We start from the raw sequence: 144,179 nt of genomic DNA, 5'->3' as shown, positions 1-144,179 counted from the left end.
ACTGATCTATTTTTCTTGTTTATTAAATTCTAAAAATCACCTATATGATATATTATATAAAGGTAATTAATGAGTGTCTCACTGTCCACTACACAATACATGAGTTTATATTATGTATATTAAAAACAAAAGCAATATATAAGCGAATAACAATATTACAACAATAAATGAAACTTAATAAATGTATCATGCTTCATTCATTGTTATATTCTTAAGAAGTTGAGGTTAAAGATGTATAAAACGACGATTACACTAAAGCAGTGGTCCCCAACCTTTTTTCATACGCGCCACAAACATGTTTTGGTCTTGGTGTCGCGGACCGCAACAAATTTTTTAGGGTGAAAAAATAACGTTTTTCAAAATTAACGATGTAAAAGTGAAAAAAAATTACTATTTTCACGACGACTTTACATTATTTTGCCGGTAGGCGCAAATTTCAAAATTGTTTAAAACACTAAAGAGTAATCGTTTGTTCGATCTCTTCTTGCCTAAAGTGTCTATTTCGCAATTAAGCTAAAATAGTACACAATTAGAAGTTTAGAGTTTAGAGTTTAGATGAGGTATTTTTAAAAGTAAAATTTGAAATGTAAAAACTTTTAATGGGATTTGATGAACGAAACGCGGCTAATATAAATTTCTTCAAAGCAATTTTTCAAGTCACGGCCCTTAATTTTTCTGTATTTGTTAGGAAAATGTAATTTGTTTACGTTTCCCAGCTCGAGACGCTCACCTGTCTCATCGAATTTCCCAGTAAGTGGAGAATCATTAGGATATCAAGAACTTAAATTGTATTTCATTTTTAAAATGAACATCACAATATCCTAAATATAGACTTTACAAGATTGTTATTAAAATATATATTATTATACCTACTTTCTAAGTAAACATAATAATCATAATATCAGAGTTTTTATTAAAAACACAAAATGAATTATATTCTATCTCATAAATTCTTAAGACCAATTATCGTGTTCTTTAAACAAGTAATTTTGAAATTATCTTAGTTTGTTTTTATGCTAAGCAGGATTTCGCAGGCCAACTTGTGAGGTAACGCGCGGTCATAAATTACCAGGAAACGGCCCAAGTTTGGCCTTAATGCCCGATCGCACAGATTAAACGCCGGCCAAACTTGGCCTGACAGTCAATGGCAAAAAATAAGTCACGTCCGAAGGTTCGGGCCAGGGAAAACATTAAAGGAATCGTAACACGTGCAAGCGGTGGTGGGACAAGAATATACGACGTAAGTAATCCATTGAATAATCTCAGATCTCTTTCTTCTTTAGGCGTTTTAACATAATATAGGACGATAGGATTAACACAAGGCGAAACGCCTCGTAGCATAATTATTTCAAAACAATAAACAAAAAAAAATTTTTCTAAATGACAAGGAAGACGAAAAGAAAGTTCTATGAAATTCAAAATTACACTATTTTTATAGTGCAATTTTGAATTTCGCCGGAAAACTTCATGATTTCACATTGGTTGAACAAATATTAAAATATCTATCAGGCGAAAGGGAAGTGTAATACGCGTTAAAGTGCTATCAAGGCTGATCGATGATGGGAGTGATGGATGACTTTTGAACATATATTTTTCGCTACTCATAGTCGTCTTTTATTAACAGATCACTGTCATCAATTACGAAAAATATGAGCGGCTACTTCGTTAATTACAACCTGGGGGTGTGCCAAAATCTTTTCGTTTTTTCCTCGTTATAGAATCGCCGATGAAAATGTATAGAATTGACATAAGCGTTCGTTGTCGTTCGACTCGTCTTATGTCAATTCCATACATTTTGACCGGCGATTCTATAACGAAGCGAAAACGAAAAGATTTTGGCACACCCCCAGGTTGTTATTAACGAAGTAGCCGCTCATATATTTCGTAATTGATGACAGTGATCTGTTAATAAAAGACGGCTTTGAGTAGCGAAAAATATATGCATGACGTTCGACTCGTCTTATGTCAATTCCATACATTTTGACCGGCGATTCTATAACGAAGCGAAAACGAAAAAGTTTCGGCTAAATGACCCTGTTACCTCCCCAACCGAATAATTATTTGAATGTGAGTTTGATGCGGTTTGTTTACGAAAAAAGAAATGACTACTAAAAATTTGTCACACTTTAATTGCATGGCGATTGGTGAATGACAACGAAACTAAATTCTATGAGCTGTAAAGTTAAAACATAAAGGAAAACTCCCGATAGAGTGCGAATATTTTACAATAATAAAAATTACCGGCGTAAACATAAGACAATACATAATACGTTCAAAAGTAATACCGGTACATAAAGGTTTTTAAAATTATGTAATCACAAAATATGTAACACTTACTATTGATTCTTGAATACAGAAACCTCGATGCAGTGATTAGAATTCTGAAACAGAAATAAAAATGTTATTAGAAATATTAATTTTGTAATGTAATGAAATAGGAGTTGTAGCTGGATGAGTTGCGTAATTATTATAACCATACTATATTGTTTATATTACAAATTAACTCTATATTTAAATAAACCTAATTCGAAATAGTTTAAACTCCATTTCCAGAGCAAATCGGAATTCACTGCGAAAGGAAGTCACGTCATCAAAATGTGTTGCGCTGACTCGAAGCGAAAATAAATTGGCCCCAGTGAAATAAGTTAATAATTTGTTATTAAATATTTCAGCGCCTGATTACATTTCAAGGCCGTTAAGCAATTCGGGTGTCGATTATGAATCCTATCATCAAATCTCAATCAAATTAAAATGGACGGGAAATTACGTTTTCCATTTCAAAACTGTTTAGGAATATCGGTTTCGCGTCCGATTTTCGCGTGTTCGGTTTTTCCAAAATATACCAGGATTTTTCCGGTTGTATTTTTACTTTTTATTTGCTTTCGTATGATCGTAAAGGAAGTACGCACCCAAAATATTTCTGATTAAGGGGGCGACTAACCCTAAAGTGTCGATTTTATAATTCATTTTTATACTTGAAAATAAGCCCCGAATTGTTTCATTTTCTAAAATTAGATACTACATATATTATACATACATATATTATACAACAGATATTTCCAAGAATTCGATCTGAGCAAAAACACATTAAAATTTTCTCGATAAAAAAAAATCACAAAGATGCATCTAATTTTCACGAATTTTTCATTTATTGCCATAACCGTGCATTGAACTAAGTTAATATTTTAACACATTGTATAATATTCTATCATTGAGAGATCGACCTAGCGGATTTTTAAAATGTTGTATATTTATCGAGTTATCGAGAAAAAACTAATTTGGCGATGAATCCGCGTCGTCCTTTTTCACCTGGCATATTGAAGACGGGCGTGAGTGTGAAGAGAGAAGGACGATGTTTGATTTTTTGGGTTAGTCGCCCTCTTAATGATAACTAGCTGTTTGACCGGCATAATATAAACATAAAAATGGAAAATGCCCTACAAACTAAACGAGATTATGAGATATTATAATTTGATTCAAATTAACCTCATTTCCGACCTTAATAATACTGACGAAGCATTCAGAAACCTTATCCTTCCAGTCCATTAAAGGTATGAACTGTTTAATTAATGAATTGAACCATCTGAGAACTCTACAGTCTACAGTATATATACACAGTTATATTAGAACTAGCTGTCCCGGCAAATGTTGTTTTGCCTTAAAAAGTATTTCGCCTATATTATTTTATTGAAGTGATTAAATAAGTATGGCACCATGGCAACGTCCATCGCTATCCCGTCGCACAAAACATGGTCGCCGTCAGTCTCGAGTTGTAATAATTTACTGTTATTTATTTAACAAATGCACTTATCAATTATAAAATTAAGTACCCAGTAGCCGATTCTCATACCTGCTGAATATGCATATAAAATTTGGTAAAAATCAGTAAAGCCGTTTCGGAGGAGTACGGGAACTAACATTGTGACACGAGAATTTTATATATAAGATATAAAATATATTAACGCGTACACTTAACAATAAACTATCCTAAGTAATATGTCCATCTACATCGGTTCTGCCATTTAAGCGTAAAGAAGTAACAGACAGACCGACATACTTATGCTTTTTTTAATGTTAGTAAGGATATAAAGCCTAGCTGCTCTTTATACTAGACCGTCAGAATCACACAATATGTTCACGGCGTGATTTAATATATTTTGCATTAAACGCGTCGCATATTATCTGTTTGTTGGGCAAGTTTACTCGTAATTTTAAAGGGCTGCAAAAATACTCTATACATTTATATTGTGGTTACACTGTATTATACAAGTACCCTGTAATACTCCTAAATCCTAATACAGTCCACAGCTGTGAGCTTACGGGATAAGACGTGCTCAAGCAATTATTCATCTCAGTTGTAACTCGGAGGCTGCAGCTTACAGTTATTAGACGCCTCTAATATTGAATTTATGCACTAATCTAGGCACTATGTGTATACAGAGCAACACAATTGTTAGAAATGTACACATAACTAGCTTTTCCTCGCGGCCTTCCCTAAAACTATCTCGATGGCTTTTCAGTTTTGACCAACAGCAAAAGATTAAGAAAGATTTCTTGTCGCTTTAATTAGTTTTGCATTGGAATAGGACCAAGTGACAATGGAGTTTGACTTAGATGTGTAAATTATTGACAACCTCTGTGGCTCAGTGGTGAGCGAGTTGGTAGCTCAAGCCGGGGGTCGCGGGTTCGAATCCCGAAGACGGAACAAAAAGTTTTCAGTGTTCCCGGGTCTGGATGTGTATTAAATATGTGTATGATATAATAAAAATCTTAAATATATGTATAGTACAAAAATATTAAATATATTTCCGTTGTCTGGTACCTGTAACACAAGTCCTTTAGGTACTTAGCACGGGGCCAGACTGACGTGGAGTGAAGCGTCCATAGATATTATTATTATTATTATATTCAACAGCATAGTGCGGTCCTTCTACTACAGCATCTTAGGTACGACTTGGAACTTAATGTAACATGTATAATTTAGAGATAATAAACTGTTGGCACATTTAAACACTAATGGTCTTACTACAAATGATTTTTAAACATCTATTGAACAGTTGTTTTGTGACCATCATGTACTGATTTTTTTTTTATCAACTGTTCAACAGGTGTTTAAATCTTTTGTAGTAAAACCGTAAGATTCTTATTCAAAATTAAATTCACTTTCCTTTTTTCTAACGTATCACACAAGGACAAAACATTTGGTAGAATACATACATACATTACACACAATTAACTGTTTATTACATAATAGTAACTAGGTACCCGCAACTCCGTTGCGCCAAAATTAATTTATCGCGCGGAAACCGTACATTTTTGTGGGATAAAAGTATCCTATGTCCATTCCCGGGACTCAAAGAATCTGTATACCAAACAGCTAATTCGGTTTGGGCGTGAAGAGTTAAGAGACAGACAGACACACTTCGCATTTATATAATAAAAAAATTATATAATAAAAAATATTAAGGGCCTGTTTCACCACTTTCTGATAAAGTGCCGATTAGGCTATCCACAACTTTTTTGACGAATTCTCCATACTTTATCTATCAAGTATGAATATATAAATATGGATAGCCTATCCAGCACTTATCAGGAAGTGGTGTAACAGGCCCTTAGTACGGATGGCGTACAAATGGTACGTTATGTCGAATGCTTATCGGCGAACCATGGGACACGACATTTCATACAAATTACAATACATAATACATGTTTCAATCATGTAACGAGTAGGTACAGCGAGACCGTGTTGTGGATATTGTTTTTATTCCCCTTACACACGAATCAGTGAAACGAAAGCTTACACGATTCGATAATTCCGATGAAGGCCTAATGCAAAGATGCTCCGGCTTTATCCGATTTATTTTTATCAATAACATTAATATTTATGGGTACATTTACGAGGTAGAAATAACAAAACCACAGATAATTTAATTTTCTATAATATATGACTCCATTACAAACAGTATATTATCAGGAGGAAATCAGTGTAGCGGTAGTGGTAGCGGGCTAGTTGAATATAAGCATATTAAAGAAATAGGCAAACTCGAAGGAGTTTCTCAGAAGCAATGGGGAACTGAGTACAACGCGCAGTTAAATACGCACTTCAGAACCAAGTTTGGCAAAGTATGGAATGCAACGATTAATGAAAACTATAATCATTGTCATACGGTCAATTACTTTAATTAATATACTCACAGGAACGTATAAAATATCATATTAAATACATTTAAGAGGTACCCTAAGCCATATAAATCATATTATGAAAATATGTTTTTATGTCAATGATGATAATCAACGATTTAACTTAATAATAGCATATTACAAAGAAAAATTAAGTAATGTCCATTAGTAATAGTAGGAGTTTAAACGGCTGGCTTTTACGGTTATTGTGCCACACGCCCGACTAAATGCTCACAAATCGATAGCCCAATAGCCGGGCTGTGTCAACATGCATCCATACAATAAATGTCAGGCCTCGCCACAGAATTTATATTGTGAACCATATAGTGCCACAATATAAAACATATATTATACAACTCGACTATCTTCTTTCAAACAAACGAGTCTTACTGCCGCACTCAAAGACGAATATTAATTACTTACTTAATTATAATTAAATGAAGATTTTGACATTACACATTTTCTGTCAAAGTCTTCATTACATTAAAGTTTAATGATTATTTAAATGTCCTTGGTGCGGCCGTTACACGAGCGTGATACACTGCATCGCGTACTCTCTAATGTTATCTGAAATCACGTCCATGTGTGTGTAATGTGCATCCTCTTTGGGCGGTCTAGTCTGAATATGTTCTACTGTATGTACAATACTGTAATAGTGTGGAATGGAACGCATTCACTGAGGTATAAACTCGGATAGAAGATTAAAAGCGGATAGCTCTTTCAATGCATTTTATATTCTATAAGGACAAAAGAGTAATGAAAATATAGATACAAATAAATAAAAAAGTTTCCACTTGTTACTGTGTACTTTTGCTAAATGTATATCAAAGAAACGCTTTGCTTTACTAAAAAGCAATATATTTTTATTGTTACTCTATGATCGATCCGGGTAACCTCTGAAGTGGCTGAATAGGGAATATCGGGTCGGAACAGAGGGCACTACTAGCGCATACAGTAAATAATCTGACTAAAATCTGACATGTTGCATACGTCATAACAGAAAATTGACAAATACGTTTTTAAACGCGGTACAAAAGTTCTGTGCTGGTACTGCTCTAGCGTGAAAATATTGTAATAATATTATGTCCTATTAACTAATTATTTTTGACAAAGCTTCACTGACAAATAGTTTATTTATAGATAACTAAGTAAAAGCCTTTTTTCCAATCATGTAAATACAGCTTTTCTCCTTATTCGAACACTCCGTTTCCTTATGGTTTCCAAGTATAACAACAAAATTATATTCCCATGAAATGTCAAACAAACGTATAAAAAGATTATTTATAATATTATGAGAATACTTTTTTGCTGTTTTAAATTTTTGTACTTTATTGTGGTCATTATTAAATTATTTACAGCCTCAAAAACAGGTGGACCAAAATATACGAAATTATTAAAACAATAGGTCCACCTGGTAATTATCAACAAGATAACGCATAATTCATAACACAGGTAAATACGATTTAAACTTAATCTCTATACCGTATACAAAATTGTATGAAAAGGTTCAGCTGGCCGTTAATTTTGTTTAAACAAAGAACTCATTGTACATGTGGAAACTCGCGGAAACAAACATTTCGGCGAATAATAATTAAATTACGCAAATAATTTCACGTTCGAATGGTCACTGAACACGTCATAACCGACCGACGCGGCGACGTGACACTCTACTAGCGTGCAGCGTGACAATACGATTTATATTGAGGTCATAAAAGTACATCTGGCCGTATACACACGTTTTCCGTATTCGAGTTCGTAATGTGGAATTACGATTTGGAATTCCGTGAGACTAGCGGAAAAATTAACAAAAAAGTTAATTTTTTAACGTCGATCGCGCCGGCTAGCGCTTGAAACGTCATACGTGATGATTTCATTCCGTTCGGAAAATTTCCGAACAAGTTTTCCATATTCGGAAATCCGAATGCATGAAATTAGTAGAAAATATAATATTAACTGGCTCTTTTTCCGAACGGAACGAATTCCGCACGTACTATTCAAATGAAAGCCGGCGCGGGCGCGTTGACGCGAGAAAAAACGATCGGTTTGCGCTAGTCTCACGGAATTCCAAATTGAAGTTCCACGTTAGGAAAATACGGAAAACGTGTGTATGCGGCCAGCCTTATAGTGAGGTTATAAAGTTTATAAACGTACACGCTAATATCATAAACATGACAGTTTGTATGGATGTTTGTTAGTCTCTTATGCCGTAACAACGGAATGGGCGAATAGATGAATCATGCATTATAGTATTTTGAGTTCTAGGCTACTTTTTCCTAATGAAAAATCACTGTGAGGCTAAATGGGTTCAGAAGTATCTATATACGCATCTAAATTGTTTTAAAGGCTTAAGTTTGTAAGCTTTTTCCACAGATTGTGTATTTCTATTGCCGCTGTAACAAAAAATACTAAAATTAAATAAAAGTTAATATTTAAGGGGGCTCCCATACAACAAACGTGTTTTTTTTTTTTATTATTTCGCTCGTAATCCATAATATCAACAGGTGGGCACTTGAAATATTGACAAAATCCTTAATTATATTCGTAATTTAGTATTTAATAAAAATAAAAAAAATTAAGGGGGCTCTCATACAAAAAAATACTGTTTTTTCGCTCTATAACGGTATGAAACCCTTCGTGCGCGAGTCCAACTCGCACTTTGCGGATTTTTAAATCAGAAATGGGTTGCATAATATGTTGCTTTGCATACCCCGCGTTCCACTTGACGTTAAAAACGATGAAAACGCTCAAAATGACCTCTATTTTGCCTTTATTATTGCTGCGATCGGTATCTAAGTTAAAAAAAAAACACGGCCGTAGGTACATTTAAATTTGAATAGATTTACAAAAATGTCTCTCGCTCTTCTGTACGTTTTGCGATATTAGACTGATAAATCGAAATGTTTGCTCGTTATTTGAACTATTCGGTGCGTTTGTTTAACAATGAAACAAAATCATCATATTATGTTTTTATGGTAAAATTAATTTAAAATATCCTACTAGTGTGAGTAAGCATTAGTAGCGAAGGCCTAATGAGGACTTAAGAAAATATTTTAGAAATAATTTAAGTTAAGTTCAGTCACCTTTTTAACTAACGACCTGGATATATACACTTTACACATTTCGTAGACGGTCAGGTGAAAGCACATTGGCATAATATTATAGCTAGTACTGACTAGTACTGATTTGAATTATTATTTTTTAAATTACTGTTTTAAAAGTATATATAGTATGTGAATGTTTTCATAAGTAATTATTTTTGTGAGGGGAAAAAATAACTTTATAAGCAAAATACAATAAAAGAGCTTTTGAAGTAAAACTGAAGTAGGAGTAGCAGGACGCAAGAAAGGAATATATTTTGTACCCTTTTGCGTACAATTTATGGGTACACAGAAAGTAAATCTTCGGGAAATAGTGGCCTTAGATTTAAAAGAGGTTATTGTATTTCTCTATCGAAGCGCTTTTATCACCGTGGAGTATCCCGCTCCTCTATTTACATACACTTTGCTGACCCGACACCAATAAAGCCCTTTTTATGGAAAGAATTTCGACTTGAATAGGAATTGATACTGATTGGCTGAATCCGAATCGGTTAACCGACTAGTCTACAATTGTGCACAATTACTTGCGTCTTGGACCTTGGTAAATATGCTTAGAATGCTTTATTTGACTTAGCGACTTTGAGGGACTATTATACGAATTTCTTATGTAGGTAACAAGAATAATGTTGATAATTCTATTTTATAGATCAGCTTAAAATATTTTACACTAAGTGACAATTCGTTCATCGAGCGGAAACCGTTCATTTTTCTTCATTCATAAACAATAATTATCATACCTACTTATGTTCATTTCCGAGACTTAAAGTAGTCCCACAACAAATTTCAGCAAAATCGGTTCAGCAGTTTGGGATGGAGATGTAACAGATAGACAAACACATTTTCAAATTAATATCTTTGGTATGGATAGTTAAATTTAGATTTTTAATATAATATGATGACAATATTTTTAGGTAATCTCCATAACATGCTAAAACCTAATATATTATATTATTCCGTAGCTGAGACACGTCGTATTTTGTACGAGAATATTCGTTAGAAAGAATAACGTCACCTACAAAGTTGAAGCAACGTTTATACTGAACGACGTGCTTTGAGCTGTTTTATTATCCACTGTCCTCACCGTTTTGAGTAACTACGTGTAGACAGAATACTAGAGACAGACATTTCCGACGACAAATGTTGACTACACTACACACTTGAACTTAGAATAACACTAGAGAGAAAGAAGTTTAACCTTTTTTACCTGCATATAAATATTAAATTATAAAAAATAATATTATATGTTTACAGTTAGTATATTATAGTAGCATTTTAGCTATACATAGATATAATCATTGAAGTACCCAAGAATGTTTAAATTAAACTGGATAACTACCTTAAACTGTCGGCTTTTTAATGGACAGAATATTTAGATATAGTTTTGTAATTATTTATGTTAAACGTCGTTCCACTAAAGACTTAAATGTCGTTCCACTAGACCGTCATAAAAGACCGTCTTCAAAAATAAACAAGACACAATTACCGCGAAAACATAAAACTCCAGCGGCATCAAAAATATTGAAACATTTAGCCGGGAACCATTAAGATTTGACGTGACTTTGTGAAGATGAAATATTCAGGTGTTACAGACAATAAAAGTAATATTTTCCATCTGGCCGGGTGATGGGACGGGCGATAAAAATCGGCTTATCATCGGCTTCGGCTCTAACCGTCAGGCCGGCGAGTAGCGCCGATCCCCGCAATCATTTCTGATTGCTATTCACTCGGAACTTCTACCGGGATGGAAGTCATTTCGCCCTGTAATGGACGTGCTTATTTAGCAACATTGCAACATCAACTACTGTAGTTGCTAATTATTACCAAAAATGTTAAACAAATTTCAAAATTTGATTTTGTGACTTTCGTAGTGTTGACATTATTTAATAAGCATCCAGTAACATAAACATTAAACATCCAAGAATCATTATATTATACATTTTTTCCAATCACCTAAATACCATAAAATAACCGAGTTTCTAGGACATTTTTACCCTTTTTTTGTCCCACTCACTTTTAACTATATTCACAATAGAAAATAATATTATTTTATTCCTAAATAAAAACAAAGATTGCGGGCTATAGATTGTTTGAATTGCGATTCGAGTGAATATTTTGTGAACGTACTAATATTAACTTGCAAAAGGATTTTTGCTTCACCCCAAAAATTCTCAACAGTAAGGGCTTTAAGCCTTTCAGCGAGAAATTTTAAAACCCTCCGTCACGTCTTTATTAAGATTTCTTACAAAGAAAAATATTTACAGACCCCGAGCGCAGCCCGTGGCAGTACGAGGAAACAAAGCATCTCTTTAAATATGACACACTGTATTTGCTCAAGCTATTAAAAACACTCTTTCGAAGTAGGCAGTTTTTTTTATATAAATTTTAAACAGCGTTTTTCTACTTAGACTTCGTTTTTAGAGACGAAAATTATTTATCGAGAATATTCATCGCACCTATTCGCATCACATTTTTCAGTAATTTTGAGTACTATAACCAGCTGGGGAATATGCAGTGCCGAATTTTATGAGTTTAGGCCACTTTATTTCCGCCGCCCCTCTAGGACGATGCCGTCTCTAGGCCGCGGCCCATACGGCCTATTTAAACTGAAACATTTAAACATTTAAACTAAAGACTCACTGCAAAGTTACTACGAATATTAAATGTACAGTGTACTTTCCTATGAACAAGAACTTAGGTACCAACGAATATACCGGGTAAGGCCGCTTGAGACATATTCCAGTGCCTCGTTAAAGGGGTATATACTATGAAATTGCCGCAACATAACGCAATAACGACAATAATGTTGTCAATTGATGTTGATGAGACGTTGCTCACGAGTCGTATCACGTGAGTCGTGACTACTGATCCCAGGGGAGGCATGAGGAAAACTCTCCCCCGTACTCGATTACATATTGACCTATTTAAATATGCCACTAACTTGAGCCAATATTTTCATATACCAAATAATCTAAGGATAATTCGGATAGCGATAAAATTTCACAATGATTTTGTAATAAAAACATTTAGTGCGTTTTGGAAAAAAGAAAGGCCGTAAGGCCACAATTTGGCTCCTTTACTTTCGCAATATTTATGTTATTGAGTTTTAATACATATTTTTACATAAATTGTATTTAATAAACAAAATGATAAAGTTAATACCATAAAATTACAATCCGATTTTCCCTCTACGAAATTTTCCCTGAACACTTGCATTATTCATTCTTGAGCGTTACACTGTTACTAACAGGAGTGGGAGCAAAACCCGATGTAAATTGCAATTAGCTACAACGTATGTAAGCTCCACTAAACACTGCCTTCTACAGGTAATTATTTCCCTACTTTACGCTACGTAAACCAAATTAAACTATCACTAGGTTGCGCCCGCAACTCGTTGCTCCATAATTATTTTATCGCGGGAAACGTACATATTTCCGGAATAAAAAGTATCATATGTCCTTTCCCGGGACACAAAGTATCTTGATACCAAATTTCACTAAAATCTGTTCAGCGGTTTTCTTTTCACACTGACACTTTCACTAACAATATTAGTATTGAAGAAGAAAAGATGACACGTTGACCTTAGCAACCTAAAAGACGGAGTAAATAGGACAGAAAAAAAGCCATTAGAAAAAATAATTACGCTCGCTAAAGCTAATTACGTATACAGAAATGTTGTTCCAAGATATTGAAAAGCGCAATTCGAGAGCAGAGGGTTCCGTTACTTTTACGAGAAGAATATTTATGTTTTATTTTCAACGTTTAAAGCTTTTACATTACCTACGTGAGGATTTTCACATTTTTGTTAGGGTTCCGTACCCAATGGGGAAAAACGGGACCCTATTATTGAGACTTCGGTGTATGTCCGTCTGGGTCTAGGCTCTTACTAAAGAACTGCTATGGCTAGAATTCTGAAATTTTCACTGATTATGTATATATCTGTCGCCGCTACAATAACAAATACTAAAAATAGAATAAAATTAATATTTAAGGGGGGCTCCCATACAACAAACGTGATTTTTTTTTACCTTTTTTGCTCTCTATCAATAAGGCAGGTACTTGATTTTTTCTCAAAGTACTTAATTATAATTATGTGTACTTTATTATTTAATAATAAAAATAATATTAAAATAAAATAAAAAATTAAGGGGGGCTTAATTTTTAGGAACAGGGGACTGATTAGGGTTGGACTTGTTTGTCCTTTGAGTGCGCCTTAAAAAACATTTACCCCTTAACAAAACAATATCTACCTTGTGGATACAGGGGTTTTAGGGATGCGTGCACGGATAATTATCCCAAAACGGTACATTTTCATGCGATAAAAAGTTGGCTAAGTCCTTAAAATTGAAAGGGTCCCATAATTAAAATCGAATTTGAAGCATTAGTGATGGAAACTGTTAATAGTAAAAATAATACAAAATGCAAAATAAAAATGTTTTATATTATAAAAATAAATCGCTTTTTATTGCACTACATGAACTAAACTAGATTTTTACGTTTCTGTATAAAAATACCCGGATTTTTTTTTTCATAGCGCCAAAAAGACTTACATATTCCATATTATAAAATAGGTATATCAATATTGCGTTTCTTAAGAGGGATTGAACAAATAATAATATAATAATATCTATGGACGGCTGGACGCCTCACACCACGTCAGTCTGGCCTCGTGTTAAGTACCTGAAGGACTTGTGTTACGGGTACCAGACAACGGAAATATATTTAATACTTTTTTATACTAAGTATACATATATTTAAGATTTTTATCATGTCACACATATTTAATACACATCCATGACCCAGGAACTTTGAAAACATTATGTTCCGTCGGCGGGATTCAAACCCGCGACCCCCGGCTTGAGCTACCAACAGCCCACCAACTGAGGCACAGTGGTCTTCAATAAACAACTAACTAGCAACCCTAAAAGCAAAAGTCTCCATCATTTCATAAAATATTCAAAAACTGGACAACGAAGTTGGCTTACAACACATGGAGGCTAATAGCAAAACTATTGGTATGCTACCAGCAGAATTAGAGTTTCATACAACCTAAAATATATTCTGGCTTGGACTAACGAGAACATGATTATTTTATGTAACGTCGGGGCATTGTAGTACTTTTATTTTTATAGCTGGATATTTTTGAAAAAATACTATAGTATATAACAATTAAAACTAGTATATGAACGCTGTTAAGCATTTGTGTATTAACTACACAAAAAAATACGTATTAAGTTATGATGCAGTTATGTTCTTTAGATAGAGAAGTCAATAAAAATGTGCTTGAAACGAAACGCACTTACTTTCATTTGAAGTTATGACGGCCATCTTTTTAAACATTTAATTTCATTTGTTTTTGCTAACGGTTTCGTATTATGTGTAAAATTGTATAAGAATCCCGTTTACATCGTGTATTATTTATTTATTTATAACATTGATCTCCCTAGCATAAAAATAACTCAAAACTATAAAAATACAATTTTTATAGTTTTGAATCTAAGCGAGTCTTAAGAAGTTATTTTTATCAAGTTTATTGTAAAATAAAATAAACTAAGCATTTCTGAAGTAAGCATCTCATGAAACTGTTTCTTAAATTATTTACAGAAGTGCCCAATTATGTTTATTTTTATGTTTTGTGTATTATTTTATGTTTTGTCTAAATAATTAAAATAAAAAGTTGTTTTTGTGTTTTAGTATCTTTTCGTTGATATTTTCTATTAAGTACTAATATAATCCCGGGATCCCGAGATTCACTATAGACAATCCGAAATCCCGGGATTAGAAAAATAGTCCGGGATCGAATCCTCTACGCTTGAGGCTGCCTTCACATTGAGTCGCGAGTAGTGCGGCAGCCGCTCGACTCGTGACTTTATGTGAAGGCAGCATTATAGACAATGACAAAACATTGTAGAGCATATCAATTGTGTAGCAATTTTATTACTTAATCCTTACTATAAAATTGTTACACAATTGACAAAATTGCGCTTAAGTTTTTTGTATTCATCATCATCAAAATAACAACACTTTTTGAGGTAATAAAATACTCGTACGAGTGCAAATTAATTAATTAGTACAAAATATTTTTCAAATGTAGCAGTGATATTCAGCCGCTTTTGATTAAGTAGCGACAATAAATAAGGTTCTACCGGCTGTCGTTTGTTACGGCGAACAAATTGCGCAGCTTATCAGGTATTAGCACGATAAGGACTGATCATTATACAAACCTTGGTGACTGTTCCGTTTGGAAAATAAAAAATTATCTGACAGTTACAAAATAATAAAAGTAACTCTTTCAACGCTGCTACTTTTGTAGTGATATATACACACCCTAAAGTACTATTTCAAAGTTTAGTCAAACGCAGTAACTATACTATGTATCAGCAGAGAAATCGACAGAAAGAGAATCACGGTAACTAAAGACTGAAAAAAAATTTGCTAGGAAAAAATATGAAAAATAAAAATAAGAGGAAAGATAGTTCCAACATGGAAGAAGAATCGAAAGAAACTGGAGACAACGTGGATAATATTTCTGATGCATGTAGTTATGAAGTAAATGAAATCTTTTAAAAAACGGCAAAGAAAGACATAAATAATAGAAAAAACGTAAAATGTAATGTAATGTTCTATGTCAACTATTAGTTCATATTGGTGTCTACTTTTAGTGATGTTCGTTTTTTGTGATGTCATCCATCCATTAGGTCTTATGACTAAGTTTACAAATAGACCAATAATATATTTTTTATTGATTTATCAGAGAATAATTATAATAGTTTCATTTTGTAAGAGTTACAGGAGACATAGAAGAAATTATCAATATTTTATTTTCATAAATAAGTATACATTTTATTACATTCAAAATATGTTTTATTTTTCCTTATAGTGTCTACCAGTGCTTTTACCTTAATACAATAAGACACAACATTAATAGATATCAACATAAAATGACACGTTTTTATTAATCAATACTCTGTAACTCTAGCGACGTATTTCAATAATTTAAATAAGGATCAAGGTCTGCGTATCTCGTGAAAGCTACGCCGCGTTGCGTCGCGTTGTCGTCGATGTGAGCAGACCCTTAAGACGTATTGGTAAGCCCTACATAAGTAATGAGGTATCTGAACAACGCCAACCTTAAACACTGGGTCTTAAGCCCTAATTACACTTGACTTAAAAAGCCCTTGAAGGTAAAGTACAATGTATTCAAAATTTGTAAAACATAATTTATCTTCGTAAGTCCTCGTTTTTGGGAAACAAGGCTTAAGATAAAAATATATTTTATTCGTGTACAGATTAGATCGTTATTCATTTATTTTATAAATGAACCTGACCCAGTCAAGGACCTATGGTATAATATTTTTATTAAAAGCTCTATATTTATCCATCTATACTTTGAATTTAAAAGTTTTTATATCTTTTATCCTCTTTATTTCCCTATCTGCCCTTTTTACCGTAGATACTTTCAGTCCCCTGGAAAGAAAAAGATCTTTTTTTCCAAAAAAAAAATATTTCTTTGCGATAAATATGTTATATGTTAGCTTAAGAAGATACTGTAAATAGGTACTTAAGCCTCTTTCAATTCTCAATTATACAAATTAGTTCTTAATTTAAAGGCACTTAATACTAATTGGGTATTTGTAAATATTTGGACACAAAATCTAATTGAGGTCAGAGAATCGATCTCTGCCAAGCCCGTTTGTTCAGTGATTTTGAGTGTTGATTTACACTTGAGTTAAACTTAGATTTGATAGAGTATAAGCGGCAGCCACTGGATACTAGACTGCTTTAAATACAAGGTTTAACAAAACTAAGTGATAATACTTTGGGATGTGTACGTGTTCCTTATCTAAGACAGTTCACTGTGAAAGTAGCAGCGCTGAAAGACCAAAATTTTTTTTTTCACTTTTGTATGGGGAAACTCGTGACGCCGCGCTGGCGCGCTTGCCCATACAAAAGTGAAAAAAAAACTTGGTCTCCTGACGCTGATGCTTTTGCAGTGAACTCTTTACAAGGAACACATAGGTATACACCCTAAAGTATTATCACTTACTTTTGTTACACCCTTTATAGAGTACTGTATCAGCTCTGCTGGTGGGCCCGCTTCGTTTAGCGATTGTGCTTATTTAGATTGTTACAGTGTAACTGGCCACTGGACTGAATTAAAATACGAAGCGGAAATCCAGTGATATCTTTACCTATCCAGTATTACCTTTGTTTATTGATACAGTAGCAGACGCCAACTAATGGTGCCGGACTGAACAGAATTTACATTTTATCATCACATTTTTTTTTTATGAAATAAGGGGGCAAACGAGCAAACGGGTCACCTGATGGAAAGCAACTTCCGTCGCCCATGGACACTCGCAGCATCAGAAGAGCTGCAGGTGCGTTGCCGGCCTTTTAAGAGGGAATAGGGTAATAGGGGAGAGTAGGGATGGGAAGGGAAGGGAATAGGGGAGGGTAGGGAAGGGAATAGGGTAGGGGATTGGGCCTACTGTAAACTCACTCACTCGGCGAAACACAGCGCAAGCGCTGTTTCACGCCGGTTTTCTGTGAGAACGTGGTATTTCTCCGGTCGAGCCGGCCCATTCGTGCCAAAACATAGCTCTCCCATTTTAATTTTTTTTTCAAATCGCCTATTCTACCTTCTCAGTACCCTAAGATCGGCTGGTAGAGAATGTCACTTGCATAAACTGTTTAAATAAGAAAAGGTGTGAAAATCCTGTGATACTATGTTTTAATGTTACTAGCTGCTAGAGTCCAGTCACACTAGCTCCCACTACTGTACCAATGTAAACTAACAACTAACGTTTCAAATAGAGTTCCAGTGATTTAACTTTATTTCTAATCGCGTTCACGAGCCCTCTTGGAAGTGCGCCAACACTTATTAATCTATTGAATGCCTTTTATGTGCCTCTTATGTAACATCATTGCGGTAGGCCGGGGTTATATTACTAATAAAAATGGAAAGATTGTCAGTATGTTTTTATTTAACACGCTCCAATTCACACAGAGAGATTGAAATCAAAGGTAATTTATCGCAGCGAATGTACGGTTCTTTCGGATTTCTTTCACGCTGGTCTTCCGTAGCTCTATGTTATCTGTCTGTATGAGATATACAGATATAAACTTAATTTTTTGTCAAACATACACTTTAAAATAAATATTTAGCTTTAAAAATAACCTAACATTCATAAAATTGTAGTAAACATTTTGTAATAGCTATTTTGTAGCCGCAAACAAAACACGGAAGTGTATAGAAGCTTCATAAATATGAAATCTGTGTTTTAAAATGCTGGATACACAGTGCAATAGTATCAACAGGTCAGGGTAACTTGTTGCTCGCGATTTATCTGATGCTGTAAACACTTCATTACGCACGTAATGCTCGTGTTTTTTGTTCCCCTGACATCTGATATCCTTAAAAAATGTCCGTGACATATAAAGGGCTCGTTAAGCTCAATATATTATAAAATGGCGAAAAATACTAAAAAGAGTTCAAATTAAATTTGAATGTAAATTTTTTGAAAAATAAATATATATTTACCTAGCCGAGAATCGCAACAACAGATTTGAAAAAAAAATACATACCCTATATTACTAGGTTTATTATGGTATCAATATTGTATGATAATAGAATTCCTTACATTTCGTTATATAAAAAATCACCTCCGTTATGGTGATATCAGACGGGTCATTTTTTGTTCATTTTCGTCTTTCATTTTGCATCTTTCACTCCAAGTGACACATCTAAACACAAAATGAAACATTAGTGACAAATGAATTCATTAGTGAACCGATGGATATTGTCATTCGGCATCATTCACTTCCACTCCGAATGAACGAGAAATGAACGGTCTGAACACTGAGAGAGCAATTATTCGGGTTCGGCCATTTTGTCTCGAATCCTGTTATAGTCGACGGTCGTCACACGTTGACGACTCTAAACTTCCAAAACTATCATCTGTAGCCAGGTATCACCAGGTAGCACTGTAGCCAGGTATCTTAGCACTGTAGCCAGGTATCTTAGCACTGTAGCCAGGTATCTTAGCACTATAGCCAGGTATCTTAGTACAATTTGAAGTTTTATTCGCTTAGTTATGCTGTCTCTCATTAAAGTATTTTATTTCGTTAATAACGGAGCAACAAGAAGCAAATGTTCTTCAAATTTATTTTCATCCATTCGGAGATGATTATAATTTGAATCAGGATCTTCAACGGCTAGTTTTCTCAACAATGTATTAAAAGCTCCTAATTTTTCTTTTTTCAATCCATGGTCACGCCCACCACACCACCGTTGTCGTTTTCTTTGCTTTGTTTTTGTCAACTCCAAGTAAGTAATCCCCAGTAGTAATCCCAAGATGTACGACCTTATTCGATGATATATTAAAAGAAAAGAACAGTGAATATTCTTTTCTATATCATTCCTTCAGCCGGGTGAACATAGAATGAAAGGGAAATGAAGCATTCACTCGAGTGAAAAATCATCTGAGTGAACCGTCTGATATCACCTTAACCTTTGGAGATTAGAGATTAGAGAGACCTTAATTGGAGACCGTACATTTTGCTTTGATATAATAATAATATCTCACATATTATTATTACATCAAAGCAAAATGTACGGTCTCCAATATGCATTTTATAAAATTTTGCATAATATGAAGTCTCCAGAATTATCTAGTTTTACAGTTAAATAAAGCACAACCTTCACTGAAACAGCAAGGCTTTAGTCTGAAAATAAACTTGTTAAGTAAAGTAGCGAATACGATTCGAATAATTAACTAATATTAGAAAGATTAAAAATTTTCTTTGAGATTGAGCAACTATTTGTTTATTTAAAATGTTTATTTATATAACAGTCTGTCATATAGATAATAAAATAATACTTCGACTAAGCTAGACATTCTTTTTTCGAATTCACAAGAGTAATGAACCGTAAAAATACGTTTGAAGCTCTTTTAATTTAAACTTAACTCGCGCAAAAATGTTCCAAATTAAATCTTCCAGACCGATTTATATTAACTTTGTAAGATTTATTGGATTACTCGTTATTAGTTTGTAATATAATTTATAATTGTATATAGACGCACGATTTATACAATTAACGTGACGGGCACTGCCAATCGCCATCTTGAAAAGGGTTTCTTTCTGAGGAAGAATAGACAAGTGAAGATTAACGAAAAAAAATTCTCTTTTCGTCCGTAAAATATTTCATAAACTATAAATTAAACTTATATTAAAAATGTGAAAGTGTGTCAGTCTGTTTATCTGACATTTGGTACGGTAACACGGACATGCTGCTAAATAAAAATGTTCGGTTCCCGCGCGACAAACGACTTGGACAAGGGTTTTGCGGGCGTTATCTAGTCTGTCATAATTTCTTCTTATTTTTCACGTTTCTACTATACTCAGACAACAACCGACAACTACTTACATTCACGACAAAACAATATATTTTGAGGGGTCAGATAGATCTTCTTCTTTTTATAATATATAAAATTCTTGTGTCACAATGTTAGTCCTCCGAAACTACTTTTATTTACTGATTTGTACCAAATTGTATATGCATATTCAGTAGGTCTGAGAATCGGCTACTGGGTACTTTTTATATTGATAAGTGCATTTGTTAAATAAATAATAGTACATTATTACAACTCGAGACTGACGGCGACCATTGTTTGTGCGACGGGATAGCGATGGACGGTGCCATGGCGACATACTTATTTAGTCACTTTAATAAAATAATATTGGCAAAATACTTTATAATATGGCAAAACAACGTTTGCCGGGACAGCTAGTATTATTATAAAAGTATAAAACGTCACTACTGCATTTCATTTCTTTATTACTTTTTCTGAATTTATTCTCAGAATGTTTATTTCCATCACCATTAAATCGGTTCACGAAAGCATAGACCGCATCTAAATTCGAGCGATCGAAAATATCGTCATTTCTCGGTCCCACCGCCATTCCCTGAAGGTAAATTGGCACAGGAATGGCGGGCACGCGGCGCGTAATATCTTATCATCAATATTGATTACGCACCTGTACCAGCTCCTCTCATTTGTCAGACAAAAACAAATATTGAATGCATTTCTACTTCCAAGCTTTCTGAGGAGCCATCAATTGTGAAACTCGATATAATTCATCAAACAAAAACTTTTGCACAATTTTTATGGTTATTATTATGGTAAATTTCAAATGTTTATTGAGTTTTTTTTTAAGTAAATGTATTAAACGACTAGATGACCTGGTGAACTTCGTGTATACTTTCCCTGGACTTTCAGAAACATTTCAATTAGTTAAATCAATTCAGACGTTCTCGAGTTTTAGCGATACTAACAAAATTTAAATTTAATTTTTATTTATATATATAACTAGACTAGCTGACTCGACAAACGTTATTGTGTGATGTACGTTATATTTCGCTTATGAAATACAATATGTTGACGATAAGCACACAAAATTTCATCAAAATTGATCCAGCCATTTCGTAGAAGTTTAGAAACTCACATCGCGACACTAGAACTTTATGAATACGATACGAGGTGACCGTAGAATTAGCAGCAAAATCATTACAACATGGGTAATAGTAAAATATGGTTCGAAAACCTTACTATCCATGAAAATGATGTGTATACTAGCATAATTGATGATAACCATCCAAAACTACTAGGCCACGTTAATTGATCGCAAATGTACTTAAGTTTATTGTTTACAAAGTCTTATTACAAAGTCTTTAGTTAAATATGAGTACTAACACAACTAGATTATAAGACTATACTAACATTTTATTTTTAATATTTAATGGATCTTTAAGTTGTCCGAAAATAAACATTTTTATTTTATTTATATTTATTGTATTAATTAATTAATACGTCATCAGCCGTGGCTACTCCAAGACGTTACTTCTTTTAATTTTAATACACCCGAGACGAATCTGCTGTTAAAAAGATATATTTTTAACCCGTTCTTCCTGTCAGTCCAAAGACGAAGTAGTAGCCAATCCTCGTCCTAATAAAACTCTTTGTAGAAACAGCTTCAATTGATCATCAGCTCAGTTAATTTCCCGATTCCAGCTGAAGGATTAAAGTACCAGTTCTAGCAATCGCAGCAAATTCCTAAACACTGGTTTAGCCATTGAGGTCGAGCCATCGATTTGAGACAGATCACAATGTTCCGGATAAGATCTAACTTGTCTTATATTATTACTTTTAATCAGTATTTGGTAAGCCTCATGTAACCGTTCCAAATGTGTTTATTTTTAACCGATTTAGAAATAAGATATGTTTCATTTTCATTATTTTATTCTTCATTAGATAAAGTAATTTCTTATTATGTATTGGATGTCTACTATTTAAACCATCTAATGTTCTTAAAACATTAATTGGTTACTTTCATTGAATTAGTAATTAAAGAAATTTATTATAAGATAGTTGGAAAACCTTATATTTCAATAATGAAATCTTAGACTTGTATTCAAATTACAAAACAATTTCTGTATTCCAATTGAAAAACAAAATTGTTTCATCCGAACTACTAAGTAACAACTGTAGACGAGAAAATCTGTAATTCGTACAATAAAGAACACCAGCTTCCGACTTCTTTACATAATTAGAAACAAAAATTAGAATAATTGTTGGGTGGATTCTTCCAAAGTTTTAGGATTAACCCCAAAAAGTACTACAATAACTATAACCCAGATTAACTTTTGTCATTTTGTATGTTATCGTGAATCAAATACTTTAATACTTTTTGTTCGTTATTTTAGTCGAGGTCGGTAAAAATGTTATAATATATTAATGTTTTACATGGAATTCAAATAATGCTATTTGCATTGCTCTTTATAATATTTAATGTACCAAATTACTTTCGATATTATCAAATTAATTAAGGGTAATGGTTCGACATGCTAATCTGAAACGTCCGATCTGAGGCCTATATCAAGTGTTAATTATAGTTGGACCCGACCGTACTCTACACGCGTTCAACAGGTACAGCGCTACGTAGGGCGCTACGCCGTAGCTGCGGTGCTACGACGCGCTACGGTGCGATACGGCGCGGCGCGTACGCGTCACGCTCGCGGATCCCGTCGGGACACGGGGGGGGAAAATGAAACGTTACTTACTCGGGGCGCGCGGCGGGGAGACGAGAGACGGTACACTTGTTGTGAGACCGCGTGGCCGGGCTGCGGCAGACTGTTGCTCCCGGGCCCGCTTCACTTGTTACGTGCTCCCCCCTGACCCCGCGCCGCGACCCCCGCCCACCCCGCCGCTGCCCCCCGCCGCCCGCTCTACGCTCGCACCCGCGCGCCCTTATCTATCCGGGTGAGGTACGCGAATCACAAACCTTCTACTTAAAAATCTTATTAATGTAAATTACGTTAATCCGAGACGAGCCCGATGACGGTTTAAATATAAACATTAGAATATTTACGTCTTTCGTACAATTAATGAAATAAAAATGTGGGGAAAAATTATTAAAATTTTTACATCCGTTTGCAAATTTTGCGATACGGTAAATCTGAATTTAACGGATGAATAAAAGGGAGACATCTAGGGAGATTAAGGAAGTATTTATTCTAATTGATTCATACGAAAGCGTATTATGGTTCATTCTAATCCAAAAAATAAGGAGAGTATGAATTGCTTTTGTGTATTGCTTTCATCCTTACCTTCTTTGTACAAACCTAATATTTCAAATTGAAGCTCAAAATGTTACCACATTTATTACAGTTAAGGAAATATTAAAATATTTTCACCTTTTTAAATATTATGTATTGACTTATTCTCTGGGCACTAATAAAAATAACGGCCAAGTGCGAGTTGGACTCACGAAGGGTTCCGTACCGATATAAAAAACCGAAAGTAGACAAAACATTGTGTTTTTGTATGGGAGCCCCCCTTAAATATTTTATTATTAATTATTAAAATACAAAAATGATTAAGGATTTGGTGAAAATTTCAAGTGCCTAGCTGTTACCATCATTGGTTCACTAGGAACAAGAACAAATTAGAAATACCAGTAATCAGACTTAGCAAAGTCAGCAAATCTTTTAAAGGCCAGTGTGCACGACAGACAGTAAATAGTGCATGGACTATGGACATTTTAGTGAGAAATCAGTGTACAGTGAAAAATAGTGCCATTCAATGGGATGGGTTTAGAGCCAGTGCGGTAGTGCCGATTTCTGTAACCGAAAAGAAAAGAATAGTATACATCTCGAGCGGGATATCCTTGTCCCAGACAAGGAAGTCCCGTGCGAGAGGGACAGCCAGAGACGACCGTTATGTCGGGGGGCGGCGAGGCAGTATAAATATAGGAAAAATAGATTTTTGCAAATTTCGGATACGGAGGTCGGCACGAACATGTTTATTATGTAAAATTATAGCTAAGAGAATTGTACAAATAAAACCATACATTGGTTTTATTTGTACAATTCTCTTAGCTTTTGCAAAATTTTGTAAAATAATGTAATTTTCATGGAAATTCAATAAATTTTCCTTCCAAGGGGGTGAGGCATGGAATGTTCTGGAAGCTGGGTACCGAGGCCGATATAAATATGGGTCGGCCGCCATAGTACGGCACTCGCTCTCCAACGTTGCCCAGCTTCGGAACTACTGTGTGCTTGCTACCTGGAACAAGACTGAAAAAGTGTTTAAATTCATCTCCTCATCGAATAATCATCATCATCATCACCCTCATCTCTACAAGAAACGCTGACCTAGGCGATCTACGGGGAATTAGCGCAAGCTGTCCCCCACATTGTATGGTCCTTCGTAAAGCCGGATTCTACGCCAGGACCATTGTATGGTCCTTCAAGAAGCCGGATTCTCTCCGAGGAAGAAATAAAATTAAGTGAAAATCAAGAAGCCAGCGCGTTCAGTGAAGAAAGATGTCCAAATCGAAGGCTTCAAGCATCGCCGATGGGGCTGAACGAGCGAGTCAAACCGGAGTCCAGACGAGAAGCGGAGCATCGACGCGCCCCGCGGCTCCACCGGTCGAAGAACAGGAGGAAAACTCCAGGGAAACCGCCGAAACATCCGAAACAGAACAAACCTCGACGGAACGAACCTCTACCACCGCCAGCGAGAAAACAGCAGTAGAAGAGGAGTCACGACGGAAGAAGCGTGCGCCTCAGGGAAAGCAGGAGGAAAATTTTGGAAGCTGAGAAAAAGCTAGCGGAACCGAAACTGGCAGAGGCACGTGCATCGCTCGTCCTCGCACAGGCCAAACTGGCCAGGGAAAAGGCCATGCTGGCCTGCGGAGACGAAGAGGAAAACGAGGTAGCAGAAAAGGAAACGGACAAGGTGGAAGAATGGCTGCAAGGGCAAACCATTAACCCGGCGGCCGAGGAAAAAGAAAAGCAGAACGAAAATGAAGAAAGGAAAAATGAAAATTCGGAAAATGAACCGGAGCACAGAAAAGCTGAAGAAAGACAGAAGAGCAGCGACATCACTTCGCTGGCGGCGGCGCTCACGCAGGCCGTTCGCATGTCAAGAGACGCCCCCAGGTTTCAGAGCTTCCCGGGCATTCGACGGGGTGGCTCGGCTACAGGGCAGCGTACTACGAGACTGAAGAAATGTTCTCGCACACCGAGAATACTATGAGGCTAAGAAGAAGCCTCAAGGGAGCAGCCCTCGAAGCGGTCGCGAGTCTACTCATCAGCCAACCGGAGCCGCGAGCAGCCATCCAGGCGCTGGAAAGAAGATTCGGCCGTCCGGACACACTGGGCGAAATACAGAAAATCAAGGCGCTGGGCAGGCTGAGTGACAGCCCGCGCGAACTCTGCATATTTGCTAACAAGATAGCGAATTTGGTGGCCACGCTGGAGACACTATATGTTTAATCCTGAATTAGTGAAAAGTATTGTAGAAAAGCTGCCGCCCATTCTGCGCAACAAGTGGTACGATTTTGCCGCAAGAAGAAAAGAAGATACGTCGGACTTGAAGAAGATGACCCTGTTCCTCAATGAAGAAATGCAGTGCGTATGCGCTGCCCGAGGAGACCAAACCTCACCCAGAGAGGCCCCAGAGAATAAGACTGGAACGGTGCCCGATGTGCCAGAACGAACACCACTTGACGGAGTGCAAGCAGTTCCTCGGGGCCCCTGTGAACGAGCGCTAGAACATAGCGAAAAAGAACCGCATCTGTTTTCAATGTTTGCGAGACGAAGACGGGGAGGAGAAACCAGCCGGTCGCATCCCACACACGACTCGGTTGGGTGCTGCACGGATACAGGTCGTCGCACACGCAAACTATAGCCTTCTGTGGCCACACAGTAGCCACAAAGGAGGAGAAGACAGAAGACAATATGGAAAACATGATGAAGAGGTTTTTCGACCTGGAATCACTTAGGATCGAATCCAGAAAACAGAAAAATGACCCAGAAGATCGTGCGCTGGAGATACTTAAGAAAACCAGTCGAAGACTTCCTGATGGGCGCTTCGAAACCGCGCTGCTCTGGAAGGACGAGAAGGAAGTTATTCCCAACAACTACAACGATGCCTGGAGGCGTCTCAGGTCCCTGGAAAAGAAGCTGAATCGAGACCCAGGCCTGAAAGAAAAGTACGAAGAAAGAAAAAGCAACCTGCTGGAATCCGGATACGCAGTGCCAGCACAGGAGCCACCGGCAGCAGGGAGAACATGGTACTTACCTCACTTCGCCGTGTGCAACACAGCGAAACCAAAAATCAGGTTATTACACGACGCCGTGGCCAGATCCCATGGCCGCAGCCTCAATGACATGTTGCCCTCCGGCCCCGACCTTCTTCAGTCCTGCCAGGAGTAATAATGAGGTTCCGCCGACACCCTGTGGCGGTAACCGCGGACATCAAGGAGATGTTCATGCGCATCCGCGTCCGGAAACAAGACCGGGACGCACTCCGCCTCCTGTGGAGAGGTAACGAACGAGAAGAAAAGCCGCAAGAGTACCAGATGGCGTCCCTTATCTTTGGGGCCACGTCATCGCCATGCACGGCTCTGTACGTAAAAAAACAAGAATGCAGAAGAGTTCCAGGAAAAATATCCACGTGCTGTAGCGGAAATCAAGAAGAACCACTACATGGACGACTTCATATCCAGCTTCCCGAGTGAAGAAGAAGCACTGAAGATATCGCAGGAAGTCGACATGGTCCACCGGCACGCCGGGTTCGAGCTGCGAGGCTGGACATTGAATAGCGAAGCCCTACGCCGACGTCTCGGGAACGACCGAGACTCCAAGGAGGTCCCTGTGGGAGAAGACTGCACGGACAAGACGCTGCGAATATGGTGGGAGGCGCATGAAGACCTGCTGCGCTTCAACCTGAACGAGGCGAAGATACCTCGCGCCATCATAAACGAGGAGAGGGCCCACACGAAGCGTGAAGCCCTCAGTGACATGATGTCACTGTTCGATCCGCTCGGACTACTGTCACCGCTCACCATGCCCGCCAAGAAGTTCATGCAGGAGACCTGGAGGTACGGCACCGGATGGGACGAGCCCCTACCGGAGCAGCTCATCCCCAAATGGACGGCGTGGACGAGAGATCTACAACAAGTAAGTAAACTAAAGATTCCCCGCTGCTACAACCTGCAGCCTGAAATGGTAAGTGAAATGCATACCTTTGTCGACGCGAGTGAAGAGGCATACGCCGCAGCTGTCTACATCCGCATGGTGCGCGAGGACGGAGCAGTACACACGGCGCTCGTGGCAGCCAAAAGCCGCGTAGCCCCGCTGAAGCCGACGTCCATCCCGCGCCTGGAGCTGCAAGCTTTTCTCCTGGGTACCCGCCTCGCGAAGACTATGGAGAAAGAACTAGAAGTCGAGCTGGTAAGGAAAACATACTGGAGTGATTCCCGCACAGTGCTGGCGTGGATACGCGCCGAGCCGCGGGCCTACAAAACGTTCGTCGCGCACCGCCTCGCCGAAATAGAGGAAACAACGAAAGTCAGCGAGTGGCGATGGGTGCCGACGAAAGAAAACGTGGCCGACGACGCGACGCGCGCCACACCCACGGACTTCGGAGCCGCCCACCGATGGTTCAGCGGGCCCGAATTCCTGAAAAAAGAAGAAAAATTATGGCCGGAAGAAGGAAAACCGGCGGAGAAAACGGACACGGGTGAAGAAAAATGTTTTGTCGTGCGATACTTCGCGCTACAAGACAGCTTACCCGACATTGAACGCATAGGAAAGTGGAAGACGTTGCTACGAGCTACAGGTCGTGTACTGCAGTTCATTGACCTCTGTCGTTCCACGCGAGAAACCGTGGAAGCTGGGCGACAACGCACAAAGAAAAACCAAGAAAAGGATGCGGCCTGGGACTCGCGGCGATCGAAGAAAGAAAAATCCGCGACACGAATGGATCCAGCTACGCGAAGAAAATACATCGCACTCGACGCACAGTACCTCATTCGTGCCGAGGCACTCTGGCTGCGCCGAATGCAAGAAGAAGCATATAGCGAAGAAAGAAAACGAATAGAAGAAAACCGTTCTCCAGCGGCGGGAGACCGCCTCGCCTCGCTGAGTGTCCACCTGGAGGAGGGCCTCATCAAGCTACGGGGTCGAGTAGCAGCCGCAGAAGACATCAGCCGAGAAACCAACAACCCGGTTATCCTGGATGGCAGCCACAGGTACACGAAATTATATATCCAACAGATGCACGAAGAAATGCATCACGGCGGAGTAGAAGCAACCTCGAACGAGATCCGGCAGAGGTTCTGGGTAACCCGTATACGCCCCACAGTCAAAGGTGTGATCCAGGCCTGCCTGGCCAGCCGCATACGCCGAGCCAAGCCGACGCGTCCGGCCACGGGTGACCTGCCCGTCGCCTGGCTGACGCACCACGCGCGGCCATTCACCTTCGCAGGGCTTGACTATTTCGGCCCAGTGGAGGTCACCGTGGGCAGACATCGAGAGAAGAGATGGGTGGACCTCTTCACCTGTCTCACCATGAGGGCCGTCCACCTGGAGGTGCTGACGTCTCTCAGCGCCGACTCCGCCATCGCAGCACTGCGGAGGTTCGTCGCCCGACGAGGACAACCGACTGAACTATGGTCGAACAACGCGACCTGCTTCAAGGCAAAAATATAGGTAGTAGTCCTAATGTCGTTGAAACTAAGGTCGAATTTCGACCATTGAGCGATCTCTAGTTTCAGTTAATTGACATACATGGGCAGGTCATCACATGCTTAATCACACTGACCTCCATTATACACTTGTATAATGAAAATCAGTGGGTCATAGTATTATAACTTTCGTTGCCTAGCTACGTGTTTATGGCAGTAAGTGAAGCTCTATAAAATGCGACAGTATATAAATAAGTCTATGATAAAATGGTATTGCAATGTTTAAAACATAGCTCGATTCTGTCTCTCGCATTAAGCTGTCAAACATGATGTAGATTAACACGGAAATCTTGTAAAGTATTACTTATAACTTATAAGTTATAAGTACTACTTATAACAGTGTGTAAACTTTTGTTTTCAAAAAATGTAAGTATAGGTCGCTTTAATACTTTTGTAGAGTCTTTCTATGCTGATTGTGTTATTATTTGAAGGGTCCACTGCAATAATGTTGAACGTCCACAAAAATTAAAATCTTAACTCATTTGATCACTTGACACACGGATGATATACACGGCTAAAACACTCAACATCACAGGTGTTTTTTCAAAAAACCTTTAATTCTAAGTTTTGTTATACCGTTCTAAAACCTAATTAACTTAAAACTAGCAGCTGAGGACATTCATCATTATAACGGTGGACCCTTCATTTGTTTTATCAGTACTATCTATGGACTATCTATGGACGCTTCACACCACGTCAGTCTGGCCCCGTGCTAAGTACCTGAAGGACTTGTGTTACGGGTACCAGACAACGATAATATATTTAATACTTTTATACAATACATATATTTAAGATTTTTATTATATGATACACATATTTAATACATATCCATGACCCAGGAACTTTGAAAACTTTTTGTTCCGTCGGCGGGATTCGAACCCGGCTTGAGCTACCAACAGTCCACCAAATGAGCCACAGAGGTCACGGGCAAAGCCGCGTCACGGGCTAGCCGTGTTAAAGTTTATGACATTCTCGGAATTGAAGACGGAGAATATAATGATGCATTGTATTGCAGCTGCGAGCGGATTATGCTTGGTATAGAATTACTTACGTGAAATTTATGAATAAACGTAACATTTTAATAGTAGTTAGAAGGGAGACATACACATCCTAAAATATTATCACTTAGTTTTGTTACACCTTGTATAATAGCTATATCTACGTTGTTTATACATCAGAACACCTATCGAGGTAATAACTTGCCGTTTAATTTGCGAACTCCGTTATGGAGTCGGCTAACTTCATTAGTTACAAACTTCGCCTCCATTCCTACTGAAACGTTAGTACCGGGAACTACTCCCGTATTGAGTTCCCGACGGCGCTGTCGCGTCGTAACGCGACTGTCCTCTATGTTTCATGAAAGCTTTGGTCGTTATAGTAATATTTACACAGTGGTTTGGCAACTCTGTTCTATTCTGATACGTCGAAATTATATTAATTATGATAGCCAAAAATATTTATTAGTACAAGAATTTCCATTAAAATAAAATATAACTGAAATTCAGGACCCCCGCTACCATATGTGCAATGTGTGCAATGCACACGGGCGCCATCCTCTAGGGGCGCCAAATCGCCATCTGTAGGGGCGCCAAAACCAAGGACCCAAAAAATTTGCCTAAAGTTGCGCCAAAGTCCATTTTTGGCACACAGGCACCAGGAGCCCCTACGCGGGCCCTAGTCAGGTAAACTTAATTTGAATACGTATTTACTAAAACTATGACCATATATCTCAATCGGCAACCCACAGAGTAAATAAACAAACGTCAGTATATTAATTAAAAATAGAGGGTAGAACACAGATCGGGGATCAGAGGGGTTACCCAACCGCGCCGCCACGCTGTCCTAAACACACTCAACTCCAACTATTAATGTCATTACGCAACTATATAATCCAAGAGCCAGCGACTGAAAGACCACCATCATTATTAAAAAAGCCGAAAGTTTATATTTTGTTTTAAATGACTCCTATAGAGGTATAAACGAACAGCAACTATGGAGTTTCGATCGCAGTTACTTTAGAAAATATCAGTTCTGAAAGTCTACTTGACATTCGTTAAAGTGCTATGGTCAATTTTTAATCCTATTTTTTTCGGGGTAACTATAGGAATCTCGTCTTCCGGCCATTTTTGACAGTTGCTTCCTACTGCCAAACCACCTCAAAGACGTCTACTTTAAGAAAGTTTAAGGGGGTCTGGCTAGCGGTGGCTCGTAGATTAATAGTCCGCTTAGAGTTATTGAACCTTAGGGTCTAAAGGATAGTGATCCTTATCTAACTGACATGATGGTGCTGTGAAAGGTAGAATAAGTCTGAATACACTATTACCAATTTCAAGGCGACGCCTTGATAATTTGGCTGTAGCGATATCGATTTTTCTCAGCAATGACTAAAGCTAAGAAATTAAAGTTCATTGTCAGTATTCATCACGTCATTGTCTTTGAATTACCCATAGCTTGGTCAACTTTTATAACACAGAATAATCAATCAAAAAGACCACTGTGGCGGTACCTACAATTCGCCTAACATTCCTGCATCGCACTATCGAAGTTTTCTGAGCGCGTCAGTATATATACGACATCTGAAATGTATCACGTGGGCTTCGGCCTGACAAAGCATAACACTTCGCTCGGTCGGAAGATATTCCTTTGGCCACCACACACATTATCCCACAACCACTGTAAAAAAGGGATTCTAATTTTGCGAACATAGGAGAGTGATTAAAGCTTCCAAAATTTGTACACAGATTGGTTCAAGCATACACTTTAATTTAACCATAGCTTATATGAAATATATTTATGTTTTTTAAATAACGCGACAAAAACCATTTTGTCGCTTACGCCCTTTCCATTTCTTGCTGTTCCATTTCTTGTTTTTTGTGAGAGGCCGGGCCGTTCTCTCATAGAAAACAAGCAATCTAAAACGTATCCAACATGGGTTTTTAGTTAATGGAATCAGGCGGAAATCCATAGCTAAAAATTTAGTTTGTTGTTATTTTTAGCAATATTCCGCGAAATATAAACTTCCACCTTTAAGTAAATGAGTGAGTGTACGCATAGTCATGCGTACAGTGCATGGTTTTTTACTTTAATACGGCGTCACCTTAAGCCACTCCCATCGCCTTTGTTTCCATACGAGTAGAAATGAGATGTTACTATTAAATTGTGTAGTGCAAATAATATGTTGATTTCATAAAAAGAAGAAAAGTTTGTTGGTTTATTTTTATGGAAAGTAATGTCAATTTTGATGAAACTCTAAAAAGCCAGCAAAGCAATTTCAAATCTTCTGATGTTGCGAAACCCCACGGGTGACGGTATACTTTCATTTCATCAGGCGACCCGTTTGCTCGTTTGCACCCTAATCTCATAAAATAAGCAGCAACGCCCAATTGGAGGCGAATAATGATTGATGCTAATGATGTTTTACATTGATATCACTCTGGATCTTCAGTGTATTAAAATCTCTATTCAGTCCAGCATAATATTATCAAGTAGCTAGCTACTTTATAATATTATGATCACTACTATATCAATTTAGATTAGTACTAGCACAATAGATACCCAAAATATTTTCATAGACCACAAAACCTTAACCTCGGCAGTCTATTCTTATTCAAGAATTTCATAATTGCCTGATTCAGAATTCTGAATCTTAAAACGACAAAATTTTACTCGACTGAAGGTTAATTGGATCATAATTTAATAAACACAACGGCAAAAGTGTTCAACTTGAAGCTTATTCGAGCATTTTAAATTAAAAAGTTACTCTCGCTCTTACTCGCTTGATATAAAGTTTAACTTGGCGGTATACAATATTATAATAGAACTTCCCTTTAAAAGTAGATTGATTGACCAATAGACTTTTAAGCTTAATAATTTTAAGTCTGTAAGATTTATTTAAAAACGATATTTTATTTTTATTTGAACGGAAAACATACAGTAATAAAACTTAAATTAAAAATTAAAGCTGATTAATATCTAAGCACTATTAACATGTTTCCACAAATAGAAGTCTAAATATTAACAAAAATGCTTTACATTTCGGTAGACAAAAGTATTTAGCAATGATACAATAGTACACGTTACAAAAGCAATCCCAGTAATAATATCCATAGTATAAGAGTAATGAATACAACAATCAGTCACCAGCTTCAAACCAATTTTTATTGATAGACTTTCATGGTGTTTACTCAAATCATTCAGGCAAGCAGGTGTTCTAACGAAGAAGGAATTCTTCCTATAATTAGAGTGGGAGAGTGGAATATTAAAGGGGTTGAAGGAGCATATTCTGGATGAGCGGGAAGGGACTTTCAGGGTAATTTTGGAAACAAGAAGGGAGGAATCTATTTTGTGCAATATTTAGGAATGTGCAAATGTCAGCTACTTGACGTCTGAGATGCAGGGGTAGCATGTGATACCTTCTGCATCTCGATTCATAGTCAGTGTTATTTTATGGTATATTGTAGGAATCTCACAAATCGTTTCTAGATTCTCCTTACCTCTCCTGAAGCCTCTTAATATAGGTAAATATTAAGAGGATGGATATGGTATATACAGTAATGTACTGGGGGTTCCAAATTTGGGAGCAATATTCAAGGACACTACGTACATACGAGCAGTACAGAACTTTTAGAATTTTTATGTTTTTGAATTGGGAGCTCATTCTGATTACAAATCTAAGCGACGAAGTTGCAGTCAGTTAGTGTTCTAATATTTTTGTAAATGTTCATATCGTCAGCGTATAAGAGAAATTTGAAGTGAGAAAAACAAGTATGTATATCGTTCACAAATAGGTTGAACAGTAGGGGTCCCAACAGAGAACCTTGGAGGACACCTGATGGTACAGTAGTCCAAGGGGAGGTAAAACCATTGACCACTACAGCTTGCGACCTATTTAGAACATTAGAGGTAAACCACCTATACAAGTTTCCATGAATTCCTGCATTAAAAAGTTTTTTCAGAAGCAGCGAGTGATCTATTCGATCAAAAGTTTTACTGTAATCCGTAAAAATGGCGTCAACCTGTCCACCTGAGTCCATATTCTCAGCAATGTATTCAACGAAGGTTAAGAGATTGGAAGTAGTCGATCTGCGCGGAAGAAAACCATGTTGTTCAGGAGCATAATATTGCGTATATATAAGTAATATGTTTGCACTCGCGTCTCGTTGCGGACTGCGGTCTACTTATTAAAATTTACAACACATTCTTCTAATAAAATAAATATGTTGTTCAATGTCCATGTCTGATACGTTTATGAGACAGAGACAAACCACTTTCCGGCCACGACTGTACACACCGTGGGGATCTTCTTATTAAAAAGGGGGCTAGGCAGTTACTACATCGTACATAATATAACACTAAGGGCCTGTGTCACCACTTCCTGATAAGTGCCGGATAGGCTATCCATTTATCTGACATATTGAGTATAGAGTATTTGTGAGATAAGTTGTGGATAGCCAATCCGGCACTTTATCAAATAGTGGTGAAAAATGCCCTAAGACACATCACCCTACATTACCCTACAAGAATGGCCAGACCAGGCAGACTCTTATTCTTTTGAATTGCTCCCGATAAGTATTTCCCGCTGCGCCCCAGAGATCTTTTCCAATGTAGTAAAAAAATCTACAGCCGAACATATAACCTTCTCCTTATTGGAAGCCAGTTAAAAAACAAGAGTGCAGTTATAAGCTCGGACAGGGCGCAAAAAAAATTATTTACGGCACTGGGCGACACCATGCAAGATGGCGGTCGTGCGAAATCATCCTTGTCAGACTGAATATTACCACAGATATTACCTACTATATGACGTCCGGATCCTTTCCCGTCCTTTATCCTTTCCCGGGACTCAAAGTATCGCCATACCAAAATCGGTCCAGCGGCGAGAAGAACAGACAGACGGACAGATAGGATAGGCCATTTATATATTAGGTAGGTAGGTATACGATTTGTGAGATTCCTACAATATAAATGCGGAACATCTGACACTGACTATGAATCGAGATGCAGAAGGTATCACATGCTACCCCTGCATCTCAGACGTCAAGTAGCTGACATTTGCACATTCCTAAATATTGCACAAAATAGATTCCTCCCTTCTTGTTTCCAAAATTACCCTGAAAGTCCCTTCCCGCTCATCCAGAATATGCTCCTTCAACCCCTTTAATATTCCATTCTCCCACTCTAATTATAGGAAGAATTCCTTCTTCGTTAGAACACCTGCTTGCCTGAATGATTTGAGTAAACACCATGACATTGACATTTTTAATTCATCTATTTATGCTATCAGAAAGTCTATCAATAAAAATTGGTTTGAAGCTGGTCACTGATTGTTGTATTCATTACTCTTATACTATGGATATTATTACTGGGATTGCTTTTGTAACGTGTATCTACTATTGTATCATTGCTAAATACTTTTGTCTACCGAAATGTAAAGCATTTTTGTTAATATTTAGACTTCTATTTGTGGAAACATGTTAATAGTGCTTAGATATTAATCAGCTTTAATTTTTAATTTAAGTTTTATTACTGTATGTTTTCCGTTCAAATAAAAATAAAATATCGTTTTTAAATAAATCTTACAGACTTAAAATTATTAATCACAAAAGTCTATTGGTCAATCAATCTACTTTTAAAGGGAAGTTCTATTATAATATTGTATACCGCCAAGTTAAACTTTATATCAAGCGAGTAAGAGCGAGAGTAACTTTTTAATCGTAATGTATATGCATACATGCCGAATTACAGCTTTGTAGGCCCTATAGTCTCTGAGAAAAACCGCGGACAGACAGACAGACAGACACACAGACGGACGGAGAGACCGAAACTATAAGGGTTCCTTGTTGACTACGGAACCCCGATATGCTTTTTGTTTGTAGAAATAATTCATTCATAAACCCGATTGATTTTGAAACTGACACTAGTACTTAAGACTTGTCTGGCTCCCAGTGAACAAATCGAGACGCATCCCATGACTGTTGAAGGGTGGGGACGGGGTCCATACAAAATCCCGCATAGGCCTTTCCTTTTCGTTTTTACCATTAAACTTTTACAATCGCATCAGCAGAGCAACGTAAAAAGTGATGTCAGCCGTTCCTCCTGGCCAATAAGGGAAACAGCGTATGTGGCAGTTACAATTGCCGTATGCGGCAGTTAGAATTTCCTGACTGCCACATTACGCCGTCAATGAAGCGACACGGCGGCTCTTAACTTTAACGATCAGCTTTCATGGGAACTGCAACACAGATATTCATTGGAACGAAGTATCGCGCGTTCGGCGTAAAATCCAGATAGGCTAGACAGAACGATATATTTTAACCTCGACACTTTTTTATTAGTACTTGCATGGTAGGGGCAGAGGGTGTTTATAATATTCCTGTGTGTCAACTAGATGTCGTTTTTTTAATATTTTTTTGAGTGTATATGTATATGTACAGGTTTTTCGAACCTAAGAAATAACTTCGTTCCATTCAAGTGTCCCTTGACACCTCTCATTTTTTTTTTGTTTCATTTTCAATTAAATTTAAGAACAAAGGAATATAATCGCTGTGGAACATTTGAGGGACAGAAAGAACCATAGATTATAATGTAGGTAGGTACTAGATAACGCCCGTTAGTTTGTTTATCCAGCAGGGGCCGTACATTTTTTCAGGATAATAAGTATCCTATGCTTTTATGTCCCGTTCTCGGGACTCACAGACCACAGTATCTTCATACCAAATTTCAGCATAATCGGCTCAGCAGTTTGGGCGTGAGGAGGGAACAGATAGACATATAGATACGAGTAAGATTAGACTTAATTAGCTTAGCCTGTAGGTTAAAAATTTCACGTTTTCATTATGATTTTGTTATTCCAATTATAATAATAATAATAATTATTATTATTATTATAGTGTTTATTATGTATATTATGTTATTATAGTGTATACACTATAGGTACCTATTACTATGTGCAATAAAGAATTTTGTAAAACAAAACTAAATTAAATTATCTATCAGTATTCATTTGACTTTTCTTAGAATGCTATACCTACTGCAAAAAAAATATGTAATACATGGGCGTACCGAAGGGGGGCAGGGGGGGGAAGCTGCCCCCCCTGGATCATGTCGACGTCCCTACTAAGTATATTATCTAGTACTTTTATCTATAAAAATTTGTTTGCAGTACAATATTTTTACAACTAAAAATTATTAATTTTTTATTCTTTGTAACACCTAGCTTATGAAAAATCTGATTTGCCCCCCCTGGCCCAGAACCTGGGTACGCTCATGAACTTAAAATATACGCCATGTGTAAATTCAATGTACTTACCTACATAAGACGAAGTTAAAGTTACGAAAGTTACTTTTTAAATTACTTTTATTGTTAAAATTGCACTTACTTTTGTACTTAAGTAAACTTGCAGCATTAAGACGTGGTAATTAACAATCAGCAGCAGCACTCCTTCCTTGTAAAGGTAAGGTAAAGTACATTTTACAATTTACAAAATTCCGCGAAAACATTCGCAACATCTGTTTTCGCGGAATATTGCTAAAAATAATAACAAACTAAATTTAAACTATGAATTTACAAAATTATTATGTTTTGTTCTGTGTCCCAAAAAAGGTCAACACATTTTTTTTAAATTTTTGATTATCTTAAAACTACTTTGAATCTACTTAATTTTATAATACTTATTATACTTAGGCCCGATTCGACTAAACTTGAAGTTACACGAGTATAACTATCATGAGAATAATTTTACTCCTTTAATTTACTCTAGGATATTATCGTTTGCATTTTACCAAGTTACTCAAAGAGTATGAAATAAAATGTCAATTATAATTCACGACACCGACCGTGACAGTTGAACCATGTTGTGCAACTATTCTCAGTTTAATATTTACTCCACCAAAATAGCCCGTGTAAATATTTACTCCCGTGTAATTACCTCATTCTTGGATTAGAAGTTGGAAAAATGCAAAACCAGCTTACTCTTAGATTAGGAGACAGCTGTTATACTCGACTAAAATTTTACTCCAGTTTGGTCGAATCCGCCCTTACTTATTATACTATGTTTCAATTCATACTTAGATAGAGTTGCACTGCACCAGGGGCGTAGTTATTTTTTTTTTTTTTTTTTATTTATTGATACACAAAAATTAATATACAGTTAACAAATAACAGTGTTAAAAAGCCCATACTGGGCTTGTGCTAACACGGCCTCACGGGATATAATAAGGAACGCTACAATGGAAAAATTAAGTAACCTACGGCTAACATAATATCTTCTAGTACATATTTTATTACATAAGCATTCACCTGTTCATCACACTGTATTGCCATTCAGAATACTTGTACCTTTTCCTATTCATACAACGCGTGCGCACGCTATGCGCCCGCAGTACGACTGTGCAGCTACGCGTTGCAATTATAGGCATAGCTACTGCCTATAATGCAAATTGCAGTTAAAGTTAAAGTTATGGTTATCATGGGCGTACCGTGGAGGGGGGGGGGGGGGGGGGGGGGGGCAGGGGGGGGGGGGGGGGGGGGGGGGGGGGGGGGGGAAGCTGCCCCCCTGGATCATGTTGACGTCCCTACTAAGTATATTATCTAGTACTTTTATCTATAAAAATTAAGAAAACGAATTTTTGCCATTTGTTTGAAATACAATATTTTTACAACTAAAATTATTAATTTTTTTATTCTTTATAAACACCTTGCTTATGAAAAATCTGATATGCGGCCCCCCTGGCCCAGGACCTGGGTAATTCCCCCCCCACCCCCCCCCCCCCCCCTGGCACCAGAACCCGGGTAACTTGCCCCCCCCCCTGGCCCAGAACCTGGGTACACCCATGATGGTTTTAGTTAAATATGGCGTCCTTTAGCTTTAACTTTAACCTTAACTTGAACCGGAGAAATTTACAGATGCCTGTTGCATTTTTTTTATTGAAGCTACAGGTAACGGGATTGAGGGTATAAAAAATTGAATTAAGTATCCGTAAAAATCGACAGGAATAATAATATAATAACACTATATTAAATAATATTATTATTTATAATATTATTATTATTATTAACACTGTAAAACATTGTAAATTTTCAGATATACGTATGAGCGAAGGTTAAATATGGCGTCCATGGACGACATATTTATTATTTAACTTTAACCAAAGATTTGACATTTTGCACTGTAGTTATAGTTAGTTGGTGCAATCTAACCTTAGTGTCCATGATTCATTTATTTATAGAGAAATTCGGACAAAAATTTAGTACTTACCTAATTTTATTACATAATTATAATGAGAATTATTGTTATGTAAATAATTGAACAATGAACATGTCTCACCAGTCATGTTATAGAGTACCCTATACAGGGTGTAACAAAACTAAGTGATAATACTTTAGGATTCCTTGTAGAAGTAGTGGCAGCGCTGAAAGACCAATTTTTTTTTCACTTTTGTATGGAGAAACTCTTTTTTAAATTTTGTATGGGGAAACTCGTGACGCTTGGGCGCTTGCCCACACAAAAGTGAAAAAAATAGGTAAGATTTCGACGTCTGTCCGTCTGTCTGTCTCCAGGCTGTATCTCAAGAACCGCTAAAGCTAGACTTAATAACACACATGACAACAAATACTAAAAATAAAATAAAATTTAAGAGAGACTCCCATCAACAAACGTGATTTTTTGCCCTTTTTTGCTCGATATCAATAGTGACAAGAGGCTAGGCACTTGAAATTTTCACATTTTTTTTTATTTGTGAAGTCAGACAATCTACTGTCTAATGTTGTATCACGCATGAATATCTAGGTATTACGCGTGTCTAGATCAGTGCCGTAAATAGCCTTTTTTGCGCCCTGTGCGAGCTTATAATTACTGCACCCTTGTTTTTTAACTGGCTTCTAAAAAGGAGAAGGTTATATGTTCGGCTGTAGATTTTTTTACTACATTGGAAAAGACCTCTGGGGCGCAGCGGGAAATACTTATCGGGAGCAATTCGAAAGAATAAGAGTCTGCCTGGTCTGGCCATTCTTGCGCCCCCCCCCCCCCCCCCCCCCCCAGAGTCTACGCCCTAGGCCTGGGCACCGGCACCGGTGGCACCGCCCTATTTACGCCACTGGTCTAGATCTATTATGTATGTAAATTGTGATCGATAAATCGTTAATTCCCCCTTACTACCGTCTCAAAGAGCGTGCGTGTTTAGAGATCCGTAGATAAAGATCCGTACATCCTAAAAGATTAATCATTAACCTCCATGTTAATGAAGATATCTTTGCAAAGTTTTTAAGGTGCGCTATCCTTGTGTGTCAATTTGACGTATCTTATGTGCTAGAAAAATACAATAGAACTTACACACCGACGTTTACAAAATGTTCTGTGTTATAAATTAATGCGATTCACTTATAAATAAGCAATTCAATTTATTTACACACTTCTTGTGTAGTTAATAAAATTTTAAATAGCTACAGTATTTTAGTACAACTTCATTAAAACAAACATTGAATTAAAACACTAGCTACCCGCGATGTCTTCCTATACTAATTACTAACTATTAAGGATGGCTCTTGCCTTATTTAAAGTGCGACGCAACATTTCGTTGCGTTGTAATTGTGAACTGAACTAACTCTAAATTTCCACGATTTCCATTTACACGTAATATGATGAACGCATAAATTCATGAAAAAGTTAAACGAAAAACCATGAAACGGAAATCCGTTATGAAACAGGCCACACATGACAGCAAGTCGGCAATCAATAGACAATGCCGGCCACGCCCATTGCCATACATTCTCATAATCCGTACAATTAACCAGAGAGCGCGTCCCCTCCATACACTAGTTTATTTACCTCTTTCACTCTTTCATACAGTCCGTTCAGGGATATTTTATATATATATATTAGTTATATATAATTATTAGTTATATTTAGGTAATAATTAGTTGCTTACAAAATAGTATTATTATTCGCCAATAGATGTCAGGAAGAGTCATATTTTTCTGTTTTTCGATTATCGATACACGATACAAAACACGCATAAAAAGACATTTTTGAAAATGATTCCTAGCTAGATCCATTTATCGCCCCCGAAACCCCCTATATACTAAATTTCATGAAAATCGTTGGAGCCGATTCCGAGATGAGATTCCAATTATATATATATACAAGAATTGCTCGTTTAAAGATATAAGATTTACGTATACAGTGTGTAACAATTAATAAAAAATCACTAAACTAAGTGATTATATTTGAGTGTGTTATGTGTATGGGTAGAGTATACTGCCAAAGTAGTAGCGCCGAAAAAGTAACTTATTTTACTTTCTTTTACATGGGCAAATTCATTAAGGGCCCTTGCCCATACAAAACACAAAAAAATCCTCTTTCATCGCTACTACTTCCACAGTGAACTTTATATAGGGTGTAACAAAACTAAGTGATAATACTTTAGGATGTGCATGGGTCACCTGTATAGAGTTCGCTGTGAAAGTAGCAGCGCTGATAGATTAACTTTTTTAAATCTTTATATGGAAAAATTGATAACGCGCGAGCGCTTGCCCACAGAAATCACAAAAAAATTTGCTCTTGAAAGACTACTTTCACAGTGAACTCTATATGAGGAGCACATGTAACACACCCTAAAGTATTAGTTTTATTACACCTTGTTGATCCTATTTCATTTCTACACTTTCGTTTGTTATTTGATATTTCGTTGTTGTCATATTATAAATGGGAGAGTAAGAAATATTTGTAATTTTAATTTATAAAATAATTACTTCCGCAATAGTTTTTGTTGGATAGTCAGTTGATAGTTGGAAAGTCAGTTGACAGTGGATAGGGATGGTTATTTGATACGATAAAGAGTATCTAAGACGAACACGCCACTTCTCCTCTCGGTTCCCTTCCCCTTCTATCCCCACAACACTCATTATTGGAACTTTATAAAAAGGGGATGACTTATTATCGACAGATCAGAAGTTGTCTGATTTTGGGCACGGCAAGACGTGAACTGTCTTAAGAATTACTTTGAAAGATATCTGATAACTTGTTTTATATTCATATAATTAATAATGATATTTATATGTAAAGAAAAATATATTTTTCTTTATTTGAATTTTGCCGCCATTTAAGTTATAATTGATAGATCCTTCTGTTCTACGCATGTTCTACGAGTTCTATGTAATCTATGAAAAGAAATGATGGCTGAATTTACTAAAACTAAAAAGCATTTAAATTTTTTTTTTATTTCGGCGAATATTAATTTAATAACACTAAATGTCGTTTCTTTGTTTTTTCCAGGTAAGGTTTTTCTCACTTATAATTTAAATGTAATAATTTAAGGTTTATGTTATGTGGATCCACATTACTAAAATAAAACCTTTGTTTTTTCCAGAAACCCAATTGTGTTATTATTTTCTACAAAATCGTCGAAAATTCTAAGACCTTATATATATATTATTATATATAATAATGATAATTAACTTTATCCTTTCCGGGACTCAAAGTAGGTATATCCGTGCCAAAACCAAATTCGGTTCAGTGTTTTGAGTGTGAAGAGGTAACAGATAAACAGACAGACACACTTTCGCATTTATAATATTAGTAGGGATAACTAGTTTAGTGTTACTAAATATAATATTTTCAGTAAGTAACGCTCTACATAAACATTTCGCCTCTGGAAATGGCCGATGAGGGTAGCGCATGAATATTAACGGGACTTTTATCTCGTATGTTTATTTTAGCCCGAAGCTAACTCTCTACTAACTAAATATCATATCAGCCGTTCTAATAAGAAAAGTAATAATAGTTTGTTAAATCTAGGGATGACCTATAGATAGTTCACTTTAATTACGGATTTTGTGGCACATGATTTTTCTGTAGTAGAGAATCCGAACTGTAAGATCGCCCTTTACTATCATTTCATCCAGGTGATTGATAAAATTAACATGAATGTAAGTACATATTATTAAAGAATAAAATAATTTTCTGAACAAGACTCAATATGCTATGACCTACTGATCCCAAAAGTACCAGTTAGCTCCGGGATAGAGCCTAAGCTTCCCGTTAGAGCCTTAGCCCGCATATAAAACCTTAGTCCACATATAAAGCCTTAGCTTTAGCCTACATATACAGCCTTAGCCTACGTATACAGCCCTAGCCTGCATGAATATTATTGCATATTTTGTTTTTAATTGCATTCTATTGTTGTTTTTTCTGAATTGTTAAAAAAACAAAAAAAGCTACAGATTGGACATGTTGAAAATTGACGCTTACGAACGGAATTTTTATTCATGGATAAGGAAATCACAGGGCGTTGATACGAAGCAGTTTTCAACCAAAACGACACCATGAAGCTGAAATTAATAATACTTATAACAGTTTAAAATTTTAGCCGCATGCGATGTAATAAACTTGAGTGTCTTTATTAGGATGTAAAACAGCAGTCTCTCACTCGACGTTTTACAATATGGTGGCAGTTGATTTTGGCCACGCGCCAAACTAACCTTGTGGATCTGCAAGTAGGTAACTGCTCCTTTTCATTTTTTTATATAAAATAAGGGGCAAACGAGCAAACGGATCATGCCTGCCCATGGACTGTCGCAACAGCAGATGGAATACGCTCTCTTCTTAAAGGTTTGCAAGTTGTATTGGTCCAGACCTGGCAACCTGGCAAAAAATACCACTGGCAACCGTTCGTTCCAGTTTTTTAAATAAAAAATGTTTACAGGCTGTGGATAAAGTCTGATGGTCCTAAGGATTTTTTAATCGGACATTCGCGTGACATTCGACTGTTAGGCCGATCAAATAGGCACAACCTGTATTATCTTTATGTTTATTAGCAAACAAGCAAAAGCTATTTGTAAGCACATTTTTGAAGCCATGTAACAGCGAAGGGTCCATATAACATGATTCTTATCGGCCTGCCTTCCTCGAATGGCACATAACAATGCTGTAAACATAATATTATAAAACCAGCTTTAGTAGCTTGTAACAGAATATGGCACGAGATGCATCATGTGAGAGCCAGTCCACACGGCGCGTTGCGTCAGCGTTGCGTTGACGCAGCGCTGCCGTTGCGTTGTTTTACATACAAATAACCAAGGTGTTCACACGGCGCGCTGCGTCGTCGCAACGCACACATGACGGACAGTACAGCCCCCGAGACGAAGCGTGTTGACGTTAAGACTGCTTCGTAATAACGCTGCGATGGCGCAGCGCCTGTGTGGCCGACTATGCGTCGCCGGCCAAACGCCAAAATATTGTGTAATGTGTAATGTGTAGACTGGGGACTTAGGATCAATTCAGACCGCAACGCGACGCGTAGATGCATTTCTGTACTGATTAACAGATTTCAATAGCCATTAGCCGTGTACTGACCAAGCGAGCAGCCTCGGACTTACCGTGGTACGCTTGCCGCACGAGGCGGCCTCGGTCTAATAGACGGGTCCACACCAAGCGAGCAGCCTCGGGCGAGGCCCGTCGCGCGCGGCATGAGCCGTACCGCTCGCTTGGTGTGGACCACAGTCCACCACGTTGCCCCCCGCGGCGCGGGCTGGCTCAGGGCTCGGGCGAACGCGCGCGCGGCAGAGCCGGACAGTGTCGGTTTTTTGATTTGCTCAAAGGTGCCACAGTCGTTTGCCTCACGCAGTATGGACGTCAGGTGTTTTGGTTTGTGCCGCGTTCAAAAATCAACAAGATCAGTGTCGACAACTAATAAGTTTGTACGCCGCAAATGTATATATTTGAGTTGCCAAGGATCCCAATCACACTAACAGGGGGATGAGGGAAGATTCTTGGAGAGAAATCAGCCGCAAAATGAATATTCCTGTAAAAGCATAAGCTGCCACGGCTGTGCGTACGTGGTGCCATCGTGTCTTTGTGCTCAGGCTGTGGCTCGAGCTGTTCAAGCGAGGTTGCCTCTCATTGTACGCCCATCCGGCTCGGCCTGAAGGCCTCGGGGAGCATGACTCGCCCGTTTGCCGACAGACAGACGGACGAACGGACGTCCACCCGTCCGTCGGACTGACTTTTGCATTTATAATATTGCTAATAGTAAGGAATAAAGAATTATAAATTGCCGTAACAGGTATGCGTATTAGGTACTTACTAAGAGATTTATAGGAGCGAATATGAATTTATGGTCTAAACAACTTTTTCACGTTGGGAGGGAATGCAATTACTTATATTTATCCGGCGAAACTACGCTCGCGGGACGTCGTAAAATATTTTACATTCACATTTTTGCATAAAAAGGACTAGAAGAAGAAGAAATATTGAAATTATTTTATTAAGTAAAATCTAGGAAACTGTATTTAATAGGTAGGTACGTACCTGAATCTGGTTTACTTTGTGCCTGTATTGTTTGTAGGAACAGGGGTGCTAATAATTGTTTTTTAGGGTTCCGTACCCAAAGGGTGAAAACGAGACCCTATTACTAAGACTTCGTTGTCTGTCCGTCTGTCTGTTTGTCTGTCTTTCTGTCTCCAGGCTGTAACTGAAGAACGGTAATAGCTAGAGAAATTTTCACAGATTATGTATATCGGTTGCTGCTATAACAGCAAATAATAAAAACAAAATAAAATTTATATTTAAGGGGGGGCTCCTATACAACAAACGTGATTTTTTTGCCTTTTTTGCTACTTAATATATGTATATCAATAATGGCAACAGGTAGGTACTTGAATTTTTCTCAAAGTCCTTAGTTATATGTGTACTTTATATTAAATGTTAATATTAAAACAAAATAAAAAATTGATTGATTGGAAAACACAATTTTTTGTATGGGACCAAACAAACACAACGGACCTACGTTATTTGGCCGGGGTTTGTCAAGCCCATAAAAAAAAACATGAAACTCGGGGCGGCGCCGCCCTTATGTGCGAAGTGTGCGGCGCACACAGGCGCCAAGACAATAGGGGCGCCAATTTCGGTCAAATTTAACAAGTTATAAGAAACAAGCGACCCGCCCCGGCTTCGCACGGGTATAAAATATATACGAGTAGCCTATGTCACTCACTGAAAAACTGATTAAAATCGATTCAATAGTTTTGATTTATATTCATAACTACCCGTGGCCATTAGCCGTGTACTGATTGAATCGGTTAGGTATTTCATTACAAATAATATGTATAGATAGGTATAGATAAAAATAAGTTGAAACCTAGTTGAAACATTAAAATTCGAGAAAAAGAGGCGCTTCATATCTAGATTTCGCACAAAGGCGCTGTGGGGGGTTGGCGCGGCCCTGAAGAAACGTATACCAAAAGATTGGAAAGCCATTTCGAAGGCCATTTCACAAATAATCAAAGGCAAAACCCAAAGAAACTTTTCCGCATACTTTAAACGGAAAACGTGAAGTATTTTTATTAACGTAAAGTCCTTATTACAGAGGTAGCGCCTTGGCCTTGAAACCAGTCGGCATCTATGAGAATTCCTGCGCCACAGAGCGTACAGCGGAGGACATGCACATTTTCCTACTTTTCAACCTTATGGCCATGTAAATATGATCTAATATGGCATGCCAAACCTGCACCTAATACATTCGAAGCGTACGGGGACGAATTCCAGGAGCATTGTTCCAGTTCCCACTTCATAATCGGAGTCGCCGCGTGCATACTTATTGAACTTTATTGCAGGCTGAGGCCTACTTACGCCAGCATGAGTTAAGGTTAACCCATAAGTCATAACCCTGTGTTAAAATATTTTATTTATCACTGGAAACAAGAGCAACAACATAAGATTTATCCCAGGACTAACGTTCACCCAGAGGCGCAAGTGCGGCAAAAAGAGTTAACTAAAAAAGTTAATTAATATTAAATAATAACTACTTATTTATCATTAACGATTTGTCTCGTAAACAGAAGCAAGTGGCAAAAACGAAATTTTGTAACGTCAATGTAAGTATTAAAATCATAAGAAATTTCTTGATTTACATAATCGTGTTGCAGTACTGTTATTTATCGGTACAAAATATAAAAATGTGAATTTATAAACTGGCTCAAGAAAGTTCGGCATAATCAGGCACGCGCTGTTCACGTGAACATGGAACCAGCTATTGCGACAAAATAATAACGACTGGTCACTTTAGACTTTTTGCGTCTGGAAAAGAAATTGTATTTATATTAACTGAGAGTAATAATAATTTTGGTAAAAGCAATGCCTTTTTGCGAGCACGCGCCTTGTTGATGATACCGACAAAGTCGCTAGAAAAAGTACAGACTGCAATTAAAACATTCAGTTTAATTTTCATACAGCTACATTGAACTCTTAGAGTTTATAATCAGTTTTGTTTACCTTGTACTAGTAATATTATGTATTCTGTGGTTCAAGCTTTCTAGACATATTTCAAGATAATATAGGTAAGTAGTTGAACCGTTCAACTACCTATATTATCTTGAAAAATATCTAGGATAATTTTTCTAATAGATGGTAACCCCTATCGTAGCTGGCATGTATATTTTTCAACATACTAAACTAATAGATATTATCAAGAGCTAAAATATTAACTTGTTGCTCGCTATCACTCATATCTTTATTTTGCATGAGAGCCAGGAGGTCGTACAATCTCTCGTCTTAATCTTTGTTTCTGAGCCCAGCGCGTTTGGGAATGCGCTTTGCTGGTTGTCCTTCATGAACGTAAACAAAATAAATACTTGAACCACTTTAGTATGTATTGCAGGCTGATTTATTTATTAATACTTAACTTGTAATTTACCCAGATTTTATACATAATTATTGTTTAATTGATGAGTGTCAGGTAGAAGTAAAACAATATTTCCGCCGTCGCATTCCTTTATTGTATAAAACAGAACAGTGTAAAACAAATACATGTTAAAATATAAAATATTTGATAAACTTAATACAAGTGCTGATCGTAATTTGGGGCGTTCATGATTCTATACAACGAATGCAACCTATACTCTAAGAAGATTAAACGATGAAGATAAAAGCGCCACCCTGGTGTTACGGGGTGTTGCGGGGCATTATTACGGAATGACGGTCCCCTCGACTACTGTGACATGCTGCTCGACAAGAGACCGGGGTTAAGATGCAAACAATACGACTTAGGAGTACAACTTAAACCTTAGCTTAGCTTACGACGAAAATCGTGGAAGTTACTCCCTAAGATTCTCTAGATAGATTCACGGGACCGCGCGTCGACGCAGTGGCGGACGTATCGCTGGAGCGGCGCGCTCGGCGGGGCGCGCGGTCCGTCTATTTTATGAGGCCCTTGGTCTTGAACAGGTCGCGCATGAGGCCCTTCAGGTAGCGGATCTCGCGCTGCAGGTCGGCGCACTTGTCGCCGAGCTCGGCGTGGCGGCGGCACAGCGCCTGCTCCTCCGTCAGCAGCACCTCGATCTCCGCCTTCTTCTTCTGGCGGTAGCGCGTGGCGGCGTTCTTGTTCTGCTCCTTCTTACGGGAGCGGCGGTCGTCGGGGGCGCGCGAGTAGGGCTTCGGGCGGGAGGGGGCGCCCCACTCCTCGTCGGTGGACGAGCGCGGCGAGGAGGAGGGCGACGAGCGGGGAGAGGGGGAAGAGCTGCGGGGCGACGGGTGCGGGGAGGCGAGTTGAGCGGCGCGGTTCCGGACCAGCTCCTCCAGGGCCTGGGATTCGTCGTAGTCGACTGGCGGCGCGGCGGGCAGGCCGACGGGCCACTGGTCGGCGGGGGGCGCCTGCGCCTGCTGCGCGTAGCTGAGCAGCAGCTGCGTGGCTGGCCCGGGCGGGGACTGCGGCGGCGTGAGGTGGGTGAGCTTCACCACGCCGTACACGGTCTCGAACTCGCGCAGCAGCTCCTCGGTGGGCTGGGGCACGATCTGCGCGGCGTAGGGGCCCACCGGCCCGACGGGGATGGGGCCGCCGGGGCCCGCGAGGGGCACCTCGGCCTCCGCGCCCGGGATGTGCGGGATGCTCTCGAAGAACGAAAGCTCGGTTTTCTCCTCGAACCAGTTTGGCAGCACATTTTCTGAAAAGAGAATAAAAATAATAAGTTTTTTTATTTTTTTTATATATGGAACAGGTTTCAATTTCAGTTGTGTTGTTCTTATTGGAACATACATGATGCATTTATGATTGATTTTGTTTGATACGTATTAGCTTCAAAGTGGCTTCAAAGCTTTGATTTGGTTTCACAGAAAGCAAAATTCTTTTCATAAAAGTCATAATAATTTTCTAATTTCTAGACCAAATGTTTCCTCGATGTTCGGTTCATTACACGAGTTTTGATTACACAATTATAAACTTTGTAAATACATAAACAATTGCGGTGATGACATAATATTATATAATTAGCAGCACTTTATCAAAATTGCTAAACCTCCTATCTCGCATTTCTGACAGTAAGTAAATGGTAAAAATAAGTCGGTTGCCAAGTTAAATATTTAATTTTGCACTAATTAAACATCAGGTGTTACGATGATTTCAACTGAAAACTCTACAATTTCATGTGTATTTGGTCCATCTGCTTATTTAGCTAACGTGCGCGATAATTATGTAATGTAGGTGTGTAGGTGGTAGGTAGAAAAACATAATTTGATGTATTTTTTGTTGTAGATATTTAGATATAAAATATAAAAAGATTTCTGAATCGAGAGTGCACGAGACGTTGCAGAGTTATTTTATAGTAGTTTGCTCATTTTCGACCAAACTTGCTTGAAATAAAACACCTCAGTCGAAGTATTTAGGAAACTTCACAAGGAAACTATTACTTTACAGTTTGTAACAATACGTCTGACCTCGACAAAGTTTTTCTACTGCGATATAATAGTTCACTTACAAAAGTTTTATAACTTTTTGTGTACAATAAAGGTGTTAGTTTCTAATTGTACTTTAATTATATAATTATTAAATATATAAATATCGCATTTGTTTACATGAATATTGGTAATATTTAAATTATGAAAATTAAGGGTTTTTCCTCGGGCTTGATGATGAAATAAAACGTTATGTACTTCCCACGCGCATAATTAGGGTATTGAGAAAAGAAGACTATTATTACAACAAAAGGTGTGATAATAACTAAGCGAGACTTAATTACTTATTTTTGTACCTTTTATACAAATACAAATCCGCCCTCTCATGTCGCACGCATCCACTATTATAGTTAATTAATACAATATCAGTTTTTTACATTGTTGTATTGAGGTGATTGCTGATTATGCCGCGGCCCTGTACTGAGATACTATTATCATACAATGGCCGCCGGATCGCAATGATCTGAATCGGGAAAAATAGATACTTTTCACGCCTTCTCGTGAAACGGTGGAAATTTTTCCAAACCTCAAACGATTAACAAGAGTTATAAAGGGGCGCATTTATAGACATTTAATGATGTAGTATTTTAATGTAGACTCATAATATATTTTATGGGCTTTACTTATGTGAAAACGATCACTAAGTAATTCCTGAAGTACCTAGTCATTAAAATATAGACCTATGAGTAATGACACATATACATAGAGAACAACAACATTTGCCCCCTTACTAATAAACATTGTATAAGCTTTGAATAGTTAAACAGTGTTTTGTTCCTGTCACACAAGTGACATTATTAATTGGATTAAAGAAGACAAAACACTGTATAACTATTCAAAGCTTATACAATGTTTATTAGTAAGGGGGCAAATGTTGTTGTTCTCTATGTATATGTGTCATTACTCATAGGTCTATATTTTAATGACTAGGTACTTCAGGAATTACTTAGTGATCGTTTTCACATAAATAAAGCCCATAAAATATATTATGAGTCTATTAGTAAGGGGGTTGGTGTTCAACTATAGATATTGCTTTGTTTACAACACTTATAGGCTCTTGCAAGTGCCTTTATGTATTTTGTTTACATTAAATTGTGGACGTCAGTCAATAAATAAGTCATTTTATGATAAATCCCTGACCTGACAATATCTGACGTGGTCCCACTATCGAAATAATGGCGCTGACAAATGAAATAGAAACTGTGCTTTGTCTCATTCGCTATGGCCTATGACCCTAGACATCTTTGACATCGCAATTGTATGCGATCTAAAAACCGCATTACCAGAAGTTTATTAAATAGAGCAATGTACTTACTACTTAATACTTCCGTCTTCTTTACGTCTACAAATTTACAAAGCTGATAATTGTATCAAAAATATTATTATCATGCTCATAAATGGTTAGGGGTCCGTGCCCAAAGGGTAAAAACGGGACCCTATTACTAAGACTTCGATGTCTGTCCGTCTGTATGTCTGTCTGTCTGTGTGTCTCCAGGCTGTAACTCAAGAACCACTATAGCTAGACTTCTGAAATTTTCAGATTATGTATAATATCTGTTGCCGATATAACAACAAATAATAAAAACAAAATAAATTAAATATTGAAGGGGGCTCCCATACAACAAACATGATTTTTTTTGCTATTTTTTGCTCGATATATATACTCGATGCATAATACATAGGCACTCGAAATATACACGAAATACTTATTTATTTGTACTTTAATAATTTACAATAAAATTTAAATAAGTGAAATAAATGTTGAGATAGGCTCAACATTTATTTCACTTATCTTTTGCTCTATTGTGGTAAAGAGAATTAAAAGCCGAAGAAAATAAACGCTATTTCCAGTAATTATAACATTTTTTTAATATGGCTGTGAAAAAAAATACATTGAATTCAAAGCAGTTCTTGGAACGTGCCTCTGGCGCGAAGAGATAAGGGCGTTCGAAAAAGTTTTGAGAAACCCAAGAGTTGCGTAGTCGTTAGTCAACAATTGGGATACATTGGTGCGACGCGTTATCAATTGGCCGTGATTGAGAAACTATTGAACAGATCGACACAAACAAATGAAATTGTATTACCAACCGGCGCCCCGCGCAGCTCGCCGCGCCCTATACAATGTTTACCACGCCAACTTTATGCCTGTAGTGCTAGCACGGCGACCAGCGGAAATGCGAAAGTATGGACAAACTGTGGAAATAAACCTAAGGTGCCGTTCCGATCTTTTTTCGTTCCGAAAAATTCAATTAAAATGCCACTTTATGACAGACTATAGTATATAAACTGTATTTTCGGGACAAAAATAGCTTATAATACGTAAAAGAACCTTCACAATGTCTGTCAGTCCAATCTGGTTTGGCGTTTTTGTCCTGAAGGGTAAAAAATTTTATACACGCTTCATCCATCCAGACAAACTTTCTCGTAAATTATAATAGTGGGACTATTTGCCTAATATGTACCTACTTCCTACCGTAAACTTGCAGACTTAATTAATTAATGGGTTTTCTCAACCCAGAGGGCTCAAAATATAGAGCCAAGTCTACCATTCCTTGCCATGACTGTAATGAAAATTTGCGATAGCAAAGAGCATACCAAATTAGCTTCTTAACTAGTAATTTAAAAGGATTTCCTTTGCATAGCATCGTTATACAACATGAAATTTTAGTGGTTGTTTTCCCGCAGCATAACGATTTCCCTATAGTAGTACTATCGAATCATGCATGTTATTTTTTGAAAATAAAAAATATTTTGTATGACGTACTATGGCAACTTTATGCCGATTTGCGATAGGCGCAAGCGGCTATGACCCGGCCGAATTTTTTTTATGATTTGCATAAAAAAAAAACTTCATAAATCTATTGTACTACTAAGATAGAATCATTTTACTGCGGGAAAACAACCATTATTTCACGCAGCATTTTGATACTATCGCTATTTATAATTAAACGTGTAGTTAAAAAGATGATTTACTAAAATATAATAACTTATTTGAAAGTTAAAGAAATAAGCGGTGATTGTTGAAATCATAGACTTAATATAAATAATTTATAGGTTTATGCACAGACGTAAAAAATTTATGGTTGAAATGTGCGTTGACGATGCAACGTTCAATTTTCATTCGTTCTAAATTGGAAAATTTAAAATTTTGATTGATTGCTATTATTGAATTCGTGAAGTTATCATCATCATCATAATATTAATACGCGGACGAAAAACTTTGTAACCCTTTTTACGAAAAATGGGGAAACGTAGGTGCATGAAATTTCGCACAGTTATAGTTTATATGGTGAAGGAGTGCATCGAACTAATATTATTTTGAAATTATGCTTTTATCATAAATTTTTTTAACAAATAAATCATTACACACACTATAACACAAACACATGAGAAATGACAGACTTTTGAGTGACAAGCCTATACATACGAATTATACGAATTATAATTTTTTATTTATGGTTGAAGTCTGTTGACAACAAATTGACAAATTGAAAATGGATTTTAGTTTTTTTTTTATTGAATCTAAGATACTATTAGACAATGCTTACACGGCCAGTCTGAGATCAGCTAAGTCCCAGAGACAAGAGTTGAAAAAAAATGATAAAGTCAATATTTTTTACAAAATATCTTAGATAGTAGTCCTAATGTCATTGAAACTAAGGTCGAATTTCGACCATTGGGCGATCTCTAGTCTTTGTAATTGTTCCACTTTTACCGTTATTTTCTCTACATTGTATTTGAGGTGCAAAATGTTATCTTGTGTTTATTTTGTATCAGCTGTAACTAACTGCTCTTTGATTCTGCATGGCAGCATTTTTCACGGCAGGACGTAGAACTCAAAAACGACAAGCGCGAAAAATCCACACGATTATTTGTGGTTCCGTGAATTACATAGAAATTTTAATATGCTAACTATCTTACTGCTGAAAATATCCTGTCAGCATATCCTTAAATCAGTCAGCGTATCCTTAAATATGATATTACTTTAGTAGAATAACTGATAATTCTCTCTCATCCTCATTGTCTTACAGTTATCCAACTTTTGTATAATATAATTTGACCAGATTAAATTACATTTGAATTTTAGTTCAAAATGAATTCTTGACAAATAGATATATTTAGACCAACCGATTCAGAACTATGTATCTCTAGCAACTCCTGAATCTGGAAGTATGTTCTCTTCTCCTGTGTTTATCCAAACTGCTACCTATAAGATCATCAGCTTCGAAGATTGATTGAGTGCACTTTCCTCCATACGGGGATTTTCTAGCACGCGAGTTGACGACAGCACATCGACCTGCCGACCCGCGATAGCGCGGCACAATCTGAGAGGTCGCGACCCCGCGCTGTCAACACGATAATTCTGACCGGAGCTGTCAATAACTGGAGGTGACCTGATATTTTTTTAAGGTACATAATTTTAGACATAAGACAAGACATTTGGTACATAAGACTTTTAGGTACATAATTTATAATATGATACTAAGGGCGTACCTACCCAGGATTTCAGCTAAGCATACCTGTTTCGAGAAGATAATAAGGCGGTCTGGTATATTGAAACAAAACATCATGAAAATTGAATTTAGAAAGTATAGGATATTAGTTTAATACTTTTATTACATGAAATTATAACTGATAATTATAATAATAAATTGAATTTTAATATAATCTGACTGAAAATATATAACAGAAAATATACTTTTTAATTCCCACTTGCAAGGAAAATTTACGTTTATTTTATCTTCCAGGGGGATGGGGGGCAGCCGCCCCGCCCTGGGTACGCCCATGTATGATACGAAACATACCGTTATGATTTTTTTGTCGAGATTTTGAACTATAGCTAACTATATGGTACAGATCTTCTATCGTTATATAATATATTATAATGCTCTACGATATATCCAAAAGACTACTTTTGGATAGAGCATAACATAGCCAAAAAATCATACGAAGGCACCGCTCTATAGGGGATAATAATTGTTATCCGTGGACAGGTCCAGCACATAAAAAATTTATTTGTCAATTGGTTAAGCCAATGGACAAATATTTTTTATTAAAAAAAATGCATGTTTGGGATACAATATGAAGCTGACAAAGTAGTTACAACTTATAACTAACTCAATTAATACGTATCAACTTAAAGATTAACTCGATTGGAAGTTATATTAATTGCTCAGGTAGTTAGCCGTTATTATTTCATAAGGGCACAGCGTTTCCTTCGTTATCTAAATTATATTACAGTAATCACTTTCAAATATTGAACCGATATCGCCGTGAACTGTGACTAGGTACTCTTATCACACGTTCTAGGAATGCAACTCTGAACCGATATTTATTATAATGAAATGGACATTTATAATTTTATTTATTGCCCTATTTACACATACGGTGGACAACAATTATCATAACTGGTATATTTCCTGCACTCGGTGTGGGAGCACGATGAGGAAAATCGACGGTTTAGTGTGAATGCATTATCGCAGGCACATTTAAGAAAATAGATCTGAAAAACACTCGAGACATTTCTTTTGTCTGCGCATTGTTGCACATTTAGGTGAAGGCCAATGTTTTTGTGGCTCGGTAATCGGTATACAATCTATGCACTTTTAAAAAAAATTGGACAATCGAATGCATTGGCTCGTAATTAACTCCTACGCACTACGTCATAAGATTGAAAAACGCTTGTACGTAGTTAACGCGGCAACAACATAATAATTAATAATATTATAATATTATAAATATAGATACTTCAATCAATTACGATTTATAGAATACTAGCTGACCCGGCAAATGTTGTTTTGCCGTATACTTTATATATTTTACATGTTCTATACATAATCACCCCTTCTTGAATCGCTCCATAATCGCATGTTTTAGAGAAAACAAGCATCAAAATCTGTTGCATAGTTTTAATGATCTAAGTATATTATATTATGTATTATTCAGATAGCAGGAAGCGACTTTGTTTTATACTATGTATGAAACAAAGTATAAACAACTTTATCAGTATATAGGAAAAGCGCCACGAGCCCTTTGTGTTATCAGTATCGAGCGTAGAATGGAAACAAACGGAGCAATAAGCGCCTTTATTTATTGGGCGCTCCGAGGTCGCCGTGTGCGCGGACTGGTTTGTCAATCATGGCGCACCGGCATGGAATTTCTCATTAATTACTTGTTGCACGGAAAAAGCTTTTATCACTTTATCGCTGACAAGCGGTAAGCTTCATGGTAAGTTATTACCACAATTACCTCCAGGTAAGCATGGTAAGTCGCCCGTACAATGCCTGCCCTAATAGTTTTCTATTTACACAGCATACTAATGTCGATGTACAAACAGAAACTTCTCTAACATTTATAGACCTAGCGTATCCCATTAGGTAAGTATGGTCCATACAACCCTTGTGAAACATCTAAACTATTTACATACTATGCTAATGGCAATGTACAGACAAACAGTCACTTTTCTATCATTATGTAGACTTAACGTATCTCATTAATTGAAGGTTGCGAGTACAATGACACTAACCGGTAAAAGTAAAAATAGACTTTCAGTTATGAATTAACATAAAAAAATCTCGTAGCACGTTGACGTGCGACTGTTTGGTAACTATAACGTAACCGATAACCGAACAAATTACGTGTAACTGAGGAATTAGGTTCTAAAATGTTAATTTGATAGGTACTTCAATAGCACGATCGTGCAATGTGTAATTGTGTATGCAAAACAATAATTTCATTTAGCCTTATATCGAACGGCGGTTATCATTCATGATCTACAGACCCGTCCAATAACCGATCCAATTATCGCATATTCTGGGGTAATATAATATAATTATTTCCAAACCATTCTTGTTGAAAATGTAAACAAGTTTTGTTGCGCAGCCGACAACGTCCCTTTCGAATTCCCAGCGCTCCACGCCAAGCGAAAGCATTCGATATCGAAAATGCAGCGATAAGCGATAATAATTAAATTCGTATCAAACGTCATCGGAGTCCGATCCCCCGCGAAACTGGAGCGAGACCTCGCGCCGATCGATTGAGGTCTTTAAGGGATAAACATACAACGAATTCATCTAACATTGACACAGTTTCGACGAAACAACGTACCAGCGGCGTACAGCTGAGAGAGCGCCATGACGTTTGAATCTTCCAAGTATTCTTACTGCTAGCGATTACAGTACTTAAATCACGAGTAAACGGGCAGGGGGTCCTCGGTGCGGGCCGGAGTCGTGGGGGAGTTCGGGACGGGGCGCACCGAAAATCTAACGTCTCTTGACGAGCTTCTGTGAGTTGAACACTATTTCCTTGTTCCAGATGCAGCGATAGTGGCACTTCATTCTAACGGCGTCCAGAAGGCGCATAAATGTTGGCAGGCATATGCGAGCCGAGCGCGAGCGCCCGAGGTGTACTTCTCCAAACGAATTTATTGTCACGGATTTGTGTGTGAACTGTAGACGCGGCGCGGCGCACGCAACAACTGAGTGCGCCCGCGCAGTCGGAGCCTCCGTCGGACCTCCGCGCCCTCCCCGCGCCGCCGCCTTCGCTCGGCCAGCGACTTAAGTCGACGCCTGGCTAAACGACTCGAGCAAATACCGACGAGATCACAAGTCAAGTAGTCGATATTGAGACGACAGGCGCTCGATTAACTTTTGATGTCATGTTTATTTTATGAAGATTTGTGGCATAAGAAAAGAGGTAAGTGATTCATGTCACTCCTTCCCTCATATTATCTAAGACGTATCTATTTAAATTACAAAAAACCTACAGAACAGTTCTATACGCGCCACGGGAGGATAGCATGACACTTCAACCGACGCTTTTGTCACCCGAGCCGAAATTAATTTGTTGTTTTATTTCGTATGAGGGGGGGGGGGGGGGGGGGGGTTCTGCATTTCTCTTGAAGTTTTTTCTGAAATTTTTTCTATAGACCTCACGCAGCCCGAGACCTTTCCAACGAATGCAAAACCTTGGAAATCGGTTCGTGCGTTCTGGAATTATAGCCTCAGGAAGGAAACCCCGAATTATTTTTAAATATTAATGTCATTAAACTTTCGGTGCTGGTATGATGAAAAATTATTTTCCTAGACATCTTTTAATTTACTTACTTATACCAGAATATAATGGTAAACAAAGACTATATAATACTTTTATTCTTGCTCTACATTTATATTATTGTAAACGACCTTCATTGCGCTTTCAATCAAAACCTTAAAGCTAAGAGCTTATTAATGTAGAGCTTAAAGTCATGGAGCCCTAGAACAATTTTTTTTTCATTACTATCAAGCAATTTAAAAAAAAGCTTCATTTTGATAAGACAAACACCATTTTTATCTGCGAAAAATCTTGTAAGAAAGAAAATCCGTTTTTAATCCGTTCCTAAAACGGAACCCTAACCAGCAGATTTTTTGTATATTGATAGGTTAATCTATACATAATATTACAAAACAAATTCGCTTTTTTTCCCTCATGTCCCTTTGTTCCCATTAATCTTTAAAACTACTCAACGGATTTTGATGATCCTTTCAGTGTTAGATAGCCCATTTATCGAGGAAGGTTATATTTTGTCACGCTAAGACTAATAGGAGCGAAGAAATAGAGGAAAATGTGGAAAAAACGGGGGAAATTATTTGAAAGGGCTAACCTGAACGCGCTTATCTCAGGAACTACTGGTCCGTCCGATTTGAAAAATTATTTCAGTGTTAGATAGCCCATTTATAGAGAAAGGCTATAGGTAATATTTTATCACGCTAAGCCCCAATTTCACCAACGACTGTTAAAGTTAACGCTCGAATTAGTATCACGTTACCTCTTTCATTTTTCTTGTGAATGAAAGAGAAGACATGACATTTTAACAAGCTGTTAACACTAACATACAAAAAAGAACCAGATTAATGCGCTAGATTTTTCACAAAAAGCCATTAATTAAAAATACATTTTTTCTTAGTTATTGGTTTTTCTATGTTTAATTCCACGAAATTTATAATCTAATGCCTGTGTAAGCGTAGTCCATAAGTTTAGCTATCAAATGAGACCTTTTTTATCTTCATAGGATATTTACATGAGAAGTACTGGTCAGATTAGTGTGAAAGCCCGAGAAAAACTAAAATGGCTGCCATTTTACAACCGTGAGAGAGAAAAAAAAAGTTGAGAGCCAATTTGTCGATAAAATATTCCATAGATCATGACATTAAAGGATCGGACACCGGTGTTGGGACACATTGTATATAAAACTCAAAGGTGACTGACTGACATGGTGATCTATCAACGCACAGCCAAAACCACTGGACCGATCGGGCTGAAATTTGGCATGTAGGTAGATGTTGTGACGTAGGCATCCGCTAAGAAAGGATTTTGATCAATTCTACCCCCAAGGATTCAAAATAGGGGATGAAAGTTTGTATATAATAATACTTGCTAACGCGAGTGGAGCCGCGGGCAAAAGCTCGTTTTAAAATAAAACAAAAATTACAAGTAATACTTCGATACACTATAATATGTTTTTGAAATCTACAAAAACGAGGCAAAAATTTGAATTACATTTTTCTAAACAAATAGTCTAAGTGATAAGTTGAAAATGGCGAAATAAAGAGATAAGGCTCTTCAAAATACGTGCGATAGCTCATTAGATCCGGAATGACGTCTTAAAAAGGTATCGGAAGCGTGTATTAGCACACAAAAAACTATTTACATTTAATTTCTTAAATGTTAATAGTTTCAGAGTTATTAAGGTGACGCCTTGATAATTTGGTTGTAACGAAATCGATTTTTCTCAACAATGACTAAAGCTAAGAAATTAAAGTTCATTGTCAGTATTCATCATCTTTGAATTACCCATAGCATAACACGATTGGTCAACTTTTACAACTCAGAATAATAATCAATCAAAAAGACCCCTATAAAAACAGGGATTCTATTATTTTGCCAACAGAGGAGTGATTTAAGGGGGCGACTAACCCTAAAATGTCGATTTTTTAAATCATTTTTATGTTGAAAATAAGCCCCGAATTGTTTCATTTTCTAAAATTTGATACTACATTATATTTCCGAGAATTCGATCTGAGCAATAACATGATATCTTAAAATTTTCTCGATAGAAAAAAATCACAAAGATGCATCTAATTTTCACGAATTTTTCATTTATTGCCGTAACCGTGCATTGAACTAAGTTAATATTTTAACACATTGTATAAAATTCTATCATTGAGAGATCGACCTAGCGGATTTTTAAAATGTTGCATATTTATCGAGTTATTGAGAAAAAACTAATTTGGCGATGAATCCGCGTCGTTCTTTTTCACCTGGCATATGAAAGACGGGCGTGAGTGTGAAGAGAGAAGGACGATGTTTGATTTTTGGGGTTAGTCGCCCTCTTAAGCTCTTAAGCTTCCAAAATTTGTATATAGATTAGTTCAAGCATACCTACGCTATAATTTGCCCATAGCTTATATGAAATATATTTATGGTTAATTTGCGGCATTGATTGTCGGTAAAAAAGAAACTTCCCATGTACGTTTACGCTTAAAATATATCTCTATCAATTGCTCATATTTTGCGTTCTTGTAATTTTACATTAGCGTAACTTCGATTATCGATATTATTTAATTTATAAGTATCATAATATTAATACGCGGACGACAAACTTTGTAACCCTTTTTACGAAAAATGGGGACACGTAGGTGCATTAAATTTGCACAGTTATAGTTTATATGGTGAAGGAGTGCATCGAACTAATATTATTTTGAAATTATGCTTTTATTATACATTTTTTTAACAAATAAAACATTACACACACTACAACACACACACATGAGAAATGACAGATTTTTAAGTGACAAACCTATATATACGAATTATACTCTTTTATTTATGTTTGAAGTCTGTTGACAACCAGTTGACAAATTGAAAATGGATTATAGTTTTTTTTATTAGACAATGCTTACACGGCCAGTCTGAGATCAGCTGAGTCCCAGCGACGAGAGTTGAAAAAAATATAATATTATGATAAAATCAATATTTTTTTACAAATTAAACGTAGTAGTCCTATTGTCGTTGAAATTAAAGTCGAATTTCGACCATTGGGCGATCTCTCGTGAAAATAATCTCCCAAGTCCCGACATACGTTGTTTTATCGTAAAACATTTTTTAAAGCTATAAAATAAAGCTTTTTCTCAGCACAACAAAATTAAACTTCAATAAAATTGAAAAACTTTGAAACTAAATCTACTTCAGTAAAACGCAAGCTGGAATAATTTTCAATTTATATGATCAAAAACCATCACGAACTCAGCCGCTCAGCAATTTCAACACAGTCATTAAAGTATTCACAGTGATATTGAAATAGTCATCATCACACACATATTTTATAATTATTACATGAAACTTAATAAAGCAACATGATGTTCAAAAATAACATCGATAACATTTAGCTTATTAATTACCTACGTGATGTTTTAGTGTCTGTAAAGTGTAAACACAATATTTATCGAAACAAAACGTATGCGATAAGTGAATCATGTGGCCTGTTCATGACACTATTCCGCGGATCAGGGGTGTGTCCTCAACATCGTTACTAATTACTAATTAGTCTAGACTCTAGATAAACCAACGCGACTTGCACTTTTATGCACATCTCAATATCTAAAGGTGCCTCTTCACAATGGTCCATAATAATAACTCCCCACACCGGTTTCGGTAACGATGGCCGGTTTCATCGAACGGGGCTAAAATGGCCATATTTAGTAATTCCTCTCAATCAATTCAGAAAATGAATTGTCTAAACTGTCAAACTGACAAATGTCAAATTAGTGCGAATTACTAGACATGAATTGCAAGCAGGCTTGCATTTTGCGGTTTAAAAAAATGAATCATATTATTATTCATATTATGATTCTCCAAAGCGACCATTTTAGCCCCGCTGTTATGCAGGAGTATTTTTTATAGGGCCACTTGTTCCTCAGCACTCTCTATTCCTTACTCTCATAACCCAGTGGGACGGAAGACCGATATGACTGGCGAGAGATCAGGCGCTGGACCGACTTTTTACATGCCCATTCGACGCATGGATGATCTGACTTATCAGACAATCAGGTGATCAGTCGCATTGTCATAAACAAACTTGGAAATAACATGTTTCCAACGCGGGAATTGAACCTTCGACCTTCGAGTTAAGAGCCACGCTCTAAACCACTGGATCACGGAGGCGTTACAGGCGACAACGTTCCATGCTGGCCCACTGTAGATCATTGCCATTCTGTAGACACACGATACTGACATGACCATCGTCCGTCATCCATGCACCACGATGGCGATGGCTTGTAAGTTGTAGTGGGCCAGCATGGACTATTGTGAAAGGCAGCTTTACGGCATCCCCACGATGGCCAATGATGAACAAAATATGTGCTCCATTGCGAACGTATACTGAATATTTACTATTATTTCCTTAGCTATGTATTGTAGTGGGCCAGCATGGACTATTGTGAAAGGCAGCTTTACGGCATCCCCACGATGGCCAATGTTGAACAAAATATGTGCTCCATTGCGAACGTATACTGAATATTTACTATTATTTCCTTAGCTATGTACTGCTACCTATTTGTATAAAAAATAAAGTTTAAAATACTAAAACACGCTCTAAATAGTACGAAACAAGAAAACAGTTTATAGGGATATGGAAATGTTTAAAGATAGCCGTGGTCGTATGTATGCCCTTTATTATAATAACATTCTATAATGAATCTGTTTTGCTCTCGTTATAGGTGGCATACGACCACGGCTATCCTTTAAACATTTCCATATCCCTATAAACTGTTTTCTTGTTTCGTACTTTTTAGAGCGTGTTTTAGTAGTCGGGTTTTAGTTTTTTAAACTTTATTTTTGTTTCAATTATTTTGGGGCTAAGATTCACTCGATCTTAACCTATCCAACTCCTGAAATGATCGAGGATCATGAGGATGTTTTACAATTTATTTGGTTCTAGTGAGCAAAATATGAATAGTTATTGACTATTTCACTACCTGTTGCCCGCGACTTAGTCCGCGTTAGCATAGTATAATAATTTTAAAGGAGATGGATATTTTATGTCCTTTTTATGGTCCCTTACTCAAAGCATCTCAAAGGGTAAAAACGGGACCTAATCACAAAGATGCGACTGAGGGCCAAGCCCTCCATATAGGTAATTAAATGATAGTCAAAAAGTGTATGTTTAGTTTAGGGTACAATAATTTCACCTTTAATTTATAACTTTGTTCCTAAAAAAGGAGAATCAAAACTCAACAATAACGACGCGATAACACTTCCAGAAGGGGGACGTTTTTTACAGGCCAGGGGCGAAGCCCTCCACACCATTTTGATATTTAAAGCAACATTTACCTCCGACCCCTCCCCTCTCATACCCCCTCGATCCCCCCTTCCTATCTTCCTATTCCCATCCCCCCCTCCGATCCCGATTTTATTATAATATGTATGTATAGATATTGTATTGAAGTGATTTATGAATTCTTGCAATTATCAGGTGATTGCTCGCAAACCCGTGAGAAATAGCTAATAATTTTTAAATAATATTTGAAATGTACTAATAAAGCTCTTTCTTTTGATACCTCACACGACACTGTCAGGGAAAATATATTTTTTTTGTTCTTTACTTTCAGTCCCCTAGATGGTGCTAGTCGCTACAGTCAATTTAACGTGATGTCATGTAGCCTATAACCAGCGGACAATCAAGAGCCTTCTAACGACACCTCATTTGTCCAAATGAGATAAGTAGTTTTAAAGTTACGAGGGAACAGATGAACATCCATACCCACATACATACATACACACAAACAGGTCAAAATCATAACCCTCCTTTTTGCTTCGCCGTAGTCGGGTAAAAATAGTGATACTAGAAGGGATTTTTCCTTTTTGTATCAATTTCTGATACAGAAATTAGAGTAAACAACATTAATTATTGTGGGCTTGTAAATACACCAATAAATAATACCCATTTGCGTGCAATTTATTGTACTGTTTAAAAATCATGCTCTCTCTTTCATGAATACCAGGAACGAAAGAGGTAACGTGATATTTAATTAATAATTAACGATCAAACTGCCGCACTCAGAGGCGAATATTGATTACTAAAAGGTGCCGGTTGGCAGCGGGTGACATGAAGCAACCGCAGACGACGTGTCGCAACGACACTACTCGTTTGTATGTATTTCTATGAAATACCCTCCGCAGCTAGCGACACTTGTTCATAGAAATACATAGAAACCAGTAGTGTCGAGACGACACGTCGTCTACTGCCGCCTCATGCTGCCGGCTTCCAACTTGTACCTTAAGAGGATTCCACACCGCCCTTTTTTCCATTCAAACGTTGTCCCCTGTTTCCTCCCTGGATAATACTAGTAGAGTTATAATTTTTTTCCTGAATATCTACGGCCACTAATACAATGTCCCTATGTTTTCTTTTTTTTCATAATTTAATTATTAATGAACGTTCAAAAACCCAAAAAAATGGCCAGATTTTCCGCTGTGTTCAAACGTCCAGAAAACAGATTTGGCTAGATTATACAAAAAAAGCAAAACATAGGAACACAGCTCAAGCCTTTTTTTAATCTTTAATGAAAAAAGTACTTAAATCGGTTAAGTTTTGGAGAAGGAATCAGGGGACAACGAATCGTTGATTTTCTGGATTTTCTGCAGTTGTCTCTATCGCGTTCTGCGGTATAGGCTTGAGGTAAGGGAGACAGCTATAGATATTACACGTACTTTTTTTTTCATTTCTCTAGCCCCTGTTGTATCCTCTTAACTGTAATTGAATGAGAATTTTGACATAAGCTTCACACATTATCTATCAAACTCTTCGTTAAATTAAAGTTTAATCATTATCAAATTTCTTTAAGCGCTGACTCCTGCTGGCAGAAAGTGGGCCTAAGAATAATATGACACGTTGTTAATTTTTAAATAATTATACATCAATAATTATTCATGGTACCAAATACACGAAGGTTCGGACCTTCGTACTTTAGCCGGAGGGCTGGCCGAAGCCCTTTCACATAAGCCAAAGATATTTCAAGGAAAAGTGGCGTAAAATTAACCTTCGGACGAGTTTCCTGGTGGTTATTATCTTATTTGATTTCCTACTTTGAATATTAAAAAACATTATGCTCCATAGAAAATTATGCCATTTCTTAATCACTTTTTTTAACGAGGAAACAGATAGAAAGAAACCTCGGAAATATTAAACTTGACTGCTACTTAAGTCTCTCGTTGCCTACGTTCTGTAATAATAACGTAATAATACAAGACTAGATGACGCGGACGCCCGCAATTCCGTTGCGCCAAAATTAGTTTATCGCGCAGGAACCCTACATTTTTCCGGGATAAAAACTATACTATGTTCTTTCCCGAGACTCAAAGTACTCCATGCCAAATTACAGCAAAATCGGTTCAGCGGTTTGAGCGGTAACAGACAGACAGACAAACGGACAGACAGACACACATTCGCATATTATAATATTAGTATGGATTCGCATATAAAAATAACTAGTAAAATAATTATACGATAATTAAATTATTGCCAACTACTACGATAATAGATATCAATCAATTATTACGTACGAATTTCTAAGACGCAAAAAATATTTTTCTCAATAACAGAGTTAGCTTAGATATTTTGCACGGTAGAGATTGTAACATCTGACTTGAGTTAATTTATTTATTTTTATTCATTCTTACAACTATAATACGTAGAAGTTTAATAAGTTACAAATTACGACTTCCAAAAGACGGGGAGGTTATATTATATTCGGCTGTGGATATTTTTTTTTGTATGTTCGACCACTACTCCGCCGTTTGTGAACCGATTTTCGAAATTTTTGTTTTGTTGTATTAGGTTTTACTCCAATTTAGTCCCATTTTCACAAAAGTGGTAACCTGATGATGGGAACCAGGAGTAAGCGAGGGAACTCCTCGAAATTTATATGGAAACATATGGTGATTTTGGTTTTATGAGAATCATGCTAAGCATATATAAATATGCTACCGCAATATATAAACGCAAGATTTTGCACCGAGGTATACTATGGTTCCGAAGATACTAAGAGAACTCTGGATTCCTTATAGATACAAGTTTGGGAGTTTAGGCGTTGTTTTAAGAACTGAATGCATATGCTACTATGCAAATTATATTAATCATCATCATCATCATCATCATCACTACCATGTCAGAGTCACCAATGTCACAACTCATATGGTTGTGTATAGATACAATTATGTCCTTATTTATTTGGTACATTTCATAGCGATTTTAATAAAAAAAATATACTTACTTAATGTTGTTTCAAAATACATATTTCAAGTACTACAAAATTGAACTTAAGAGCTTGTAGCACGTCGTGGGTATCGCAGACGCCAGACACAATAGATTTTCAATTGTTATGCGGCAGCCGGCTGCCGCTTGGGGATTGATGGGTTTTAAGCAGTATTCTGATTTTAATAAACCTTTTTAACATTGGTTATAATATATTTCTGTTAATATTATTAAATAATACATGACTAAATCTTTTATTTATTGTTGCATACTTCATTATATTGGAGATTAAGCATAAAATAATTAGTCATAAAGAAAATGTTTTACTTACTACTTAAAAACAAACCTTTATTCTTTTGTATAATATAAACTTTGTATAATACAAATGGATTTTACTAAGCAAATAAATATTCTCTTCTCTTACCTTGTTTGCATTCATTTTCTAGCTGCTGCAGAATGTCCTTGGCGAGCTCGGCCTGGCTGGGCTTGATCTCCGGCGGGGAGGGGGGGTACAAGGTGGAAAAGTCGTCCTGGACGCCGAAACCGAAAGACTCGCTCTTGGGTGCAGCGCTTGTGATGGTCTTGAATAGATCTGTTGACAACGCATTCGGTTAAACACTGGCAGGTTACAAAAGAAAGTTCCTTTTTAAACGAAAACCTCCTTTAATACATAACTTTTTTAACAAAACCTCGTTTTTCGAATTTTCAAATTTAAAAAAAGAACACTAGAACACGCGGCTTACTTTGCAACACCGACAACTGGAAATCCCTGCAGAGGTCACACATTCCGTTACTTCTATAGCAGCACATTTTGATTTTAATTTGCGATTTATATTAATTTTCGCGCGGAGCGGCGAGTGCGGAGCTTCAAGGTAAGGAGCTTAGATAAGTGATGTACAAAATAGTGTGCGGCATCGAAGACGTCAGTATATATACGAGCGATATCTGTCACACGATATTACGTCAAAGTAACGCCCAGATGTCGCGATGCTTTAAATCTTATTTGATAATGCTACAATAACTTATGTTATAAAAACATATTTATTATTATTAATGATATACTTGTTTTTAAGGAGCGAACAAGATTATGATAGTATTCGGCAGCGCACTGACGTACGTACAGTACATACTTGTTTTCGATTGCCCCCAGCGACTGTTCTATGACAGATAGCTCCAATGATATTTATGGTTCATTTGTTGACGATCATATAAATTAGATTAATTCTGTTTCCATCTACTAGCAACATCATTTTCAGATTTAGGATCGTGCAAAGAAAGCAGTCCACCTTTTTCACCTTGGTTTGGAAAGACAGATCGAAATTTCGGAAAGACAGAGATAATAAGAATTCAACACCACGGTATCTACTTTGCCAACGTTTGACTGCTTGCAGAATATTGTTTAGTACAATACCTGAGGTATTTTAGAGGCATATCTACCACCATTACAAGAAGACTCCAGGGCAGACAATTATTTATCTTTTCAGAATCTCATGGATTTTTCATTCACCAAGAGACCCTAAGAGAACGAGGAAAATCTTGTAAAAATGTAGCCCTGCGGGCTCTGACGTGCGTGTCAAAGGGTGACCTCTTATCATCGAACGGCTGTCACGACGTCGCCCAATATGATACAATTATTTTTACTATGATATGAGATAATTGCTGGTCATGGAATTTTTTCATCTACTACATTGAAGCCGGAAAATTTTAAGTGAACATCTAAATTATTCTCTATTAGCCAGCAACAGCTTGCAGATAACGCAAGAGGAGCTTAGAAGCTTATTTAAGATGCAAACCAAACAAAAAATAGATAGTGATTATAGTGAATTTGGAAGTATCATCACATTTTGCACACGAAAAGGAAACCTCAGACGTGGAAGAGCCATGCTTCGGCACGAATGGGCCGGCCCGACCGGAAAAACACCACGTTCCCACAGAAAACCAGCGTCAAACATCGCTTGCGCTGTGCTTCTGAGTTTACTATTATTATTATGTTAAAACGTATTTGAGTCTCGGCTGTTTGCCGGATAAATGATCCAGGTACGGGCTAATGCCAAGTAACCTGATTCACGTTAAGAATTATGATTGATGTGTGGTGAAAGATGAAGATGGGTTAAGGAAACGACGGACTATAGAACAGGTGTCAATGACGATTGATTTTTGCATTTGTATGTATGTATTTTTATGTAGATTTATTGTTTTCAAGGCAGAATGTAGAGTTTTGGGGATGACGCCGGTTGAGGATATAACAACAGGTACTATTTTAACAGTATTCTGACGCCACATTTGCTTAATCTCATCTGCGAGGGGAATGTGTTTTAGTAATTTTTCATTATGCTTTTGTTTTAGGTTATTGGTGTTGGGGACGGCGATGTCTGTAAGGTAAGTAGTCTTTTCAGATTTTATAGTGAGAGTAATATCTGGTCTATTGCTGAGGATGGTTCGGTCTGTGACAATGTCGCGATCCCAGTAAAGTTTAACCGAGCTGTTTTCAAGGACATTTGGAAAGGAGGTTTGTACTTATAATATGGTGTATGGGTTTCTATAAGGTTATACTTTATTGCTAGAAGTTGGTGTACTTGTTTGGCTAAATTATCGTGACGGTGTGTATATTCTTTGCTGGCCAGAGCACTACATCCTCCAGTGATATGGTCTATGGTTTCGGTTATTTGGTGGCATAGTCTGCATTTGTCGGTTTCTATATTTTCTTTTAATATATATTTAGAATATTTACGTGTCTTGATTATTTGATCCTGTATTGCTATAAGAAAACCTTCCGTTTCACTATATATGTTACCTTTTGTTAGCCAGCTGAAGGATGCATCCTGTTCTATTTGATGTGGGAATTTGCCATGTAGCGCTTTACTTTTCCATTTTATTATTTTATCATTGTCTTTTACGATTAAATGTAGTGGATCAAACTGATTATTATTAAGTTTTAAAGGTGTACCTGAATGAGAAAAATTTATTAATGCTTTATGTAATTGACTTGTATGGGCCTTAGTTAAAAAGTATGTTCTTAAGTTGTATATTTGATTGTAGTGCAGATTTTTCATATCTATGACGCCACGTCCACCTAATTTTCTTTTAAGCGTAAATCTCTCAATTTATTGCTGAATGGATATGATGTATATTATGTTTATAGCTTGCGGTTCGTGTTGCGATGTTAAGAGCTTCGAGTTCCGTGTCTGTCCATTTTATTATCCCGAATGAGTATGTAAGTATTGGTACGGCGTATGTATTAATATCTTTAATTTTATTTCTCCCTGACAGTTGTGTAGATAGTATTTTATTTAGTCTTAGTTTATATTTAGATTTTAGAATATTCTTAATATCTTTATGATTAATAGCTGTACTCTGTATATATCCTAAATATTTATGTGTCTTTCTCTTGCATACTGTCTATTACATCTTATTATAATTCAAGATTATGAGGTTATGTTTGTGCGTGCTTGCCTTTGAGGATACAGTTGATCTTACATTTATCGGTCCCGAGTGTCATTTTTATATCTGTACTGAATTTTTCTGTTAGTCTAATGAGCTGTTCCAGTTGTTGCCTATCTTTGGCATAGATTTTTATGTCGTCCATATATAGTAAGTGTGTTAGTTTAATTTTGTTTATCTTGTCTATTGTATAACCTTGGCATTTATTAAGAAGATTGGTGAGAGGATTGAGAGCTAAACAAAACCATAAAGGACTAAGTGAGTCTCCTTGGAATATACCGCGGTTGATTTTGATGGGGGATGTACAGAGGGTAGTATCAACGGTTCTTAAATGAAGCTTAGTGGACCAAGTAAACATTAAATTTTGTAGCAACTGAATTAATTTAGAATCGACTTTATATATTTTCAAAACTTGTATTAACCAGGAATGAGGTACACTATCAAAAGCCTTTTGAAATTCGATAAATGAGTAGTATAGGTCTTTATGGTTTTGTTTAACGTGATTATGTATCTCAGCATCTATAATTAATTGTTCTTTACAACCTTTAGACCCTTTGGCGCACCCTTTCTGTTCTTCCGGTATAATTTTATTCAGTGTAATATGTGAATTATGTTTTTGTGTTAATATAGATGTCAGCAATTTGTATATGGTCGGAAGGCAGGTTATCGGACGGTATTTTGATGGGGTAATTAAATCAAAACAGCTGTGCAGTGTGCACATAGTATTTCATTTATTAAAATTAAACTTTATATTTTATGCCAAATTTTAAAGCTTATTTGGCCCCCTAATTACACAACTTTACCCATAAACTATTTATCATTGATAGGTTTAAGGTAACGTCACTGTATATAATATAAAGTACTGACTTATTAAATAACGTAAAAAAGAAATAACAATCGTAAAAAATCGAAACTCGAATGTATGATAATACCACCTCTTATAGAAAGATGTTGGGCAAGCGTTAGCGCGATGTAAGAGACGCACGGCGCCATCTAGTATGAATTTTCGGAACTAACTTAATTTGAACAAATTTTTGTATTTTCACTCCCTTACAACCCTTTTTATAATAATAAAATCCGGTAATAAAACGCCATCTGTTTTCATATATTAGAATTAAAATGTTGATTGCATTGATATATTTTCTGGATGGAATATAGGCCAACACGGTACACTCGAACTCCTTAGAAATGCAGTAGGAGTTCTATAAGATAAGATAGATTGATTATTATTATACCAAGTGATAATATTTAAAACATAATATTCTAACGTATTAAAAACTATAAACAAAAACATAATAACTAATAAGTATGAGTAGTTCTATGTTACAATGAAGTAAAAAATAAAACGCCATCTGTTGAATCGTATTAGAACTAAAATGTTCATTGCATTTTTCATTCAATTTTTATAATATTATACATAAAATATATTTAAAATTTTTGAAATATTATTTTAATACACATCCAATACCCAGGAACATTGAAAACTTTTTGTTCCGCCTGCGGGACTCGAACCCAGGACCCCCGGGATAAGCGCTAGCCACGCGCAATGCGAATTAATTTTCATCGATATTTTCATGGAAATAAGATAGTTTCCCACATCAAAATGTAGCCTACGTCCTTTCTCAGACTCTAGAATAACTATGTACAAAATTTCATTGCAATCGGTTCAGTAGTTTTGGCGTGAAAGCGAGACAGACAGACAGACAGAGATACTTTCGCATTTATAATATTATAGTATGGATATATTGATGCGTTGCTGTAAAATATTTTATCCAGTAGTTTTGTATTTTATCCGGTCCCGGGGCTTTCCAATTTAGAGTTTTCTTTATTGCGAAGGTGACATCGTCTTTGTTGATTATAATTTCAGGCATAGGGGTTAAATTTTCACATTCCTGTGTTTCCGAATCGAGCCAAGAAATTTGCGTGTTATGATGGACGGATTTTGACCACAGATTTTCCCAGAAGCTTTTAATTTCATCCATATCAGGTGGTTGTGTGATTTTAACATTTTCATTAGTAAGGTTCTGATAAAATACTCTATCATTACTATGGAATATATTTTCTTCGCGAGTTGCTGATTTTAAGCCGCCGCAATCGTTTTGATTGGGCTTGAAGTTTTTGTTTGAAGTTATCTAAGAGGTCTAATAGTTGCGCGTTGGAGAGATTTTTTGGGTTTACTTTTTGCTGTTTTCTTGGGGAGAGGTTGCCTGCGAGATATTGAGTTAATTGTCCTATTTCCTTGCGTAAATTCTTAATTCTGTTTTCAATTCTTTGTTGCCATTTTGGGTTGCTGTGATCTATTGTTTTATTTGTGTATGTATTTTCAGGTCGGTTTTTTATTTTGTTGTGTAGAGTTGCAGCTGTTATAGCTGCGCTGTATATGGCTATGTGGATTTCATCTAGGCCAGGGGACTCTTTTCCTCCTAAATATTTTGCAATTAAGTTATTGAGTACATTAACAGTTTTAATTATGTTGTGCGTTACATGAAGTTTTGGGATAATAGGTCTAAGAGTTGGGTCAGTACCAGAATACTTTATTAACATTTCTGTAAAGATGTTTTCAATTTTCTGAGTTTCAGTGGAATCGGTATGAATATTTATGTTGTTTGATTATATCGTAACGGTTTGTTCGAGAGTTTGTGGTGTGTACTTGTAGTATAGGGTGCTGTCTGTAATGAGGTTGTGTTTGAGTGCGAGTGTCTGGTGTATGATTGCTGCTACTTGGTCGTGTCTGTGTTTGTAGTCTGTCTGTGTTATGGAAGAACAAGCGCCTGTTATGTGTTGAATGGTTTCGGGATGTTTGTGGCAGTGTCGGCAATGGTCACTATTTGTGTTTGATGCCCGAATGATATATTTCCTGTAATTTTTAGTGTCAATAACCTGGTCTTGGATCGCCATCATGAAACCTTCCGTTTCCGGAAATAGCTCACCGCGTCTTAGCCATGCATTTGATGCTGTTTTATCCACGTTTGTGTCAGCTAAGTCTGTACGATGGCGTCAATGTAGGGACTTGTGCATCCATGCGTCTATTTTTTCTTGGTTAGTGATGATTTTTATGTGTTTGGAGTGATTGGCAAGTGAAAGTGGAGTAAATGTATCGGCTTCGCAAACGGCGTTATGTAGTGGTGATAGTGATGAGTGATTGTGGAAGTATGTTCTCAAAAGTGACAACTGATTATTATGTAAATTGGAGATATCAATAAAGCCTCTATTTTAGCCTTCTATTTTAGGTAAAGTTAATATTTGTACACATGCTCTAGGATGATGCTTTCTATGTTTTGTCATAGCTGTATTAATTGCCCTTTGTAGTGTTTTCAGGTATACCAGTACTAGAGAATAGAGATGACGATAGGTATGGTCTTAACAACGTTAATGGAAAGGCATTGCGATTTCAATTCGATTACTAGGTCAGTATATTTAGTCAATTTGTTTGTATGTGTGGATGTGAGGTTGTGTGTATTTGGTATGGCTATGTCAATCAGATAAACGGTCCTATTTATTTTGTCATGTAGAGTTATGTCAGGTCTGTTACAATGAACGGTCTTGTCTGTCAGTATCGTCCTGTCCCAGTATAGTTTGTAGTCAGGTGAGTCAAGTATGGTTTGTGGTGTGTATTTATAGTATGGCATTTTATCTGTAATGAGATTGTATTTGTGTGCGAGTGTCTGGTGTGCTACTACCTGGTCGACGGTCGTGTCTGTGTTTGTAGTCTGTTTGTGTGATGGATGAACAAGCTCCGGATTGTTTCGGGCTGTTTGTGACAATGTCGACAATGGTCACTGCCTGCTCCAGTACTTCGTATGATGTGTTTCCTGTAGTTCTTGGTGTCGATGACCTGATCTTGGATAGCAATCATGAACCCCTCTGTTTCAAGAAACAGTTCACCACGCCTCAACCATGCGTTTGATGCTATCTTGTCCACATTTATGATTTCTGGGACCATGCATCTATTTTTTCTTGCTTGGAAGCTACGCTTGGAAGTGATTTTGATTTGTTTGGAATGATTGGCGAGTGAAAGTGGCGTGAATGTGTCAGATATTATTATTATTACTATTCCCTCTTAAAAGGCTGGCAATGCACCTGCAGCTCTTCTGATGCTACGAGTGTCCATGGCCGACGGATGTTGCTTTCCATCAGGTGACCCATTTCATAAAAAGAACCTCAACCCAATCATTATAGGCATTTTAAAAGTATGGCAAAACATACTCTCATTGATTGTTATTGCAAAAAAGTAGAGATGTGCCGACTAGTCGGTAAAGCCGACTATCCGGCCAATTTTGTAGTCGGCGACTAGTCGGCGAATAGTCGGCAAAAAGCGCCGGCTTTTTACTTTTTTGCTATTATTGAAATTATATTAAAGAAAAACCTTGATTTTTATTTATAATGTGTTCAGAACACACTCAATCAGTATTTCTTGCTAGTAATGAAATTATTTTTGTAAATATAATTTTAATGAATCGAGATTTCATGTACATGAAATGTTTAATGGAAACTATCAACTGTATCATAATTCATAGCTAAACAAAATAAAGTAACGTACGCGAAGTAAACATACTTTTAACACGATTCGACACGTTTGCAGGCGGCGCGGCGTGTGCGACGCGAAACAGCAGTAAAAAGCGTTACGGAAACTTCCGCAACCATGATCGGCTTGGCCGACTAGTCGGCCGATTAGTCGGCTTCTTTGTAGCAGACTAATCGGCTAGTCGGCTAGTCGGCCAAAGTCATGATCGGCACATCTCTACAAAAAAGTTTATATTTTTCGCTCCACCCACACTGCATCGCGACTGGTCGAGCGAGCCACACCAACGACCAGCTCAGCCAATGGGCGCAGGTGCAAGGCCGCTTACTCGTATCTGATACAGCTGATAACTCGTTGCATTGTCCAATAACATCTTTCCTGCAATAATCTTATCGGATATTTGCCAAAATCCTGCACGAAGCTTCCGTAAGCTGTCTCAAAGTAGCGCGACGTAGACTTGATATTTAAACGTTATCAATATAGAACAATTGTAGGATTTTTGGTTATCCATTAAACATTTAGAAGATATATGTTTATGTACCACCTCCATCGTGGGCATCGCAGACATAATAGATTTTCAATTGTTATGCGGCAGCCGGCTGCCGCTTGGGGATCGATGGGTTAAAAACTTAAAACCGAGATTATCAATGTTCAATTTTTTAAAGGAGGAAAATGTAGAGCCATGCAAAACATTATGTTTTGTTTAACTCTGCTGGGGCTATGTCTTGGTATACATTTTAAAATTTTCGTCCTAGTGATAATACTTTAATTATAGACCTCGGCCGTTACGAGTAAACAGATATCTGGAAATAATTCGATTGGAAACAAGATAAGTCGTGGAAAATATCACTTATCTGAAAACAACACGAGGGCTTCCATTTCATAACAAATAACATCTTGTTTTCCAGTTTCGAGATATCACCACGAAAATATGAGATGTGTGTTACAAATCAGCATACTGTATCTGGGGACACACCCACATATTCAGCCACCAACAATGCTATTATTTGTGCCGCTGACGTGCGTACGATGCGCTTATCATATTTGTTGAACGTTCTTATAAAAATATTTGAGGCGAATGTAGAAATTCTCGATTTTTTTCTATCACTCTACCGTAAAATGGCTTCAGATATTAAAACGGCATTAACATTTTCATTGCGAGGAGATTAGGTGGGCAAACACATGTGATACCGCGTAGCGTTGTGAAAATACCCCTGCAGCTGTTTGCTCGACGACGCGACGCTGCAAGCCGCGAAAGAGCAACGAAAAGCGCTAGAGCGAGATGTGACATATCGAAATCACTTTGGACGTGTGAGACAAAAGATATGTCAGGTGCTTTTCCGCGGTTCGCAGCCTCGATATCTAAACAGCCGAAAGCGCCAAGGTGGTGTGTACAAGAGATACCGTGTTTTTGTTTCGTCAAAGATAGTATTCGAATGTAGGACCGTGTGTGCAAACAGTATACTGCTTAGGTCATGTATGTTTACTTGCTTTTTACTTTACTACATAACACACATGACATAATACGCAAATAAGTTTTCAGGGGTTTGTTTAACACTATTATTAGTATGAAAACACAACTTAATGTGCGGTATTCTGCGACTGTTTTTGGACAAAATTGTACCTGCTCAAATATTTTTTTACAGGCAATCGGCTTGCCAGGAATCTGATCCACGATGCCAAATTTAACTCGAATTCGATCACTACTCCGCGCGACAACCAAGAAAAGATCGCCGCTTTGACCAATAAGAAATGGTTGGATCTTGGAGCAACTGGAGCAATCAGGTGCAACTAAAATAACTACCAAAAAAACTATGTAGTGATGCCTTCAGGGATATGCTAAAGCTTAAAGGATCTGCAACGAAATTAATTAAAAGTAAGAATACATGAGCCCAAACACAATCCATTCAGGATTAGGGCCATTGAAGCCTCTGAAACTAACGTATACCCGTATAATATAATATAGGAGCTTGCCGCTATACCCACCAGGATATATAGGAAAATAGAACAAGGAACTACATACATTCCACCAAATTTCCACAGGGATAAAGGTAGGTCCAGAAATAAGCGACTAAATATAAACGCATTGAGCACTTAGAGCGCCTTCACTGCTTGCGACGTTATGTGAAGGCAGCTATAAAAGAATGTGGCTGCTCCGATCCCTAAAAAAACACTTAAAGGTGGCTAGACTTTCTTTTAAATGATGCAAACGACAATAGAAATAACATAATAACACGAGATTTTAATGGAAGATTTTACTATCGATCTGCAACTTGCGGCGATAACATCTAGGAGACAAATACGGTGACCTTGCTTTTTGCCTCGCGAATATCGAGTGACTCGCTTATCTATACATGTGCCCGGTCCGTGGGGGGCGACGTCAATTGCGAAGATAAACTATGGACCAACGATTATTTCGAGTTACAGGCTTACACTGCCGCTTTGGCGCGTGGCCTCAGAAAGCCGCCGTATTATAGACAGCGGTTGCGGTCGGTACAAAGTTGAGACCATAAAGTTAATATACCTAGCGGAATAGAGCAACAATCTCGAGCTGTCAAACGGAACCGAAATTGGTTTTCATCTGTATGTAAAAATATGTGTACGTATACACTTACACAAGCATGATTGAACATGATTTCTATGAGATTAAATTGTCAACGTGCGGCACGTGCCGACTGGACGTCAAAAACGCACGCAGTGTTACTGATAGTGACATCTGTCTTGCTCAGGCCTTTGTTTCTCTATTCCGCTAGGTATATTAACTTTATGGTTGAGACACTTACGCCCGAGTGACAATGTCATCCAAGTACTAAAAGATTATTGTAAGTGCCACGGCCGGACCCATCCACTCGCACGACACAACGTGGGTGGAGTCTCGTCCGTCCCTCACAGGCCTATGGCGACTCGTTGCTGCATCTGACTTTGTGCTACAACCTCTTAAATTTGAAAATTAAGGTTTGGAAAGATCTACACAGACGACACACACTGTTGGAAGAACCCGTCGTCGACGTCATCGGCTGTGCGTGGTGAACGGTACGCGACCGTGAGAAGCTACCTAAAATTGTACGGTTAGGCATAAAAGCACAATTCATCTACGCGTCAAAGCATCCTTATAGTTCTATATTAAAACGAGTTTTTGCCCGCGGTTTCGCTAGCGTTAACTTTTTTTTAATTTTTTCGATTCTGCTTGAGTGAATTGCAAAATTAGGGTTCCAAACCTGGCCGTTCGCTTCGTTATAGAATCGCCGATCAAAATGTATGGAATTGACATAAGACGAGTCGAACGTCAACGTCATATTAATGAACGCTTATGTCAATTCCATAAATTTTCATCGGCGATTCTATAACGAAGCGAAAACGAAAAGATTTTTGGCTCACCCCCCAAGACAGTTACTATCCTCGTGTTCAATTCAGACCGCAACGTGCAAGACGTCTCACGCAATTGAAATCTGTCAAATGAAGATGCATTTCTAAATCCATACAAATTTAGAAATGCATCTTCGCGTCGCGTTGCGGCACAGAATACATATTAGTACAAGTTGCGGTCTGAATTAACCCTAATAACTCATTGTCAAAAATGTAGGTAAGCATAAAAAACCATAAAAAAGTCCAGTAGTGTAGCGCGAAAGCGAATAGCGAGAAACATTTTTCTCGCTATTCGCTTTCGATTTCGACTCGATTACTAGGGTTCAGTTATAGTCAACCAAGTTTTGTTGATTACAGAACCCTATAACGGAAGCCTAATGACCTGATTTTTTGTATATTGATAGGTATTATAAACACACTAAACACTACATATTATAAAACAACTAGCGACCCGCCTCGGCGTCGCACGTGTATAAAATATATAGCCACTAAAAAAATGATTAAAATCGATAGTCTATGATCCTTCACGTAGTCTACTTCTTATCTGTGCCAAATAACATAAAAAATGCTCCAGTAGTTCGCGAGATAAGCCCTTACAAATAGTTTCCCCCATTCCCACATTCTCCTATTAGTCTTAGCGTGATAAAATATAGCCTATAGCCTTCTTCAATAAATGGGCTATCTAACACTAAAAGAATTTTTCAAATCGGACCAGTAGTTCCTGAGATTATCGCGTTCAAGTTAGCCCTTTCAAATAATTTTCCCCGTTTTTTCCACATTTTCCTCTATTTCTTCGCTCGTATTAGTCTTAGCGTGATAAAATATAGACTATAGCCTTCCTCGATAAATGGGCTATCTATAATCTAAACTGAGAGAATCATCAAAATCCGTTGCGTAGTTTAAAGATTAAAGGGAACAAAGGGACATGAGGGAAAAAAGCGACTTTGTTTTATAATCATATGTATAGAAGTCGCTTTTTTCCCTCATGTCCCTTTATTCCCTTTAATCTTTAAAACTACGCAACGGATTCTGATGCGGCTTTCTTTTATAGATAGTGATTCAAGAGAAATGCTAAGTATAATAACATTCATTAAATATTGGAGAAATACTGTTAATTTTGGGGTTTCTAATGTGATGTCGTAAATAATTACATTTTTTTTCCGCAGGCTGAACCCTACGAGATTTATCAAAATAATGTACTAAGTATTGTACACTATGAAAAGGTCTACAGAAAACTCCGCGATGGTCTCTTAAAAGGATATACCACAATCACGACCACAATAACATTTTTTGTCATTTACTTTTAACTTCAAATAATGGCTAATTTTCGAAGCGATTTTAACCAATACCGCAATAATCCTCATTTAATTAAATACTTTAAATACATTATTGATTTAATATAGATCTTAATAAATATTTTCAAAGATATCACAGATTTAAAAATCGCGGGACGTAGCTTAGCTGCGGCGGTACCGACAAATGCGGGCCACGATAATTAAAAACTACTGAATCGACTTTAATCATTTCTTCAGTGAGTGACATAGGCTATAATATATTTTATACCCGTGCGAAGCCGGGGCGGGTCGCTAGTAGTTATATAATTTAAGAGTAACATTGTCCTAAAAATTGAACAATCCATATTTTAGGACCATCAAATCAAAGTATTAAATCCTTTCTATCTCTGTAAGCTGGGGAGTTTTTAAAATATAATACAACAGCCATTTTGGCATGTCCTCCATTTCAATAATTAATTTATAAAAAACTTTGACCATTATTGGTATTTTTTTATAAAGTAACTGAATGAGTGTCCATTTGTACTTTATTTTGATTACTTAATTAAAAACTTAATTCAAATAGAACGAAAAAATAAATTATTGTGGTGATATAATTAATCAATCCCATCATTTTCCAGTGTCCCCAGTAACAATTTAAAACTTCCAACTGAATTAAATCTAGGGGCACGGCAGTGCCCCAGCCAAGCTTTTTAGCAAAGGCACGGTCGTACCATACTTTTCGCGAAGCTGTTCGCAGCTATTTCACACCCCCTTTTTCGGTCGGTAGGAGCAAGTATTAAAACTAGCTTAACCTCCAAATTACATGAAATTTCGATAAATAGTTTAATAGTTACGGATGGTCAAAGTTACTGCATTTTGTCACTCACTGACTCACAGATCATCAAAATTCTAAGGTACTTCTAGCAGACTTAGAACCTTGAAATTTGGTACCCGGATAGGTCTTTATCCACAATGAAAGGAAAAATTATAAAACCAGCCAAGTGCGAGTCGGGCTGGCGTACATAGGGTTCCGTACCGTTAATTTTAATTTGTATGGGAGCCCCCCGTAAATAATACGTTTATTTATTAATTATTAAAGTTAAAATACAGTTGAGTATTTTCTGAAATTTTCAAAAACCGTACTGTTACCATTATAGATATAGAGCAAAAACCGGGAGAAAATCGTGTTTGTTGTATGAGGCATGCTGTATATTAATAATTTATTTTATTTTAATTGGACTATTAGCTTTTATAACGACACCAGAAATACATATTTTGTGAAAATTGCAACTATCTAGCTATTGCGGTTCTCGAGATCCAGCCTGGTGACATACGGATGGACGACGGACAGACAGCGAAGACTTATTAATAATAGGGTCCCGTTTTCATCCTTTGGGCAGGGAAAACTATAAACTGAAAATTTATTAAATAACAGAAAAGATTTTTATGTTTGTAACTTTACAAGAACAGTATGAGTTTCGACTGCATATTTGTTTAACATACCTACAAAAGGCTTTGAGTTAGTTATGTACTTAATGAAATGGTATCAATTGAATAAAAATAGTATTAACAACGTTAACAATGAAACAATAATTAAATTCGATTAAAATATAAATGTAATCAGTACTGCAATATACACTCCTTACTTGCTTGATATATTATGGGAGTTTTAAGTTACCACATGAAATAAGGTGTGCTCCTTTTCTGCGAGGAACGTCGAGAGACGAGACGCTTACAATATCAGTGCTGCTAATATGTATTCAACGGTAATGCTAAAAATAACCACCTTCAAGTATTAAAGCTTAAGAGTCATGTATGGATTGTTACCCGCGACTTCGTCCGCGTTAGCATAGTAGATCACATCCCAAGTATTATTAATTGTAAGTACAAAATATATTCAATAGACAGAATTGACTTTCCTACGATTTTATATTGCGTAATTTAGGAATTTCATGCAACCGGACATTTTGCAGCAAAAAATAGCCTATGTCCCTTCACGTGGTCTATTCTTCATGTTTGCCAAATAACATAAAATTGCTCCAGTAGTTCATAAGATAATAAGCAATTCCATATAATTTCCCCCGTTTTTACCACATTTTCCTCTACTTCTTCGCTCCTATTAGTCTTAGCGTGATAAAATATAGCCTATAGCCTACCTCGATGAATGGGCTATCTAACATTGAAAGAATTTTTCACATTGAATAAGTAGTTCCTGAGATTAGCGCGTTCAAATAGGCCCTCATATAATTTCCCCCGTTTTTTCCACATTTTCCTCTATTTCTTCACTTCTATTAATTTTAGCGTGATCAAATATAGCTTATAACCTTTCTCAATCAATGGGTTATCTAATACTGAAAGAATTTTTCAAATCGGACCAGTAGTTCCTGAGATTAGCGCGTTCAAATAAGCCCTTTCAAATAATTTCCCCCCGTTTTTTCCACATGTTCCTCTATTTCTTCGCTCATATTATACTTAGCGTGATAAAATATAGCCTATAGCCTTCCTCGATAAATGAGCTATCCAACAGTAAAAGAGAACAGTACTCATTTTCTATCTCCTTTATATTTTGTCTTTTGAGGCTTCGTTAGTTCTATAGTAGTATAGGTGGACAACGTAACGTAAATACTTCTGAGTTCTGAGTCAATTATTATCTATACTAATATTGTAATTGGGAAGAGTTTGTTTGTTTGAACGCGCTAATCTCAGGAACTACTGGTCCGATTTTAAAAATTATTTCACCATTCGAAAGCTACATTATTTACGAGTAACATAGGCTACTAGTCTAAGCGATAAGTTGAGAATGGCGAAATATCGAGATAAGGGTCATAAAAATACGTGCGATACCTCATTAGATTCGGGAAGACGTCTAGAAAAATGTATCGGAAGCGTGTATTAGCACACAAAAAATTTCAAAAGTTATAAGCAAATTAGGTTGAAAAAAAGGTATTACGTTTTTTGTTAAGAACTCCGAAACTATTAACATTTAAGATATTTTAAATAAAGATTCTTAAAGAAGAGGAAATTTCCATAAAAAAACTGATGTTTCCCGGAATTCTATCTCTATTATTTATAATATTAATTTAAACGCTGAAAGTAAGCCTCCGCGCGGCATTTTTAGGTAGCGCGCGCGGCTTCAAAACCGAGCACGTAACACTGATTTTTTTTTAAAGGTATTAAATATTAATTTAAAATTTTCAAAAACTTATGGTGTATTCTGAACACTTCAAAGAATTTGCTCCCGTTGGAAATTTAACTTAAAATTAATTTTTCATGAAATTAGACAAATGTTAACTAACGTTTTTTTTTCGAACTTCCGTCCTCATTGTACTTTAAAAAAATGTTTAAATAATTTTCTTAAAAATTTATCACTTCATGGAGCCCTTGATATAAACATACTTAACAAGATCACGCCATAAAAGTTTAAAAAAATTTAATACTTCGTTTATAATATTTTTTTAACTTGAACAAAAAACTAGAAATCCAAGTAATTTTGTCAAAAATTTTTTTTGTTTCATTTATTATCACGTAATTGTTTATATCAATGAAAGCCATGTATTAACTAAAAATTTTTTTTTCCGCCATTTTCTAATAAATTTATAAACAACTTGACTATTTCGATGCTTTAAATTTTTTTTCTCTTCTGTTTAAAATATTATGATTTTTAGAAACAAAATTATTTCTTAATAACAATATTTAATTGTTTATAATCGTTTTTTTAACATTTCTTTTGTTTAAATTATTAGTTGAGCAAAAAAATTCCTCTTAAAAATCATGATTGAACGTCCTCAATATGGTAACAGAAATAAATTTTTTTATCAACAATTTCATTGTTTATAAACTTAAAAATTTGTTAAGTATAAAAAAATTCTGATCTTTTTTATATTATTTTTCTGAAACAAAAATACAAAAACAGCGAACATAAAAAGTTCAGAATTTTTTTATAACAAATTTTTAAGTTAATAAACAATTAATTTTTTTTCCTGAGTTTTCCTTTGAGTTTATAGTCATAAATGTCATTATCATTTGATTATTATTAGTAGAGTTCTGTATAAACCCTGTGTAAGGTGTGTGACCATGTATAACTATTCATGCGTTACACGGATGGGTAAGAAGTTTTTATTAGTCCTTACTAATAAAAACTTCTTGCTTATAAAACTAATAAAAACCCCCAAGGGGGTGTGTATACACACACACCCCCTTGGGTGTGTGTGTATACAGTGTTTATTGTCATAGCGTATTCTGTAATTGTCTAGCATGACTAACGTGACCATACGTCCCGCTTTAGGCGGGACAGTCCCGCTTTCAGGCAGTCTGTCCCGCTGTCCCCTGCGAGGCCGAAATTGTCCCGCGTTAGCAAACAGACCAAACGACAATTTAAAAGTATTTTTATGTTTGAAATGCCTGTGTATGCCTGGAAGTAACGCACTCCCATTTAACAAATGTGGTTATTCTGCCATATTTTGCTTAAATACAGATAGGCACTAGACATTCACAAAGTACTCAATAAATTGTATTTTTTTTAAGTTGGGGGGGGGGGATCCTTAGATGTCTCGCTCTGACAAAAAAAATAAATGGTAATATTAACCATGACACAACTTTGTTATTGCTTTGCAAAAATTGAGGGGGAATGGTAGATCAGTGATTAAACGTATTGTTATTGGTACAGCTATGCTATGGCACGTTGTTGATAAATATTGCACGACATGAACTGATAGCCTTACACACCACACAGGACTATGTAAGTAGGACATAGGCTACTTTTTTACTGGAAAAAAGGGTTGTAAGGGGGTGAAAATACGAAAATTTGTTCAAATTAAGTTAGTTCCAAAAATTCATACTAGATGGCGCCGTGCGTCTCTTACATCGCGCTAACGCTTGCCCAACATCTTTCTATAAGAGGTGGTATCATTGCACATTTAAGTTTCGTTTTTTTTTCGATTGTTATTTCTTTTTACGTTATTTAATAAGTCAGTACTTTATATTATATACACTAGATATCGATAAAAAAAATACCGTTATTTGGCTACCATTATGAAAATACCGGTACGTAACGATATTTTTTCGGGTATTCGATAACGTTACGAAGCCCTGCATTGAACATCTTTACATTACCTGCTCTGTGTGTGACACCCTTTACTGTGGAAGTCAGCGTCAAGCGCACATTGATAGATCAAAATCAGAAAGGTAGACGCCATAAACTAACTTATTTAAGTATAGTAGGTATTATACAGTGACGTAACCTTAAACCTATCAATGATAAATAGTTTATGGGTAAAGTTGTGTAATTGGGGGGCTTAATAAGCTTTAAAATTTGGCATAATATATAAAGTTTAATTTAAAAAAATGAAATATTATGTGCACACTGCACAGCTGTTTTGATTTAAGGGATACCAGGGTTTTTTTTATAAAAGCTTTTGACACCAATTTTGTTGACATCGCGTGCTATAAACTGAAGTCCACGCGGACGAAGTCGCGGGCAACAGCTAGTTTAAAATGAAATTAAGTTAAGGCTTATACAGGTCTACAATACCAACCTTCATCGTTGTCAAACTCCTCGAGCAGCATAGAACATTCCTTATCAGTAAGAAGGTTGTCGGCCGAAGCCGACGGCCATATCCACTTGCTCGCACTCATTGTTGTCGATGGTGTAAGCAGGATTAATCTGGAAATTTTATAGTACATATTCAGTTAGGATAGTATAAAAAAGTCATCATAAATATTACTTGTGGCTTGTGCTATGTAAGCGCAGTAATATAGCACTGTAAACCTAATTTCAAAATCCTTTAAGAGATATTTGTGGGTAAAAGTGAAAATCATCAACATTCCGATTCCTTACATATAAACTTTGATATTATTATTGTTACTAATAACTAATAATCATATAAATATAGTAAAATGTGCATATAGCTATAATAGCCTAATAAGAACACCAAAGGGGTTTGTTCATTTATTGAGTTACTACCTGTAGGCTGTACATTGTACTATTTACACTGTAAAGGTAGAGAGTACTTTTAAAAAATGTCTTATTTATTTATTTATTTAATTAATAGGAAAACCAACAGCTTGTTTAAAGTACAATTAGCAGTGTAACTAGGTAACATAAAGCCAATTAGAGGTTCTCACGAGTAGGTGATATTTACATTTAGAATCTATTTTATATGACAAAGCTACTTAAATCTAACTTTAATATTACATGGGACAAGTTGTCTTGTCCCAAGTAAATGTCTTCTATTCTTAATTGTAACTTTTGGCTTCATTAGCTTTATTTCGTGCGCGAATTAAAAATACCTAGTATCTAGATGAATTATACGCCGAAAGGCATAAAAATAACATACATCTAAACAAAAAAGTAATGTATAACTTAAATCTAACTTTAATATTACATGGGACAAGATGTCTTGTCCCAAGTAAATGTCTTCTATTCTTAATTGTAATTTTTGGCTTCATTAGCTTTATTTCGTGCGCAAAAATACCTAGAATCTAGATGCATTCTACGCCGAAAGGCATAAAAAATAACATACATCTAAACAAAAAAGTAATGTATACTCGTAAGAGCATAATATTATTTCATATTCTGCTCCCATAGTGCTAGTTTCAACACAATCATCATTGTTGTAACTTGCCAATTGTTATTATTGCAGCTCTTTCAATCGTTAGTTCTGACTTCTGAGCTCCGCATACGGCATACGGCACAGTACTTACTAAGATATCTTGAGACTCAATTTGATGGCGACATACCGGTAATTGCCAGCCGAGTCTCGAGATATTTTCATCGGATCATAATATGCAAACTGACGGTTACTGTATATTATGGCGGCTCTCGACATAGGCGAACGCGTTGGCCAACGCGTCTGCAGACGCGTTGGCCCAATGTGTAGAACGGGCGTTCGCGCGTTGGCCAACGTCTAAATACCTACGGCCAACGCGCGAACGCCCGTTCTACACATTGGGCCAACGCGTCTGCAGACGCGTTGGCCAACGCGTTCGCCTATGTCGAGAGCCGCCATTACATAACTGTAAAGCCATACGACAGTTATGCTTCGAATTATTAGTCTCGCTTCACTTCACAGTACGATTACGCTATCGCAATATTATCATTATTTGAAATACCGGAAGAAAACTAGCTTTGATGTTTAATGAGACTTAGGCTACTTGAATAAAATTAAAGTGAGTAAAATATTTTTCCACTTTCCTTTACTATTTGGTTGTTGTTACTTGTTATCACATTTACCAGATCTAAGCTTAAGATAAACCAGGCTGTGTAGGAAGTAGGAACAAACTTAGGGCCTGTTCCACCACTTCCTGATAAGTGCCGGATAGGCTATCCACCACTTAACTTGACAGATAAATAATAAATAATTATAGTTAATCTTTATTTCATTAACAAAAGTTACAGTAAAAGTACAGTGATGGAAGCAACCTATACTGGCTTAGCCTGTATCAGGCAGCATCCCTCTTCCACATCTACAAGGGAAATAAAGAAACTTATAAGTGAAGTAAAAGTACATACTAATCTAAAATACTACAAGACTCTTCTTCTATATCTACTACAAGACTCTTATTCTATATAATCTAATACTGAGCTTTTAAAGAAAGAGCTAGGACAAAAATAAAAAATAACTTACAATATAAATTTTTAAACAAAACAATATTTTGTACATTTATATATTCATAGTTGGGTGTGTGTCTGTGTTTGTGTATGTGTGTTGTGTGTGTGTGTGTGTGTGTGTGTGTGTGTGTGTGTGTGTTTGTGTGTTTGTGTGTTTGTGTGAGTGTGTATATAAATAAATATTTAGACTATAGTTTTAGCGGCTCTATTAGTTTTTCTACTCATTGTAGCTTAAAGAAATAAGATATTCTTTGACTTTTAATTTAATGTGTCTGTTCGTCTTATTTATGATATTTAAAGCATTGTTTAATTTATTATATATTACTAGCTGTCCCGGCAAACGTTGTTTTGCCATATATATTTTTTTTTGTATGAAAAATAGATGTTGGCCGATTCTCAGACCTACTCAACATGCTCACAAAATTTCATGAGAATCGGTCAAGCCGTTTCGGAGGAGTATGGCAACGAAAACTATGACACGAGAATTTTATATATTATATATTATAGTGGAGTTAAAATTATTATATTGTCTTGTTGCAAAATCTGTTTTTACTTTTTACTTTACTTAGATAGATACTTATATAGAGTATGGAGAATCTGTCAAAAAAGTTGTGGATAGCCTATCGGCATTTTATCAGAAATAGGCCCTTAAACTTTTTAAGATACTTAATAATTATATTTCAAATAGTGAATATAAACACAATTTTTATAAAAATATAGTACCTAAGTACATAGTATTTATTTATGCTCAGAAGTGTAGCGCGTTTTGGTAGGGACTAGGGCCCCGTATAAAAATTTATTGGTATCGATTCCTGTAACGTCAGAGGGTAACTTAGCGCTTGTATAATTTGACGGCAGATACGGTGGTAGCTACGCTCCTGTTTAGTAATCTATTGTGTTCTAAAAAAGTTTAGTAAATGGTAATCGGTGACATAGCCTGTGTTTGCCTAGACGCCATCAGTCTTGCTATTCAGCCAGAATCGTAGGTAGGAACCATCGAGGAAATTGATTCTTAGGCAGTTGATAGACCAACGTCATTTGGTCGGATCATGTCAATTCAATGTTAATTGTGACCTGTCGGCTGGGAATCTCCCTATGAATCAACTTCTCTGATAGTACATCCACTATAGAAAGATTACATGAACCGATATTTAAGTACATAATAACATGAAGTTGTAAATTCTTACCAAAGCAGTAGCGAGCGATCGGTGTTGGTCGTAATCCGTGGATGATGATGGTTGTGGTCGAGGGGAGCGGATGTCCGTGAGAGACGCCATCTTGGCACTGAAATTGAGAAAAAAGTTATTGAAACATACATACAAAACATAATAAGTACTTACCTAATTAATATGAGCTACAGATGTTAAGATTTGAAGGCTCAACTCACACTGGGGCCGAGTCGAAGCGATGCGTCATGTTTTTCGCCAAAGCATAATAATATAATATTCATCTCAATTGTTCTAATAAATTAGCAGAACTTAAATACTTATGTTACATAATATATAATTATTTTACGCCTCTAGTCCACCGACGCGACGCTGCGAAATGCGAAAACTCTGCGGAACCACTACGAAACAGCAATAGAGCGAGATGCAATATTACACAATGTCGTGTGGCGGATGAGACAGTAAATCGGTACGCTGCTGTTTCGCAGTTCGCGGCGTCGGTGGACTAGAGGCGTTAGTACCTGCTTTGAAAATATGAAATAGAGAATATTAGACTAATATAATATTATTTACTAATTACCAGGGCTCGGAAATCGGTCCGTGTGCGGACCGCGAAAGGTCGAATTTCGGACCGCGAAATATTTGAAATATTAATTTAAACATTTTAAAAACTTATGGTGTACTTATTCCGAACACATTAAAGAATTTGCTCCCGTTGGAAATTTAACTTAAAGTTAATTTTTCAATAAATTAGTCAAATGTTAACTAACGAAATTTTTTTCAACTTCCGTCCTCATTGTACATTAAAAAAATGGTTAAATAATTTCCGTAAAAATTGTTCACTTCGTGGAGCCCTTAAACATCCTACTTCCTACTAATATTATAAAGGCGAAAGTTTGTTTGGATGTATGAATGTTTGTTACTCTTTCACGCAAAAACTACAATTACAATAATATAGCTTATACATCAGAATAACACATAGGCCACAATTTTAACCGACTTTCAAAATGGGGGAAGTGTTATATCCGTTTTTTTCATAGACATAATATAATGCTAAAGACCAACAAAGAGTGCGAGAGAGAAGAAAATCCTTTATGGAATTATAACAAGATGAAAAGAGAGAGGCAGTCTAATGAAAATTGTAACAACTTTTATTTGACAGGTCGTCAAAAGTCGTCAATCGTTTTTATGCCCTTTCGGTATTTGCAATTTATTATTTAAATCGTATGTTATTTTCAACAAATACTATTATATATAACAATAATAACTTGTGCTGTGAGTGATTGCAGTGTAAATCATAGGAATAATCCTGAAAAATATACATTTCACCCGTAATTAATCTTCATGTCCTAATTGCTACGATGTGTTTATTTTTGCTATATTCTGGTCTTTAGTTCTCTATTTCAAATAAAATATTGTGAATCCTCCCTTTTACTTTCATATTTTGCGTAACTAAAGGTACTATTGTTCCTATATTACACAAATTTTGAAGAAAAATTTTTCATCAAAATTTCTTACATATACGCTAGTGCTTGAATCAAATTTATCGATATGCTTATCGATATTTTACAATAACATAAATCTAAAATAAAAATCATTTACCTTTATATTTATCACCTTAAGCCCGGCCGCACATTATCCGAAATTTCTGATCAGAAAAATTCGGACGCCCGGCGGAACGCACTCTGTTCATACATTTTGTTGTAGACCCATAATACTAAAAGAATTTCTGACGTGTCAAAATGTATGAGCGGGGCGGGGCGTCCGAATTTTTGTGATCAGAAATTCGGAAAATGTGCGGCCGGACTAAAAAGGACATATTATCTTATTTTAACTAATATAATATAGTATAGTATAATATAGCTAATATAATATAACTACTATAATATAGAGTGACTCTATATTATAGTAATTATACTAGAGGAAGGTTTATATTTATATATCTTTTTTACAGATTCCCTCAAGATCCTCTAATAAGAGGAAAATGGCTGAAATTAATTGGGCGTGTTGGTTGGAATCCCAAGAAAAATTCAACAATATGTAGGCAAACATTTCATTGAAAATTTTTAAAGAAAAATTAGAATAAATACTATTTTGGTTAAAGGAGCTATCCCAACTTTATTTGTGCCAATAAGTTTGACATACTGTTGCACTTGTTACTGAAGCAATAATTAAAAATAAGCAATTATAAGCAATTAATGCTTTTTAGTTCATTTAAGATTATACTTATATGAACTAAAAAGTATTAAATAATCCTTATTCTGTACTCAATCTTCATAATTTTGAAGTCGGTACCAGTCCTAAGTATATAAGTTGCTGTTATACCTATTCTGTCAGAGAACTGGCGATTAGGTTAGCTGGTACCGATTGCAAAATAATGAAGATTGAGAACAGAATTAATACTGAGTACAGAATAAGAATTATTTAATACTTTTTAGTTCATTTAAGTATAATATTACTATTGTCATTGCCTTGGAAGTCGGTTTTAATTTTTTGTTTAAAAATAATAATTTTACTCATTTTAGCTGTCCTTAACGTTTTCTATACTTACAGTTGGTGTTTTAAAAAATCAAAATCAAAATTGCTTTATTTCCAAGAAGTTTACTTGTTTATTTCTGAACAAATCTAAAATAAAATATATTTTCAGAATACATGGTGCCTATCACCGGTTCGGTAACTAAGCCGACGAGAAGAACCGGCGTAAGAAACTCGCACGCCCACTTTTTACCAAAAAAAGTGAGAAAAAAAATAATCTTTTAAAACAAAATTTACAATGCTGAAACTAAAAAGTATACAATATAAACATAGATAGATACATAATAATTGTAAGTCATGTAGAAGTAGCCTTGCAAGCAGTCATTCAGCATTCTACTCCCAAGATATGCCATCAATTATGAAATCATTTTGGCTTTGGCACAAAACGTTCTTTGACTACTTTTTTAAATTTATTAATCGAAAGATTTTGAACGTTTTCTGGGACCATATGTTCCCATTTGAATATCAAGGAGTCACTTCGATTTCTCATTGTTTCCATCACCAGACCACCACTTTTGTGAACATGATACCTACTCGGAACAATACAATGTACAGCAAAAGAAAAAATTTGAAAATCGGTTCATAAACGGCGGAGTAATCGTTGAACATACATAAAAATATATCCACAGGCGAACGTCTAGACTCCTCCTGTTTGGAAGTCGGTTCAAAATAATTGTAATAAAATGTTATGATATTTTATAATATGTATTTAATTTAAGAATAAAATATAATATACTATGTGTGTTGTTTACTTTCAACGTTTACTTTCAATGTAAGGACTGACTTACCAGATAGATTTTACCTGAGTAATAAATAAGTAACTTTATAATGTGTTAAGTGTAAATTATTTACCCCTATAAGAACCTCATGTCATAACATATCCGACGATTGAAAAATCATTCCAAAAGAAAATGTTTATCTACTTTTCAATCGTCACTTTTTTTTGCCAATTAAAATTTATGATACCTAATTTGAAATACAAATCTATCAAAGTTGCATATTATTTATTTCTTATAGAAACTCAGGTAAAATAACTCCCGTTCGAGTTATTTTACCTAAACTATCGATAGCAAAATACTATACTATCGATAGTAAAATATACATCACTAGCACACGCACACATTGACAGATCAAAAATGGTCACGCATTTTCGAGTTGTCAGGTGGTCTTTACGACAGTATATATTATGTCTATGGTTTTTTTAATGTTCAACGATTACTCCACCGTTTGTTAACGAATTTTCAAAATTTTTCTTTTGGTATATATACCAAAAGAAAAATTTTGAAAATTCGTGGTGGTGGTGGTGGTGACGAATTTTCAAAATTTTTCTTTTGGTATATAGATACGTGACAGGTGTACAAGCATAAGAACTAAGATTATTGCCAATTAAAATACAAAAGAGAAAAAAAAATAGTTTGACAAGAAAGGCATAATATAATAATATAATCTATGGTGGGAAAAACACATGGATAATTTTATCGATTGTGACGTGGCTTTTAATTTGTTATTTTAAATCTAGTTTGGTCTAATATTAACTATTTACAACACAAGAATGAGAAATTGGAACAGTAATGGGTGGACACTGGACAAACATAATCACTAAACACGCACAACGAAAAGGAAAGTTCGTACTGCCCGCGCCGTCCGATAACCTTAGTTGCAGATCGTGGTGCATAAACCTCAGGTATGTTATATTTTCTTTTTGAGTCTTAAGCAGGTGAGTTCTATAGTGACGACTGAATGAGTTTTTTGATTTCAGCGCCCTAAAAGGAGGTGGAAGATTATTCCAACAGCGGGAGGCAGCGTACTTAAACGAGCCACGGAATGCTGAAGTCCTGTGTTGTGTTGTGATACTGGGAGGCTCTGGTTCGTAACCATAATAAAACAGTTTTGAGAGAAGAAGTGGTATATTAACAGTATCGAACGCCCTGGAATAGTCTAGTAAAACTAAGATGGTACCCATGCCTAGATCTTGAGCAGAAATAATATTGTCTATCACATCCAGAAGAGCTGTGATTGTACTGTGCTTCCGTCTAAAACCAGATTGAAATTTAGGTAGAATTCCATTTGCCTCAAGATAATTAATAACCTGGTTATATACAGCTTTCTCCACTATTTTTGAGAGGCAGGGTAAGATACTGATGGGCCGGAGTTCACCGGGGGAAGTAGGGTTGGGTTTCTTAGGTATAGGTTTATCAAAGCTGTTTTCCAGCTAGCGGGGAAGGTAGAGGTTAGTATTGATTTATTAACTATGTTAGTAATGACACTTAGGGTGTTAGGTAAGGTCAGGGTCAACATCTGTAGAGATATATTGTCAACACCAATGGAATTTGATTTGAGACCTTGTATTATTTTTAAAACAGTACTTTCTGAAACAGGGGAGAAATTAAATCTGGCACCTAGTGTGCATGACTGATAATGGGCCATTAAGGATAAACAATCAGAGGAATTACCAGGTACATTAAGAAAATGTTGATTCAGGGCATTGGGATCATTACAGGAGTCAGGTAAAAAAGATTCATGGGGTTTGGATAGATTCAAATTATTTTTAATAATTTTCCATAGAATTTTTGGTTTATTTATGTTTTGATTAATATTTTTACTAAAATACGCACATTTTTCAGAATGAATAGCCGATTTTACTAGGGATTTTAGATCTTTATATGTTTTTCTGTGAGCAATGTTTTTAGTAATTTTCCATTTGGAAAAACTCTTGTCTCTGAGCGCCATCATTTGTCTCACAGTATCAGTCAGCCAAAGGGGGGATTGTTTTTTTATTGTGACCCTTTTGACTGGGGCATAAAGGTCAAAAAGAGAGATAACTAGTCTGTTAAATTCAGTGACCATTGCATTGACATCATTCATGTTTTGTATATATGACCAATCTATACTGTCTAAGTCACAGCTAAAAGCATCTAACAAAATGTCCTTGAATGGTCTGAAGGAAGTCACAAAAGGTGTTTGTTTGGACTTCTTAAAGTTGAACTCTGCTGTGACTACTGCGTGATTGCCTAAGTCAGAAATGTGGTTGACTGAGACAGAACGCACAGCCGTATTAGTACAAACCACGTCAATCAGTGTTTCCGAATGCTCTGTAAAGTGTGTGGGCTCCGTAACAGCTTGGTTGATGTGCAGAGAATCCAGAAATTGTGTCAGTAATTTTGTTCTGTTATCAGCAGGTAATAGCATGTTGATATTAAAGTCCCCTGTTAAAATGATGAAGTCAAAAGTGGCTAAAGAACACCAAGATGAAGTCAATGCATCAATAAAAAGATTAACGTCCATCCAGGGTGGCCGGTATGCTGTCCCAACTGCAATTTTAAACTGATTAATTTTAAGACTCAGCCACATTTGCTCTACAGATGGTGTCTCTGGAGTGGTGATCAGTCGTGCATTAACACCTTGTCTAATATAAAAGCCAACCCCTCCACCACGACCACCGCGGATGTTGATGGGTCGTGGAAGGTGTTTTAATTTGTATCCATGAACGGTAGGTGCCTTTCCATCTTCACCTTCTCTAAGCCAGGTCTCATTTATAGCCATAATGTCAACTGACAGACGTTCCATCATGACAGTAAACTCGTCATGTCTAGTTCCTAAAGACCCTGCATTAAAAAACCCTACTGTAAAAAGTTTCTTTTGTTTGTTAACCATTTAAAGTATTGATGTTAGCAAAATTAAAAAAAAGTAAAGAAAAGAAATTGTTCAATATAATATGTATAAATTAAATAAATAATATCAATAAAGGTAACTAGTGTGATATAAAATGTGAAGAAATCTGTGTATAGAATAGGAACTAATATTTCACATAATATTATGTTATAATTAGTAATAGTTTGTATGATTAAATAATAAATATAAAAAATAATAGGATATTTATATATTTTATGTAAAATTTTGATTGTACACCTTATAAAATAAGTAAATTTTTTATAGAATGTAAGCATCCATTTCCCAGTATCAGATCCATTATAACTAGTGAAACAGCAACACACATATTGTAGACTTATTCTAGAGAATATAACTATTAAGTAAAACAAATCTTTTATTACAGAGTTACATAGACCCAAAGACACGAAAAATATCTGACTCGGTGCGAAAGTGATGAACTGGCCCTCCATCAGATTGTCGAGCATAGACGCGGCCACGCCTGGTCCACGAGTGACGCCATTTCTTTGCATTACATGCCTCGCGCACCCGGCGGTACAACAATCGATTGTGACGTGTGAGCCTCTCGTTGACAAAGACACGCGCCCCACCGTCCGAAGCGAGGCCACGACGAACACGGGCCGCCTTGAGCAGTTCGTCCCGGAGATCACGGCGTGCAAGGCGCACCACCACACGGCGAGGGCGACCGCCCTCTGCAGGGGGCACTCCTACGCGCTCAGCGAACACCACGTCCCGACCTTCCAGCATCACACCCAGCCGAGACGCAAGCACCGTGACCGTGTGTGTCACGTTTTCGCCTTTCTCCTCTAGCAAGTGTCCGATGTCCAGATCCGCAAGAAGCGCGTCTTGATCCCGGTCGTTAAGGTCGAGTTTCAGCTCGGCCACGCTGCTCTCAAGTTCAATTATTTTATCAGCGCCCGTACCGCCGACGCTGCCCTGCTCCATCGCATCCAGTCTCTTTTCGGCGCTGTTCAGCCGCGAGGACAAGTCCGTAATGGTCTCTCTCAGCAGCGCCATCTCTTGGCGACAGCCGCGAAGCTCAGTGACGAGATTGGCAAACTCGCGCCGAAATATCGCCAGGTTATCAAGACTGCTGTCACTTGTATCATCACATAATTGTTTTTATATCAATGAAAGACACATGTATTAACTAAAAAAAAATCCACCATTTGTTCATAAAAAATGTATAAACAAATGGACTATTTCGATAGTTTTAAAAAATTTTTTTCTTAACTTTATGCTCTTGAAAATATTATGATTTTTAGAAACAAAATTTTTTCTTAATAACAATATTACATTGTTTAGAATCGTTTTTTTTTTTAATTTTTCTATTTTTAAAATTAATATTGATAGTGAAATAGGCTGGAGGCTGGAAGGTTTCTGAAGATAAAAGACTTTTTGCGAGCCTAGCCTTCGAAACTATGCACCGTTTTGTGACGAGAATGAATCGGTAGACAAGATATTTTAAGAGCCCAGAGATGCCTAAAATAATCCCTGACCTGATCCTGGATGGTGATGATGAGGGTGATGACCAGAAGTGCGTAACAAATCATACAAATGAGGAAAATATGTTTGTCAGTATTAGCTCAGGACCTACTTCCTTCGGTGTTTCAAAAAAAATCTGGTAATCAAATTGAATACTTAATTGATTTTTTTATAGCGGCAACAGATATACATAAACTGTGAAAATTTCAACTTTATAGCTATTACCGTTCTTGAGTTACAGCCTGGAGACAGACAGACGGACAGAAAACGAAGCCTTAGTAATAAGCTCCCGTTTTTACCCTTTGGGTACGAAACCCTAAAAAGTCGATTCGCAGGTCAGCACAATTGCATGATCGCAATTCACATGCTTCTACACGTTTTCACAACACGTACGTATATGGAAGCCTACAAGGAAAAACATTGAGTATTAAATTTGTTAATTAGTTGTTTTTTACTGCGTTTCGTGAACCATATTCATAAAAGATAGGACAAATGACAATACAATATCTTTGTGTTATTAATCTACTCAGATTACATTCAGACTCTTTACTTATGCAGTTTTCATGGCATTCAACTTGGCAATTGGCATATTGGTCGTACTTTTGCTTTTCCTAAAAGTTAAGTAGTTAGGGCGCTTTCAGACGCGTCTAATAATATTAATCCCAATTCCCAGTAAATAGGTCATAATAGAAATCTTAGGACCTATTTACTGGGATTAATATTATTCGCAATTAATATGTAACTATTAAGGAACTAAAGCAAACACACACGCACGCACGCACGCAAGCACGCACGCACACACACACACAAAGACACGTCTTAATTAACAATTTATAAACGTCTGATTATTGAATTATATTTGTCTTTTCTAGATAATATTATTTTGTATGTACCCTTAAGAATTTTAGTCAACCCCTACAACACAAGTGTTCTTAGTGTAGGGGTTGCGCACTTTAATTTGTAAACCTTGGTGCTATTATAATATTTGTGTTCCTTTCTAAATTTGTATTTAATTAGTGACAATAAAGTTTTATTTATTTATTTATTTGATACAAAACATTTTACATTAGTGTCTATATTACTAAGAATACTTTAATGATATTTAACTCGTATCAACGTCAATTATATAACTCGTGATAGAGTCATAGAGCGATGTATTTAGATCAACGTTATAAGTTTTAATTGGGATCAGCAATTTATTGAGTGATGCCGACAATCGACATAAGACGCTACTATGAAACAAAACCCAGTTTGCGATTATATGGCATCGTATATTCAGCGTCAGCGGTATATTAATACGGGTATAACAATGTGCCATACATTGTTATACCCGTATTAATATACCGCTCTCAATCTCCAACTCAATAACAATCTTGGCTGTTACGCTCCCAGTATCTTAAGAACCTTTGATTATATTAATTACTTAGTAGTCTTTGACAGCTTTGACCACACCATAAGAAACAGCCTCTCAAGTAATATGTAGTTTAACATCAGATTTTTTTAATTATTACGTTCACACTCAATTGACACGTCACACTTAATTATTATGAGCACTGTCAGTACTCGTGTTCAGTCTATAAATTAAAACAGCATCCCAATAATGGTCTTGGCGGCAAGAAGTAGCAATTATAGACCTCGGTTTTTTTTACGTCCGTGCTCGGAGAATTAAAAAATAAGGAAATAGAGTAAGGAAATACGCTAAACATAAATTATTGTGGACCGTGCACCTAATTTTGATTAATTGAAAATGATTACTGTTCGGCCACCCAAAGTGTGTCTGCCTGACCTTGATATCCAGGATGAAGGTAAATGGCGAAAATACGATAAAAGTTGTCTGGGCAAATGTTATCGGACAAACCAAGCCCATGATTAGACTTTTAGATTAGATTAGAAGACCACACAGATCACACACCGATCACAACACAAAATTTTTCTACCATTAACAAATCATTAACTTAAGTAATAAGGTAAGGTGGGGTAAGACTAAGATAGTTTATTTCTAAAAATGAAAAATCGGTTCTCACACTGAAATTTCACATCTTACTGTTAAATGACTTATTACACTAAATTAAGATTTCTTTACACTTTTACACAAGTATTTTGATTTCTACGCAAGTATACTAGAATCAGGTTTATTTAAGGAATTCTAAAGACCATACGAACTGCTAGTCTTGCCGCAATTATTCCCGGCATTATCCAAACCAAAGTTACGAGGGTTCAAAAATACGACGGAACGTTTCGAGAAAAGGTAGGTAGTGCCCTTGCGCGCTTCGCTTGGCTCATCTTAGCGGGGGCACTCCCGTGCCCCCAGACAATGTTTAGCATGACCATAGGGGTGAGTTGAGTTTTTGGCACTTTTAACCATGAGGATGTTAAGAGCTCACCTGACTCTAAAAATCTAACATCGTCCTTCTCTCTTCACACTCACGCCCGTCTTTCATATGCCAGGTGAAAAAGGACGGCGCGGAATCATCGCCGAGTTAGTTTTACTTGAATAAAAGACGAACTATAATGATTATGAAAAAAGTGTTTTGAGCAAATTTAGGTTTTATCAATACCTTTTTAGATATTAAAAAATATAAAAGAAAAGACAGCAAACTTCGAAGATCCAAGCAAAAATGTGTCTAAAACAAGGTTTTTTGTAAAAAAGAAACTATCGAGCATTTTTTGAGTAATCGTGTTTTCGTCTTGAGCATTTAATCTTCATGAACTGAAGTTACTTGTGTCAAAAAATCAGTTTTCTAGACCTTACAAATTTTGAGATATAGGTTAAAGTATGTAGTCAAGTTAGGGTCATATGCGCTCTTAACTTTTTGAATTCGAAATAGTGCCTCAGTAGCAAGCACAGTAAGGCTAAAATGGTCGCTTTGAAGAATCATGATATGAATCATAATATGATTCATATTTCTAAAATATCAAAATGCAACTCTGCTTGTGTTGAATTTGCTTAAATTCGAATACAAAAATTCCTGTCTTTTGATATAGTATTGAAAGATTTAGGTTCTGAGAAAGTGAAGTACCATTTGAGTCTCACATGCCATATTATGTTAACATTGCTGTCAAGAAATTGTGTGAAGTATAATAAACGACTAATAATTCTTAAAACAAGGGTACACAATGTTACCAAAATCATAAAACTATAATTTATTATGGACGCATTTTAGTTTAAATGGTCAGGTTCACATTTGGCATGGGAACGTTTTTTGTACACTCTACAGGTCACAGTTTGCTGAATTGATTAAGAGGAATTGCTTAATGTGACCATTTTAGCCCCGCTGAGCACAACCGGTAAATGTCAGATTAAATTTTTATGGCCACTGTTTCCCCCGGCCCATGTACAAAATCTGCTGCCCCCTAGGAAACCGGCGTTCCAAGGCCGCTGTCTATACGGATTACGGTGTACCTATTCGTATTAATAAATTGGGCTGCTAACAGTGTTTTTTACTTCTTTAATGCCATACCGATTCTCGTAAACGTCCTAACGGTGGGTAGTAACCGAAACAAATACGTGATACTTATACTAATGTTAAATTTAACTGATTTTGTACATAAATGTCATATCAAAACGAGCTAGTATTAGCAGTACAATGTACAAAGAGCATTACATGGCAACAGTACAGTTTCCCGCGATAAAAAGAAGACTATCCTCCCCCTTGGTATACTCTACATCTCTGCCTAATTCAACTAAAATCAATCTCAAGTCTCTACTGCCCAGGCAGTAATTGTGGAGTATTTTCTGTAATAAAGCCCTTCAAAAACAAGGACAATCACAGTATATTCCTTTTCAATCTTATTACTATTACAGTAAGTTTTAAAGTGGTAAGCAGACCTTGCCATCAGCAGTGCTAGCGACTGGCGACTTACATATTGTTACGACACAATTCATGTCATTAGAATGTTTACAACATAGTGATTTGAGACAGGTAAAAGTGGTTTCTTGTCTTAGCAAATTAACCTTGAATTTGACCAATTCTATAGCACAAAATGCTTAAAAAAAGTTTGAAGGGATGAGAATGTTCTGAAACACTCAGAACTTAAGACCCAGTTTCATCAAGCAATATTAAATAAATAATGGCTTGTTAAATCAGTTAACGGCCTGTTAGAGCTATCGAGCGTTCCACCATGCCCTAATGTCATGTTAAATCACCAAAATGGTGTTAAATTTAATTCCTGCTATGGAGGTCCGTTAAATATTTAACAGGCTGTTATATGAGTCAAAATAACAACTTTCAAAGACAATAATATGCAATATCAATAAAAGAATCTGTTTTGACTTTTGAGTATAAAATGATTCATGTTTTCAGCTTTGACAGATAATAATTATTAAACTGGTAAATTAAGAAGAACTATTATAGCGTAACAAATGTATGCGATCAGTGATATTTTAATTTGGTCGCATTATCTACTATTATACTACTATGGAAGAAAGTGACACATTGCAGCAAACATGTCGTATTAATCTTGTACATTGCAATTTCATCGCCTTATAACAAGAATGAACGAATTGATAGTTGTTCACTCGTTGTTCACTTAACATTGCATTTACTAATCCGCTGTTAAATTTTTACTGTGGGACATAAGTATTTTAACAGTCTGTTTAATTTTCCAAGGTCCGTTAAGTAATGCCTTGTTAGGATTTAACATACAGAGGTTGGTGAAATTGGGTCTAAAACTACTACATTGTACACTGTACAAGTGTACACCCTACTAATGAGCTAATGTAGATGTTTGTTTTCACTTATCATCATAGTTTAAGGATCCATCACAGACAGCAAACCGAATCGAGACAATCAGTGACTTAGCGATTGTAGGTTGTAGTTTACTTGGCGGTACCCCGACACACCGTGACAACAATTTTGGACTAAAATATTACTTTACAGAAGTTGGGAAATATTTGAACTTAAAGGCAGTAAATATTATTTCATTACTTTTTAAAGTTGTTTAGCGGGGGTTTTTTAAATTTCTTAATTACTTTTTTCTTTGAATTGGATTAACATTACATTATTGGGACCAGATTGCAATAACAAACTGAAACAGATTTGTTTAATACTCAATAAAGCTTAAGAGGATACACCAGGGGCTAGAGAAATGAAAAAAAAAGTATGTGTAATATAGCTGTCTCCCTTACCTCAAGCCTATACCGCAGAAAGCGATAGAGACAACTGCAGAAAATCAATGATTCGTTGTCCCCTGATTCTTTCTCCAAAACTTAAGTACTTTTTTCATTAAAGATTAAAGAAAGGCTTGAGCTGTGTTCCTGTTTTTTTTTTGTATAATCTAGCCAAATCTGTTTTCTGGATGTTTGAAGTTTGAACACGGCGGAAAATCTGGCCATTTTTTTTGGTTTTTGAATGTTCATATCTTATTTGATAATTAAATTATGAAAAAAAAGAAAACATAGGGACATTGTATTAGTGACCGTAGATATTCAGTAAAAAAATGATAACTCATGCCCTGTTGCCTCCATGAAAAATGATAACCATTATTCAGAAACAGGGGACAACATTTGTATGGAAAAAAGAACATTGTGGACTCCTCTTAAACATCCATATCGTATTTATTATTAACTCCTAAGAAACCTTATTATTAAAACTTTAATCTTTTAAGCCGGTGAGTTTAAATCATTACTGTACTGTAATAAGACTAGAATAAATATTTTCATTTAAGAAATATGAAAACCCTACAAAAAATATCATCATAATAAATATACATGTATAAGACATTGTGTCAAATAAATATAATATTCTGAATATGTACATCGTACACATTTATGCCATTCTCTTTATATTGATATTAAATTGATTACTTTTCCAAAAACGACTGATGAAATCTATACCTGGTTAAAGATTTAAAATGCATTTTCTAGCCCTATGGACTTTCACAGTGATTGAGTTTTATTATGATTATGTGAAAATATAGTGATAACCTATATATGAAAAAAACCTCTAAAAACAAATATTATAAACTTAAACTATGAGTACTATTTGGTATTAAGCATTGAAGTAAGTAGTTACATACAGTTACAACATGCTCCTTACTATGAGAGTAACAAGCACATAAGGCACTGGAAACCAATTTTTTTATTGCTTTTAGTTTCATTTTGATTTGAAAAAGATACACCATGTCCAATAATCATACATCCATGGTAAAACGCTTACGGAACATTGAGCGTCTCTAACGTAGTCATCAAATTGCAACACTGCATGTAATTCCACAATCGTAGAAGATTCCATAGAATTGTAAGCATTTGCAATTAGTATTAGTCATCAAAAACAAAACATACTATTATGTTCGCAACTACACATCTCTACAATAGTTATTACTTCGTCCAGACATAAAATCCCGGAGTGAAAGCGAGAGACGCTAATTATGGCATCGGAATTTTGCCGATTTTATGGTAATATTTTTTAAGTATATACTCGAAAGGTACTTACAACATTTTGATGAACTTTACAGGCACACTTGGTGTGCAAACGCACAAATTAGTTACTTAGAAACTCATCTTGGTAATAAAATTACACAGGAGAAACAAAATACACGCTTTTTTACTTCTGGGGCATGATGAGTAATAGGCATTTTAGGGGGGAGGGATTGACATTGACAGTGACAAGTTGTTGGTGCTGCCATTTCTTAGAAACGGTGTTTTTGCACTAAAAATATTATTTATTATTGACTGGGTTGTATAAACCAACTAACTTTAACTACAATGCAAAATGTCAAATCTTTGGTTAAAGTTAAAAATGGACGCCATCAATGGTTATGGTTAAATATTATTTATCCATAACCATTGAGCTCGACAAGGTTTTAAATGCATGTGGCGAAAAAAGGAACTAACGCTGTCATGATACAAAAACCGCCATTTTTGACAGTTCTCCTTTACCAGCAGCGCCCCCGCCCACGTGCATTTATAACCTTGTTGGATCAGCTGTCATCTGTCAATTTATCCGGGCAAAGGTTAAAATTAAAGTTAAATTTGCCTTACTATAACCATAACTTTAACTTTAACCACGCCTCTGGTGCAACCCAAGTTTAGTAATCGAAGAATGAAACCTGATTCAGTAAACTGTGCCTGATTCTCAATCTTTATTTGAATAACATGCTATAACATTCCAAGTTTTTCAAGTTTATCAATGCAATGGTATTTGTATCACAAAAGTCTGGAACACAAACCAGTCTTACTGTTTGTCCATCTTCACCTGAAAATTAAAGACAATCAATTTATAAACTGTTTATAGATTTCACACATTCTGATATCTAAACATTAAATTTTTATAGATATTATAATGCTCCACAAAGAAAATGCTTCTTTGACCAACCTTTGAAAGTATCTGTAGCAAATTCTTTACAATTGCCGCAGAAGTATATTGCAGGGCAGTTGTATATAGTGAAAGGATCAGTGTCCAAGCAGGGTGTGGAAGAAACGGTGTCTGGGCAAGTGGGTGCAATGTGCCTCCACTGTAGGGTTTTCTTCATCACATCCAAGTGATTGTCCAGTTTACTGTATCTCATGATGTCCTTGATAGACTCCCCAGACGTACCCAAGCATGGAAAACCTACATAATTTTTTTACTATTAATTTTTTATTAAGCTAGAATAACTTGATATTATACCAATAACCAGGCTGAGCAAAGTAAGCAAATCTTTCAAAGGCTAATGTATGCGCCTATACAATGAAATCCCAGAAAACGTCCAAAATCTTTCAATTATAAGGTAATTTCATGTAAATACATTAAATACTTACCACCAATGTTACACTCATAAGGGTTTGAAACCCGATTGAAAGATTTGTACTCCACTGCTTTTGGAAATAAACCTGCAAAAAAACAAAAACTTTTTAACTTTTTTACCTGAGTAGCATAAAAATGTGGTTGTGAAAATTTACAAAAAAATTTTTATGAGTGAAGTCCTGAATTTTATTCAATTCCAACATTACAATGAAAGTCTTTAAATTTTAAAATATTATCAGTTAAATAAGAAAATATTCTTACAATAATGGAATGGTTTTTGGGGCAGCATCACCCCACTTGGATCTTTGCATCCAGGCATCAGGTCTAGTGGTGAGACTGCACTGATAGCTGCCGCAAAGGAATCTACATCTTTCGCTGCTGCTATAACATCGGACTCATTTAAATTACTCTCATCAGAGTAATTTGCATATGTTCCACCTAAAAATCAGAAATTGTTGATTCAAGATAATGAAAATTACTACTAAATAGCACAAAATTAGTATTTAGAGCTGCAGTTTCCAAAATAGACATAAAAATCGCCCAAAAGAGATGGAACAGTAATAGGGTTATTTAACTACATCTTATGAAAATTTTAAGTTCTTTTGCCATAGTTTAATGTCCAATGTACACCTTATTATTGTGTGATAAGACGTTAACGAGTAGATGATAAGAAGCTGTTATAAGCATGGTTAAAATAACAAAAATAAAAGACTTCATTAATGTTTTAAGAAGATTAAAATAATGAATGAGATATAAACTTTGGCACAAAGATTATTATTATTACTTAATTAATTGATAAGATAATAATATCAAGTTAGTATTAAAATTTTCCTGTGGCTAGAACATAAGTAACTTTTATCCATTGAAACTAATGGTTTGACATTACTTATAGAAAACAACTATTGTTAATTTGTGTCCTTAATATTCCACCCACGATAACTTAGGAATAATATTTTCTATTTTAATTTTAAAATACAATATTTTAAAATTAAATTTATTTTATTTACATAGGTAAGTTTTTCTTATAAAAAAAAATTACCTGCTATAATAACTCTTACAACATTAGATAATTCCTTTTGATATTGTTGTGTCCCACAAAACCCATGTAGCCACTCCAGGAATAGGTTTATGGAGAACAAATGATTACCTGATTTAGATGCTAAATTGAGACCAGATACTAGAACTAAATATCTGTAACCGAAAATAAATAATAATTATTATCAAGAAGAAACCTCGAATACATCAGTCAATCATTATTCCTTCGATCATGGATTCTTGGAAATCTATTGTTATTCTATTGTGTCTCACTCGAGCGTCACAAGTTTCCCCATACAAAAGTGAAAAAAAATTTGGTCTTTCAGCGCTACTACTTTCACAGTAAACTCTTTACAAGGAACACATACACACCCTTAAGTATTATCACTTATTTTTATTACACCTGTATAATTGGAATCTCAGAATCAGCTCCAACAATTTTCATGAAATTTAGTATATAGGGGGATTCGGGGGCCATAAATTGATCTAGCTAGGAATCATTTTTAGGAAATGTCATTTTATTCGTGTTTTATTGAATACCAAGCAAAGCTCGGTCTAATAGCTAGTATATCTTTAAACTAGCAATTCTTGTATATATATATAATTGGAATCTCAGAATCGGCTCCAACGATTTTCATGAAATTTAGTATATAGGGGGTTTTGAGGGCGATCATTTGATCTAGCTAAGTATCATTTTTAGAAAATGTCATTTTATTAATGTTTTTACCGAGCAAAGCTTGGTCAAATAGCTAGTTATCATTATAATATCTTAAATACCTGTCTTCATCAAGAGTAGGTAAAGGCTTTTGAATATTACATCCGGCCCAGCAAACATCTTTTACTGTGAAAATACCATCTTCATCTTCTGAACCTAAAAAATATTTTTGTTGATTACATATTGGGAATTCCTATATTATTTCAATATCATATTGAAAGCACTCAAGTTGAAAATAGAAGTTAGCAAATAATAATAATAATATCTATGGATGCTTCACACCACGTCAGTCTGGCCCTGTGCTAAGTACCTAAAAGACTTGTGTTACAGGTACCAGACAATGGAAATGTATTTAATACTTTTATACTATACATATATTTAAGATTTTTATTATATCATACATATATTTAATACACATCCAGACCCGGGAACATTGAAAACTTTTTGTGCCGTCGGTGGGATTTGACCCGCGACCCCCGGCTTGAGCTACCAACGCGCTCATCACTGAGCCACAGAGGTTGGGAAAATAAATAGTAGGTACCTAAAACAGCAGCTACAATGCCTGTTACAACTTTGTGCACATTGATGCAGTCTCCTTTTAATTTTATCCTTTGAAGTTCATCTTCTAAAACTAGAGTATCGCTGTCATGAACGAAATGCTTCCTGAAAATTAAAGTTAGAAGGTAGTTTCTTAAAAACGTTCATTAAACTCTGTCAGTTACTTAAAAAAATATCTAAATATATCAGACCTTGCCGGTTGTGGTATAACTTCCAATTGGTCTGAAAGCTCTTTCAAAATACTTGGTTTCAACTCTTGAAGCTTAAATAACGTTCCAATGACGATGCAATCTATGTTTTTCTCACGCAAATCACACAACTTTAGGACCTTATATTTATTTGACCATTTCTTTCTCGTGATAGGAGTTAAGATATTTCTAAATGTATTTAGCCGGGCAGAGTAAATGTGAGCATACTGTTTTGAAAAGTCTCGGGATACTTCATAAAATCGCTTCGAACAATCAGTATATTCAGTAACATGCCTATCAAACTCTGCCTCTTTGTTGTCACTGTCTTGATTATCTTGTATTTTAAATAACATAATGAAATAAATCTAGTTAACGCTTTACAAAATTAAAATAACTTCCCTTCAATTAATGCTTTTCTGTCTGCAATTTTCTGTTTTGAATTATGGATCGACACTACTTTTGGCGCCTGCGGCCTGACAGTAACAAACACGTGGGTGAAACTTTCGAACAAAAAAAATTGGGTTCCAAATTTAAACGTAGCAACTAAAGTAAGTTGGATAATCTGTACAATTTTTAAGCAAGATCGACTGTGATTGGTTGATAAAAAAGACGAAGAAGAAGTTTAAAACTTAATGTTCGATTTTCAGTTAGTGAAAATTATTTTGTAGCAACTCTTTCAAAAACTCGAAATTAGTGGATTAATTATTGAAAAACGAAAGGTAAGCCATTGTAAAATGTAAATATAACCGTAAATTGATAAATTGAAGCAAAACATAACTATGTCATACCGTGTTCTAATACAAAGTATGTCATAGTGATTATTTGCATATTTATTTTGTATAATAATTTACAACTTAAACTATAATAATATGAAAAAGATAGATTATTATTTCATGGAAAATATTATAATGTATCAGTATGTATTCAGTTAATTTCGAAAATATTGAAATGTGTCTATTGATTTATTGTAGTAATTAATTGCACGTTAAGGTTATCAGCGACTGATCATAAGTTCTGACCGCCCTAGGCTAATTTAGCTAATTATGAAGATGTGCCCCGCTAGGTGTGTTACAATTTTTGAACTTTTGAACTTTGGGACTCTCAAGCGCATTTAATTTTAATGTTTTGTCTCGGTCTAGTTGAAATTTGTAGAGTAGATGCAATGATGCTAGATAAGTGCATGTGAATTGCGAAGACACGAATTTAGCGCCCCCCCGATCCTCGCACTCTAGGCTGCAGCCTAATTAGCCTAAGGGTTAATCAGGCCCTGAAGGTTATTAACTATAATAATTTATGTATGGAAATGTAGTAAATGAAAAACTTTTCATTAATTTCAGATTTTTAGGTCCCTGTACTAGTTTGCAACATTTTAGTCTGCAGGCAATGGTTGTTAAGGAGATTTTAGGAGGAGAAGGTAGGTATGGGATTATGAGAGGTGCGGCCACTAAGGGAAAATCCTCTGATCAAGCGAGGTGGTATACAGCTGGCCTGAGCCCACGCGATAGATTTCAGCTGTCGTGTGTAATAAATAAATAAAAAAAAACTCTTTATTCAAACAAACAAAACAGATCAATTTACACATGTTACAAAAACAGAAATAGTTTGAATTGGCGGCCTTACTGCTGGAAGCAGTCTCTACCAGGCAACCATAAGTGTGTACAGGTTGTAACAAAACAAAGTAATAATACTTATGTGTGTATGTATAAAGATGCGCATCCACTGGATCGGAATCGGAGCGTACGCAGTGGACGGATTTGTTGCCTTAACCTTGTGGATTATAACTGTTTTATTGTTTTGTGTTTATTTAGCTATGAACAATATTTTTTATTGAAATAAATTATTTATTTGAGCTCATTTCTTTTTTTTTAATATTTGGTATGTTTAGAGTGGAAGGTTTTGTACTTAAAAATTTTAACTTTAGTTTCAATTTTAAAAAAAAATGTTATTTTTTTTTCTTCTAAGTCCGACCTCTTGTTACGTAGTATATGCATCTATAATACTTTATCTATGATATGCATTGACTCTGTTTCCTTATTCATTGAGTATATGACATTCTCTTTGCAGATTACTAGTAATATTTAAATAATAAATAATAAGTAATAATACACTAGTATTCTATTTATCAGTGACAAATCCAGTGGACAAATCACATGACAAAATTATTTTGACAGTTTTACTTTTTTTCAACATAGCAATCGTGTGTTTTCATGTCATGACTCATGGCGTGCGGCGGCCGCGCGGCGTGCCGCGCCCGCGTGAGATGTGACTTGTGAATGGCAGGTATTAGAGTCTGGCTAACGAAAGCTGAACCAAGCGAACCGCGGCAAATTTAAAAATTATTTATATGGCATCACATAATGTAGTAGGAAAAAAAGATTTAGATCGTTTTCTGCTGATGCTAGATATTGTATTACTCCAATGTGCAAAAAATTATGCACCTATTAAAGAAAAGTCTAACATATATTATATAGCCTATACTGACTTAGAAAATATATTGCTAACTAAGCCTAAAATTAAGCCTAGTAGAATAGGCATGATGACTATTTTTTTTCTTATTGAAAGACCCTTAAAAAAATAGAAACATCGTTGAAAGAATGACTCTGATAACTTAAAAATTCACCAAGATATGACAATTCAAATATCTCATAAAAAAGACCTGCCCGAAACGCTCCATACAAAGTGCTACGAAAGTATGACGTCAGTCTTTCGTAGTTTGTACGCACCAGGAGGCAACTTTGTTCGACAGGTATATAAAATATTGCGTTTATGAAAGTGGTTTCATAACAAAAGTTGCTTTTAATTGCATAAGTTATCGAATTGTATACAAATATTAAGAAATTTAATTGAAAAAAAATTCGACTTGAATATCCAACTTTGAAGGCGCATAACAAAAAAATACAAATGCTATCAAGCTGAAATTTTGGGAACACTTATTTTTTACCGTGGTTTCTTTATTTTATTAACAAAATTTGCTAATCTTTGACCTTGTCATCATCCCTATTGTTTCGAGACCGGTCGTGTTTTTAGCTAAAATTTGTAATAATAATAAATGAATATAGTGGAAAAAGTGCACGTAAAATAATTGTGTTTTATTTGTGTTTTTATGTCTAATCGGTATTAACGAGAGAATAGAATATTCGATGGGTAAGTAGGTCACAATAAAAATAAAATAAAAATAATTTATTATCAAAAAAGTCCATATTAAGGAATGTTTTGTTACAATCTAATTATAATAACAATTATAATGCAGCTTATCTTGCTACCCTGACATGTAGCTCAGTGAGTCTGCGAAGGAGTGCAGTCTGCAGAGTCAATTCTCTCCGCTATCATCTTCACTGGGACACTATTCCGGCTTTCTCGAACTCTATGCACCACTGACGCTACTTTTTTGCGCATAATTGATATCGTGTGGTGGTAAATGTTATGGTGGAAACTTCCTGTTTCTCATCCGAATCTTCGTGAAGATTTTCAATAAAAATACCATTTATTAAAATAAATAACATGTCTAGTATGAAAAATTAAAAGATCATAAGAGTATAAAATAATAATTATGACCAAGTATCAAGATCATGAAATCGTGCAACCGCAAACCATCGACTGGCAGAATAGTGTTGCCAGTCAAAATAAATGCTTGGTTTAGCTTTCGTTGGCCAGACTCTATCTAATAAAATATAAAATTCTCGTGTCACAGTTTTCGTTGCCATACTCCTCCGAAACGGCTTGACCGATTCTCATGAAATTTTATGAGCATATTGAGTAGGTCTGAGAATCGGCCAACATCTATTTTTCATACCAAAAAATATTTATATAGCAAAACAACGTTTGCCGGGACAGCTAGTTTATTAAAATAATCAATATTAACAATTTTTTTGTGGCTTTTGCGATTTGCCCACAACAGGCTAAAATATAAACCGATCAAAAACGCTGTTGAAACTTGAATCTGCCGCGTCCTATTCTAACGAACGTGAAATGACGTTGTTAGAGCAGGACATCAGGACATGGCATTCTCGTCCGATTGTTTGAGTCTCAAAACAGTTTCGTACTTATGGTGCCCACACACGGGACAATTTGTCGTTTCGATCGATCGTCAAGAAAATCGTCCAATCGATCTTTTGAACGTAAAATCCTTTGCGATATTGCTACACACGTACAATTTGTCGTTCGATTTTAACATCGAGGAGATAAATCGTTACGATAATTGTCCCGTATATGGCCACCTTTAGGTTAGGCCTACAGTTTCTTAATAGTAGGAACAGACGCTCCGATTTGGTCGGTCCAGACCAAATCGGAGCGTCTGTTCCTACTATAAATCATTGCGCCCGCGCCATGCAAACTCGAATTTCAAATAACAATTTAAACCAAAGATTTAAACAAATTTAAATTTGAAAATGGCGGGAGTGCAAAAAGTGTCTCTGAATAGTTTAAATTTAAATATAAAAAACGCTCTCATCGTTGGTATTATTATAGCGAAAAATAGCCCTAGGCCAATAGGATCAAAAAAGAAAAATGGAGAGACGAGAGGAGTAATGTCTTTCACGATAAGAGATTCTGATATCGATGTTATAAATGTGGATGTCTGGGGTTCGGAGTATTTTGTACTTACATTCTATGAAAGATTTCTCGTCGGTGATGTTGGTAATTGCTTTATAATTTTAATTAAATAGGTACTAGCTGTTTGACCGAGCTTTGCTCGGTATTTGATAAAACAGGAATAAAATGACATTTTCTAAAAAAATGACTCCCGAAACCCCCTATATACCTACTAAATTTCATGAAAATCGTTGGAGCCGATTCCGAGATTCCAATTATATATATGCAAGAATTGCTCGTTTAAAGATATAAGATAAGATTTAAAGTATTCTATATTGTAGGTAGGTACCTACTTTACTCATTATTTTTTCTTCCAGTGGAAATTACTTCACCTAAAATATGCATAAAGGGTGGAGAAAATGAAAATTACAGACCACAGGTAGGCTTTCTCCTCAGTCTAGAATCTAGATCCAACTTCTTTATTTAAAATATAGGTATTAAACAGATACTAAATAAAAAGGCTGAAAATAAGTCAACACACACAACAGTAAGTTCACACTAAACACTGTATTTTCAGGTCTCCTCGCCTTTTTATATATCTCTGAACGAAGGTATGTCGGACGTCAGTATTTTCGGTGGTGATGCCTTCAGCATGTACTTACCTTTGTTGCACATACCGACAAAACCTTGCGCAGGTTACTGTGGACTTTCTGAAGTGCTGAAGTTCTCAGGTAGATAATACTCTTATTTAATAAATTTAATATTATTCTATAAGTAATTAATTTTTAATATCTATTAAATAAATCTATGTTTTACTACATACAAACTTTCAGAGCATACAAACAATATGTACGTTGATTTACTGGTTGTGGTGAAATGTGTAAACCCCGCTAAAACAATTATTACAAAAACAGGTAATCTTTCCAACTTTACGTTTAATAATAGGTACTTTGCTAGATTAGTTTCATGGTTTAAATATATTGCGAAGTACAGTTGTAGTGGAAAGCTTGAAAGCTCACGCGAATCCGCGAGCCGTGAGCAAAATCATGTTTGTTGACTGCGCGGGAACCTTACATTTAGTTAGTAGGTATCTAATGTCATTTTAAGTGACTCAAAGTATCTGCATACAAAATTTTATTAAAATCGTTTCAGCGGTCTAAGCGCAAATCATTGTAGAAACATAGTAAGTACTTACATAAATGCTAAATACAAAACGTCACATACGAATAAGCAATTATATCTAAACTTTTTTGTACTCTAGAATATATTATGCTACATTTCAAAAAAAATGATTTCTCTGCCGTAAACCTCATACTATGTTCTAAAGAATAAAACGGCATTATTAACTCAAAGAGTCAAAACCCGTTTTTTGTGGAATAGTAGGTACACGAATGCTAAACAGTAGCCATAATATTATACTAGCTATTTGACCGAGCTTTGCTCGGTATTTGATAAAACACGAATAAAATGACATTTTCTAAAGATGATTCCTAGCTAGATCGATTTATCGCCCCCTAAACCCCCTATATACTAAATTTCATGAAAATCGTTGGAGCTGAAGGGTAGCTAGGAATTATTTTTAAAAAATCACTTTTTATTCGTGTTTTATCGAATACCGAGCAAAGCTCGGTCAAATAGCTAGTTTAAAGTTAAGGTGACGCCGCGTAAAAGTTAAAAACCGTGTTGGATATGTTTTATTGCTTGTTTTCTATGAGAGGCCGGCGCGGCCTCTTATAGAAAACAAGAAATGGAAAGGGCGTAAGCGACAAAACGGTTTTTGTCGCGTAAAAACCATAATTATATTTCATATAAGCTATGGGCAAATTGAAGTGTATGCTTGAACCAATCCATGTACAAATTTTGAAAGCTTCTGCTTAAATCACTCTCCTCTGTTTATCAAGGCATCGTCGCCTTAATTAAGTAGTTATCAAAATATTGTCTTTGGATGCGGCCGTGACCCTTAACTAATTTATAAATGCACTTCATATTTTTAGGAACAAGTATGTCAGTTAGGGCAGTGGAAATGATTGACAGCACAACACCAGCTTGCCTTACTTTAGACATTTTTGATATTGATACTATACAAAGGTAAGATAGAGTTCATATAAACTATACGAACAAAACATAATAATAATTAATATCAACTTTCTCTAGTCTCGTTTTTGAACTACTGCGTTACCTGCAGCCTGTAGTATTGACTAGTACCTATGGATATAATTTTCCTAGTTTGACTGTGATTAAGTATTGGTCTCGCTTCGGTCAAGTAGGAGTAGACCGATCATAAATCTATGCTATTTTAAGAGCGGAAGAATGGCGTCCGCTAGAGAGCGTGCTATTCATCGCGGACGCTCGGGTGTCGTGGCGCGGGCGCGGCGTGCGAGCACAAGTCTGCTCCAAGACCATCATCACGCATCAACCGCATACGCCTGAAGCGGAGGTTCTGAGGGTCCATGTGGGCAACCAGGCCACTACAAGTATGGCTCTTATAACCTAGTACTTCTATTATAATCAACTGTGAATTATGAGGGAGTCAAGCACTGCCTGGTTCCCATATATCTAACTAGGCACGGCCTGCCAGTAATATAAGTTAAAATAAGGCTGTCTCGCTCGTATCGTAACTTGGATTCGGAAATTTATTAGTTATTACCTTGCGTCAACGCTAGGCACGGTAAGTTGTCGCATCTGAGTCTTTCGCTGTGTTAATCAGGCGACCGGTCTCAGAATCGTTAACATGGACTCTTTAAAGTTTTACTAGCCTACTAATTGTTGAAGAGTCACTGAAAATAAAAACTTACAAACTAGGAACAGGCGAGGTCGCCACATGGGCGATGTGGGCGGGAGAGCGCGCGAACGCCGCGTCCGTGACGCAAGTGCGGGAGCGGCTAGCGTCCGGCACGCCGTTCTGCGCCGCGCTGCACGCCGTCCTCGCGCATATAGACCTCGACGAGCTGACTACACTGTCGTTAGTACCTCTATAGTCAGTAAATTGTACTCAGTAATCATTTCACTGTCGTGTACACTGTACATGTCGTCTGTCACCAGTCACCACACTCGTAAGTGCAGTCACTACTCACTGCACCACGGAGTTAATACAAAGATTGTATTAGCTCCGTGCACTGCACTCATTATAATGCTTCACTAATTAGTAATTACTCAGGTATACCGTATACGCCTAATATAGTTACTACCTAATGATTTTAACAGGAACTCTGAAGAGCTACGTGTAAGATTTGCTGACCACACTGGAGAGCTGAGCGCTCGTCTTCCGGTCAATTTACTCGAGGAAGTTTTTGGATATTCCGTAAGTTTCATAATTCATATTTCATACATACCTTTTTACTTCTACTATACTTTTAACCAAGTATTTTGAGTCTTCCAAATACTAGAACACTAAAATTTTGCCTAGATAATTACTATTTATTGACGAAGAGGATGTCTTATTTTAGGTTGACCAACTAAAGAAAATGACATCGGACGAACGTCTGGCGATACGTTGGCGTTTGCTTCTAGAACAGTGCAGCGCCAAATTAGCCGTGGTGTCCTCACACCTTACTGTACTGACTCTGAGGCGCGCCACTCCAGCTGATCCTATACCTTTATACTAGAATTAATTTTCTTTATTTTATGATTTATCTTTATTTTAAGAAACTGATTAAGTAGCTAGTTCTCTGCTTTAATTTTTTGCAAGCAATAGATACCTACTTAAGTTGAGAGATAAATACTTAAGTAAGTATGTAAATAAAATGTTAAATATTTGATTATAAGTAAAATTTTAAATAAATATAAAGAATATCGAAACTTCCGTATTTGCCTTAATTTTCCCGAAACCCCTTGCACTAATATTAATATTAAGGACCGTTTTGTATCCAAGGAAGTATTGATCAAACATTCAGCTTCTACTATTTGCTAATAGCAAACAAAAGCCAGTGTTTCAAAGAAATATCAACTCAAAATGGAAAAGCAAGACAAAGAAAAAACTGAAATAACCTACGAATTTACCAGAAAAAGGAAACATTTTGGTAGACAAACTTTGTTCACCGACCGCGAAGGTGAAATGATAATGTCGATACCGAGTAACCCGGCGCTATACGCTAACTATATCCTGAGGAATCCCATCAACGTGGCCATACAGAACACGGGGACCATGTCCGAACATTGGGTTAACTCTGAGAGGTAAGTAAAATAATTGATATTATACAACAGTTAACATGTTGCTCGTGCAGTTAAGGAAAAAGCCAAAGGCCAGGTATTGACCATCAGTTTATTTCTCTGGACCAGGCACTACGTCACGACTTGAGAGAATGCCGTACGTGGATGAGCGACTGATAATTAAAATAACAACCGTTTTTCAAACTGTAGTGCCTTCCCAGGTACTACCTGAATGGTTCCCTCGAGAATACTGTCAGTCTACAGCAAATGCAATGGCTTTATTTTTTTAAATCATCTATTTAGTGTTGACCTTCTGGATTATAGTATTCCTGTTAATGTTTTGCAGAGTTGAGTACACAACATCTGGTATTAACCACGTTGAAGGTGGGTGGCCGAAAGACATAAACATGAACGACGCAGAAGCTACCCAGAGGTACAGGCGGAAAATAGAAAAAGATGACGCTTATATTCACGCAGTCATGAATTTAGGGCACGTAAGTTGCTGTTTAATTGTAAGTACCTATTTGTTATTTTAACAACAAAAACCCTTATCAAAAACCTCAAAGAAAAAGACCTTAAAGTCCTTAAGATTCAAAACAGAATGGACTAAAAAATCATATTAGGAGACGAATCCATCAGAAGTCTAATGAGTAATGAGCTAAATGAAACCAAACTTTATGTGATCTTATTCCGTTACCAAACTGTAGATTTATATCAATGTTCGTTAATAACTACCAACTCCCACAGAGTATGGAGCACAATATCCTACAGAACAACGCGGTAGACGTATACCAGACGTACTACTCTGAACTACCATCGATCCCCGCAGTAGAGAAGAGTGCTTGTCACACTGTCAACGTGTATAGAGAGCCGGGAGGGAACAGGCGGCCAGTACGCGCTTTGTCCTGGCAGGCAGAGGGCGCTAGGTTGGCCACAGCACACGCTGATGTCAACTACATGAGGACTTCTAGGGGATTGCAGTTCTCGTATATCTGGGATATTGGTAATTTGCTTATTTATGTCTTTGGCAGAGTTGTGAAACTTGGCTTCAATAACATAGCGGAACTTTTAAAAAAGATGAGACATATTATCTGATATCACACAAATTATTGTTATTCACTTTTTTAGAGAATGCCAACGCTCCCGAACTAGTGATCAAGCCACCAGAACCGCTGCTTGACTTACAGTACAACCCCCGTGACCAACACATACTTGTAGGCGGTTTCATGAATGGACAGGTAAATTGGATTTAGTCAAAGCCATTGGTCAAAGCAGACTTCTACTAACATTCTAAAAAAAAATACAAAACTTTGATCACATATTTCTTGGAAAATTCATAAAAATAAATTTTTAACACCTTAAATATTTTTCGAAGCAACGATGGCTTCGTTGACCAGACAACACTTTTTATGAGTCAAGTTTGCCGCAAACCTACCCACTAAAAGATATAATAAATCATTGGTAATACACGCGATATTCTATGACATATTTTGAAACACGGTTTTATTAGCTTGGACTGTATGTACGTAACGGAATCTTTGAGCACGATTTTTACCTATCTCCAGTAGTCTAATTTATTCGAAACTTTGCATACGTATTAAAAGCCAATGACAATGCAATAGTTTGTAATTTTTTTTGAAACAAAATATTAAAAAAGCGTGTTCTTTAGTTTTTTTAATTATTCTTAAGCTGAGATTCCCTAGGTAGGCTGGTGGGACAGTCGTAAAGGCGGCGAGCCGGTCGGGGTGTGCCCGCCGCACGTCGCACACAGAGACCTCGTACGTAACGTCCTCTTCATCAACTCCAAAGCCGGCGCTGAGTTCTTCTCATCGTCACCAGATGGCGTTGTTAAATGGTATTTATTTTATTAGAACTGCTCTTGTAAATATCCTATGAAGATAAAAAAGGTCTCATTTGATAGCTAAATTTGTGGACTACGCTTACACAGGCAATATGTTATCAATTTCGTGAAATTAAACATAGAAAAACCCAAGTTTAAGAAAAAAAATGTATATTTTTTATTAATGGCTTTTTGTAAAAAATCTAGCTCATTAAACTGGTTCTTTTTTATTTTTAAAAGATAGAGGAAGTTTTCATCTTCTAAAATTCTTTTATTTCAATGTTTTAAGTCAGATAGTTTAGAAGTTATAACGATTTTCTTATGATGAGGTGGTCAGATTAGTATGAAGCCAGAGAAAAAATTTTTTTTCAAAAGTTTTTTTGATGAAATTGAAAGCCAATTTGTCACTAATATAAGCCATATATCATGAGTTCAAAATTTTTTATTCAACTTTTGAAAAAAAAAAATTCTCTGGCTTCATACTAATCTGACCACTTCATCATAAGAAAATCATTATAACTTCTAAACTATCTGACTTAGAGCTTTGAAGTTAAAGAATTTTAGAAGATGAAAACTTCCTCTATCTATTTAAAATAAAAAAGAATCAGTTTAATCAGATAGATTTTCCACAAAAAGCCATTATTAAAAAATACACATTTTTTTTCTTAAACTTGGGTTTTTCTATGTTTAATTCCACGAAATTTATAACATATTGCCTATGTAAGCGTAGTCCAGAAATTCAGCTATCAAATGAGACCTTTTTTATCTTCATAGGATATTTACATATGTAAAGTACTGGTCAGATTACTGTGAAAGCCCGAGAAAAATTAAAATGGCTGCCATTTTACAACCGTGAGAGAGAGAAAAAATTTTAGAGCCAATTTGTCGATAAAATATGCCATAGATCATGACATTAAAGGATCGGACACCGGTGTCGGGACACATTGTATATTGTGCGCTCTTATAATTTTGGACGTGGCGGTAATATCGTGATTCGTGGACTTATAGGGAAGTAAAATGTAGGGAAATATATGAAGACGCTTTTAAATTTCCGTCAACGATAACTTTTTAACGAGCACGTTAGAGGACATCACCACGTCTATACTCTTCCGTACCGCACAAAACGTCCGCGGTCCGTAAAATCAAGAGAGCATTAAACGTACCCGTCGTTTATTGTGGAAGTCGGCGTCCACGATAACGTGACGTCCTTGTGCGGTTCAGAAGAGTGTAGACGTCGTGATGTCCTCTAACGTGCTCGTTAAAAAGTTATCGTCGACAGAAATTTAAAAGCGTTTTCATATAAGTATTTCCATACATTTTACTTCCCTATGTTATCGTTTTACCGCGGACGTCCACGATATTACCGCCACGTCCAAAATTATAAAAGCGCACAACGTGTAATTATTTTTATTTCTATAGTAAAAACTACTTGCCATAATGCCTGTAGACAAACAGCGCCTCTGCCACTCTATACTGACATAAATACCGAATATATAAAGGCCTAACGCTATGTCTCCTTTAGGTGGGACACTCGTAATATGAACGAGCCAACAGATACGATGATCATAGACCTGGTGAAGACGCACACCGACACACAGAGCATCGACAACGCTTTGGGAATATCGGCTCTGGAATACGAGCCCACTATCCCAACAAGGTATGCCGTATGCTTTATATATTAAAACCACGAAGGTTTTCTGAATAGTATTTTTTGGAAGTTACTTTTACGGTACTACTAAACAGATTTTACTTACAAATAAAAATGATAATATTTATTTCTAAGGGTGGGTTGCAGCAACTTAGCATATTAACAAAGTTAACAATTATTTTAGAACGTCTACATTAGGCCTACCACCACAGGGCACAGACCTACCACTTACAAAAGTTCAGGTAGCCTATACTTAGGCATCGTAGTAAAAAGTACGGTTCCCGAGGGATACCTTTTGGCGCATACAAAGTGTGCAGTAGATATGAAAAAACATACATAAATAATACACATGATGTTTCTGAGTTTCGATTCAGTTTAGCCACAGAATAGATAATAGTACAAGTGCAGAAGTGTCACTGCTTTGATGTTTACAAATGCCGCCGATTTATGTGCTTACATAAGTATTATTATTTATTAGCAACGGACCGCACGCGAGCAGCCGACATTGAGCTCTCTGGCGCCGCGCGAAGGTCGACTTTATTTCACACCTTGTGTGTGTTGTTGACTATATTCCGAAAATAGGGTTATCAAAATCAAATAAGTATAAATACCACGCAAGGTATACATACGGAAACTGTTAGGTAAATGAATACCGAACATATAAATCAGTTTACACAGACACGACACCCTGATTTTCTTTTGATGTAGGTAATTAGGTATGGATTATATTATTATGTATAATGTAGGTATTTGCAGCTACCACTTACCACCTATTTTATATAGGCATATTTATTATAATTACTTAAGTATAAAACATTTGTGTGTATATTTAATAATATTATTATTGTCATAGATTTAGGTAGGTACCATGACAGTAGATATATAAATTTGCCTTTTTTTTCATTGTCCCAACAATCGGCTGCAATGCAGTATTTTTTTTTTGATAAATTTTGCCAATTAAAATATGACAATGTGTAAGAGGCCCGCGCGTGCGCCACGAGTCAGTTCGCGGCAACCATTGAATCGCCCCGACGCGACGACGTCGGGGAGTCTCGTATGTACTTGTAGCTCGGCGGCGGAACGGCGGAGTGACACCCCCCTGGTTTAGCTTAGTTCATCATATTACATAACTTGATTACAGATTTATGGTTGGCACTGAAACTGGCTTAGTAGTCGGTGGCAACAGAAAGGGCAAAACGCCGTTAGAAAAACTACCGTCCAAGGTAAAGTAAACCCAGAACAGTGTAACGAAATAACTACCCATATCCTACACCAAACAGTACACGAGCTAATGTTGATGAATTAATTAACGCTTAAGGGGGGTATTACATTATCATTTATATATGATCATTTCTATGATCATATATAGGATCCAATATATATGATAATTTGATCATATGTGCATATTACATTATCATATTTCATTGATCCTATTTTACGTCATATGTGGTTTCAATAGCCAATGGAGCGCGCTAACGCTGACAGGTATTGACGTCAGGGTTACTAGATCTCAGAGAATTCGATTTGTCAAAAGACATCGTCATTTTTAATATGGCTTGTTTTTGTTATTTCAGCAAGATTTAAATCCAAGTATATAATTAGATTACATTATTATAATTATAATTACATTACATTATTTGAAACATATTAACGAACAAGAAATTAAAATCTCTTTTTTTTTAAATAACTGGCAACACATATTTCTATGACGGTATTGGATCCAATCTCTCAGCAAATGTCAAAAATCTATGATCAAGGAAGAAATTAATCATGTCTATATTACATTATCAATATCATTGACTCAATGATCTCGGATCCAATATATATGATAATCTAATATCCCCCTAAAATAAGCGCGAATCAAACCACTCGCATGAATTGTCATGCGTGATGCGACTTGCGAGTGGTTTTTGTTAGGTAGCCTAATGCCTATACACATACATAGAATGACACAAAATAATACCCAACCCATTATTACACATATTTGAATGTGTGCGTGCGCGCCTTGTGCCCATCAGAACACAGACACGTACTGCACACAACTCGGCCGACGGCCATAGTAAAATTTTACTATGACTCGGCCGTATCGTCATAGTAAAAGTATCGTGCGGTGCGGGTAGATTGTGGAATTATAAATTATAAGAGAGTGAGCCGTGTTCTACACTGTGTTTTGTCCTAGCATTTCAATGATAAAATATCCTATTTATTACAGTATGAGGCACACCTAGGCCCAGTATACGCTCTACAGCGGAACCCAACGTTCCTTAAGAACTTTCTCACAGTGGGCGACTGGACCGCGAGGGTTTGGAGCGAGGACTGCCGCGAATCCTCCATACTGTGGACCAACTCGCACCATACTAAACTAACGGATGGAGCGTGGAATCCTATTAGGTGACCCTGTACCACTTTTAATAAAAAAACCTTATAATTAAAAAAAAACTTGTACAATGAGTAAGCTAGACAATATTTTGCCCTTCACTGTGAAGCTACTTTTTTAGGGTTCCGTACCCAAAGGGTAAAAACGGGACCCTATTACATACTTCGTTGTCTGTCCATCTGTCTGTGTCCAGGCTGTATCTTAAGAACCGCTATAGCTAGAGTTCTGAAATTTTGGCAGATTATATTATATTATATTTATTATTTGGTATATCTGTTGCCGCTATAACAACAAATAGGTACTGAAAACAAAATAAAATTAATATAGGGGGGCTCCAATACAACAAACGTGATTTTTTTGGCCTTTTTTGCTCGATATCAATAATGACAATACGCAGGCAGTTGAACTTTTCACAGAATCCTCAATAATATGTGTATTGTATACTTTAATAGTTCTAATAATAAAATTAAAATATAATAAAATTTTAATCCCATACAAAAACAAACATAACTTTTGGCCTATTTTTAGGGTTCCGTAGTCAACAAGGAACCCTTATAGTTTTAGTCTGTCCGTCTGTCTGTCTGTCTGTCTGTCCGTGGTTTTGCTTAGAGACTATAGAACCTACAAAGCTGTAATTTAGCATGAATGCACATATTAATGATGCCGACAAAATGATACATGAAATCTTAAAAAAAATATTTTTTTTTTATGGTACCTTCCCTACACATCAAGCGGGGATGATTTTTTTTTCGCGTTCACCCCATCGGGTGGGGTGTCGTTGAATAGGTTTTTTTTTAAATAATACCCGTATTCATACATCATTTTCCGATTTAGGGCCAGCCAGCTGTTGAGAACGGTTGCTTCTGGAAATGTGAAAATATTCACAGGAGTAGGAAATATGCTGAATTTAAAAGGAAAATTATCACGGCTAAGAAGACTTAATAAGTTATTGAGTATCGATCAACCAAAAAAATGTATTCGGCGAAGTATAAAGGAACTTTTCGTTCAAATTTCAAATTCCTTTGAAAGTAACTGAGATAATGTCGTTAGTAGTGTAAAACACGTTATAACTTATAAGTTATACATTAATTGACCATACAAAAATAAAAAATAACTAGCGGTACTACGGAGCCCTATATTGCGCGGGGCCCGATACGCTCTTGGTCGGTTTTTTTTATCTATAACGGTACGGAACCCTTCGTGGGCGAGTCCAACTCGCACTTGGTCGATTTTTTTCAACATATTATCAAATAGGAACAAAATGTTGTATTAATATTGTTACGTGCTAGGGTTCGAGGATTTGGAGAGAAAGACCTGGTGACTCTCTTGAAGACTTTATTAACACTGCACTAAACACTATGACTAGCACACATAGGTCACAACACTTAGCACTAAGTCCAAACACTAATCACTAGGTCCAATCACTAAGCACTATCACTGTCCTAGGTCGTAGCCAAGTCGCAGGTTTCACTGGTTCACTCACTATTGATCACTTGATGTCACTCCGAAATCACCTCGAAGATCGCTCAGATCGAACTGAACTCGCCGGGCCTACCTGCGGCTTTTTATATGGCGAGACGAATTCCAGAAAGTTCCCGATTCACGTAAATAAGTAAACAACCGTGGGAACTTTCTAGGAGGCTCGAGCATGTACCACAATAAAACTGCCGTCCTTACGATAAGTGCGGTAAGTTGAATTTAATTTAGACCTTATGGACTCAGTAATAAGGTCTAAATTAAAACACGTAAACACGCAAACAAATAAACGGTAAACACGTAAACAAACATTGGACCTTTCTAGAAGGTTCGAGTATGTACTTGCGCACCTCATGCTATCTAGTATTGAGTAGGGGATTCATGTTGCCTGTGCTCCCTCGGTAAGCTTCGCTGGTTTGTCGCTAGATGGCACTACGTGTCCGTATACCATGTACCGTAGCAATATGTTAATATTTTTTAAAAGAGGATAGTCTATACCACGAACCTACTAACAAAACTGTTTAAGCAATAAAGCCAAAGTCTGATAATAATTAGGTACCGGCCTAATTATTATCAGACGTTGTTAAAAGTAAGAGTCGCTTATTCGAATTTCGAATTAAAAAAATCTGCACATTTCAGGTTCTCTCTAATGCTGCTAACGCAATGGGACGGGTGTCTGTCTTGCTGGGACCTGCTGCGGCGCCGCTCAGCGCCTATCGTCACCGCGCAGCTCTGCGATGAGCCGCTACTGCGGTTACGACCGCACGAGGGGGTAAGACACCACACTATCAAAAACTGGCGTGAAATACTATTTTAAACCGACTTCTAAAAAGGAGGCGGTTCTATGTTCGGCTGCGGATATGTTTTTATGTATGTTCAACGATAACTCCACCGTTTGTGGACCGATTTTCAAAATTTTTGTTTTGTTGTATAGGGTATGATTGTGGATTAGTACCATGTTCATAAAAGTGGTGACCTGATGATGGGATCCAGGAGTAATCGAGGGAACTCTTCAAAATTTAAATGGAAACGTATGCCGATTTTGCTTTTGTATGAAGTATTCCAGGCATATGCTACCAAAAGTAAGATCTTGCACCAAGGTATACCATGGTTCAAAGATGCTGAACAGAACTCCGACCTCCTTATATGTACAAGTTTAGGGGTTGGGCGCTGTTTTAAGAACTGAAAGCATATGCTACTATGCAAATTACATTCATCATCATCATGATCACTACCACATCAGGGTCGCCAATGTCACATGACGTGTACGTTACGCTCTGGAGTTAAGGTTGAATTTGTTATAATATGTTCAATATAAGTGAATTGCTTCGATGCGCTTCAACTCTACGCTATTTGTTATTAACCCTGTGTGTTGTGGTTACCAAGATAGAAATTTGATCATATTATGATCCATGAGGTATGTATAGGAAAGTCGTTCAAAATTGGGACAAATAATACAGTTCTATTAATGTAGTTTAAAGTAGTTTATGCATATTTTTTATGAGGAGCTTCATGCGGAAGTCCTATAATAGAACGAAAGTCAGAGAACAGTTTAGAGATAACCTGTTTGAACATTTCCAGTTATAAAATTTTAAAAAATACCAGTACTAAAATTTAAAATATTTTGTCATGGAATTCACGATTCAGAGCTGGTACCGACTTCAAAATAATGAAAATTGTATACAGAATAGTTGAGGTTTAGGCAAATTCTGAAAGAAGAACTAATTCAAACGTTAAAATGTTATCTAATCATAGATAACATAGGTCAACAAAATCGAAAAAAAAATTGTTACCTGCAAACTAATAGCAGTTTCTATAAGAGTTTTGTGTGCACGATATATGTTGCTATGAAGATTTCTTTCTATCAGCTCAGATTTTTAAGATATTTCATTCCAAAGTTTTAAAAATCTCACATTTTAGCCCATTTCAAATCACATTGCAGTTGAAAGTATTCATTTTTATTAGTTTTGTAATATGTATGCCAGAGGGAGACACTTCTTACTGAGAGTGTAACTTGTTTCAATGAACTATGACTAATTTCCCCAATGTTATGACGGTTTTCAAAATGCTTTACCTAGCTCATACTACGTGGAGTAACAATTTTTGTATGAAAAAAGAAAGTTTAGTTTACAACTCTCTTTTAATAAAAAAATATAACATGCAATTTAAATTGAGATCTAAATAATAGATATTGTGTATTTTTACTAAACATATTTTATCAAAACTCATGAAAATAAATTATTTCAATAGTTGTAAAACGATTCTGAAATAGACTAAAATTCGAGATTCTTGAAACTTTGGAATGAAATATCTTAAAAACCTGAGCTGATAGAAAGAAAATTTCTTAGAAACATGTGATCGGGGCACAAAGTTCTTACAGAAACAGCTTTTAGTTTTCAGGCACCAAATTTACTGTTGACCTGTGATAATCGGGTCATAGTAATCGCGACGCCTAGCAGGATAGTTTGGCAAGAATTTTTCTCGTTAGCATATTACTGTGCTTTATTTTCCAGGGTTTGCTCGTGGCTTGCGGCAGCAGCATGGGTACTATTTACCTAGCGGAACTTTCGCAGAATCTTGGCACGGCTGATAAGAACGACAAACAACTTTTAACTAATGTAGGTATCTACGTAACGTGTTATAATAGGTTGGGGAAAAAGTCTTTTCGCATGATAGTATGTATCAGAGAAGTTGATTCCTATGCAAATCGGGGACCTAAGTAGTTTGGTTGCGTTACGTCAAACCCAGGTGACAGATCACAATTAACATTGAATTGACATATACGACCAAATAACGTTGGTCTGTCAATTGCATAGGGATCAACTTCCTCGATGGTACATGAACTTGTCATAAAATCTCTTGGGCTATACCAATTGTATCTGGCTGATTTTGGTATCATTAAAAAGTTTTAATTTTACAGAAGACAATTCCAAATTAAAATTAGGTAAATGTGAGATTTTAATTTGTTTTCCTTATTTTAAAATGAGTGATTCTAATGAAGAAATTCGATACATTTTAAAATTTAATTACAATGCAACACAAGCCGCAAAAAAAAATTGCGATGTTTATGGACCTAATGCAGTATCTGTGAGAGTAGCGCAAATTTGTTTTAAGCGTTAATCCGGAAATTTTGATATCAAAGGTGCACGTCGCTCTGGTCGCCCTGTTACGGACAAAACTGATGCCATTTTTGAAAAAGTGAAGCAAGATCGGCATATTAGTAGTTACGATGTAGCTAAAAAACTGGGGATTGACGACAAAACGGTTTTGGCATATTTGAAAAAGGCTGGGTACACAAAAAAGCTCGATATTTGGGTGCCTCATGAGCTCACTGAAAGAAACCTAATGAACCGTGTACTCATTTGTGATTCTTTGTTACGACGCTATGAAACGGGACCATTTTTGAAGAAGCTGATAACTGGTGATGAAAAGTGGATCACGTACGACAAGAACGTGCGAAAAAGATCGTGGTCAAAGGCCGGTCAGGCTTCACAGACTGTTGCGACTTGCGAAACCCGGGTTAACTCGCAACAAGGTGATGCTGTGTGTGTGGTGGGATTGGAAGGGCATTATTCATTATGAGCTGTTACCGCCAGGCAGGACCATCGATTCTGAACTGTACTTCGAACAACTGATGAGATTAAAGCAAGAAGTTGAGAGAAAGCGGCCGGAATTAATCAACAGAAGGGGTGTAGTTTTTCACCGTGATAACGCTAGACCTCACACATCTTTAACCACTAAGCAACAATTACGGGAGTTTGGCAGGGAGGTGTTAGTGCATCCGCCGTACAGTCCTGACCTTGCACCTTCAGATTTCCACCTGTCTCGGTCGCAGCAGAATTCCTTAGGCAGTGTCAGTTTGATATCACAAGAGGACAGCCAAAAGCACTTGTCGCAGTTTTTTTCATCAGAAGCCCCAACATTTTTATAGCAATGGGATAATGTCCCTACCAACAAGATGGCAAAAAGTTATCGAACAAAATTGCACCTACATAATATTATATACTTTCTTTAGTCAATTGTAAATAAACTTTATTAAAAAAATTGAATTTTTATATAAAATGCAAAGAAACTATTTCCCCAACCTAATAAATAAATAGTCATCTCATATTTTATCATCTATCAACGTAAACCCGCCGTTAGAAAAAAAGTTTTTTTCCGAGGATAATAATATTTTTTTCTACCAAATCGTCTTTTCTTAGACATCTTAATCATGTGCTAAAATATGTGCACTTCATTTTACTATATTCTAATAATTTCCAAACAGATACTCGACCGCGAGAACAAACGCGAGCGTATACTCGAAGCGCGCATGCGTGAGTTGCGTCTAAAGTTGCGTGCGTGCGACGCGCCGCCGCACGAGGAGCCCGTCTGTAAAGACCGCGACTTAGACGACGCCGAGACTGAGTACAAACAGGCGTTAGAAACGCTACGGTCGCAGCAGAAGGCGCAACAGACTGTTAATTAGAAGGTTTATTATTTACAGGTTTATAATATTAAAAAAAACACCTAACATAAAACTGATTCCAGTGGAAAGCAGTGACGAAGTGACCACTAAGCGACACTATGCTGCACTGCAGCGGAGCCAGGCGACACCTAACATTCCATAGAAGTCATAGAACTAACGTTTTGTCGCCTAGCGCCGCTGTAGCGCAGTACGGCTTAGCTCATACGATTTCATACAAAGAAATAAGGCATTAGGCCACGGCTTACACGTGACGTGTCGCCACGCTGCAGTGTAGTGTCGCTGAGTGCGATCCCCCCTTCATTTAAAGAACATTTTCGATCATATCTGTCAGCCTACAAATGACACTATCTACATTAAATGACAGTTTTTAGGGTTCCGTACCCAAAAGGGTAAAAACGGGACCCTATTACTGAGACTTCGATGTCTGTCCAGACGGACACGGTCGATTGGTCTGTCTCCAGGTTGTAACTCAATAACCGCTATAGCTAGACTTCTGAAATTTTTATAGATTATTGTATTTCTATTGCCGCTATAACAACAAATACTAAAAACAAAATAAAATTAATATTTAAGGGGGGCTCTCATACAACAAATGTTATTTTTTTTTGGCCTTTTTTGCCCGTAATCAATAATGGCAACAGCTAGGCACTTGAAATGTTCAAAAAGGCCTTAGTTATATGTGTACTTTAATAATTATTTGGCCTATTTTTCGTCTATAACAGGTCCGTACCGTTATACCGCGTACCAGTGCGCGAGTCCGACTCGCACTTGGCCGATTATTTTAAGAGCCACAAAGCTACAATCTAAACAGTTGCATTTTATAATATTATATAAAAAGTAAATAATGCACTTAATTTGTAAAAGGCGTATATTCCTATTTTCTACTTTTATGTTCCTAGACCGATATTTACTAAACACACCGGCAAAATTAGAGGAACATAACAACATTTTCAATTTTTTTTTAATTGTTCACTGATTTTTATATATTTATTTATTTATTTACTAATTGATTATTAAAAAATAAATTTTATATAAATTTAGGCCATAAAATACGTGAAAAATAGAAAAAATCAGCAAAAATCAAAAAATTAAGAAAATCTTTGAAATTTCAGTAGTAAGTTTTTAAGATAAATTCTCCATTTTTATTAAAGAAATGCCATGTTAAAAGCGTGTAATGCCTTCTATGGATCTCAAGAGGGCCTGGATACGCCATTCCATGCTTGCATTTTAATTGTCAATCATTTCCTGTGGGATATTCTCCTACTCCTTCACTAGCGCTAACTCGAGCTCCTGGACACATTTTGGAGCTTTCGGAGCATCGTTTAGGTAATAATGTCAGATTTTCTTACTCTATGGACGCACATAAAAATTAAATTACTACCTAAAACTGTGTAAAAGGCACACCATGCAGTTCCAGGATGTCGGTGCTATAGCCCTGTACTGTCAAAGTACCATCATCTATAATCATCAGCTCCATGCGGGCTCCAAATCATATGCAACTCCAAACCATTACGAAGGCTGCATCGTAGGCCACTGTTTCCGGTAAGTTTGATGGCCTGTAGCTTTCCTTATGATTTATCCACATTCTTTATCGCCTGTCAATACAATGTACACAGAATTTGCTCCCATCACTGTACAGCACAAGATTTCACTCACTTGTCTAATTTTGATGTTCACGCGCAAATCTTAGCCTGGCTCTTCGGTATCCTGTCTCAAGTTTTGGTGCCCTTGCTGGCACTTTTGAGTTTAATTTAACTTCTTTGAATCTTCTTCTTACTGTACAATCACTTACACGTTCATCTTGGACCTGTTCCGACAGGTTTCGTGTCTGCATAGCAGTTTGAGGTCGATTTCTTAAGTTTTGTTTCCTTACAAAATGGTCATCCTGAACCATTGTCACCCGATATCTGCCTTGTTCTCGTCTCCGAACGTAAGATCCAGTCTCTCTGAAGCGTTGAAAGTTACGATGAACCACGGAAGCCGACACACCTAAGGCCTGACTGACCGAACGGTAGGTGTGACCTTTATCTATCGTGGTTACAGCTCTAGCTGTCGCAGATGCTGGGAAATCACTAATTTTGTATCTAAGCAATGTGTTCTTCAAAAAACCAAACAATCAAATGAGCTGAGCATACCTTGCACCCCGCTAAAACACCATTCTTATCAGGAACACTTACAACATCAATAATCGAAAAACATTATTAGGGCATAATTGCTATAAAAACCTGTCAACTTGCCAGTTTTGTTCAATATTTTATTTTTTGAATGAGCTTAGAAGCTATAAAAAAGGCTTTCAGATAGCCCGACCCACTTGAGTTCAAGTTTTGGCCCTTTTTACCTATGTTCCGCTAATTTTGCCAGTGTGTGTATAAACTAGCTATATATATATATATATATATATATATATATATATATATATATATATATATATACAAGAATTGCTCGTTAAAAGATATAAGATAAAATAAATATTGTATATGAAATTTTTATTGCTAGTCAACTTACAAATTAAAATATTTATTATACAGTTTACAGTTTTAACTAGACGCAAGTCGCAACTTACGGCTATTCAATATTTATGAATGAATGAATGAATGAATGAATGATGTAAAAGTAAACTTTTCAATGTAAATAAAATGCGAAAGTAGAAATATGGGTGCCAATGTGGTTAGAGAAAATAAATGCCATAATTTCATTTTGGACTAGTATCTCTGTTTATTATATTTACGAAAAATAGTATTATGTAAGTACTTAAATGAAAAATGTAGCCTACAAGTTTCTTTAGTTGTTATTATATATTTATATTACATAATATATTGTGTAATAATCTGGTCGTCAACATCGACATTCAACATTATTTAAATGTATGACAGCGACAGTCTTTTTGTAATTCATTGATTCATAAGATAAGTCCTAAGTTATAAAATGTTTTAGGAAAGTGCACAATGTTAATATTTTAACACATTGTATGTGCACAATGTTACAAAAAGACTGTCACCACTTATGCAGTGCCGTCAATATTTACAATATGAATTTTATGTAACCATGATTTCTTCTTTTTAACGACACTACGACCTTTGCCAACTAAGTTTAATGTTCAACAATTTTATGTTTTTCGCCAGATATTACGCCGTTACCACACCGATGCCGCGAAACGTGGAAATAATAAAGCTATAGAGCGAAAGGCAACATAAAATTGTTATTATTTTGGCATGTGAACCACCAAAAAAGGACAAGTTAACTCGGTCTTGACCCGCAACAAAATGAACCTGAATAAAATTATGACATACGGTAACTCAGCGTCGGTATCGCTTACAGCCAGTATTACATTACACTTTTTAGGTTCCCATATTTACAGAAGACCTTGTAGATGATTTTGGGGGCTTACTAAACTATGCTTCCCTAAATTAGCGTAAATGTCCCTGAATAGGCGGTGTAATACCAGCTAAAGGCCTTAATTATACTTATTTAGAATCGAAAGCAACAAAGAACCACCTAGTGTCGATATTGGCGCCGATGCCGGTGGTACGCGGCTGGAACACGTCCTTGTGTTTTTGCAGCACGGCGTGCACGCTCGCCTGCGTCGCGCCCTCCCATAGCGCACGCACGTACGACACCACGTAGTCGAGGGACGCGCCTTGCGGGTGTACCTGGGACGTTTAATGTTGGTTAATGTTTTATGTCAATTCAATTATCGTCGTGATCTAAGGATTGGTTTTGATGTAACGTGATTAACGGCCGTTCCCAATATTTGATCTATGTCTGGTTTTGCCCTACTAGAGATAGGAATAGCTCACAATTGACATAAAATATATGTCTCTAATGTCTAATCTGAGCTATTCCTATCTCTAGTAGGGCAAAACCAGAGATAGATCAAATATTGGGAATGGCCGTTAATTACATAGGTCCGCCTATGTATCTACCTATTAATCAACTTCTCTGTTAGTGTTATCTGAGAAGTTGATACAAAGGCAGATAGCGGATCTCAAAATTTAGTCAGGTTATGTCAAGGTCAGTCGGCAGATCACCACTAGCGTCCTACGCTTATAAATCAAAATCAAAAGTAACATCAGAAGATGGAAAAAAAACCGTCAAAGTAAAAGTCATCACAGTGCACATATAACAGACAAGGACAACTTCATATCAAATCACTTTATGAACTTCTATGCCATGTTTAACAGACTATATTCATATCAAATAAAATAATATAAATCAGGGGTTCCCAAACTGTGCGCCGCGACGCCCTGGTGCGCCGTGAGTCGTTCCTCCGTCATTTTCCGTAACCACAAATATTATAAAATAAAATTATAATATAAACTAGCTGTTGCCCGCGACTTCGTCCGCGTTAGTATAGTAGATCACGTCCCAAGTATTATTTATTGTACAAAAATATTCAATGTACAGCATTGACTTTCCTACGATTTTATTATATTATATAGATCTTCCGCGCGGCTTCGCTTGCGTCATTTAGGAATTTCACGCGACCGTACATTTTTCCGCAAAAAAATAGCCTTTGCCCCTTAACGTGGTCTATTCTTCATGTTTGCCAAATAACATAAAAATTGCTCCAGTATGGTCTTAAGAATCTTGTCTTAAGATAATAAGCAATAAGCAATTTCATATAATTTCCCCTGTTTTTTCCACATTTTCCTCTATTTCTTCGCTCCTATTAGTCGTAGAATAATAAAATATAGCCTATGGCCTTTCTCGATAAATGGGCTATCTAACACTGAAAGAATTTTTCAAATCGGACCAGTAGTTCCTGAGATTAGCGCGTTCAAACAAACAAACTAACAAACTGCAAAATTATAATATTAGTATAGATTATACAGAGCAGGCAGATGATTAAATTTTGGTTTATTATTATTTACTTGCTTAACCTAACTATAACACAGGTCAACAAAATCGAAAAAAAAATTGTTGCCTGCAAACTAATAGCAGTTTCTATAAGAGTTTCGTGTGCACGATATATGTTGCTATGAAGATTTCTTTCTATCAGCTTAGATTTTTAAGATATTTCATTCCAAAGTTTAAAAAATCTTGCATTTAAACCCATTTCAGAATCACATTGCAGTTGAAAGTATTCATTTTTATTAGTTTTGTAATATGTATGCCAGAGGGAGACACTTCTTATTGAGAATGTAACTTGTTTCAATGAGTTATGACTAATTTCCCCAATGTTATGACGGTTTTCAAAATGCTTTATCTAGCTCATACTACGTGGAGTAACAATTTTTGTATGAAAAAAGAAAGTTTAGTTTACAACTCTCTTTTAATAAAAAAATATAATATACAATTTAAATTGAGATCTAAATAATAGATATTGTGTATATTTACTAAACATATTTTATCAAAACTCATGAAAATAAATTATTTCAATAGTTGTAGAGTGATTCTGAAATAGACTAAAATTCGAGATTCTTGAAACTTTGGAATGAAATATCTTAAAAACCTGAGCTGATAGAAAGAAAATTTCTTAGAAACATGTGATCGGAACACAAAGTTCTTATACAGAAACAGCTTTTAGTTTTCAGGCACCAAATTTATTGTTGACCTGTGTAATCATTATGGGGTATGTATCTTTTTGGTAAAGTGGGACGCCGTGACAAAACATTGAGACATGTAAGTGCGCCGCAGGCTGAAAAAGATTGGGAACCCCTGACAAACAATTACAAAAATAAGTTTTTGTAAAGGAACCATTCAAGTACATACTTGTAAGAAGGCGGACATGACACCAATGAGTCTGGCCTCGCCGCAACCCGAGTCCACTTCCTCTTTGACTTCGGCCTTAGGCTCCATGTCATCGGGCAACGGCGGCGGCGGAGGCGGCTTCGCGATTGGTTGCGGCAGGGGCGGCTGAAAATACCAACAGTATTACTCATAAACTCTAGGCAGCAACTGGCAAAGTTTTAGCCACCAAGGGCCACAAGATGGCTAAATGAACTCAAGACGGTCCGCAATGGAATATCAACCTTAGAATTATTTTTGTTTATTTATAACTTCTTTGCAAAACATTGGCGGACCAAGGTTTGCAGATTGCTGCTCTAAAGCGTTGCTTGATTATAAAATTAAAATAATGTCATAAAATTGAATACAGCTTTCCAGTTTAGTTTTTGTGTGATTGTAAGATTGTGAGTCTTTTAGTGCCTCATAATCTAAATTTGGATCTACAACCTTAATTTTTGTTATAGTCGGCAGTTTTCAAAGAATTGCAACAGTATTTTTTAATACTTACGTTTTTATCCATAGCAGTTGTAAGAGCCTGGCGAGCTATAAACTGGGCTTTAAACTTTTCCATTTCCTTGTGGGAATCTGCCTTGATCACTTCGACTTCATTCTTATAAGCCTCCAATTGGAACTTAAGACTTTCGTTTGCAAGCTACAAATATTTGCAACAATGTTAATAAGTTAGGTAAGTACTTTATTCTGCGAAAACGATTTTCGCAGTATTTGCAGTATTTAAAAAAATGTGAAATGATTTTAAAATTGCAACATAATAATATGTAGAAGCAAAATCGGCAAAATCGCATGCAGGCAGAGTGCGAGCAAAAAGTATTATTTAATATTTAAATACCTTTAGCTGCTGCACCTCCTCATTATCAGTGTTATAATAGCCCATATTCGTGTTGCTGTTAAAGCCATTCATATCAGAATCTTCGTTAAGAAACTTCTCATTAAATTCATCCTTAAGAGACTGAAATTCCTGAAATCATAAGTAACATTAATAATATCATGAAAGTAAAATTGTGTGCCAAATAAAATAAAGAATATTTAAAATTGACATTGATTTACTTAATAATAAAATAAATACAAAAATTTAGTAACTATAATATTCTCTTATGTGTATATACGTAATTTAATATATATATATATATATATATATATATATATATATATATATATATATATATATATATATGTATATATATATATATATATATATATATATATATATACGCAGGTTAATACGCAAAAGAAAAATATAATATGAAACAGCTGTTTGTTTTCACAGCAATAATTTGCAGCCATAAATTTTTACTTTTAAGTATTGCAAAAAAATGTTGTTCTAACATTTTATATTTTGAATTTCTAAAATTTTGTGACTATTTAGAACAATGTTATAACAATAAACATAAAGTCGTTTCATAAGATTTGAAAATACCACGAAAAGTATAATTGTATTTGTGCACATAATGTTTGAACGTTTTATAGACGCAGACCCAGACTCTACGTATAAACACGCAAAATGTGCACGCACTTACGTATACACGAGTATCCACGGATTACCACACTTAAGAACGCTGCAGCCATGAGATTATTGAAACATACTCCCAATGGTTCACACGATGGAGCTCTGTGCCCAGCACGTTGGCGGTTGGTAAGTTCTAATCTCCTCAACACAGACACCTGCCGAAGGACTCGTTAGTGGCTAACTTTAGCTTGACCTACCTGCGTCATTTTCTGCCACGTCTCGATGTTCTTGCGCTGCGGCTTGGTGAAATGGTCCCATACTCGCTGATGTGTGGCTGCACTGAACACTTTCGCGACCTGTTCGACTGAGGTCACAAGTTATGTTAGGAGCACAGCAATACCGCTCGAGCAACATACCGTAATTTATTCGTGATCGCCCGCATCTTGGCGTGGATTTTACCAGTTTACCGTAATATTATAGGTCGAGACGGACAGAGACACGTTGGCTGCTTCGTCAATCTCTCGTTCGAGAGGAGAGTTAGGCTTGTAAAGTTTACAGATGATTTAGATTCTAGTCAAAATCATATGTAAACGTGGCTTACACTGTGCTTGTTAAAGCATGTATATAACTTACTAAATCAGCGTGTGCAGCACTTTTACGAATAAACTTGTAGACTGGCAGGAAACTGGCGACCATTTGTACATTATATTTTACCATAATTATGCACTTTATAGTATAGTAATAGCAGCTCATTTGTAACTTTTAAGTCCTGACATCAAATGAATATAACATAAATGAGAGGAAGTATAATAAAGTTGTATGTGATTTACTAAAACGATTTAGTCAAAAATTACCATTTAAGGAAGCAGGCAATAAATGCTTGAAATGTGATAAGCATTTAGCAATAATTATTGTAATAATTGACTTTTAAAAGTATATTGAAATGAATGTAAAAGGGTAGAAAAATCAATATTTAAAAACAATAATTAGTGAGTCAAAACCCACTGGCCCAAAGGCCAGACCTTCCTTATTTTATAAAAGCTAAAAGATTTTGCCCCTTGCTCTTGTATACTGATAAGTGTCAAGTAGCCTGTCGGCTGTCACTCTTTAAAATTATTTAGTAGCTATTCAAAACTTGTAAAGCTTGTGAAACCAATATTAACAGTAAAAAACTTAATATACTGCTAAACAAAACATTATATATTAGAAATAAGAGAGAGATAACAGTTTTGGTTCTGAATTATATTATCATAATAATAATTATTATGTAGTCTTCTACTATTATGTTCTGATTCACATTATTTATAAAACAAAATTAATATTCATGCGTGAAGATCATCGATAATACAAAATTTGCACAGTTGTTTTATATTACTTTTGTGCAAATGTGTTCCTACTAAGAGAAATATACATACAAACCTTATGATGAACAGATAACTAGAGCTTACCTTTTGTTGGTCCAGTCTGAGTGTTAGAGAGATTCTTTGGTATTTTGACTATTACCTCTGAATATGAAACATTACTTACGTTGGGTTATTATTTGCTGAATACTGTTTTTAACTCTCTCTCTGGTCTCTTGAAGTTCCTCTTCATGTTGAATTTTTTCACTGTACAGCCTTCTAATATGAGAGTTAGTAGCTTGGATCATTGAGTAGAATTGATTTGAGTTTTTTTTAGAACACTCTCCTCGTTCCAGCCATGAAATCAGTGTCTGAAAAGTTATTCTATATATATATATATATATTTTTTTTTTAATTTTGCCATGGCCAAAGGCAAAAAATGAAAATTTTAAGATTATGTCAATTGTACTTATAGCTTACATAAGTTGTGGTCTTAAATTACATGGGTAGTTAGATGCATAGGCTACGAAAAATAATAATTTAATCTTTATAAACTTACAGGTAGTGTATTTGCAAACTGATCTTCAGCTTTAATTTTCTCACAAAGCTGCACAATAGCTGCATTAGAAAAGGGCTGAATTCTGAGGGGTGACGGCGATCGGCGGCTATGACTTCGCCTAGATATTGCCTCTTGTTGAGCATTCAGCTCCTGCATTTGTTGTTGCTGCACACGTAGAGCTTGCCTTTGACGTCTTTCATATTCATTCTGGTCGTCTCTACTCTGAAAATTAATTTTTTTATCTATAATGATAAAAAAGTAGTAATTCATTTATAAAATATAAAAAATACTTAAATAAAAGATTACTTACCAGTGCATAGTCCACATGTATAAAGCCATTGCTAGCATGATTATCGTTGTCATCATCAACCTCATCTTTATCCTTGTCCTTGAGTTTTATTCTGTAACCTGATATGGCCATTGCAGCATCTACACAGTTCTCTCTATCGAACCTTATGTGACAAAAATTTTTTTTGGACAAACGCAGAACTTGTACTCTGCCATAGCGTTCAAATATTTCAGCCAATACTTTTTCTCTGATTTTATCTGGAAGACCGCTGACAAAAATAGTTCTGCAACCGGGTGGTTTTGGACGCTTTGGAGGTTGATGCGCATTGGGTAGGGGTGGTAATAGTTTGCTGTACTTAAGATTTATTTCCTTTTTCTCTTGTGGTAGTTCGGCCGGCATGTTCGGATACATTGCCATCATAGAAGGGTCCATCATAACACCTCCTATCATGGAAATGTCCATAGGTGTGCCGCTCGCTGCTATTGGCTGGGCTGCCATAGCACTCATATCCATTGCTGGTGGAGCCATAACCTCCATTCCAGTAGAAGCCATCATATCCATGCCACTTGCCATCATAGGACCTCCCATGAGTGTGTTAGGCATCATCATATTATACATACCCCCCATTATCATGTTTCCAGCTTAAAAAAAGTTATAGGTTATCAAAAAAGAGAAGACGCTGTACACAATTTTGAAATCACCTAAAAGCCTTATTAACCCATCAATCCCAAAGCGGCAGCCGGCTGCCGTATAACAAATGAAAATATATTGTATCTGTGATACCCACAATGGAGGTGTTGAATCAAGATAAAAATGTGCAAGGTGATATTATTTTTAAAGTGTATAATGTTAAACAATTAATATGTGTTTATGTTACCTTACAAAAACAACATTACATAATGTTTTAAAGAAAGGAAGGAATTACCTTGAGGATACATGTTGGCCATCATCATAGAATTCATAGCATTTGGCATAACCGAGAGGTCCTGCTTATTGTTCTCTGGATTACTGGCATCTCTTCGATTGTTACCATTACCTCTCATTGGAGATCGAGACCTGTCTCTTCTTCCTATAAAGTTAGAAAAAAGGTAACCAAACATGAAATGGCCGATGGTTATGTCTGTAATTAGAATGAGTTGATGAACACGGGGTTCGGCGATATAAGTAATATATTATCCCCAGATTAAATATTTCATTTTGCAATTCAAAGCGCAATATGTACTAAAACGATGATCAAGTATCATATTAGTACTGAACTAGTAGTGGAGTACAAAAGCTACATTAGGTACATTATTTTAATTTTTTACCTGCCATGTTGCAAATCCAAGTTCATTAATAAATTAAGTAAAAATTATTGTAAGTATATACAAGCACAATAGTCAATAATATGTATTAATTTTAGGAATTGAGGTTTTTGATATTTCCAGTTTCCACCAAATTTAACAAAAGACTTTTGAGTTTTCACCACAGAAATGGATATAGTTAAGCAGCCTCCACACGTTGGCCGTGTTTGCCGAACAGAAGAGGACGGCGCTATACTAAAAATAGAGATCGAATTATTTGCGTCCTTCTTTCTGGTATAGCGCCGTCCCCTTCTGTTCGGCAAACACGGCCAACGTGTGGAGGCTGCTTTAGAAACGCCATGTCGCTCCAATTTGTATGAACACGAGCGTCTCACTTTTTTCATACCTACTGTGACGTCACAAGAGCGCTTGTCAACGAATACTATACTCACAACAACACAAGGAGAGCTTTAGTGATGGGAATACCCGTACGCGCGGAATCGATTCGAAGGCATCGCCGCGCCCCGTCTCTTTTGCCACTTTAATAGGTATATCGATTTTTTAATCGATTATTATTCGAGTTAATATACAGAGGAATGATAAATCTAAAGATACGTGCTTGCCAGGACAGCTAGTTATATATCATATTATTCTAAACTAAATCACTAAACAGGAACATAAATACATATTACATAAAATATAATTACCGAGTCACAAAATATCCCAAAGCGAACATTATCATTCCTCTGTTTCATGTTCGAAAATCGATTAATTAGAATCGAGAATATGTACAACACTATTTGCTTCATTTGACAGAAAAATGAGCATATTGACTGTACCTCGAAACTAAGCGATGAGTGAAAGTATCGATTGTTTTATTTCCATTGCGCGCTCAATAGCGGACAAACAGAACGGGCTCTATAATTTTCTAACTAAAGCGGCAATGTATTACGAATCATGCGGTACACACGCAGTTACGTAGATTTCATGTTAAAAACTAGAACCACCCACGATTAACATTAAATAATTGATTTTAAAATAAAGGACACATGATTTAATAATAAAATTAGTTACTGATGAAAAGAAACGTATCCACTATTTAGACTAACGTTTCTAGTCGAATTTCCACAGTCCAATACGGCACAATTAGACATTTTTACAATTCCGATTGACGTCCAATTCCGATAACGATGGAGCGCAGACTAAAGAACAGACCTTCGAAATTTTGACATTGTACAACGTTTGGGAACGCGATGGCACGCGAAGTACATACACATGGCAGTTCTAACTATATCCATTTCTGTGGTTTTCACCTATGATATTCTATTATAAAAAAAGGGTTTTCTCCAAGAAGTTTACACAGGGTGTAAACTTCTTGGTTTTCTCCATAAAGTTACTTTATTACAGGGTGACCATATTTAAATTACAGATCCTGCCATACTTTGGTCAAAAAACTACCAAAACCTGCCAAAGCCTGTAGTAAAAAATGCCCAAATACTGACAAGTTTTTTACTGATGTTTTAAAGTATGAAAAAACCTATCTTATCGTATTATATGGGACGTTTACACTCAGCCTTTGCCACTGCTGTTGCCGCTGTCGGAAATATTGCCTCAAATACTTCTGCGGCATTATAGAGGCGAGTGGCGGAGTGGGTGGTCACACTCAGCCCTCATACTTTACGTAACGACTCGCAACGATGGCGGATATCGAAACTGTTGCGGCGACAGCATTATGTCTGCTGAGTATATATAACTATATGCGTATTTAAAAAAGAAATCAAAACATATCAAATCGAAGACGCCATCGTCGTAGTAAAAGGAAATTATGGATGAGGGAAATTCATAGAAATAGAACACTTTTAGTACTTTACTTTACATTTATTATTATTTATATTACTACATATTATTTACATTACTACAAATTCTACATGTTAAGTTGGCGCATGGACCAGTTACAAAAAATTAAATTAAAATTAACCATGCTTCATTTCTAAAAAAGATTTCTACAAAGGAACGTCTTGTAGCCTTTTAAGAAATAAACATTGTTTCAATTTTTATTTTTTTTTTGGCAAGTGAGCGAGAGAGCTGAATGTAAACACTCACTCGCGCTCGCGCTGTCCGTCCTTTTGACTTCCGCCCGAAAAACCGACACTCGAGGGAGCGCCGGGCAATGGCAGTGGCATGAGCAGTGGCAGCGCGAGTCACCTATTTAACTATTCACGCTGCCCACTTCCCTGTCCAACAGGGCTGAATGTAAAACATAACTCTACACATTAGTCAAAATCGGTGGCCTGGCCATTTATGATTACTGTGTATTTTAGTTTAGTTTAGTATTAAGTTCAAAGCCCTGGCGAATAACAAAATGGCCAAGCCACCGATTTTGACTAATGTGTAGAGTTTTTAGATTCTTCTCGTGCGGCTGACACATTATAATATTATTATCAAATATTTTACCGTGCTTTAGGGTAAAATTAAGGTTTTTAGATTTAGGGTTGAGTATGTAAGGTTAGAAACTTGGCTCTACATGAGATCTCACTACTTTTTGACACGACGAACTATAATGTTATGTTCTCATCTTGGCAACATTTTTACATGAAAATGTTTTTGGTGGGATTTCATTTCTTTTTGTAAGCTGGTTTACGTTGCTTTTTCTTTTGGTTCATTTTTAGGGTTCCGTACCCATAGGGTCCTACCATCCATAGAAACGGGACCCTATTACTGAGACTTCGATGTCTGTCCGTCTGTCTGTCTCCAGGCTGTAACTTAAGAACGGTAATAGCCAGAGAGTTGAAATTTTCACAGATTATGTATATCTGTTGCCGCTGTAACAACAAATACTAAAAACAAAATGAAATTTATATTTAAGGGGGGCTCCCAAACAACAAACGTGATTTTTTGGCCTTTTTTGCTCTATATAAATAACGGCAATAGGTAGGTACTTGATTTTTTCTCAAAGTCCTTAGTTATATGTCTACTTTAATATTTAATAATAATATTAAAATAAAATAAAAAATTAAGGGGGGTTCCCATACAAAAAACACAAATTTTTGCCTAATTTTGCTCTATAATGGTACGGATATAGGTTAAGTTGGGTTTGATGATTTTTATGTTGTTTCAGTACTAATATTATGTAACATACCAAATTTCAGCTTTCTAAGACTTCAGGAAGTACCCTAACAGTTTTGATGATCGGTGAGTCGTGACCAAATTGTGGATTCTTGGACACCTATAAAATCTAAAGTATAATAGCTACGATATTCAAAATTTGCGCATTTAATAACTATACCCATGTCATTATATCTTAAAAATTTCAACTATCTGGCATTATTCAAACCAAAGTTACGAGGCACAGTGTGATAAAAACCTCGATTTTGTTTCACAACGTTTTTCTTTCAAAATACTATAGTTGATAGCTATATAAACATTAGAGTAAAACTCCGAGATCGATATTCTTTGTAGTTATTTTTTTAAAGAGTGTCAAAGTTGGCGTTTTTCCGGGTAAAAAATTTGCATAAAAATTAATAGAAAAAAAACTAATCAAGTAACATTAATTTTGTTTATACCAATTAAACAAGCACTTAATACTTGACTTTTTCTCCGAATTTGGTTAACCTACTGTGATCAAGTAGGCAGATATTTATTTATTTAGTAATTTTAGTTATTTATTTGTTATTTCGCGATTAGATCGAATTAGAAAAAGTTTTAAGCATGAAATGATAGTGTGAGTAATCCTTTATCAATGTTATCAAAAATCACACTCTAATAACCCCTGTGTCAGAAGTAATATCCAATTCAATTTTTTTTTTATAAAAATTCGGATTTTTTCATACCTAGGGTTGTCACTAAAGTTGATATTTTATTTTCCCCGACTACATCAGAAGGTGATTACTGATTAGATACTGTTTGAGCATATAAAATCATTAATTTACGTCATATTTTTTCACTTTTTAGATTTTTTATTATTAGACCTACCTAAACGTGATCCTGATATTTTTTGTATAGGATATCGATTGCGAATTTGCGTATCAACCGGATAAATCATACAAGAGACCTTTAGTGACAACCTTAGGTACAAAAAATCCGAATTTTTATTAAAAAAAAATTTAAATACGATATAACTTCTGACACAGAGGTTATTAGAGTGTGATTTTTGATAACATTGATAAAGGATTACTCACACTATCATTTCATGCTTAAAACTTTTTCTAATTCGATCTAATCGCGAAATTTAAAATAGAAAACTAAAATTACTAAATAAATAAATATCTCCCTACTTGATCACAGTAGGTTAACCAAATTCGGAGAAAAGTAAAGTATTAAGTGCTTGTTCAATAATCAATTGGTATAAACAAAATTAATGTTACTTGATTAGTTTTTTTAATTAATTTTTATGCAAATTTTTGACCCGGCAAAACGCCAACTTTGACACTCTTTAAAAAAATAACTACAAAGAATATCGATCTCGGAGTTTTACTCTAATGTTTATATAGCTATCAACTATAGTATTTTGAAAGAAAAACGCGGTGAAACAAAATCGAGGTTTTTATCACACTGTGCGAGGGTTCAAAAATACCGTTTCGAGAAAAGGTAGGTAGTGCCCTTTCGCGCTTCTCTTGGCTCATCTTGGCGGGGGCACTCCCGTGCCCCCAGATAGGAGAGAGCCTTGTATCGGTGTATATGAGTAAAAAGCGTATCAAGTTATAGGTAGTCTGTCAAAAAAGTGAAGAAATTAAAAAGTGGCAACATCGTAGTATCATCCTTTTCAAATCAATCTCAGAAAAAAGGGATGACAGTGACACTACGACGTTGCCAGTTTTTAATTTCTTCACTTTCTTGATGGACTATAGGTCCGACCTACTCGGTCATAACAAAGGAGTCTGGATCATCTTTTGCTTTGGAGATCCACGACGATAGTTTTGGATCTTGCTCCCGCGCTCTATACGCTCTTTCATATTTTCGCTTCATCACCACACCACCACACCAGTTGTTAGTATAATGCCACCACCAGATAGTTGTTAGTATAAAGCCACCACCAATAATAACTATCACCCACGATACCAGTTACCAGTTACCACACAAGAGAAGTACAGTTCGACAAGGCTGTTTATGAACGTGGCGAGAAAAGGAACTAACGCTTAGATATCGTACGTAAAAACGTCATTTTTGACAGTTCTCCTTTACCAGCAGCGCCCATTGACATCATTGACATATTCATTTAAAGCCTTGTCAAACTGTATTAAATATTCATCTTTTCAAAATCTCGAATCTCGACCTCGATTAGTTGTTGTGGCGCTCAAGTAATTTAAATATGGTAAAAAATATTAGGAACGTAATATTTGGCAAAAAAACTGTATTTGACGTGTATTTTGAATTTCCCTTAAATATTTTTCCCCCTGTTTTGCCCCCAACTTGGTTGAAAACCCCCTAAATCTAGGGGGGAATTATCTGGCAACACTGCTTTATACCTTCATGGCTGAGACCATAGACTTAATATATACCATAAAGACCAACAAAGAGTGCGAGAGAGAAGAAAATCCTTTATGGAATTATAACAAGATGAAAAGAGAGAGGCAGTCTAATGAAAATTGTAACAACTTTTATTTGACAGGTCGTCAAAAGTCGTCAATCGTTTTTATGCCCTTTCGGTATTTGCAATTTATTATTTAAATCGTATGTTATTTTCAACAAATACTATTATATATAACAATAATAACTTGTGCTGTGAGTGATTGCAGTGTAAATCATAGGAATAATCCTGAAAAATATACATTTCACCCGTAATTAATCTTCATGTCCTAATTGCTACGATGTGTTTATTTTTGCTATATTCTGGTCTTTAGTTCTCTATTTCAAATAAAATATTGTGACTCCTCCCTTTTACTTTCATATTTTGCGTAACTAAAGGTACTATTGTTCCTATATTACACAAATTTTGAAGAAAAATTTTTCATCAAAATTTCTTACACATACGCTAGTGCTTGAATCAAATTTATCGATATGCTTATCGATATTTTACAATAACATAAATCTAAAATAATAATCATTTACCTTTATATTTATCACCTTAAGCCCGGCCGCACATTATCCGAAATTTCTGATCAGGAAATTCGGACGCCTGGCGGAACGCACTCTGTTCATACATTTTGTTGTAGACCCATCATACAAAAAGAATTTCTGACGTGTCAAATGTATGAGCGGGGCGGGGCCTCCGAATTTTTGTGATCAGAAATTCGGAAAATGTGCGGCCGGACTAAAAAGGACATATTATCTTATTTTAACTAATATAATATAGTATAGTATAATATAGCTAATATAATATAATTACTATAATATAGAGTGACTCTAAAACTAGAGGAAGGTTTATATTTATATATCATAATCATTTGTTTTACCTTCCCTCAAGATCCTCTAATAAGAGGAAAATGGCTGAAATTAATTGAGCGTGTTGGTTGCAATCCCAAGAAAAATTCAACAATATGTAGGCAAACATTTCATTGAAAATTTAAAAAAAAAATTAGAATAAATACTATTTTGGTTAAAGGAGCTATCCCATTTTTATTTGTGCCAGTAAGTTTGACATACTGTTGCACTTGTTACTGAAGCAATTATTAAAAATAAGCAATTATAAGCAATTAATGCTTTTTAGTTCTTTTAAGATTATACTTATATGAACTAAAAAGTATTAAATAATCCTTATTCTGTACTCAATCTTCATAATTTTAAAGTCGGTACCAGTCCTAAGTATATAAGTTGCTGTTATACCTATTCTGTCAGAGAACTGCCGATTAGGTTAGCTGGTACCGATTGCAAAATAATGAAGATTGAGAACAGAATTAATACTGAGTACAGAATAAGAATTATTTAATACTTTTTAGTTCATTTAAGTATAATATTACTATTGCCATTGCCTTGGAAGTCGGTTTTAATTTTTTGTTTAAAAATAATAATTTTACTAATTTTAGCTGTAAATAAGTAACTTTATAATGTGTTAAGACTTACACTTAGTGTAAATTATTTACCCCTATAAGAACCTCATGTCATAACATATCCGACGATTGAAAAATCATTCCAAAAGAAAATGTGTATCTACTTTTCAATCGTCACCTTTTTTTGCCAATTAAAATTTATGATACCTAATTTGAAATACAAATCTATCAAAGTTGCATATTATTTATTTCTTATAGAAACTCAGGTAAAATAACTCGAACGGACTAAACTATCGATAGCAAAATACTATACTATCGATAGTAAAATATACATCACTAGCACACGCACACATTGACAGATCAAAAATGGTCACGCATTTTCGAGTTGTCAGGTGGTCTTTACGACAGTATATATTATGTCTATGGCTG

General features: G+C 36.2%; 7 protein-coding genes and 1 long non-coding RNA gene across 10 annotated transcripts; 4 read left to right on the top strand and 4 right to left on the bottom strand.

Annotated features, from left to right (window-relative positions):
* The first annotated feature begins 27,062 nt into the window (after nt 1-27,062).
* LOC121738278 lies at nt 27,063-29,340 on the top strand. Its single transcript, XM_042130234.1, has 2 exons — nt 27,063-27,171; nt 27,311-29,340. Exons 1-2 carry the CDS (start codon nt 27,063-27,065, stop codon nt 29,338-29,340), a joined length of 2,139 nt encoding a protein of 712 aa, XP_041986168.1.
* Nucleotides 29,341-48,118: 18,778 nt separating this feature from the next.
* LOC121738584 (activating transcription factor of chaperone) lies at nt 48,119-102,034 on the bottom strand. The gene is made up of 5 exons (XM_042130744.1): nt 101,885-102,034; nt 87,783-87,879; nt 84,521-84,648; nt 66,808-66,975; nt 48,119-49,305 (listed from the first exon to the last, which is right to left on the bottom strand). Exons 3-5 carry the CDS (start codon nt 84,618-84,620, stop codon nt 48,560-48,562), a joined length of 1,014 nt encoding a protein of 337 aa, XP_041986678.1. The 5' UTR covers nt 84,621-84,648; nt 87,783-87,879; nt 101,885-102,034; the 3' UTR covers nt 48,119-48,559.
* LOC121738586 lies at nt 74,934-83,328 on the bottom strand. The gene is made up of 3 exons (XR_006037307.1): nt 83,246-83,328; nt 80,394-80,399; nt 74,934-74,945 (listed from the first exon to the last, which is right to left on the bottom strand). It is a non-coding gene; the product is annotated as an uncharacterized LOC121738586 (long non-coding RNA).
* LOC121738585 lies at nt 92,145-95,063 on the top strand. Its single transcript, XM_042130746.1, has 2 exons — nt 92,145-92,162; nt 94,351-95,063. Exon 2 carries the CDS (start codon nt 94,401-94,403, stop codon nt 94,773-94,775), a length of 375 nt encoding a protein of 124 aa, XP_041986680.1. The 5' UTR covers nt 92,145-92,162; nt 94,351-94,400; the 3' UTR covers nt 94,776-95,063.
* A 484-nt stretch (nt 102,035-102,518) lies between the features above and the next one.
* LOC121739242 (DNA polymerase delta subunit 2) lies at nt 102,519-106,117 on the bottom strand. Its single transcript, XM_042131600.1, has 8 exons — nt 105,677-106,117; nt 105,469-105,590; nt 104,990-105,083; nt 104,217-104,368; nt 103,439-103,615; nt 103,192-103,263; nt 102,767-103,003; nt 102,519-102,646 (listed from the first exon to the last, which is right to left on the bottom strand). The coding sequence occupies exons 1-8, from the start codon at nt 106,024-106,026 to the stop codon at nt 102,534-102,536; spliced, it is 1,317 nt and encodes a 438-aa protein (XP_041987534.1). The 5' UTR covers nt 106,027-106,117; the 3' UTR covers nt 102,519-102,533.
* A 3,925-nt stretch (nt 106,118-110,042) lies between these two features.
* On the top strand, nt 110,043-113,893 carry LOC121738315 (meiosis-specific with OB domain-containing protein). Of its 3 annotated transcripts, XM_042130289.1 has the most exons (9): nt 110,043-110,308; nt 110,581-110,642; nt 110,781-110,934; nt 111,037-111,117; nt 112,198-112,291; nt 112,505-112,677; nt 113,006-113,165; nt 113,408-113,504; nt 113,650-113,893. In XM_042130289.1, the coding sequence occupies exons 1-9, from the start codon at nt 110,062-110,064 to the stop codon at nt 113,806-113,808; spliced, it is 1,227 nt and encodes a 408-aa protein (XP_041986223.1). In that variant the 5' UTR covers nt 110,043-110,061; the 3' UTR covers nt 113,809-113,893. The 3 variants fall into 3 exon arrangements, with proteins under 3 accessions (XP_041986223.1, XP_041986224.1, XP_041986225.1); XM_042130290.1 differs by lacking the exon at nt 111,037-111,117; XM_042130291.1 differs by lacking the exon at nt 113,408-113,504 and having other exon boundaries at nt 113,650-113,726.
* A 262-nt stretch (nt 113,894-114,155) lies between these two features.
* On the top strand, nt 114,156-126,176 carry LOC121738313 (dynein axonemal intermediate chain 2). Its single transcript, XM_042130288.1, has 11 exons — nt 114,156-114,376; nt 114,699-114,846; nt 115,100-115,355; nt 115,481-115,590; nt 116,056-116,207; nt 117,715-117,849; nt 118,982-119,063; nt 120,053-120,231; nt 122,333-122,465; nt 124,207-124,311; nt 125,961-126,176. The coding sequence occupies exons 1-11, from the start codon at nt 114,156-114,158 to the stop codon at nt 126,159-126,161; spliced, it is 1,722 nt and encodes a 573-aa protein (XP_041986222.1). The 3' UTR covers nt 126,162-126,176.
* A 2,806-nt stretch (nt 126,177-128,982) lies between these two features.
* Nucleotides 128,983-136,999, bottom strand: LOC121738311 (ecto-NOX disulfide-thiol exchanger 2-like). Its single transcript, XM_042130286.1, has 10 exons — nt 136,849-136,999; nt 136,467-136,610; nt 135,563-136,182; nt 135,253-135,474; nt 134,881-135,064; nt 133,611-133,717; nt 132,736-132,864; nt 132,397-132,540; nt 131,874-132,017; nt 128,983-129,811 (listed from the first exon to the last, which is right to left on the bottom strand). Exons 1-10 carry the CDS (start codon nt 136,853-136,855, stop codon nt 129,626-129,628), a joined length of 1,887 nt encoding a protein of 628 aa, XP_041986220.1. The 5' UTR covers nt 136,856-136,999; the 3' UTR covers nt 128,983-129,625.
* Nucleotides 137,000-144,179: the final 7,180 nt, after the last annotated feature.

The sequence above is a fragment of the Aricia agestis genome, chromosome Z, assembly GCF_905147365.1.
Source record: "Aricia agestis chromosome Z, ilAriAges1.1, whole genome shotgun sequence".
NCBI lineage: Eukaryota > Metazoa > Arthropoda > Insecta > Lepidoptera > Lycaenidae > Aricia > Aricia agestis.
This window is presented reverse-complemented; position numbering and strand designations above follow the sequence as displayed.

Bases quoted from the DNA above. Each gene is read 5' to 3' on its own strand.
- LOC121738278 (XM_042130234.1), top strand. From the start codon at position 27,063: ATGAGGTTCCGCCGACACCCTGTGGCGGTAACCGCGGACATCAAGGAG. The intron at 27,172-27,310 runs GTAACGAACGAG...CACGTGCTGTAG, and splicing joins ACTCCGCCTCCTGTGGAGAG to CGGAAATCAAGAAGAACCAC.
- LOC121738584 (XM_042130744.1), bottom strand. From the start codon at position 84,620: ATGAGTGCGAGCAAGTGGATATGGCCGTCGGCTTCGGCCGACAACCTT. The intron at 66,976-84,520 runs GTTGGTATTGTA...CGTTGTCAACAG, and splicing joins GGAGTTTGACAACGATGAAG to ATCTATTCAAGACCATCACA. The intron at 49,306-66,807 runs GTAAGAGAAGAG...TTCTCTTTTCAG, and splicing joins AGAAAATGAATGCAAACAAG to AAAATGTGCTGCCAAACTGG.
- LOC121738585 (XM_042130746.1), top strand. From the start codon at position 94,401: ATGAACTGGCCCTCCATCAGATTGTCGAGCATAGACGCGGCCACGCCT.
- LOC121739242 (XM_042131600.1), bottom strand. From the start codon at position 106,026: ATGTTATTTAAAATACAAGATAATCAAGACAGTGACAACAAAGAGGCA. The intron at 105,084-105,468 runs GTACCTACTATT...AATATTTTTTAG, and splicing joins CATTGTAGCTGCTGTTTTAG to GTTCAGAAGATGAAGATGGT. The intron at 103,004-103,191 runs GTAAGTATTTAA...AAAATTATGTAG, and splicing joins TTATGAGTGTAACATTGGTG to GTTTTCCATGCTTGGGTACG.
- LOC121738315 (XM_042130289.1), top strand. From the start codon at position 110,062: ATGGCGGGAGTGCAAAAAGTGTCTCTGAATAGTTTAAATTTAAATATA. The intron at 110,309-110,580 runs GTAATTGCTTTA...TTTTTCTTCCAG, and splicing joins ATTTCTCGTCGGTGATGTTG to TGGAAATTACTTCACCTAAA. The intron at 111,118-112,197 runs GTAATCTTTCCA...TCATATTTTTAG, and splicing joins AACAATTATTACAAAAACAG to GAACAAGTATGTCAGTTAGG.
- LOC121738313 (XM_042130288.1), top strand. From the start codon at position 114,156: ATGGAAAAGCAAGACAAAGAAAAAACTGAAATAACCTACGAATTTACC. The intron at 114,377-114,698 runs GTAAGTAAAATA...AATGTTTTGCAG, and splicing joins CATTGGGTTAACTCTGAGAG to AGTTGAGTACACAACATCTG. The intron at 114,847-115,099 runs GTAAGTTGCTGT...CAACTCCCACAG, and splicing joins CAGTCATGAATTTAGGGCAC to AGTATGGAGCACAATATCCT.
- LOC121738311 (XM_042130286.1), bottom strand. The intron at 135,065-135,252 runs GTAAGTTTATAA...ATAACTTTTCAG, and splicing joins AGTTTGCAAATACACTACCT to ACACTGATTTCATGGCTGGA. The intron at 132,541-132,735 runs GTATTTAAATAT...AAATATTTGTAG, and splicing joins AGGAGGTGCAGCAGCTAAAG to CTTGCAAACGAAAGTCTTAA.